Source organism: Saccopteryx leptura, chromosome 10, assembly GCF_036850995.1.
Source record: "Saccopteryx leptura isolate mSacLep1 chromosome 10, mSacLep1_pri_phased_curated, whole genome shotgun sequence".
Taxonomy (NCBI): domain Eukaryota; kingdom Metazoa; phylum Chordata; class Mammalia; order Chiroptera; family Emballonuridae; genus Saccopteryx; species Saccopteryx leptura.
Window position 1 is genome coordinate 8,015,885 of NC_089512.1, and position 112,689 is coordinate 8,128,573.

Here is a 112,689-nt window from a genome sequence, read left to right on the forward strand (position 1 = left end):
TTTCCTTTATAGAAAATAATTCTTTAAAAGCGAAAAGCCAACCCTGAATACAAGGCATAATCTTAAAGGTCATTTTGGGCCCAGGCCAATCATCACCACCATTGTTTAATTTTATGGTGACAACAGTGTGGTGGGCAGGGAGGGAGGCAAGCCTGGAGGCCTTGGGGAAGTGGCCCAGAGTCCTGTGGGGACGGGTCAAAGAAGGTGTATGACTGAGGGAGCGGAGGTGACTGGGGCTGCGGGAAGGGCTGCCTTGTTTTCTCCTCGCACCTCTGCACTTCATGCGACCCTGGCTGTGCCCTGGAGAACAGGGACAGGATCTGACAGGGTCTCCTGCTATGTCCAGGTAGCCCTGGGTTGGGTGCTCGGGGCAGCGCGGGGGGGGGGGGGGCGCAGCAGGACTAACCCCCTGACCCTCCAGACTCAGTCCACGAGAGGGAGGGTAGTGTTATCAAGGTGCCAGCGCCGGTCCATAGGCAATCGCAAAGGGCAGCTTCCTAGCATGGGTTAGTGCCCCCAGAGCAGAAGAAGCCTCCCCTTTGCCGTGTGAGACTCAGAAGCAGGACCTGCCTGGGGGTGGGGGTAGGTTTCGGGAGTACTTATACCTGGCCTGTGGTAGTGCAGTGGATAGAACCTCGACCTGGAACGCTGAGGTCCCTGGTTCAAAACCCAAGGCTTACCTGGTCAAGGCACATACAAGAAGCAACTACTACCAGTTGGTGCTTTCCTCTCCTCCCCCCCTTTCTCTACTTTGGCTAAAATTAATAAATAAAAATTTCAAAACAAACAAAAAATGACTTGTGCAATGCGCTCAGTTCAGCACCTGACAGTAAACGCTCTGTGGATGTAGCTATTACAACAAATGCATATTTCATGTAGAAAATGATTGAAATGTCCAGCAAATGCAAAAAGCCTAGTACCTATGAACCTCCACCCAGACATAATATATCTACTGACCACACAGCGGTATCACCCCAGCCCTTCTCCATAGACTGTTTTTAACAAAAATGAGACCATACTCGACAGCTCATTTTGAATCACTTTTCAAGGACATCTTTCAACATCAGTATTTATAAAACATTCTTTTAAAAGGCTGTACATAATTTATTCGACCCATCTGCATTTGTTGTGTTCTTCTGTTGCTCTTCATTTTTTGCTGAACAGATCACGGGCATCTTGTGCACGTTGTCGCTAACTCTCCGGAACGGGTGTCAAAAGCCCTGGATGCGGTCCTCCGCTCCGCACGTCTTCCTTCCTGCCGGTTGGGCGGCCGGCGGCCGCCAGGGGGCGGGCGGGAGCTGCGGACGGAGCTCGACTGCGCATGCTCGCGCCTCTGGGAACACGTGCGGCGGGCGGCGGCGGCGGGGCGGGAGGGGAAAGGTAGGAGGTGAGAGGTGAAGGGGCGGGGAGCTGCGCGGCCGTCTGGCGGCCGGGAGAGAGAAAGAGGGCGGGCGCCACGCACCGGACCGCGAGCCGGGAGCGCGCACGCCGCGCCCCGCCCTCGCTGCCGCCGCCGCCGCCGCCGCCGCCGCCGCCGGGGAGCAGCTGCCGCCACAGGTACCACCGCGCGCGTCCCCACGGTGCCTGCTCGCGGGCCCCGGCTCGGGCCTTCCGCCGCGCGGCCCCGGGAGCCCCGGGATGGGAGCCGCCTCGGGCGCGGGCGTGGGCGCTGTCCAGCAGCTGCGCCGCCCAGGCGGGGAGACCGTAGCCCGGAGCGGGGCCGGCCCGCCGTGGCCCCCTTTCTCCCCCCCTCCGGCCCCAGGTGACCGCCGCCGGGAGAGGGGGCTCGCTGCTGCGCCCCTGGCCCCGCCGGCCCCGGGGAAGCTGTCGGTTCTAGAACCTGCCTTTGGGGCTGTCCGGGCTTCCCGGAGCGCGGGGGAGAGCACGCTGCTCACTCCCACCTCTTTTGGAAGATCTGATTGAGAGACACCACGTAGCTTGGGTGGGTTTAGCTTGGTTTCTCGTTTTCTGTGTTGCTGAAACCCGCACTCGGCTCGCTAACGTGGCCTGTTGACTTGTAGGTGGGCTTAGTACCTCTGTGTGCCACACAGGATTATAGCGTCACGACAGCATTAGCTGCTGAGAGCTCTGGGTCCAGCCAGTTTGCATCGCGGAAAGGCGTACAGGTGGGCATGCTGCTGGGCGGAGGGGGCTCGGGCTGGAGTTTCCCCTCGGTCGCCCACCTCCTGCCCTACCTTGTGTGGTGACAGCGCTGCGTGTGACTAAACCCTTTCCGGAGATTTTGTAATAATGCTTGTACAGAGGGTGTAGAATGATGTTAGCCTTGTGTGGGTTTTCTCCCGTCTAACCAAACGTTTCGTGGAGTTGGGGTGTGCAGTGTCCTCGATGATGTGCTGTCCTCTCAGGATACCGTGCTGACGATGGAAGCTCTTACAAGGGAGCCGGGGGCAGGTGTGTCGTCTTAACGCTGAATACCTTTTAGCTGTTTCTGAGAGTGATGCCCAGCTGACGACCGGTACTTTTTAAAAAGTATATGTCAGTCAATACAGTTTAGGTTTGAAGCGCGTTACACATTTGCAGCACTCCTACAGGGAGGGCACACAATGTAAAAAGTACTAAATATGTATAAAAATATGTCCTTATTCATCCTTTGGGTCATAGATTGAAATGGAAAGAATTAGGTCTCAGGAGTCAGTCTGATGTTTGAGAGTTCTCTGTTTCGTTGTGGCAAAAACAGTACCTCTCTTTGTTGTAATCTCTGGCTTAGGGGACCCTCCCCCCAAGTCATGTAGTGTACTGTTGGACGATGGGTAAAAACGTCTACTCCAAGTTTATGACCAGAAAATGGAGGCATAAAGGTTGTGAATTGCCTGAGGTCGTGTGTGAGCAAATGCACTGTTCATTGGGAAACAAACCGCACTTGTGGGTTCAGTACACATGCATTTCTTAACGTTCGGGGTAGACTTTAAGGAGGCTTACCCTCCTTGTGTCTAGCCCTCCATGTGAATGGGCCCAGACACCCTGAATGAAGACACTTAGGTTTATATGCTGTTTGCTTACTGGCTCTGACAGGTGCATCGTATAATGGTTGGTATCGCCACGCATGATCAGATGCGAAGCTGCCCCTCAGAGAGAAACTGGTTTCCCGGCGTTACCCAGTTGTAAGTTGATAGCTCAGGCCTTCAAACCAGGCCTGCCCGACTACCACCTGAGCTACTCCTACTCTAACCTCCTTCTTCCCTGCGTTGGCCGATGAAACAAAGTCCAGGTGACTTCTTTTGCCACCCGAAATGATAGTTGTAGGTAAAATATTTATTGAGCACTTGTGTTATACTGTGCTGGGTGCTCTAATAATCGCTTATCTCAATCATAATAACCCAGTGAGATGATACAGTTATCACTCCCTTTACTGATGAGTTTTAGAGACGTTATCTGACTGGCCCTGGGTCACCTGGTAAATCCGGGGCGTAGACCCAAGTTTGTCTGACAACAGAGTCAGTGCTCTTAAACTGTTTGCACCTGCTGGCGTCATAGTCCTCACCACTGTCCATTGGCGGGTGATGAGGTGAAGGAGGAAGGCAGCGTCACAGACTTGAGTCGGAGGTGGTGGAACTGAGCAGGGAGGAGACAGCAGTTTGGCCACCGCTTTTGACAGCTTCCACTTGAGTGGTTAGGAGCACTGCCTGGGGATGCTCGCGGCCTTGCTGGGCCACACGTAAGCTTTGCAGTGGAGTCCAAAGCGGGCAGGTGTGTGTGTGTGTGTGTCAAGCATCAAGAGTGAACATGGGTCTCAGGAAAAAGAACTATCTTCACGTTTATATCAGCCTTACTGAATTTTTATTACATATTTTATAACGTACATATGTAGTATCAGTAATATACGTACCTATCATTTATATATAAACATATACATATATTGGAGATATATACTCAAATTTTTGCTGTTGGGGATTCATAACCAAAAACATTTGTAAACCACTGGTTTATTGGATATTTCATATTTTTTAAAAGCATAAATTAAAAAAAAAAAAAAAAAGCATAAATTATGGCCCTGGCTTGGTAGTTTGGTTGGTTAGAGGGTTATCCCTAAGCACAGAGATTGCTGGTTCGATCCCCAGTCAGGGCACATACAGGAACAGAGCTATGTTTTTTATGTGTGTGTGTGTGTGTGTGTGTGTGTGTGTGTGTGTGTCTCTCTCTTCCCCTTCCTGTCTCTGTCTAAATCAACAAAATAAACATTGAAAAATAAAAGTTTAAATTATGTGAAGCATTATACTCATCATTTGTTCCTGACCTGGAAGTCTAGAGAAGGTCAGTGTCATTTCACATAATCAGAGAGAACGGTATTTCATATTTATAACCAGTTTAAATTATTTTAACATTGCAGTCATGAGTGTGAATGAGGATATCTGAACAGTCTATGTCTCAAAGAAGCACTGATCTTAAGTTTGAAGCTACAGTGTGTGATCTGAAGCCCTTTGGAAGTTAAATTTTGTTGGACCTCTTCTTTCTGAAACATGTTAATTTCAGTTAGAAGCCAGTGAAACTAAAATAATCAGTTCACACAAATATGGCAGTTGTAATAGTAATATTTGTGCTGTTCCCCAACTTTAGAGTATTTTAAAATCATCTAAATATTGAAATTACAATTACTTACATTGTAGCCTTATCACTTTTTTTTTTTAATTTTTTTAGTTGTTTATTTTTTTACAGAGACAGAGAGTGAGTTAGAGAGAGGGATAGACAGGAACAGAAAGACAGGAACGGAGAGAGATGAGAAGCATCAATCATTAGTTTTTCGTTGCACATTGCAACACCTTAGTTGTTCATTGATTGCTTTTTCATATGTGCCTTGACCGCGGACCTTCAGCAGACCGAGTAACCCCTTACTGGAGCTTGCGACCTTGGGTTCAAGCTGGTGGGCTTTTTGCTCTAACCAGATGAGCCCACGCTCAAGCTGGCAACCTCGGGGGTCTAGAACCTGGGTTCTCTGCATCCCAGTCTGATGTTCTATCCACTGCGCCACCGCCTGGTCAGGCGCCTTACCACTTTTTACAAACTAGATTTGATTTTCTTCAGTTCATCCCACTGTAGTGGTTGGCACATTATCTCACAATGAGTTGTTCCAAGATTCTAGCTAATTTAGAAAATAGCTTTATCATCTTCCAGCTTGTCATTTCATAATTGAATAGATTAGTATTTGTTCAGGGTTTAGGTTAAAATAACAGTGGGTTTTGAGCAAGAAATACATTTATTTTCTAGACAAGATATTTTTTTTATCTAAGTGAGGCATTATTACTTATACTAGTAATATAATTATACTATAATTATACTAGTGGTTCTTAAACCTTAGCATTAAAAAATCACCCGGAGGCCTGACCAGGCAGTGGCACAGTAGATAGAGCGTTGGACTGGGATGCAGAGGACCCAGGTTCAAGACCCCGAGGTCGCCAGCTTGAGCACGGGCTCATCTGGCTTGAGCAAAAGCTTACCAGCTTGGACCCAAGGTCACCAGCTCGAGCAAGGGGTTACTCAGTCTGCTGAAGGCCCACAGTCAAGGCACATGTGAGAAAGCAATCAGTGAACAACTAAGGTGTCCAAATGAAAAACTGATGATTGATGCTTCTCATCTCTCTCTGTTCCTGTTTGTCTGTCCCTAACTATCCCTCTCTCTGATTCTCTGTCCCTGTAAAAAAAAAAAAAAAAAAAAAAAAATTACCCCGAGGACTTGTTTTAACCCCACCTCCAGAGTCGCAATTCTGTAAGTCCGGTTGGCCCCAGAATTTGAATTTCAGGCAAATTACCAGGTGTTGCCGCTGCTGGCCCCGGGAACCGTACTTTGAGAGCCAGGGTTCCGTACAGATGCACCTAAAACCAGAGCATGATGCCACTACTTAATGTTTCATGCTGAATAGCATTAATCATTCTTAGAGTATTGTTTTGCCAAGTACATAGCAGGCTGTTGGTTTTTAGTCAGCTTTTTCCTTATTTTTAGGTGAGGTTATGATGATTGTAATATTTAAAATTTTTATTTATTGGTTTTAGAGAGAGTGTGCTCATGTGAGCAAGAGAAATATAAAGCCCTAAAACATAAATGAGTGGAAACATTGATTCCACTCATTCATGCATTCATTGGTTGATTCATGTATGTGCCCTAACTGGGGATCAAACCTGCAACTTTGTCATATCAGGATTGATGCTCTGAACTCCCTGGCCAGGACAAGATTGCATTTTCAATTATAGTGTGATTTCTACTCTTTTCCTGCAATCTCATATTTCTAAATTTCTTCAGGGATTAGGTTTTTTATTGTTGTTGTTGTTTTTAATACAAGTCATCTATGTTGAAGAAACATTAATAGGTGCGCGCGCGCACATATACACACAGAGTTAAGTTGTCTGATCCTTCTCTCTATATTGGGATCATGCTCTTTTGTATCCATTTTCTATGTTATTTTGTGATCTTTTTTCTTTTTCTTTTAAGTGAGAGGGAGATAGAATGACTACCACATGCATTCCAACGGAGATCCACCCAGCAGCCCGTCTGGGGCTGATGCCAGCTATTTTTAGCACCTGAGGCCAATGCTCAAACCAATCAAGCCACTGCCTGTGAGAGGGAAAGAGAGAGAGAAGGGGGAGAGGGAGGGGAAGAGAAGCAGCCGGTCGATTCCATGTGTGCCCTGACTGCGAATCGAACCTGGATGTCTGTATGCTGGGCCGATGCTCTAGCCACTGAGCGGACTGGCCAGGACTGTGACCATCTTTTCATGTAAACTATTCTACAATTTTTTTAAATTTTTATTACAGAGACAGAGAGAGGTATAGATAGGGACAGACAGACAGGAACGGAGAGAGATGAGAAGCATCAATCATTAGTTTTTCGTTGTGCATTGCGACACCTTAGTTGTTCATTGATTGCTTTCTCATGTGTGCCTTGACCGCAGGCCTTCAGCAGACCAAGTAACCCCTTGCTCTAGCCAGTGATCTTGGGTTGAAGCTGGTGAGCTTTTGCTCAAACCAGATGAGCCTGCATTCAAGCTGGCAACCTTGGGGTCTCGAACCTGGGCCCTCGGCATCCCAGTTCGACGCTCTATCCACTGTGCCATCGCCTGGTCAGGCTATTCTACAATTTTTTTAAAATTATTTTTTATTTATTTATTCATTTTAGAGAAGAAGACAGAGAGAGAGAGAAAGAAGGGGGGAGGAGCAGGAAGCATCAACTTCCATAAGTGCCTTGACCGGGTAAGCCCAGGGTTTTGAACCAGCGACCTCAGCATTCCAGGTCGACGGTTGATCCACTGTGCCACCAGAAGTCAGGCTACAATTTTTTTAAAATATAAAAATCTCATTTATTTTTATGTTTTTCAGTAACTTTCTCCTTTGAGCAGCCTGTCCAACCTAACATGCAGTATTTGGCTGTGGGCTGGGTTTTGCCTTTCAGAGGACTGCTGTCACTCAGGAAGTCTCCAATCACAGTCTCTCTCTTCTGTGACGCTCCTCCGTTGCTTCCCACTCTCACATCTGCCCTAAGCTGGCCTACTCAGCCCTTCTCTCCTCTACCAGCTCATGTTTGTACTCATCTGCATGGGGTGATTGGGTTCTTTCTTTCAGACCTGAGTCCATTCAGTCACCTTTGTCACCCCAGTTACAGAAACATCAAGACCTGCCTTTACAGACAACAGAGAATGTTACATATCATAGTCTTGTCCAGGAGAATAATCTTTTTTGGGGGGAGGGGGAGAGAAGCATCAACTCATAGTTGTGTCATTTTAGTTCTTCATTGATTGCTTCTCATATGTGCCTTGACCAGGAGTGGGGGTGGCTCAAGCTGAACCAGTGACCTTGGGTGCAAGCCAGCACCCTTGGGCTCAAGCCAGTGACCATGGGATCATTTTTTTTTTTTTTTCCTTTTTCTGAAGCTGGAAACGGGAAGAGACAGTCAGACAGATTCCCGCATGCGCTCGACCGGGATCCACCCGGCACGCCCACCAGGGGGCGATGCTCTGCCCCTCCGGGGCGTCGCTCTGTTGCGACCAGAGCCACTCTAGCGCCTGGGGCAGAGGCCAAGGAGCCATCCCCAGCGCCCGGGCCATCTTTGCTCCAATGGAGCCTCGGCTGCGGGAGGGGAAGAGAGAGACAGAGAGGAAGGAGGGGGTGGGGGTGGAGAAGCAAATGGGCGCTTCTCCTGTGTGCCCTGGCCGGGAATCGAACCCGGGTCCCCCCACACGCCAGGCCGACGCTCTACCGCTGAGCCAACCGGCCAGGGCCATGGGATCATTTTGATGATCCTGTGGTCAAGCCAGTGGCCTCGGGGTTTCGAACCTGGGACCTCAGAGTCCCAGGCTGATACTCTGTTCACTGTGCCACCACCAGTCAGGCAAGGAGAATAATCTTGAATTCTTTACCTTCTAAAAGCTATCCCAAGCTTAACTGTGAGTGGGGACATCCGGGGTTCTGTGCCGGAAGCCGCTTCAGCGCACCGTTCCAGGCAGTGTTCTGTTTTTGGATTGTTAGGAAGCAGCCTAACTCTGGCCCCTCTTCCAAGTTAGCTTTTTACTGAACTCTCTCTCTTGCAGGGTCTCATCAGCTTGCATTGAGATCTAGATAAAAAGTCCCCAAGAAAACCTGTGAGGCCAGTTAGAAATTTTCTTCAGGTCCAGGGCCTGGGATGGCCATGTCTCTTCTGAGCAACTGTTTTGATTTTGTCTAGAGTACAGATATGGGGAAAAGTAGGTTTACAGTTGCTTGTATGGAAAAAGACATGCAGATTATGATTATTACAGTAGCTTAATTAGCTCAAAAGAGTGTCACAATGCAGCTGTAAACCTACTTGCAAAACTGGAACTCCGTGGCCCAGACAGTAACTCCCCAGACCCTGGCCACCACCATGCAACTTCTGTCCCTCTCTGAATTTTCCTCTTCTGGTCTCTCGTCTGACTGGAATCATGCTACGTCTGTCCTGTTGTGACTGGCTTATTTCACTCAATGTCATGTTTTCAGTGTTCATCCATGTTGTAGCGTTTGTCAATTTCATTGCTTTTTCAGGCTAAATAATATCCTATTGTATGTATATGTACATTTTGTTTATGTCTTCATCTGCCAGTGAATATTTGGGCAGTTCCTATCTCTTGCCACTTGTGAATAATGCTGTTATAAATACAGATATACAGAAAGCTATTTGAATGTCTACTTTGAATTCTTTGAGTATATACTTAGGAGAGGAATTGCTGGATCACATGGTAAGTCTATGCTTAATTTTTGAGGAACCATTAAACAATTTTCCGTAGTGGCTGCATCATTTTACATTTCCCCAGGGATGCACACGTGCTCCCAGTTCTTCACATTCTTGCCAACACTTGTTATTTTCCTTTCCTTTCCTTTCCTTTCCTTTCCTTTTCCCTTTCCTTTTCCTTCCTTCCTTCCTTCCTTCCTTCCTTCCTTCCTTCCTTCCTTCCTTCCTTCCTTTCTCTCTCTCTCTTTCTTCTCTCTCTCTCTCTTTCTTTCTCTCCCTCTCTCCCTCCCTCCTTTCCTTTCCTTTCCCTCCCTCCCTCCCTCCCTTCCTTCCGAGACACACACACACACACACACACACACACACACACACACACACCCCGAAGGGAGAGAGATGAAAACCATCAACTTACAGTTGCAGACCTTAGTTGTTCATTCATTGCTTTCTCATATGTACCCTCACTGGGGGGCTCCAGTAGAGTGAGTGACCCCTGGCTCAAGCCAGCGATCCTTGGCCTCAAGCCAGTGACCATGGGGTCATGCCTATAATCCCACGCTCAATCCCCCAGTGACCCCGCTTTCCAGCTGGTGAGCCTGCGCTCAAGCCAGCGACCTCAGGGTTTTGAACCTGCGTCCTCAGCATCCCAGGTTGATGCTCTGTCCACTGTGTACCTGGTCAGGTCCAGCACTTGTGTTTATTTTTTAATAAATCCTCCCTAAGCGGGTGTGGAACGGTATTTCACTGTGTTTTGACGTGGAGTTCCGTGATGGTTGGTGATGGTGAGAATCTTTCCATGTGCTGTTGTCCATTTGTAGATCTTCTTTAGAGAAATGTCTTTTCAAGTCCTTTGAATCAGGTTGTTTCTGTTTTTGTTGCTAAATTGTAGGAGTTTTTCATAGATTCTGGATATTGACGCTGGCTGGTGGCTCCATGGACAGTGTCGTCCTGGCTCCCTGAGGTCATGCTTTTGGTCCCCATCAGTGCTCATATGAGAAGCAACCAATGAGTGCACACCTGAGTGGCACAAATTGATGCTTCTCTCTCTCCCCCTCTCTCCGCCTCTCTCCCCTTCTCTCCCCCTCTCTCCTGCTCTCTCTCCCCCTCTCTCCCCTCACCCCCTCGCTCCCCCTCTTTCTCCCTTTCTCCTGCTCTCTCCCCCCCTCTCTCTCTCCGCCTCTCCCCCCTGCTCTCCCCCTTCTCCCCCCTCTCTCCTGCTCTCTCCCTCTCTTTCCCCTCACCCCCCTCTCTCTCCCCTCACCCCCCTCTCTCCCCCTCTTTCTCCCTTTCTCCTGCTCTCTCTCCCTCTCTCTCTCTCCCCATCACTCCCCCTCTCTCCCCCTCTCTCCCGCTCTCTCTCCCTCTCTCCCCCTCTACCCCCTTCTCTCCCCCTCTCTCCCGCTCTCTCCCCCTCTCTCCCCCTCTTCCCTCTCTCTCCCTCTCTCCCCCTCCTTCCCCTCTCCCCCTCCTCCCCCTCTCTCCCCCTCCCCCTCTCCCCCTCTCTCCCCCTCCTCCCCCTCTCCCCTTCTCTCCCCCTCTCTCCCTCTCTCTCTCCCTCTCTCCCCCTCTACCCCTTCTCTTCCCCTCTCTCCCCCTCTACCCCCTTCTCTTCCCCTCTCTCCCCCTCTCTCCCCCTCCTCCCCCTCTCCCCCTCTCTCCCTCTCTCCCCTTCTCTCCCTCTCTTTCCCCCTTTCTCCCTCTCTCTTCTTCTCCCTTTCCTCTCCCCTCCCCGTCCCCCTTTCTCTTCCCTCCCTCCCCCTTTTTTAAATCAATGGAAAAATTTTAAAACATATATATTTTCTGGATATTAATACCTTATTAGATATACGACTCACAAATATTTGTTCCCATTCTGTGGGTTGTCCACGCTGTTGATAGCTTCCTTTGCATAAAAATATTAATTTTTATTAAGTCCAATTTGTCTACCTTTTCTGTTGTTGCCTATGCTTTTGAGAAATCCTCAAATCCAATACCATGAAGGTTTCCCGTTTTCCCTTAAGAGTGTATAGTTTTAGCTCTTATTTGGTCTTTGATCCATTTTGAGTCCATTTCTGTCTGAAGGAAGGGCCCAGCCTCCCTGTGTGTGCGGCTCCCGTTTCCCAGCTCCAAGGAAGAGGGCCCAGGTGAACCGCATCTCTGGGCTCTTCTTTCCGCTCACAAACTGCTGTTGCACATTTTGTGTTTGGAATGGCACCATCTTCCTGCGGCATTTGTATTAAAAGCTCTTGAGATAATAAAACAGAGACTCATCACACCTCCACTGTGGTGTAAACCACCCAGAACCCTGGTGCTCTCAGCAGACCACACTCAGCAAACCAGGCAAGAGGCCTCCGTCCTGTGTGGCCTGGATGTGCCCCTGTGCAGCTGGGAGCAGGAGGCCGTTCCCAGCCATGCTCCTGTCTGCACCTGCTGGGACCGAGGCTAAGGGCACCTTCCCCCTGGGCCAAAGGTCTGGTCTTGTGAAATAGCAGGGATTGCCCGATTGGGCTCCTGGGTTGTTTCTAGCTTTTAACCAGTTTCTTTGCCCATGATGATAGCAGAGGTCAGTTCAGTCCCTTTGTTAGTCATTCCTGACCAGAGCAAGAGAGGATAAGAATGTAGGTAGCTGGGGCCCTGGCCAGGTAGCTCAGTTGGTTAGAGCATCATCCCAATACAATGTCTGGGTCAGACACAAGAATCATCCAGTGAGGCCCTGGCCAGTTGGCTCAGTGGTAGAATGTCGGCCTGGCGTGCAGGAGTCCTGGGTTCGATTCCCGGCCAAGGCACATAGGAGAAGCACCCATCTGCTTCTCCACCCTTTCCCCCTCCTTCCTCTCTCTCTCTCTCTCTCTCTCTTCCCTTCCCACCGCCAACGCTCCATTGGAGCAAAGTTGGCCAGGCGCTGAGGATGGCTCTGTGGCCTCTGCCTCAGGCGCTAGAATGGCTCTGGTTGCAGCAGAGCAATGCTCTGGATGGGCAGAGCATCGGCAGAGCATCGCCCCTAGTGGGCATGCGGGGTGGATCCCGGTCGGGCGCATGCAGGAGTCTGATTGCCTCCCCGTTTCCGACTTTGGAAAAATACCCCCCCAAAAAAAAATCATAAATAAGCGGAACAACAATTCCATGTTCCCCCCTCCCCCTTCTCCCCCTCTCCTCCTATTCCTCTTCCCTTTCTTTCTCTCTCAAATCATAAAATAAGTTTAACTAAAAATTTTTTAATTGATTTTTAGAGAGATAGAGGATGAGGAGAGATGGGAGGGGGAAGGGAAGCATGAATTTATTGTTCTGCTCAGTCATACATTCATCATCGGTTGCTTCCCATGTGTACCCTGACCAAGGATTGAACCTGCAACCTTGTCATTTGGGAACGATGCTCTAACTTACTGAGCTAACTTGCCAGGACCTCACAAAAGAAAATTTAAAAGAAAGATTGTAGGTAGCTGCTATTGTGAGAGAAAACCTTTAGTATTTGTTGATGTTCATGTCCATGGCTCTTTGTGATGGCCTTCACAACCAGTTCATGTCGTTGGGTCCCCCATCAATCTAGATGTCACTGTGCCAACTCAACAAGTATTCTGATTACTCTCTTGCAAATATGTGTTCTCAGGCTTCAGATTCTCTGAAATCGGTTTTTTGGTTTTTGTTGTTGTTTTTTTACAGAGACAGAGAGTCAGAGAGAGGGATAAATAGGGACAGACAGACAGGATCGGAGAGAGATGAGAAGCATCAATTATCAGTTTTTCGTTGCGACACCTTAGTTGATCATTGATTGCTTTCTCATATGTGCCTTGACCGTGGGCCTTCAGCAGACCAAGCAACCCCTTGCTTGAGCCAGTGACCTTGGGTCTAAGCTGGTGAGCCTTGCTCAAACCAGATGAGCCGCGCTCAAGCTGGCACCTCAGGGACTCGAACCTGGGTCCTCCGCATCCCAGTCCAACGCTCTATCCATTGTGCCACCACCTCGTCAGGCAAAATCGGTTTTCTTATTCATGAACTGAAATTTCTTCCTTTTTTCAGTACTGTTAACTTGAAAATTCCTCCGGCTTATTTGGCTAATTTTGATGCTTAGAGAAACATTTTTTTCCTGTCCTGATCATTGGTCCGTTTTGTAAAGCAACATTCAGAAAAAAGCCCGTCTTTCCCCCAAAGATGACTTACCTGCTCCAAAGGTCTAGTTTAGCCTAGTCAACAGACCTGCAGTGACTTTCCACTCGGCACCAAATGAGGTGTGGGTGCTCCAGGGAACACAGAGGTGCTTCAGCTGTGCCTGCTCCCAGGGGGGACCAGGCGGCCAGGAAGGCTGAGAGCCAGGCTCGGGCCCCGGGGCGGGGTGCGAGCACACAGGCCGACCTGGAAGAGGGGGCTGCTGCTTATGCCGGGAAGCTCAGCTCTTTTTTTTTTTTTTAATTTTACCTTTTCAATGCGGGAAAACATTCACATGGCACAAAATTCAGAAGGTACAACAGGGTGTGCACGGGAAAGTTTCCCTTCCTTCTTGCCCCTGGCCGCCAGATCCTCTCCCAGAGGCAGCCTGTGCTCCTGGTTCTCGAGTGTCCGGTCAGGCGGCTGTGTGCACAACCCAGACACACACACGAGAGCCCTTCTCTTTTACATGAAGGTGGCTTCATATCCCTTGCTTTCTTCCTCTGTGGTAATAGTTCATTTTCAACACATGAGAGCTTTCTCATTGTCTTTTACACTGTTCCGTCGTCAGGATGTACCTTCCTTTATTCACCCAGAGCTTTCCTGAGGGACACGGACGGTGTTGCACGTTTCGCTGTTGCAGATAATACCGAGTGACCTTCCATAGGCACCAGCCCCGCATGGCCAAGTACAACTGTCCAGTCACTTACCGAGGCAGGAGTGCCAGGCTGGTGAGGGTATGCTTTTGCCATTTTGATGGCTCTTGCCAGATACATCTCCGTAGAAGGTTTGTCCACACCTGCTCCTCAGCCGGGTGGCGTGCCTGTTACCCTCACCCTCCCTGGCACTGTGGTACCACACAGTTTGATCTTTGCCAGTCCAGTAGGTGAAAAAATAGTTTTTCTCTCTCCCCCCAAACATCTCAGTTCAAATTATAGAAAAGTTAAAAGACTAGTAGAATGAACACTTACAGTTTAGGTTGTTTTGATGAGTCTCTCATGTTGCTATAAGGTTGAAGGGCCATTGCCATTTGCTTTCCTGTGAAAAAGCTGATCATACCCTTGACCCATTTTCTATTAGGCTTCGGTTTTTAAAATTGATTTTGTAAAATTATTTATATATGAAGAAACTTAGCACATTGTGGTGATGTGAATTGCTATTATATTTTTTTCAGATTATTTATCTTTTTACTTAGGATGGTTTTATCATTAAAAAGTTTTGCTTCTCCTGACTGGTGGTGGCACAGTGGATAAAGTGTCAGCCTGGGACTCTGAGGTCCCAGGTTGAAACCCTGAGGTCACCAGCTTGAGCACGGGCTCATCTGGCTTGAGCGTAGGCTCGTCAGCTTGAGCATGGGGTTGCTGGTGTGAGCCCAAGGTCGCTGGCTTGAGTAAGGGGTCACTGGCTTGTCTGGAGCCCCCCAGTCAAGGCACGTATGAGAAGTAATCAATGAACAACTAAAGTGACGCAACTATGAGTTAATGCTTCTTACTTCTCCCCTTCTTCCCCTCTCTCCCTCTCCTCCTGTCCCCTCTCTCCTTTACCCCTCTTCCTACTGTCTCTCTCTTTTTTTTGGTATTTTTCTGAAGTGAGAAACCGGGGGGGGGGGTAGGTTGGGGGTTGGGTGGAGGCAGACAGACAGACTTCTGCATGCGCCTGACTGTGATCCACCCAGCATGCCCACCAGGGGGTGATGCTCTGCCCATCTGGGGCGTTGCTCCGTTGCGGCCGGAACCATTCTAGCGCCTGAGGCAGAAGCCATGGAGCCATCCTCAGCACCTGGGCCAACTTTGCTCCAATGGAGCCTTGGTTGCAGGAGGGGAAGAGAGAGATAGAAAGGAAGGAGAGCGGGAAGGGTGGAGAAGCAGGTGGGCGTTTCTCCTGTGTGCCCTGACTGGGATTCAAACCCGAGACTTCCACATGCTGGGCCAACACTCTACCGCTGAGCCAACTGGCCAGGGCCCCTACTCTCTCTTCTCTCCCTCTCTCTTCTTCTCTTTCTCCTTTCCCTCTCTTGCTTAAAAAAAGAGAAAGTTTTAGTTCTTAATTGGGTCATATTCATTGGCCTTTTAAGGCTTCTAGGTTTCCTGATATGCCTAAAAGATCTTCCTTAGTAGAAAAATATGAAAAATTATTTTGTGGTTTCTGAAAGTACTTTTTATGTTTAATTTTTTACCTTGAAATCTTTTTTTTTTTTTTTTTTTTTTTTTTTTTTTTAAAGAGGCAGAGGTAGACAGGGACAGACAGGAACGGAGAGAGATGAGAAGCATCAATCATTAGTTTTTCGTTGCGTGTTGCGACTTCTTAGTTGTTCATTGATTGCTTTCTCATATGTGCCTTGACGGCGGGCCTTCAGCAGACTGAGTAAGCCCTTGCTGGAGCCAGCGACCTTGGGTCCAAGCTGGTGAGCTTTTTGCTCAAGCCTGATGAGCCCGCGCTCAAGCCGGCGACCTCGTGGTCTCGAACCTAGGTCCTCCAGTCCGACGCTCTATCCACTGCGCCACCACTTGGTCAGGCACCTTGAAATCTTTTATACATCTGATTTATTTTGGTGTGAGGTGTAGGTCCAACTAAATGTTTTTCTGAATAGCCGTGCATTCGTTGTAACACCTTTTACTGAACAACCCATCTTTCCCAGTAACTATCTCTCATCGTTTACTATGTGTGATGTATTTTGCCACATATCAATCATGTACATTTTGGTCTCTTTCTGTACTTTCTCTTCTATGCATTATGCATTTCTGTGTTAGTAGTACTTTGTTTTAAATACTCTAGCTTTATAGCATGCTTTAATATTTGGTAAATTCTCATTCATTATTGTCAATTTTGAGAATTGTCCTGTTTTCTAGATGTTAAATGAAGTCCTATTTGTTTTTATTGGGACTCGTACATTTTTAGGTTCATGTAGGAAGAGTGACATTTGCTGATGAGTCTCCTCACTAAGAAGATTGTGTAACTTTCTCTTTGTTCAGGTCTTGAATGTCTCAGAGATTTCTTCGCATTTCTTAAGTTTATGCTCAGGTCTTTTTTGTTGGATTTTAGTGTTGTTGAAGCATTATGTCTCTACCTACTTGTTGGTGATGTATGTGAAGGCATTGATTTCTATATATAAATTTTCAGCACCTTACCTGATGTTTTTTTTAAGAGTTTATTTGTTGCCTGACCAGGCAGTGGCGCAGTGGATAGAGCATCGGACTGGGATGCGGAGGTCGCCAGCTTGAGCGCAGGCTCATCTGGTTTGAGCAAAAGCTCACCAGCTTGGACCCAAGGTCGCTGGCTCGAGCAAGGGATTACTCGGTCTGCTGAAGGCCCGCGGTCAAGGCACATAAGAGAAAGCAATCAATGAACAACTAAGGTGTTGCAATGAAAAACTAGTGATTGATGCTTCTCATTTCTCTCCGTTCCTGTCTATCTGTCCCTATCTATCCCTCTCTCTGACTGTTTCTGTAAAAAAAAAAAAAAAAATTGTTGATTTTAGAGAGAGGAGAGAGATTGAAAGGCGGGGTAAGAGTGTGAAACATCAACTCACAGTAGTTGCTTCTTGTATGTGCTTTGACCAGGCAAGCCCAGGGCTTTGAACCAGTGACCTCAGCGTTCCAGATCAATGCTTTATCTACTGCACCCCCACAGGTCAGGCACCTGATTCTTTTATCTGCTGTAAAAGGTTTTCAGTTGATTCTCTTGGATTTCTGGATATTATAGAATATTGTCTGCAAATAATGATAAATTTACCTTTTCCATTTGTGTGCCGTTTTCTTTCTATTGCCCAATGGTGCTCACTAGTACCTCCACAACAGTAGTAAATAGTGGTGGGGAGGCACATCGCCTTGTTTGGCCTCTGACTTTAGTGGGAATTCTTCTACCATGTTCCCCCTGGGCCTGATTTTAGCTTTGGGGTTGAGAAGGATATAAATACGTAGTTGAAGCCTGTGCCTTACATACATATATACATGCATAGTTATGCATTACTTAACAGTGGGGATCTTTTCTGAGAAATGTGTCATTAGGTGATCTTGTGTGAACATCACTGTATGCTTACACAAACCTAGACAGTACAGCCAACTCCAGACCTAGGCTGTATGGTCCAGCCCATCGCTCCCAGGCTGCAAACCTGCACAGCCTGCTACTGCAATAAATGCTATTGGCATTTGTAACGTGGTGTAAATATTTGTGCATCTAAGCTTATCTAAACCTAGAAAAGATACTGTAAAAATAAGGTATAAGTGGAAGAAGTGGTTCACCTGTACAGGGCACTTCCCATGAATGGAGCGCGCGGGATTGGACGCTGCTCTGGGTGAGAGCGAGAGTGAGTGGAGAGTGACTGTCAAGGCCTGGCCGTGGCCGTGCACGACTGCGGACTGTAGAACACCGTCCCGCACGCTCCCCTCCTGCTTCCTTCTGACAGGGTCGGAGTAGAACGTGGAAGCTGTCCGTGCTGCTGCACGCACAGGGAGGTGCGCTGGATGATTGAGAAATACTGAGGAGAGACTGGCTGGGTAAGGCATAGGTCACCGTCATACTGGCTGTCAGGACTGGGTGGCCCGAGGGTCAGTAGGAATAAGACATCAAGATGTAAAGATGGGGAGATAAAGGAACGTAGGGGACTGTCATAGCAATGTGGTGCACGAAGAGCAGGGGTCACAGTAAGTGGGGTTCATAACAAAAGAGGGTGTTTAACATGGAGACGGTATAGAACTGAGGGCTCAGTATTCTCCACCCCTTTGCTTTGAATCTTTTTGGGTTCTTAAAACTGAAGTGAGTCTCTTTTAGGCACTTCTAGTTGTGTCTTGTGGTTTATTCCATTCAACTGCTCTGTGACTTTTTTTTTTACAGAAACAGAGAGAGTCAGAGAGAGAGATAGACAGGGACAGACAGACAGGAATGGAGAGAGATGAGAAGCATCAATCATCAGTTTTTTGTTGTGACACACCTTAGTTGTTCATTGATTGCTTTCTCATATGTGCGAGTAACCCGTTGCTCAAGCCAGCGACCTTGGGTCCAAGCTGGTGAGCTTTGCTCAAGCCAGATGAGCCCACGCTCAAGCTGGCGACCTTGGGGTCTTGAACCTGGGTCCTCCGCATCTCAGTCCAATGCTCTATCCACTGCGCCACTGCCTGGTCAGGCAAGCCTGGTTTTTTTGGGTTTTTTGGTTTTTTTTTTCATTTTTCCGAAGCTGGAAACGGGGAGGCAGTCAGACAGACTCCCGCATGCGCCCGACCGGGATCCACCCGGCACGCCCACCAGGGGGCGATGCTTTGCCCCTCTGGGGCATCACTCTGTTGTGTCCAGAGCCATTCTAGCACCTGAGGCAGAGGCCACAGAGCCATCCCCAGCACCCGGGCCATCTTTGCTCCAATGGAGCCTCGCTGCGGGAGGGGAAGAGAGAGACAGAAAGGAAGGAGAGGTGGAGAAGCAAATGGGCGCCTCTCCTGTGTGCCCTGGCTGGGAATTGAACCCGGGACTCCTGCATGCCAGGCCGACGCTCTACCGCTGAGCCAACCGGCCAGGGCCCTGGGTTGTTTTTTTTAACCAGCGACCTCAGTGTTCCAGGTCTACGCTTTATCCACTGTGCCACCACTGGTCAGGCCTTATGTTTTGATTTATTGTCACAATTTACATCTTTTTATATTGTATACCCAATAACAAATTATTGTAGGTACAGTGATTTTATTTTATTTTGGCCAGAGAGACAGAGACAGGAAGGGAGAGAGATGAGAAGCATCAGTTCTTCATTGTGGCACCTTTAGTTGTTCATTGATTTCTCATATGTACCTTCAGCAGACCAAGTGACCCTTTGCTCAAGCCAGCGACCTTGGGCTCAAGCTGGTGAGCCTTGCTCATACCACATGAGCCTGTGCTCAAGCTGGCGGCCTTGGGGTTTAGAACCTGGGTCCTCCACGTCCCAGTCCAACGCTCTATCCCCTGTGCCACCACCTGGTCAGGCTAATTTTTATTAATTTTAATCTATTGTGTTAACATGGATTCAAGTGTCTCACTCAATATAACTCCCTCACCCCCACCCCCATGTCCCCCAATATATTTCCTTTGCCCCCCTCCCCCTAACTCTCTTCCCCCTTCCCCCTAGGATTTGCTGTTCTGTTATATAAATATAATACCGTATTTTTCACTCCATAAGACGCACTCTCCCACCCACCCAAAGTGGAAGGGAAAATGCCCATGCATCTTATGGAGCGAAAAATATGGTATTTTATTAAATATTTTAACACACCATTTGGTTCAGCATATTTTTTTTCTTATTTTCCTCCTTAAAACCCTAGGTGTGTCTTATGGTCAGCTGCGTCTTATGGAGTGAAAAATACGGTAGTCTTTTACACCATATTTTTACTGTATCTTTTCTGTTTGGATAGGGTGAGATATAGAGATACTTGCCTTTGTGTTACAGCTAACTACAGTAACCTGCTATACAGGTTTGTGGCCTCGGAGCAATCAGCTATATATAGCAGATAGCCTAGGCGTGTAGTAGGCTGTACCGTATAGGTTTGTGTAAGTGCACTGTGGTGTGTACACAGTGACGAAATCACCTAACCACACTTTTCTCGGAATATATCTCTGTTGTTGATGAGGTATGACTATATTAGAATATCCTGAATTTGACTATATTCTTATCTTTACTAATGTTTTTTATATTTTCATGTTACAAATTAGTATCCTTTACTTCCAGCTTGAAGAACTCTTTTCAGCATTTCTTGTAAGGCAGGTCTAGTGGTAATGAACTCTCTAAACTTTTGTTTTACCTGGGAAAATATTTCTTTCTCCTTCATTTCTGAGGCTGGCTTTGCTGGGGGAAGTCTTCTTGCCCGGCACTTTTTCATTGCAGCACTTTGAATATATCATTCCTCCCTCTGTGGCCTATTAAGTTTCCGCTGAGAAATCCCGCCGATAGCTTTTAGGGCTCCTTTGTATGTGAAAAAATTTTTTTTCTCTTGCTGCTTTTAAAATTCTTTCTTTGATTTTAGGTGGTTTTATTAGAATGTGTCTTGGAGAAGATAATTTTGGGTTGACTCTTTTGGGGGACTTACGGGTTTTTTGAATTTGAATATTCAAATCTCTCCCCAGATTTTGGTTCATCTTAGCCATTACTTCCTTTAAAAAATAATTTATTGATTTTTAGAGAGAGAGGAAGGGAGAAAGCCAGATGAGAGAGAGGTCGATTTATTTTATTTATTCTTGCTGTCATTGGTTGATTTTTGCCGTCTTTGGTTGATTCTTGTATGTGACCTGTCTGGGAATCGAACCTACAACCTTGGCATGTCAATGGTGCTCTAACCAACTGATCTACCCAGCCAAGGCCTCAGCCATTCTTCCTCTCTCCCTCTCTCTCTCTCTCTCTCTCTCACTCGCTCTTTTTTTTTTAGCCTGCGACACAGGAAGAGAGAGAGATGAGAGGCATCAACTCGTAGTTGCATCACTTTAGCTGTTTATTGATTGTTTTCTCATATGTGCCTTGACTGGGGGGCTCCAGCCGAGCCAGTGACCCCTTGCTCAAGCCAGTGACCTTGGACTTCAAACCAGCGACTGTGGGGTCATTTCTATGACCCCATGCTCAGGCCAGTGACCCTGCGCTCAAGCTGGATGAACCTGCACTCACGCTGGCGACCTTGGGGTTTAGAACCTGGGTCCTCTATGTTCCAGGCCAACTTTCTGTTCATTGCACCACCATCTGGTCAGGCAAAAAAGTTAACTATTGCCTGACCAGGTGGTGGCGCAGTGAATAGAGGGTTGGACTGGGATGCAGAAGACCCAGGTTCGAGACCCCAAGGTCGCCAGCTTGAGCTTGGGCTCATCTGGTTTGAGCAAAGCTCACCAGCTTGGACCCAAGGTCGCTGTCTCGAACAAGGGGTTACTCGGTCTGCTGAAGGCCCCCAGTCAAGGCACATAGGAGAAAGCAATCAATGAACAACTAAAGTGTCACAACGAAAAACTGATGATTGATGCTTCTCATCTCTCTCCGTTCCTGTCTGTCTGTCCCTATCTATCCCTCTCTCTGACTCTCTCTCTCTCTCTAAAAAACAAAAAAAAAAGTTAACTATTATATCTAATAAAGATCAGTGGAAGCTGAAATCAACTAAAGTCACATCAGAAGGATTTGTATATGCTGGAGATGGAAGTGAATTTTTTTTTTTCTCATATTGGAGTAAGAGTCTGTATGTAAGGGCCAGACTAAAATGGTGGGACCCCCACCTCCTCCTGTGTTGCTGGTGTGTGTGCAGAGGGGACTGAGAGGAGATTGGGGTGAGCAGGATCAGAATGTCCTGGAGAGCTTGGTTCAGGGACACTGAGGGGGGAGGTCTGGGGCTTGTCAGAGGACCACGGTTGGAAAAGCCACCACTGGCTTATGGTCATCAGCCTTCAGGGACCCTCCCGATCGTCTGTCTCCGAAGCTGTGTATCTCATCAGTGTTTGTTTCCCTGTGGGGGGTAGAACAGAGGGTCCGGGGTACAGGAGCAGAAGCGCTGCTTCCCCAGAGTCCTTTCTGCTGGGTGCTGAGCACCGGTGCTCCAAGTCCTCTGTGTGCGACGTCTGTCATGCTGCAGGTGAGCTTTGTGAACGGTGGAGCTTCTGTGAACACCACTGCTCCTCGGGCCAGCGGCTGTCACCTGGCTACTCTCTTCCTTGCTGATTGAACTGATCCACACAGGGTTCTTTGTATTTTCTAGAAGGTCCTAGACGGGGAATTAAAAATTGCCTATGCTCTTAGGGCTTGTGCTTCCAGGAAGCGGGGGTGGGGGGGGGGTGGCCATTCCTTGTGAACTGGCTGTCGTGTGACTCATGCGCTTCTCATTTCTGGTCTTGACACTTCCAAGGAGTCATCCCTCTGGACTGGCTTTTTATGAGGGAGCCTGATCAAGCCAAGACACTGTCTGAGCAGGTTCCTTGTGGCTTCAACAGCCGCTTGGAACAGAAGTGAGTTTCAACCTGGACTCGGTAGGAGAGCGCAGTAAGGAAGGGAGCTCTAGATCCCCGGGCCTTCTAGAGGTCTCCGTTACAGTTTTATCGGGTGAAGGCCCTCTGCGTGGAAGCGACAGGAATGAGCTCGGCCCACGCAAGCAAAAGGAGGATTTGCTGGGTGGGTGTGGGCGGCTCACGGACTGGAAAGTCAAGCCGCTGAGCTCATCTTCAGAAAGGACCGGAGCCAGAGCAACCCGCCCCTTGGGGCAGGGCCTCTTGGGGTGAATAAGGAGCCACATCCAGTTCCTGCTTCTTTCTGCTCAGAAGTCCAAGTCCAGGGAGAGAGGCCAGACCCACATGGTGTGGGTCAGGGAGGGACACCTTGCCTGAGAGTCCCCCGGGCCCGATCCGTGGAGAGAGGTGGTCCCCTGAGCCACCCGGGCGGCCGTTACTCTGAAGACGGAGAGCAGGAGAACCCTTGCCTGCGTGCTCCCAGAAATAGCTGGACCAGGAGCAGAGACTTCTGCCTGGACTGTTGTTGGAGGGAAGCTCGTTTTTTGGCAGGAGCCTGGGTATTTTTGGTATTTTTATGTTGAGGGCTGACCCCACAGAACATTCTTATCAGTGAATCACTGTTTGTTCGAGAATGTGTTTTTCGAGGGGTCAGCCCTATGTGAAGGTTTTTCCCGAGGGTTCCCTCAACCTGACCTGTGCACAGGGAGGGTCGGCAGAGAGCAGCTGAAGGTGACGTCTGGGACACACGCTTGCTTTCCTGAGCATGTTCGAGAAAATGCTGTCTGGGGACTGGCCTTTTAGAAAGGCCTACTAGGGAAGAGAGGGTGGGTGAGAGTGTGTTACCAGCGCCCCTTTGGTTAGACTGCCTTAGAGACTGCCCATGGTCACTGAGAGCTGGCCAGGGTGTGTGTGTGGTGGGGGATTGCTGTCTCCTGGCCTTGTCTGGCATCCTGAAGCACGCCCCCACCCCGGCACTGCCACACACCCCGTCACCAGCACCCACCCTCCCAGCACTGCCACTGCACCACCCCCCGGCACCGGCACCCCTGGCACTGCCACCCCAGCACCGCCACCCCCGGCACCGGCACTCCCGGCACCGGCACCCCTGGCACCGCCACCCCCGGCACCGCCACCCCCGGCACCACCACTCCCGGCACCGGCTACCCCGGCACCGGCCACCCCTGGCACCAGCACCCCCGGCACTGCCACCCCAGCACCACCACCCCTGGCACCAGCACCCCCGGCACCGCCACCCCCGGCACTGCCACCCCGGTACCAGCACCCCCGGCACCACCACCCCTGGCACCAGCACCCCCAGCACCACCACCCCTGGCACCAGCACCCCCGGCACCACCACCCCTGGCACCGGCACCCCCGGTACTCTTTGTTCACTTGCTCTTATCCCTTCATGCCAGGTACTGCAGATGGTGTCCATTGTCAGCGCCGTTCAGCGTGTGCCAGGCTGATCCATGGTCACTTTCCGGGATGGCAGCAAGGTGACTTCAGCTGAGGATGACCCTGACTGACAGGCTGCGTGAGAAGATATCTCAGGCCTTCTACAACCATGGGCTGTTCTGCGCGTCCTACCCCATCCCCATCATCGTCTTCACGGGGCTCTGCATCGTGGCCTGCTGGTGTGTTCCCGAGGGTCTGGGGTGCGGTAGACCGGGGTTGGGGGACAACTGGTTTCCCCGACTGCTCTGTGGCCCTTAGACTGGGGATGCTTTTTATACAATGGAACTAAGTCTCACTGGAGCTGCTGCGTGGAGAGCCCTAGTCCTGGGGTTCAGCCACTGAACTAAAACAGTCCAGGCTGGGCCTGACTTTGGGAGTCAGCAGATGTGCTCCTGTCACTGGTCATCTATTTCAAAATTATGTTTAGACACTTCTAAGAAACCAGGATATCATTGAAAGGCACGGTTTTTAAATTTTCCTTAGCAGTACTAGTTTCCTTTCAGTACCTAGTTAAGAGCGGGGGCTTCAGGGCCTGGCGGGTTGCTCAGTTGTTTAAGCATCATCCCGACAGGCTGAGGTTGCAGGTTTAATCCCCGGTCAGGGCACATACAAGAATCAACCAATGGGCTTGACCTGTGGTGGCGCAGTGGATAAAGCGTTGACCTGGAAATGCTGTGGTTGCCGGTTTGAAACCCTGGGCTTGCCTGGTCAAGGCACATATGGGAGTTGATGCTTCCAGCTCCTCCCCCCTCCTCTCTCTCTCTCTCTCTGTCTCTCCCTTTCCTCTCTAAAATTTAGAATAAAAAAAAAAAAATTAAAAAAAAAAAAAGAATCAACCAATGACGGCATGAATAAGTGGAACAGCAAATTGATGTTTCTCTCTGTCTCTTTTTCTCTCTCTCTAAAAATCAATTTAAAAAACTAGCGCAGGGGCCTTCAAGGCCAAGTGCATTGGAACAGGTCCTTGGACACCCTCATGCAGTCTTGAGCACATCCTCCAGAGACTGGGTTCTCTGCTCTCCAGGCATTTTCTGTCCCGGGGGAGCCTCCTTCTGTCCTCTTTTTGATTCGTGGAGCCTGCTGTGCTCACCAAGGACCGTTGTGAGAGCTATACCTGCCCTTGGTCGTGTCTGTCTGTCTGTCTGTCATAGGGCCCCATGGAATGATGACAGTGTTAAAAGAGAGGCTTGCTGTAAGATATCTGATGGTCCTTTTGGCTCTAAAACTCTGGCAGCCAGTGTTTTGTTTTGTTTTGTTTTTTTAGAGACAGAGAGAGAGAGTCAGAGAGAGGGATAGACAGGGACAGACAGGAACGGAGAGATGAGAAGCATCAGTCATTAGTTTTTCGTTGTGCATTGCAACACCTTAGTTGTTCATTAATTACTTTCTCATATGTGCCTTGACCACGGGCCTTCAGCAGACCGAGTAACCCCTTGCTCAAGCCAGCGACCTTGGGCTCAAGCTGGCGATCTCGGGGTCTCGAACCTGGGTCTTCCGCATCCCAGTCTGATGCTCTATCCACTGCGCCACCGCGTGGTCAGGCTGACAGCCAGTGTTTTATGAGAAGATCTCCCCCACCTTACCCTTGTGTCTGAAAAAAATTCTGTTTCCAGATTCAGCTGAGGTTTGTAGCTCTTTTCAGTGCTGGGAGGTGGATGCTTAGAGCTGGACTCACTGTTCAGTAGAGTTGTGAAGGATCTCAGGTTCTTCCTCAATTAGGACTAAAGTCTGAAACATTGCTCACTGAGAATTTCCTGCTTGTGTTTCAGATGTCTCTCAAATGTCTCATCAGTTCTCATCCTAACCTTGGGAACCCCTGTTAAGTCTCCATTTAACTGAAGGAGGATGGAGAATTTGGGCTTGTCTGCATAGTGAGCAGAGGGACGGGCTCAGATCCAGGCCGGGACACTGGTACCTGCGCCATGCACTGTCACCCTGCTGTCCTCACCCTGGCTCATTGTGTTTATACTGATGTTGAAACCTGGTTCAGGTGTGTTGCCCGAGGTAAGGCCTGGGATGGGCCCAAGAATCGGCATGACGAACACATTCCCACACCTGGGGGCCACATCCTGAAAACCACTAGGCTGTGTCTTCCTTGAAAATTCTTCTGATGTTCTACCACGTCTCAGTTAGAAGTGTTTTCTCTCTTTCTCTAGTTTCTGAAGAAGCAGTTTGTGGTGGCAGTCAAGGTTATTATCACTCTTACTGCCCATTATTGGGTGGGATCCACTCCCCTCCACCAAATCCTCAGTCCCTCGGTGGCCCCTTCGATGCGCCTTTGCGCGCAGGCGTGGTGGGGAAGTGTGAGGTGGGCGGACACCTTCAGTTAAGCTTGTGTTCCCTATGGGCCTGGAGATGGAGTTCTTGGGACTCCCTTCCACAAGGATGGCGCTGGCTGCAGGAGAGGAAGGCTGTTTCCACCTCCCCGCTCTTCTTCTGGAGTCTGGGTGTCGACAGCTGCTTGGGTGCACTTGGGCCATATCTCTGAATGAATCTATCACGTATGTGTTGCAAAACAGACTGTCCTTGGACTTATGACGTGGGGGCCTCTGGTACGGACACTATGAGATGGCCAAGGTCTCAAGCACGAGGACAGCTCCTCAAGCCCGTGGGTTAGAACGGGGTGGAGAGTTGGGGAAGAGACAGATGTGATAACAACTTGTAAGCGTCTGTGTAGCGCGCTGCAGCCACGCCTGCCTCAGACCCCACCCGTGCTCTGGCCGGACGTCAGTCCTGGGGGAGGGCTGGGGGGGACCGAGCTGATGGAAGGAGAGGGAGACCGTGTTCAATGACCACCGCTTCTGTCGGGCTCCGGCGCTCCCACACGTGGTATTTTGTGTGGTTGCCTGAGGTCCCGGGGGGGCTTGTCCTCCCCTAGTTTTCTGAAAGGTGAGGTCGCCAGCACGGAACGCTAGTCGGTGGCAGGTGCTGCAGCGGCAGGCGAGTGCAGCACAGCCACGTCGACCCGTCCCAGGCAGTGTGGTGCAGGAATGTCGTGGGGCTCGCTGCCTCGTGCTAGTGCCGCGCATGGTGCGCTGGCTGCTGGAACAGGAAGCCCAAGGCAGAGGGTGTCAGCCAGCAGGATCTGCCCCCACAGAGAGCGGAGAGGCTTTGCGAGGCCGGTGCCCCACGAGTCAAGCGGGGAGAGTGTCCGGTTGGGTCTTGGCCACCGCAGAGAAGAGGCTGTGGTACGTGCCACGTGCTGTGCCACCGGGCGCAAAGCAGTCCGCCCTCAGCACCCACCGTTTCTGCTGGAGACACGGTGGCAGTGCCATTAGACAGCGTGCATAGCCAAAGTGACCTGGCCTGGGGCAGCGGGGACAGTGTCAGCGAGGCTTCCTGTGGAGCACCGGCCGAGCGCTGCAGGAGGGACCGTCCCCCTTGCCACCTCGCCTCTGTACGGCCATGTCGCTCAGCTTCCTTCCACAGAGGACAGGGAGGTCGTGCCCTGCTAGGCTGCTGGGGGCACCTGCGCTCTGTGGTCTCGTCTGTCTGATGGCTCTCTGTTTCCTCTTGTCTTTGCAGTCACCCTGTTTTTCTTCACAGAGAAAAACTGGCTTGTGTTGTCACATTCTTAGTGCTATGGACTTATTTTCCCAAACCAGAATCTTTGTTATGTGATCTTAAAGGAGTTTTTATTTATTTATCTTATTCATTTTTTTTTTTTAATGGAGAAGAGAGAGACATGTATGTGCCCTGATTGGGGATTGAAACAGCAATTCTGTTCCTCATACGGTGCTCTAACCAACTGAGCTATCCAGTCAGGGCTAAAGGAGTTTTTAAAATATTTCTTAAAATCTGATTGGCTTAGAAAAAATTTTCCAAAGCTACATGTCCTCCTTGTAGAGGAGCTCACACCAGCCTATCCTGTAGAGGAGCTCACACTGGCTGTCCTCCTTGTTTTTTGGGGTTTTTTTTTTGTATTTTTCTGAAGCCAGAAATGGGGAGAGACAGACAGACAGACTCCCGCATGCGCCTGACCGGGATCCACCCGGCACGCCCACCAGGGGGCGATGCTCTGCCCCTCCGGGGTGTCGCTCTGCTGCGACAAGATCCGCTCTAGCACCTGGGGCAGAGGCCAAGGAGCCATCCCTAGCGCCCGGGCCATCTTTGCTCCAGTGGAGCCTCGGCTGCAGGAGGGGAAGAGAGAGACAGAGAGGAAGGAGAGGAGGAGGGGTGGAGAAGCAGATGGGTGCTTCTCCTGTGTGCCCTGGCCGGGAATCGAACCCGGGACTTCTGCACACCAGGCCGACGCTCTACCACTGAGCCAACCTGCTAGGGCTGCCGCCTGTCCTCCTTGTAGAGGAGCTCACACCGCCTGTCCTCCTTGTAGAGGAGCTCACACCAGCCTGTCCTCCTTGTAGAGGAGCTCACACCAGCCTGTCCTCCTTGTAGAGGAGCTCACACCGCCTGTCCTCCTTGTAGAGGAGCTCACACCACCTGTCCTCCTTGTAGAGGAGCTCACACCAGCCTGTCCTCCTTGTAGAGGAGCTCACACCGCCTGTCCTCCTTGTAGAGGAGCTCACACCGCCTGTCCTCCTTGTAGAGGAGCTCACGCCGCCTGTCCTCCTGTAGAGGAGCTCACACCAGCCTGTCCTCCTTGTAGAGGAGCTCACACCAGCCTGTCCTTGTAGAGGAGCTCACACCAGCCTGTTCTGTAGAGGAGCTCACACCGCCTGTCCTCCTTATAGAGGGGCTCTGTGCAGCTGTCCTGTCTCAGCCTGCGATCCTCTGTGGCCAGAGCTGGCTCAGGCCCTGCGTGGGCCGGCTTCCCCCAGGATGCTTGCTGTGGCCAGAGACAGCCCTCCACAACTTCCTCCCAGCAGCTGAACTTTGGCTTTTGAAAGCAGTAGGAGAGAAGGAACTCTTTGTGTATACTGGATTCCTTTTTTTTTTTTTAATTTATTGATTTTAGAGAGAAAGGAAGAGGGAGGGGGAGAGAAAGCGAGAGAGAGAAACATCAATTTATTGTTCCATGCACTTACTGGTTCTCATGTGTGCCTCGACCCGTGTGTGTCAGGACAAGACTCCAACCAGCTGAGCTGCCTGACCAGGGCAAGGGATTCTTTGTAATGAAAATAATAGCTGATTTCACCTTAGATACCTTGGAGGCCAGAAGGCAGTAGGAGAACATATTTAATGTCTTGAATGAAAAAAAAAAGCGCAAGAATTCTATATTCTATAATACTATTCTTCAGTGATGAAGGAAAATTAAGATATTTCCAGGCAAACAAAAGCTGAGGGAATCTGTTACCAGTGGACCAGTTCTACAGGAAACAGTAAAGGATGTCTTTCAGGTTGAAGTGAAAGGGCAGTAGACAGTAATTTGAAACTGTAAGAAAAAAATAAAGAACACTGTCTGACCAGGTGGCGCAGTGGATAGAGCGTCGGACTGGGATGCAGAGGACCCAGGACAGAGACCCCAAGGTTGCCAGCTTGAGCGTGGGCTCATCTTTTTTTTTTTTTTTAAATTTTTTATTTTATTTATTCATTTTTAGAGAGGAGAGAGAGAGGGAGAGAGAGAGACAGAGAGAGAGAAGGGGGGAGGAGCTGGAAGCATCAACTCCCATATGTGCCTTGACCAGGCAAGCCCAGGGTTTCGATCCGGCGACCTCAGCATTTCCAGGTCGACACTTTATCCACTGCGCCACCACAGGTCAGGCAACGGGCTCATCTGGTTTGAGCAAAAAGCTCACCAGCTTGGAACCAAGGTCGCTGGCTCCAGCAAGGGGTACTCGGTCTGCTGAAGGCCCACGGTCAAGACACATATGAGAAAGCAATCAATGAGCAACTAAGGTGCTGCAACGCGCAATGAAAAACTAATGATTGATGCTTCTCGTCTCTCTCCGTTCCTGTCTGTCCCTGTCTATCCCTCTCTCTCTGAAAAAAAAACAACACAAAAAACAAAAAAAACCCAGAAAAATAAAGAACACTAATCGAAGTAACCAGTATCATTGTGCTTTAGGTTTGGTTTGTAACCTTTCTTTGTCTTGTGTGATTTAAAGGGCAGAATGCATTAGATAGTCATTTTAAATCTGTTAATGGGCATACACTATAAAGAGTATAATGCAGGGGTCCCCAAACTATGGCCCGTGGGCCGCATGTGGCCCCCTGAGGCCATTTAGCCGGCCCCCGCCGCACTTCCGGAAGGGGCACCCCTTTCATTGGTGGTCAGTGAGAGGAGCACATTGACCATCTCATTAGCCAAAAGCAGGCCCATAGTTCCCATTGAAATACTGGTTAGTTTGTTAATTTAAATTACTTGTTATTTTAAATATTGTATTTGTTCCTGCTTTGTTTTTTTACTTTAAAATAAGATATGTTCAGTGTGCATAAGGATTTGTTCATAGTTTTTTTTATAGTCCGGCCCTCCAACGGTCTGAGGGACAGTGAACTGGCCCCCTGTGTAAAAAGTTTGGGGACCCCTGGTATAATTTGTGACAATAAAAATGTAAAAGGGGAGAAACAAAGATAGAGTGTTTGTATGCTACTGAAACTAAGCTCCTCAGACTGGATAACTTCAGTTGTCTTATTTTTAAGGTCATGCCCTTCTGTCTGCTCAAATCTGCTGTTGAACTCCTCTGACAACACTATTCAATCTAGATTGTTATAACTTGTTAATAATAATTGTAATCTTCAAGGAAACTACTAAGAAAATAACTTTTAAAATACACAGATAAGGCCCTAGCCAATTGGCTCAGTGGTAGAGCGTTGGCCCAGCATATGGAAGTCCTGGGTTTGATTCCCGGCCAGGGCACACAGGAGAAGCACCCATCTGCTTCTCCACCCTTCCCCCTCTCCCTTTTCTCTTTCTCTCTCTTTCTCTCCTGCAGCCAAGGCTCCACTGAGGCAAAGTTGGACTGGGTACTAAAGAAGGCTTCATGGCCTCCTCCTCAGGCACTAGAATGGCTCCAGTTGCAACAGAGCAACGCCCCAGATGGGCAGAGTATCGCCCCCTGTGGGTTTGTCGAGTGGATCCTGGTCAGGCACATGTGGGAGTCTGTCTTTCTGCCTCTCCACTTCTCACTTTAGAAAAAAAAAAAGACAGATAAGGAAAGAAAACAACCAAATGAATCAAATACAAAAAAAGGCAGCCCTGGGGTAATTGAGGAACAAAAATCATATAAGATGTATAGAAACAACTAAATGGCTCAAGGAAATCCTTCCTTATTAGTAAACACTTTAAATGTAAACGGATAAATCTCTCGTTAAAAGACAGAGATTGGCCTGACCTGTGGTGGCACAGTGGATAAAGCGTCGACCTGGAAATGCTGAGGTTGCTGGTTCGAAACCCTGGGCTTGCCTGGTCAGGGCACATATGGGAGTTGATGCTTCCAGCTCCTCCTCTCCTCTCTCTCTCCCTCTCCTCTCTATAATGAATAAAAAAAAAAAAAAAGAGATTGGCGGATCAGTGACAGAATCCATCTCTGTGCCGTCTACAAGAAACTTTAGGTATGCGCTACATTCCAGATGTAAGAACACAAAGAGGTTGGAACTAAAAAGGAGACAAAGCACATGTATTCTATAAAATGAATCTGGAAAATTCTGATCTAGGTGGCGTCTGTTTCCTCCCAGCACTGAAACTGTGATTCCAGCGTTATGTGCATTCTTCCGGTCCTAGCAGGGAGGATGCAGAGCAGCTGCGGTGGTCTTCTGTCCCTGTCATCTTAACGCAGACTCTGTCTCCCATCTTGGCCTAACTCCCCTCTTGTTCATCCCAGCTACCCACTGCTGAAGCTCCCCTTGCCGGGAACAGGACCTGTGGAGTTCACTACTCCCATGAAGGACTACTCACCCCCACCTGTGAACTCGGAGCACAACCCAGGAGAGCCGAATGAGCAGCCGGAGTGGGTAGGTGCTCAGCGTGTCTCTGAATGACCTCGGAGGAGGGCACAGAGGGGCTGAGGCAGGGCTCTGTGGGGGAGGGACCCGGGACGGGGGCGCAGAGGGGCTGAGGCAGGGCTCTGTGGGGGAGGGACCCGGGACGGGGGTGCAGAGGGGCTGAGGCAGGGGCTCTGTGGGGGAGGGACCCGGGACGGGGACGCAGAGGGGCTGAGGCAGGGCTCTGTGGGGGAGGGACCCGGGACGGGGGCGCAGAGGGGCTGAGGCAGGGCTCTGTGGGGGAGGGACCCGGGACGGGGGCGCAGAGGGGCTGAGGCAGGGCTCTGTGGGGGAGGGACCCGGGACGGGGCGCAGAGGGGCTGAGGCAGGGCTCTGTGGGGGAGGGACCCGGGGCGCAGAGGGGCTGAGGCAGGGCTCTGTGGGGGAGTAGGAGCTTCTGCTTGGCAAGAACATGTACTTGAACAGATTTACAAAATCACCAGATGTTTTTAGTTATACATTTAATGAATAACCTGTTTCTTTGTTTTTGTTTTTTTTGTATTTTTTCGAAGTTAGAAGCGGGGAGACAGTCAGACAGACTCCCGCATGTGCCTGACCAGGGTTCACCCAGCATGGTCACCAGGGGGCGATGCTCTGCCCATCCTGGGCGTCGCCATGTTGCAACCAGAGCCACTCTAGTGCCTGAGGCAGAGGCCACAGAGCCATCCCCAGCGCCCGGGCCATCTTTGCTCCAATGGAGCCTTGGCTGCGGGAGGGGAAGAGAGAGACAGAGAGGAAGGCGCGGCGGAGGGGTGGAGAAGCAAATGGGCGCTTCTCCTGTGTGCCCTGGCCGGGAATCGAACCCGGGTCCTCCGCACGCTAGGCCGACGCTCTACCGCTGAGCCAACCGGCCAGGGCGTTTGTGAGCTCTTTAAACTTCTGCTCTGGGGTGGTGGTAGCAAGTGTGCAACATAAGTGGCGGGCTCAGGAATCAGATGATTGGAGCCCCCACCCTGAAGGACTGAGAAGGAGACGCTGCTCTGGGTGTGGCGCCTGGCGTCGTGCAGCTCAGGGGTCAGTTATCTCGGCTCCGCTGTCCACCACAAAGCACAGGCCAGCGATACAGACTGGCAAGTTATAGGAATAGAAAACAGCCCAGACCAGAGCAAAGGGGAACTTCTGGGGTGACGTCATTCAGCCAGGGTCAGGGTTGATTCAGGACAACCTGTTTGGGTCTCAGAGTCCTTCTCTCGGCTCAGGGTCAGTGCCACTCCCGGTCGGCCCCATGTTCTGCGGCACCCAGCCCAGGGAGGCCGAGGGGTGCCCGGTGGGCTCTGAATGGGGGGATAGCATTACCTGCCTGTCCCCATCCCAGAGCCTATGGCCGAGGGGGGTGCTTTGTTGAGTGGCTTTATCACCAGGCTCAGGATGAGAGAGGATGGTTTCCAAGGGACAATTAGGAGCCTCGGGCACAGGGCAGCACAGCGCAAGTATCTGCTGCCCCACCAAGAAACCAGACACCCCTTATTCCTCCATTCACTCCTCCGGACACTCCTCCCTTCGTTCCTCCTTTTATTCCTCCCTTCGTTCCTCTGTTCTTTCCTCTAGTCACTCCTTCCTTCTTTCCTCCAGTCATTCCTCCAGTCATTCCTCCCTTCATTGCTCTGTTCTTTCCTCTGTTCACTCCTCCATTCACTCCTCTGGTCATTCCTTGATTCAGCAGCTTTTTGTTATTATTTATTTATTTATTTTTTACAGAGACAGTCAGAGAGAGGGATAGACAGGGACAGACAGACAGGAATGGAGAAATGAGAAGCATCAATCATTAGTTTTTCGTTGCGCATTGCAACACCTTAGTTGTTCATTGATTGCTTTCTCACATGTGTCTTGACGGCAGGCCTTCAGCAGACCGAGTAACCCCTTGCTGGAGCCAGCGACCTTGGGTCTAAGCTGGTGAGCTTTGCTCAAACCAGATGAGCCCGCGCTCAAGTTGACGACCTCGGGGTCTCGAACCTGGGTCCTCAGCATCCCAGTCCGACACTCTATCCACTGTGCCACCGCCTGGTCAGGCTGATTCAGCAGTTTTATCGCACGTCTGCGACTGTGCACCCCTCAGGATGAGCTAGGCTAGGGGACACAGTCTTAACTGCCTTGAGGAGATCCTGTCCTGGTTGGGGAGAGAAGACGAAGGAGGCAGTTGGAAGTAAATACAGCCAGGGTCAGAGGGACACAGGAGCCACCTGAAAGAGCTCCCAGCAGCTGGTGCTGGAAAGTACAACAGTTTGTATCAATCTGAATGTAGAAGCACTGATTGTACCCAGTTTGTAAAGTAAATGGGGAGAACAGATAAACCTGGGCAAAAATTCTTTTTTTTAGTGACAGGGTGGGACAGACGGGAAGGGAGAGATGAGAAGCATCAGTTCTTCGCTGTGGCATCTTAGTTATTCGTTGATTGCTTTCTCATATGTACCTTGACTGGGGGTCTACAGCAGACCAAGTGACCCCTGCTCAAGCCCACGACCTTGGGCTTCAAGCCAGTGACCTTTGTGCTCAAGCCAGCAACCCAGCCCTCAAGCTGGTGACCCCTTGTTCAAGCCAGCGATCCTGCACGCAAGCCGGTGAGCTTGTGCTCAAGCCAGCAACCTCAGGGTTTCTAACCTGTGTCCTCAGTGTCCCAGGTCAATGCTCTGTCCAGTGCACCACCACCTGGTCAGGTAAAGTTTATTCTTGTATTATTATTTATTCTGGTATTTATTTATTTATTTTTACAGAGACAGAGTCAGAGAGAGGGATAGACAGGGACAGACAGGAACGGAGAGATGAGAAGCATGAATCATTAGTTTTTTGTTGCGCGTTGCGACACCTTAGTTGTTCATTGATTGCTTTCTCATATGTGCCTTGACCGCGGGCCTTCAGCAGACCGAGTAACCCCTTGCTGGAGCCAGCGACCTTGGGTCCAAGCTGGTGAGCTTTTGCTCAAACCAGATGAGCCCGCGCTCAAGCTGGCGACCTCGGGGTCTCGAACCTGGGTCCTTCCGCATCCCAGTCCGACGCTCCATCCACTGTGCCTCCGCCTGGTCAGGCTATTCTGGTATTTATTATTATTATCATCAATCTATTTTTGCCCACCCCTGTATAATGTATCTTGGGTGGGTGTTAGCAGAGAGAGGACCTTCGGTAAAAACTTAGGAAATCTGGTTTCCTTAGTTTTCCTTAGAGATAGGTTCTCAGACTTTCCTTGTTTTTGATGACCGTGAAGAGTGCTGGTCAGGTACTGTTTAGAGTGTCCCTAAAGTGGGATTCGTCCCTTTTTCTCTGGAAAAGGTGTGTGTTTAAGTGTTTGCCCATTTTGAATTGAGTTGTTTTGATTTCTTTTATTGAATTGTAATTCTTTCTGCGTAGCTCCCCTGCTCTCTTTCGGCCGAGGTGGAGGAGGCCCGCACCCTCGTGTGCCCTCTGTGTGCTCCCGAGAGGACTGGCCCTGCGGGGCCCTGGTGCTCCGAGCGGCCGCCCTGAGGGCCCGGGGAGGCAGTTCCCTCTGGGGAGAGGGATGTTTTCACAGGAGGAAGAGAACAGCAAACAGAAAGGACAGACTTTCATTTCTTGGGTGTGACCTTGGGCATGTCACTTAATACCTTAGCCCTTCGTTTCCACTTCTTAAAATGAGGAAAATAATTACACCAACATTGTATATTGTCATAGGGCCGAGGGAGAGAATGCAGAGGTTTAATGCAGCGCCTGGCCCATCATGTGCATCAGACACACGATTGTGCTTGTCACCATTGTCATCACTGTCACTGGGCAGATGTGGCCAGAGCAGAGAGGCAGGGAACAGGGGCAGTGCTGGCACTGCCCGGGGTGAGCGCCCGCGTGCATGCCTGTCCTTCCTGCTCCGCTCCCTGCGCCCAGCTCACTCTCAGACAGGGGCCCTGCTGCTCTCCACCCCCCGCACTGCGGCCTGTTTCGTCCACATTTGTAATGTGGTCGAATGTTTTGCACATAATAGATGCTTAAAAAAGGTTTCTTATTGAATGCAGACAGCAGGGCTTATTCGGAGCCGGAGTCTGCAGTGGGGCTTTCTCTTGATGTGTGATAAGGTCGGGAGGCAGGCCGCTGTGTCCTGGGCGTGGAACTCAGACTTTCTTCCCTCACAGGCAGTGGAAGCCATTCCCCTGGGCAGTGGCCTGGCGGAAGTGGTGGGAGATCAGTCTCTCTGACCTCGGAGGCTGAGCTGACCATGGGTGGGGTGTGGAAGGGGCGGAGGGATTGATCCTGAGGAGACCTGATGCTAGAACTATATGTAGCTAATGTGTCTTGGGCCAGACACTTTGCTGGATGCTTACGGGTGTTGTTCCATTTTATCCTCACAGTGATCTGGTGAGGCCGGAGATTCTAGCCCCGTTTCCCTCAGTGAGTAAGGGCTGCAGCCTGGAGAGTGTAGGGACCTGTGTCCAAGGCCTGTAGCGGGGCTGGAGCTGGAGGTTGAGCCCAGGCGAGTCCCCTCCCCTGAGCCTCCCTGCCCACCATCCACAGGCACCCTTGCCTGCTCGGGCTGGGGGTGAGGATCAGGAGCCCTGTTTTCCGGAAGAGCCGAGGAACGGGTCCTCGATGTCGTGTGCACACCAGTGTAAAGGGATAAAGCCCGAGCTCTAGGTTCTCTGTAAATGTGGGGGAAGGATTGTGTTTAAAACAAAGCTGAGGTGTCTTGCACCGGCTGGCTCCCTAGACCAGGTCATCACGAAACCTGAACCTCACACCAAGCCCTGCCTGGCAGACCCACAGCAGCAGCTGCCTGAGCCTGGACACGGTTTCCAGGAGCCCCGCTCAGGGACCCCGTCACGTGGACATGGATGGCGAGGCCCCGGGCTCCTCAGGACCTCAGCTCCCCCTGCGCGGCTTGTGCTGGGCCTTTCCAGCCTGTCCTGTTCTCCCCGGGAGCTCCCACGGTTTAGAACTGCCCAGGCAGGCAGACTGTAGGGGAAGTGGACTTGGGAGTGGGGCAGCCTTGGGCTTTAATCCTGGCTCTGCTGCCTGTCAGCCTGTGTCCTTGGACGCGTCCCTTTATGTCTCGGAACCTTGGTTTTCTTATCTGGGGCCCCCGGTTCAGGGTCTCTGCCTGGCCGGCCGGGAGAGTGCTTCGCGCTCACTCAGGGCCAGGCTGCGGGCCGGCCACACTGGGCGTGGCTGGAGGTCCCCTCCGCTCCTTGCTGTGTGGACCTTTTCTGGAGCAGCTCGCCACTCAGCTGACTTCATCAGAGTGGGGGCTCCAAAAGAGGGTTGAAGGGGGAGACAGGTGCTTTTTTATTGTGGCAAAGAACACACCACATAAAATTTAGCATCTTAACCATTTTCACATGTACAGTTCAGTGGTATTAAATACTCACATTGTTGTGCAACCATCATCACCATCCACCCCCATAACTTCTCACCTTGTGAAACAACTTGGTCCATTAAACATAGGTCCCCCTCCCCCAGCCCTGCCACCATTCTGCTTTCTGTGTTCATGAATTGGACTTCCTTAGGTACCGCATATAGTGGAATCACATCTCTTTGTCCTTTTGTGACTGGCTCATTTCACTTATTGTCCTCAAGGGTCATAGTCCTGGTAACTTCATTTCAGTAATGACGTCTCATCAGTTTTGCTGTATTCTGTTTGTCAGCAGCCAGTCACCAGGTCCAGTCCCTCCCAAGGGAGGTGAGACATAGGCCTGAGCCCAGGAGGTGGGGTTCTGTGGGGCCATGTTAGAAGACTGCCTGCCACAGCCTCCGTCGGGTGAGGGTCTCCCCTCTGTGCCCGGGGCATCTGGACTCCCCTGGCCTGCCACATTCTCCGTCGGATGGGGGTCTCCCCTCTGTGCCCGGGGCATCTGGACTCCCCTGGCCTGCCACAGCCTCCGTCGGGTGAGGGTCTCCCCTCTGTGCCCGGGGCATCTGGACTCCCCTGGCCTGCCACAGCCTCCGTCGGGTGAGGGTCTCCCCTCTGTGCCCGGGGCATCTGGACTCCCCTGGCCTGCCACATTCTCCGTCGGATGGGGGTCTCCCCTCTGTGCCCGGGGCATCTGGACTCCCCTGGCCTGCCACATTCTCCGTCGGATGGGGGTCTCCCCTCTGTGCCCGGGGCATCTGGACTCCCCTGGCCTGACGCTTCCTCTGTCATCCTCTGTGGGTGCCATGTGCTGTCCGCCCCCGTCTGCACTTGTCAAAGGGTCTCTGGTACAGACAGCCTGAGAGCTGTGCCCCTGGGAGCACCCCCCAGCTTGTAACTGCAAGACCCCGCATGGTCTAGCAGGGCTAGCCACGGAGGGCCTTCTGCCCCAGAGCCTTCGCCAGGACATGGCTTCATAAACTTGAGCCTCACAAAGGCTCGACAGTGGCTTCAGGTGCTTCCTTTGCGTCCAGGGACCAGGTGGTCTTAACTTGCTGTGTGTTCAGCATCTTGAGCCCTGCTGGTATGATACGTGCCACAAGCCATCGTGGACTGGCCACGTGCCCTTCCTGTCTGTCACCCACACACCTGCCCTTGAGGTTGCTGGTTGTGGCGCAGGCATGAGACGGCCCTCCCCGCACCTCACAGCCTCTGTGTCTGCAGTTGGGGGCACTGTAACTCCAGGGTGGTCTTTCTGAGCCTGGCTGCTAGTGGTCACCTCCCCCTCAGAGAGCCTCAGGGCCTCCTCTGTGCTGTCCGGGCTCCTCAGCTGCCGCTCTGCCCTGCCCCGCCCCCACGGTCCTGCCCCGCCCCATGACTGCGGCTGCACCCCACCCCCACCCCCGCCCCAGGCTGTAACCTTGCCTCTGCTAATCCAGCACCTGTTTGGGAGCTGCTCCCCGACCTGTCTCACCTGTTACCATGGGAACACCTTGTCACTTAAGTGCCTGTTGTTCGCTCTTTAAGGGCAGATGGCAGGTTCTAGTGGGAAAAGTGTCACCATGCAGTGAGGAGACCTGGTTGTGCCCTCCTGCCACCGGCCTGTGTCATGAAACCCTAGGCGCTCACCTGGCCTGTGTAGGGAAGTCGTGGGCTGTGCAGAGCCGTTCCTCACAATGTGTGTCAGTGTGTGTGCGTGTGGTGTCTGGTGCATGTCACTGGTGTGTGGTGTGTGCACAGTGTGTGTGCGTGTGGTGTCTGGTGCATGTCACTGGTGTGTGGTGTGTGCACAGTGTGTGTGTGTGGGTGTGCACAGTGTGTGTGCGTGTGGTGTCTGGTGCATGTCACTGGTGTGTGGTGTGTGGTGTGTGCACAGTGTGTGTGTGTGGGTGTGCACAGTGTGTGTGTGGGTGTGCACAGTGTGTGTGCGTGTGGTGTCTGGTGCATGTCACTGGTGTGTGGTGTGTGCACAGTGTGTGTGTGTGGGTGTGCACAGTGTGTGTGTGTGGGTGTGCACAGTGTGTGTGCGTGTGGTGTCTGGTGCATGTCACTGGTGTGTGGTGTGTGCACAGTGTGTGTGTGTGGGTGTGCACAGTGTGTGTGTGTGGGTGTGCACAGTGTGTGTGCGTGTGGTGTCTGGTGCATGTCACTGGTGTGTGGTGTGTGCACAGTGTGTGTGCGTGTGGTGTCTGGTGCATGTCACTGGTGTGTGGTGTGTGCACAGTGTGTGTGTGTGGGGGGATGTGCCTGTGTCGATGCTACAGAGGAATGTCATTATCCTCCTTTCATGATAAGGACGTTGAGACCCACAGAAGTCACAAACCTTGCCAAGGCCGTGCAGATGGGGTGTAAAACTGGGTCTTTTGATCTTCAAAACCCACTGACCTATCAGTGGCAAAACCAGGATCAGTAAGACAGGCTACATACACCCTTTGTGGAGCTAATGGTCTGCTACGAGGTCAGCAGACGCTTTCCATAAAGGTCTGGGTGGCGACTGTTTTAGGCTCTGCGAGTCACATGGCCTCTGTTGTGAACACCGTGGCATTGAAAGCGGCAGCGACAGTACACAGTGGGGTGGGTGCTTGTCCCGTAAAACTTGATTCAGAAAAGCAGGTGCCGGGCTCGGTTAGCCTGTGGGCCAGACTGCTGACCCTGGGGCCCTGAAACGTGTGGGAAGCGGTTCCGAATGGGGAGGCTGCCCCTGTGGGCACCTTCCCGCTCACAGGCTGCCTCTTGGGCCCCAGAGCACTCTGCCCCGGGAGCTGCCCTGTCTGAGCATGGCCCTGTTTCTCCTCCCTGGTGGGCTGACCTTCCTGCTGTCCCCATTTCCTCTGCAGTATGTCGGGGCCCCAGTGGCTTATGTCCAGCAGATATTTGTGAAGTCCTCAGTGTCGCCCTGGCACAAGAACCTGCTGACAGTGGACGTGTTCCGCCCCCCTCTGTCCCGGGCCTTCCAGCTGGTGGAGGAGGTGCGGAACCACGTGCTGAGAGACAGGTACTCCTCCAGGACCCAGCCCCCCTGACCCGCCTGCATGGAAGGAGGGTGGTCCTCCAGCCGGGGTCCGCTGTGGCTGCCCTCCCCCTGCACCTCCGCAGACAGCACAGCCGGGGCCCTGAGCTTCGTCCGCAGGTGTCGGACAGAGAAGGTGTCCCCTGGGCCGACCCCGTGACCGGCCGAGAGCCGCTGTGTCTCAGACGGCGCGCTGCACAGGGGTTACAGGAGGGGCGGGGCCTGCTCTGTGCTGCGGACACAGCTGCCTTGTCCCGTCTCCCGCACAGCTCCGGGACCAGGAGCCTGGAGGAGGTGTGCCTGCAGGTGACCGACCTGCTGCCGGGCCTCAGGAAGCTGCGGAACCTCCTGCCCGAGCACGGGTGCCTGCTGCTGTCCCCCGCCAACTTCTGGCAGAATGACCGGGAGCACTTCCACGCCGACCCCGACATCATTGGGACCATCCACCAGCACGAGCCCAAGACGCTGCAGACCTCAGCCACGCTTAAAGGTGCCTTCAGGGCGGCTTCCCGAGGACCCACAGGGCCTGTCAGTCAGTCACCGCGCCCTCTTTTCTTTTTTTCTAATTGATTTTAGAGAGCAAGGGGGCGAGAGAGAGAAACATTGATTTGTCGGTCCACTTATTCACACATTCATTGGTTGATTCTTGTATGTGCCCTGACTGGAGATCGAACCCACAACCTTGGTGTATCAGGATGATATCTAACCGAGCTACCCAGCCAGGGCTTCCCGAGCTCTCTCTGATGGGGCTCTGGCAGATCGGGTGACCCCTTGTTCCCAGGGTGGAGGTGGGGTGGGGGAGCCGTTGGCGGTTGGCTGTTCAGTGCTGTCTGGCGTCTGCCTGCAGATCTCTTGTTCGGCGTCCCCGGGAAGTACAGTGGGGTGAGCCTGTACAGCAGGAAGAGGATGGCCTCGTACACCATCACGCTGGTCTTCAGGCGCTACCATGCCGAGTGAGGATGCCGCCGCGGGGCCCCTGCCCGGGCTATGGGTGCCCTGGTACTCTGAGTAGTCCCTTTGCCGGCTGGAGTGGCCGGAGTGCCCGGGAGTGTGCAGTGTGTAGGCTTCCTGTCAGTGTGTTTGTATCCCTTAGACTGCGGGATGCTGACTGCCCGCATTGCGGGGGTCCAGAGGAAGAGACTAGGGCAGAGCTGGCAAGCAGTGTCCCCACTAGTCTCTGGAGCCTAGGGCAGGGGTCCCCAGCTGCTCACTGCTCAGCCCCCCGAGCCCTGAGAGCCCTCCCAGCAGAGCACTGCCGGTGCTCCCTAGCCAGGGAGGTCTGCAGCCACCTCCAGCTGGCTGCCCGGGGCCTCGGCTGGCGGTGGCGTGCTCGGTCGGAGAAAGGCTGCTGCTCCCTGACGGAGATGCTCCCTCAGGCCCAGGGAGGAGGGAAGCTTTGCCCCTTCCAGGGATTGCCTTTGTCCCCTGCACCACCACGGACAGTCCATCCAGCCCGCCCTGCCCCGCCCTGACCAGGTTCCTGGGCAGCCTGCGGGCCCGCCTGATGCTGCTGCACCCCAGCCCCAACTGCAGCCTGCGGGCCGAGAGCCTGGTCCACGTGCACTTCAAGGAGGAGATTGGCGTCGCCGAGCTCATCCCCCTCGTGACCACCTACATCATCCTGTTTGCCTACATCTACTTCTCCACACGTAGGTCACGGCAAGGAGAACGGGCATTCCCGGCCCACTGGCCCCGCTGCCCCTGAGCTGGCTTGTCCTGTGGTCACAAAAGCCAGGGCTTTGTCCCCCAGCAGTGTCAGGGGCCTGGGTGGGTGCAGGGCTCCTCGGAGAAGACGCTTCCTAGGTTAGGCCCCCAGAGACACTGTCCCTAAGACTGGGAGGTGAAGTGGCTGCCCTTTTCTTTGGTTGAACCAGGTGCCTCCCCTTCCTCTGCTGTCAGGGCACACTCTGCTCCTAGCAACTCAGTTCAGGGCCTTGTGTGCCAGGGCAGGGGAGGTGCTGCCCTGATGTGCCCCCTCTGGCCTCTAGGCAAGATCGACATGGTCAAGTCCAAGTGGGGGCTGGCCCTGGCCGCCGTGGTCACAGTGCTCAGCTCCCTGCTCATGTCCGTGGGACTCTGCACACTCTTCGGCCTGACGCCGACCCTCAATGGCGGGTAGGTCCCCAGCAGCCTCCACTGGGCCACAGGCTGTGGGTCCTCAGGCCAGAGAGCCTCGGACCTCGGGGCCTGCTTGGGGGTGGGCACGTTCTTTTTCTGACATTTCAGAAGTGTGTTTGTTCCTCTGTAAGTTACCTGGCTTGTATTCATACATATGCATTTGTAGTATACCAGTATATATATGTCATACATATGGTATGTGTATACATATATAGTGTATATTTGTATACAGGACATGTTTGTGTACATGTATGTTTATGCATGGGTATGTATGGCTGTTACATATGTGTGTATATATACAAATGTGTTAATGGATATGTGTGTTTTATATATTACATTCATACACATGTGCATATTGCTTTTTTTTGTTTTGTTTTGTTTTTCATATTGCTTCTTGAGTTGCTCTGCCGCGACCAGAGCCACTCTAGCGCCTGGGGCAGAGGCCAAGGAGCCATCCCCAGCGCCCAGGCCATCTTTGCTCTAATGGAGCCTTGGCTGCGGGAGGGGAAGAGAGAGACAGAGAGGAAGGGGGGGGGGTGGAGAAGCAAATGGGCGCTTCTCCTGTGTGCCCTGGCCGGGAATCGAACCCAGGTCCCCCGCACGCCAGGCCGACGCTCTACCGCTGAGCCAACCGGCCAGGGCTGAGAGCTTTTAATTTTTTTAGCAAGAGAGAGACAGATGGGGAAAGATGAGAAACATCAACTTGTAGTTGTGTCACTTTAGTTCATTGATTGCTTCTCATACGTGCCTTGACTGGGGGGGGCTCAAGCCAGTCATCCCACACTGAAGCTGGATGGGCTCGTGCTTAAGCCAGCGCCTTGGGGTTTCAAACCTGGGAACTCAGTGTCGTAGGTGGACATTCTGTCCACTGCACTATCGCTAATCAGGCTAGAGTAAGCTTTTTTAAAGGTACCGGTTGGGTGCTCACTTCGGCAGCACATATACTAAAATTGGAACAATACAGAGATTAGCATGGCCCCTGTGCAAGGATGACACACAAATTCGTTAAGTGTTTCATATTTTAAAAAAGAAAAAGAAAAAAAATAAAATAAATAAAGGTACCGGTTGGCCCCGGCTGGTGGCTGAGTGGATAGCGTTTCAGCTGGTGTGTGGCTATTCCAGGTTCAATCCCTGGTCAGGGCACACAGAACCAACCATCTGCTTCTTTCCCCCTCCATTTCCCCTTCTCTCCCTCTCCCCCTCCTGCAGCCAGTGGCTCAGTTGGTTCGAGCATGGCCCTGGCACTTATGATAGCTTGGTTGGTCCAAGCGTGTCAGCCTCAGGCGCTAAAAATAGCTCAGTACTGAGGCATTGGCCCTAGATGGGATTGCCAGGCAGATGCTGGTTAGGGTGCATGTGGGAGTCTGCCTCATGATCTCCCTTCCTCTCACTTAAAAAAATAAAAAAGGACAGGCACCCTCTATAAGTTGTCACCTTTCCATTGATAACTGCTTTCCCTTGCCATTTCTCTTTGAATCTGAGGCTGGGGGCCCTTCCCTGGGTTGTTTTCAGGCTACAGTCTCCTTGGCCCTGCCCACCTGTTTGTACTAACCAATGGCCTGTCCCTCCCTTGGTTTGTCAGGCTGTTGCAGAAACAGCAATTGTATGTGTTCTGTTCCTCTCCCTGCTCTTAGAACACCTGCCTCCTTTCTTGAACCTGCTGGTGCTCAACACCCCTCCTCCGTAGTTGTCCACTGTGGCCTCTGCAGAGCCCTCACTTCCCCGCCCCACAGCAGAGGTCCTGGGGAGGTCGCCCGGCTCTGCCCTTGGGGCAGCCTCCTCTCGTGGTCCTGCACTAGCAATGCGAGCCTGTGGTCTCGGAGAGCCGGCGGTTCTCTCAGGAACCGCTTAGCACCGCTGCTCCTAGCTGAGCATGCTTTAGGCCAGGGGCGGGAACCTTTTTGGCTGAGAGCCATGAACGCCACATATTTTAAAATGTAATTCCGTGAGAGCCATACAACGACCCGTGTACGTTCCCGACCCCTGCTTTTGGCTGTTCTCACCTCCTGATCCAGTCTTTGTGGCTGGGTCTGGGGTGCTGCTGTGGGGCGGACCCTGTCTGCCCGGCCGGGGAGCCCGTGTGGGAGGACAGGGCAGCGCTCCTTCCGCCATGCTGGGGGTGGCGTGGGGGCCTGCAGACGGAGTGCTGTAGCCAGGGCCCTGTTGGGGCAGCTGTGGGGGGGTGAGGGTTCTGCCCTGTGCTCGTGGGGGTCCCTCGCAGCCCCCACTACGGGCTGCAAACCCCACAGCCCCTCTGGCTTCCTGGGGCTAGGGTCTGTTGAGAGCTGGCCGTGCTGGGGGCCTCTTCAGCACTGTCTTCAACCTCCCCCTGTCCTCAGCGAGATTTTCCCGTACCTTGTGGTGGTGATCGGGCTGGAGAACGTGCTGGTGCTCACCAAGTCCGTGGTCTCCACGCCCGTGGACCTCGAGGTGAAGCTGCGCATTGCCCAAGGTACCAACATGGGGGGGGTGCCGCGGGGGGGGTGCTCGGGACTGGGGGTGATGCCGCGGGGGGGGGTGCTCGGGACTGGGGGTAATGTCGCGGGGGGGTGCTCGGGACTGGGGGTGATGCCGCGGGGGGGGTGCTCGGGACTGGGGGTAATGCCGCGGGGGGGTGCTCGGGACTGGGGGTGATGCCACGGGGGGGGTGCTCGGGACTGGGGGTGATGCCGCGGGGGGGGGTGCTCGGGACTGGGGGTGATGCCGCGGGGGGGGGTGCTCGGGACTGGGGGTGATGCCGCGGGGGGGGGTGCTCGGGACTGGGGGTGATGCCACGGGGGGGGTGCTCGGGACTGGGGGTGATGCCGCAGGGGGGGGTGCTCGGGACTGGGGGTGATGCCGCGGGGGGGTGCTCGGGACTGGGGGTGATGCCGCGGTGGGGGGGTGCTCGGGACTGGGGGTGATGCCGCGGGGGGGGTGTGCTCGGGACTGGGGGTGATGCCGCGGGGGGGGGGTGCCTCGGGCTGGAGGCTGTGTGCGCCTCTTCTGCTGAGGAAGTGGAGCCCAGGCACATAATACTGGGTGGGCCACCAGATCCTAACAGCTTGTTAGCACGTGTCCTGAGGGACGTGGCATCACCAGACTGGACTTGGTCCTGGTTCATGGGTCATTAGGAAGACAAACCAGACTCTGCTGTGGGGCTCTTGAGTGGTGGCTCCTGCCCGGGCTGGTGACTTCTTTTCCTGTCACTCCAGCGCAGTAGGCCTGGGGCTGGTCACTTCAGAGCTGCTGTCTGCACAGCTGCCAGGAAACCCATCATCTCAGTGGCAGAAATTGGGGAACTGGGTTCTAGACCTTGAGCTCGCATGCTTGTCCTCCTCTTCCCGCCTGTCCATGGGGACAGGGTGGGGGCAGGCTGTTCAGTCTGCAGACCTGCGGGCAGCCGTGGGCGGCCGGGCCCTGCTCTGAATGTGGAGTTCCAAGGAGGTTCAGGGAAGTGGCCCTTACCCGGGAGGAGCCCAGAGCCTCGCACTGTGACCATGGGGTAGCGGGGCCCGCCGTGGGGAGGCCCTGAGGAGGAACAGAGCTAGCTCTTCCGTCCCTTGAGCCGTTCTGCCGCATGGCAGGCAGGCACACACACACCGTGCCCGTGCGCACCGGACAGGGGCACCATGTGGAGGTGGATGCGTCGGCATGGGTGGCGGTTGGTTTGCTCAGCCAGCACCCCGGGCGTCCCCTCCTGCCGCAGCTGTTCGGTGACGGCCGCCCCTGGGAGCCCAGGCAGCAGCAGAGCCCTGAAGGGTGTGGCCCTTGCAGGGACCGGCTGCAGCGGAAGGCTGGGTGCCTGTCCCATGTCTTGGCCCTCTGAGGACGATTAGGTGGTGGCAGACGGGGAGCAGAGGTCAGGCGCTGGCCCCATGGCCCTGTTGCCCCTGCAGGCCTCAGCTGTGAGAGCTGGTCTATCATGAAGAACATGGCCACAGAGCTCGGCATCATCCTCATTGGCTACTTCACCCTCGTGCCCGCCATCCAGGTGAGGAAGGCCCTGGGGCCACTCTTTGGCTGAGTGTGGGGCCTCTGCGGGGCTCCCCAGCTGAGCAGCCAGGTGCAGGGTGCACCCCTCTCAGTGCAGGAACCTCACCTATGATACGGGCCCTGCTAGCCGCCAGGATGGTGCTTAGCATGCACAGTGCTCCTGACGGGCCAGGTGCAGAGCACAGGAAGCCCTGGCGGGCAGCGGGACTGAGTGCCCAGCCTGCAGGCTCTGCTTTGGACCATCTTCTTACTCTCCGCCATTCAGCCACGGGGCAGGAGGGCTCAGTGTGCAGGGCAGAGGCTGGCGGCTGCCTAGAATTCCACCCGAGGGAAGAGGCGGCCAGCCCTGGGGAGGACCTGGACATGATGACACTGCCCCCTCCCATCTTTCCTGACCCCCAGCTGCAGCCTCTAGACACATCCCCCACCCCTATAGGAGGTCCACCCTCCATTGCCCAGAGTGGCCATCTTGGGACAGAGCTTGTTCCCTCTTAGGGCCGAGTCACCGTAAGTCCCTTTGGCCTCTCTCTCCCTCCGTTGGCCAGGAACCTTTTTGAGAGCCCTGGTAGGGGTAAGACCTGGCTCTGGGTAGGTGCTGGTCACGGCCTATGAGCAGGATGGGGCTTGCCCGGTGCAGGCTGGTGGAGCTCAGAGCTTTCCAGTGGATCAGACTCTCCTCTCTAGGGGGATCAGAAGGTTCAGGGAGAGCACCCACTCTTCAGCCTCATCTGGGTCAAGATTCCAGAGGTCTCTGCTGCCCCCTGGTGGAAAGGGAGGGAGCCGCCAGCACTGTCCTTTGGCCACGCCCAGATTCAGAAAGACACCTCTTTGCTGAGCGTCTGTTCTGATTCCAGGAGTTCTGTCTCTTTGCCGTCGTGGGCCTGGTGTCTGACTTCTTCCTTCAGATGCTGTTTTTCACCACCGTCCTGTCCATTGACATCCGCCGGATGGAGGTAGGAGTGGACAGAGCCCCACCCCACCCTTCTCCTCGGCCCTGGCTGTGCTCACCCCAGGCCACAGCCTCAGGCCCTGACCCCTGTGCCTGAACAGCTGGCGGACCTGAACAAGCGGCTGCCCCCTGAAGCCTGCCTGCCCCCCACTAAGCCAGTGGGGCGTCCAGCGCGCTTTGAGCGGCAGCTGGCTGTGCGGCCGTCCACCCCGCACACCATCACGCTGCAGCCATCCTCCTTCCGGAACCTGCGGCTCCCCAAGCGGCTGCGCGTCGTCTACTTCCTGGCCCGGACCCGCCTGGCGCAGCGTCTCATCATGGTACCTCCCACCCCTGCCCTCACCCGAGAGCCAGCCTGCAAGTCCCTCTTGAAGTTTGCATTTTGCCTTAGAGGGGGATGGGTGCCTTCCTTCCGCTCAGACCCTGGTGGCTTCTCCTGTCCCCAGAAATGAGTGGGGTCGTCATCTCCCCAGAGTGACCCGGGGTGGGCACCTGCTAAATGTGGTGCTCGGGCATGGAACCAGCACTGTTGCCTGAGTCGAGGTTCATTGGCCGCTAGCACTATGCGGGCATCAGGAAATGCTGGGCTGGGGCAGCGGAGGAGGAGCAGGCTGGCTGCTGGCGGACAGGGCCTTGCCCAAGGAGTCAAAGCAAGGGGGCGACCAGGATCTGTGGGTGTCAACGGAGCAGGGCAGGAAGCTGGTCCCTCTTGCCATGGGAATGGCAGCAGCTTTGTGGTCCCCCCTGAGATGGGGGCTAGGGGTGGGGAGGTTCTGTATCAGACCTGAGGATGCATTTCCATTGCCTGGAAACCCAGACCCTGACCATGGAAAGGGAACTAGGTCCCTCCAATGGCAGCTGGCTCCAGGTGGTAGTGGGAGGACTTGGGGAGGCAGAGGGATGGATAGTCGGGGCGTCGTCCTCTCCCCCCATGCGCGAGGGCCAAGCCAGCAGGGGGTTGGGCTGCCCCATACTCCTGCTGAGCACCCGACGCCCCACTGCAGGCTGGCACCGTTGTCTGGATTGGCATCCTGATGTACACAGACCCAGCAGGGCTGCGCACCTACCTTGCTGCCCAGGTGACGGAACAGAGCCCCCTGGGCGAGGGTGCCCTGACTCCCATGCCTGTGCCTGGGGGCGTGCTGCCCGCCAGCCACCCGGACCCTGCCTTCTCTATCTTCTCACCGGATGCCCCTAAGCTACCCGAGAATCATACATTGCCTGGGCAGAGGCCCGAGTCTCGGGGTCCGGTAGAGGGCGTACATGACAGCCCTGTCCCAGAGGTCACCTGGGGGCCTGAGGATGAGGAACTATGGAGGAAATTGTCCTTCCGTCACTGGCCAACACTCTTCAGCTACTACAACATCACACTGGCCAAGAGGTAAGGTGGGACATACCAGTCGCCACTTCCCCTCCCGTTTGGGGACAGCAGCTCACTGTCCCCAAACATCCCTGTTCGCCCTGGGGCAGGAAAGGACTGGTTTGGATCGTTGCCTGGCCCGCACCACAGTATTGGCTGCCTGGGCGCTGGTGTCTGATGGAAGGCTGAGGTGCCAGACTGGGCTTGGGAGGGGTCTCCCATGCCCCCAGCAGCAGGGACCTGCTCTCAGGGCGGTCTTGGGAGTTTGGTAGATTGAGCTGAGTCGTGTGGGGAGTAGGGGGGATGTTGGCAGGAGGGACCCTTTTGAGGCCTCCTGGCTGACTGAGGTTGCTCACTGCTCGGCCCCAGATACATCAGTCTGCTGCCTGTCATCCCAGTCACCCTCCGCCTGAATCCCAGGGAGGCCCTGGAGGGGCGGCACCCTCAAGACAGCCGCAGTGCCTGGCCCCCACCGCAGCCTGGGACTGCTGGGCTCTGGGAGGCTGGCCCCAAGGGGCCAGGAGGGGCACCGGCCCACAGAGACATCACCCTGTACAAGTAAGGCCCTAGGGGTGGGCGAGGCGTGCCTGACTGCGGGGTGGGCGAGGTGGGCGAGGCGGGCGAGGCGTGCCTGACTGCAGGGTGGGCGAGGCGTGCCTGACTGCGGGGTGGGCGGGGTGGGCGAGGCGTGCCTGACTGCAGGGTGGGCGGGGTGGGCGAGGTGGGCGAGGCGTGCCTGACTGCGGGGTGGGCGAGGTGGGCGAGGTGGGCGAGGCGTGCCTGACTGCAGGGTGGGCGAGGTGTGCCTGACTGCGGGGTGGGCGAGGTGGGCGAGGTGGGCGAGGTGTGCCTGACTGCAGGGTGGGCGAGGTGGGCGAGGTGGGCGAGGTGTGCCTGACTGCAGGGTGGGCGAGGTGTGCCTGACTGCAGGGTGGGCGAGGTGTGCCTGACTGCGGGGTGGGCGAGGTGGGCGAGGTGGGCGAGGCGTGCCTGACTGCGGGGTGGGCAGGGTGGGCGAGGTGGGCGAGGCGTGCCTGACTGCAGGGTGGGCGGGGTGGGCAAGGTGGGCGAGGCGTGCCTGACGGCATCCCTCTGGGCGCAGGGTGGCGGCACTGGGCCTGGCGGCGGGCATTGTCCTCGTGCTGCTGCTGCTCTGTCTCTATCGCGTGCTCTGCCCGCGCAACTATGGGCAGCCAGGCGGCGGGGCTGGCCGGCGGCGGCGAGGAGACCTGCCCTGTGATGACTACGGCTACGCGCCACCCGAGACAGAGATTGTGCCCTTGGTGCTGCGTGGGCATCTCATGGTGAGTGTGGGGGTACGCCTGGGCCTGGGCCTGGGCTGCGCCTGTCCTGTGCCCGTGCCCACGGCCGTGCTGCCCCACAGGACATCGAGTGCCTGGCCAGTGACGGCATGCTGCTGGTGAGCTGCTGCCTGGCGGGCCACGTGTGTGTGTGGGACGCGCAGACCGGGGACTGCCTCACGCGCATCCCGCGCCCCAGGTAGGTGTCCGCCCCTGTCAGGCCCCACCCCATGCCTTGCTGTCCCCGCTGTCCCTGCTGTCCTTACCCCCCTCCTGCCCGCAGGCAGCGCCGTGACAGTAGCAGCGTGTGTGAGGCTCAGGAGAGCTGGGAGCGGCTGTCGGACAGCGGTAAGAGTGGCCCGGAGGAGCCTGGGGACAGCCCTCCGCTGCGGCACTGTCCCCGGGGCCTTCCGTCACCTCCCCTCTTCGGGGACCAGCCAGACCTCACCTGCCTGATTGACACCAACTTCTCTGTTCGGCCACGGCTCTCAGAGCCTGCTCAGCCCGAGCCCAGGCACCGGGTGGGCTGTGGCCGCTCTCGGGACAACCCGGGCTACGACTTCAGCCGCCTGGTGCAGCGAGTGTACCAGCAGGAGGGGCTGGCTCCAGTCCACGCGCCAGCCCTGCGCCCACCGTCCCCAGGGCCTCTGCTGCCTCAGACCCCGGAGGACGAGGGTGGCTGTTCTGAGAAGAGCTCGCCAGCCGTCGCCTGGGCCCCCAGTGCCAACGGCTCCATCTGGAGCCTGGAGCTGCAGGGCAGCCTCATTGTGGTGGGCCGGAGCAGTGGCCGGCTGGAGGTGGGCAGGGGCTGGGGAGGGCAGGGGGCCGGAGCAGTGGCCGGCTGGAGGTGGGCAGGGGCTGGGGAGGGCAGGGGGCCGGAGCAGTGGCCGGCTGGAGGTGGGCAGGGGCTGGGGAGGGCAGGGGGCCGGAGCAGTGGCCGGCTGGAGGTGGGCAGGGGCTGGGGAGGGCAGGGGGCCAGAGCAGTGGCCGGCTGGAGGTGGGCAGGGGCCGGGGCCTGTCCAGCCGCAGGTGCTCATGGCCCTGGGCTTGCAGGTGTGGGACGCCATCGAGGGAACACTGCGCTGCAGCAGTGAGGAGGTGTCCTCGGGAATCACCGCCCTCGTCTTTCTGGACAGAAGGTGAGTGCCAGGCGCCTAACTCAGTGCCCGCCATCCCAGCCCTTCCTGGCCTGGCCACAGAGGTTTTAGTCCCAGCTCCCCTCGCTGCTGTGTGTGGCTGGACTGCCCTTCTTGGTGTCCCGCTGCTGGTCCCCCTTGATGGGAGGGCGGTAAGTGGGTGCGAGCACCTAGGCCCAAGCCTGACACCTGGTAAGCTCCCCGTCCATGGTCTCCTTCCTTACCCCTCTGGAGAGGCCTCTCAGAAGGCTGTTGGTGCTGACCTTTGAGTTCCTTGGCTGTTTTCTGTTATAGAAAAGTACATTTGCAGGAGAACCTTCTTAAAACTCGACTGTTGATGCCTGCTCTCAGCTCCCACCTCAGCATGCTCTTGGCTATGGTGGTCCCGGGCTCCACCTGCACACTCCCTGGCTGGGGGGCGGGGGGGTCTCCCACTCTGGGAGCCCAGGTACATCCTTCTCAATGCTTCACTTGCCCATTCCAGGCTGGCTCTTCCTTCCAGGGCCCCTGACCATCGGCACTATCTAAGCTGGAGCCTTTTGTTTTCTTGGGGTAGGAGAGGTACCTCTGGCCTTGAGCTCTCATTCCTGCAGCTGTCACTCCTGCCGTCACAGGCGTCTCTCACAAGCCTTGGCTAACATGCCACCCTCCAGCTTGGCCAAGTTCATTGGGACACTCCCACTCTTAGAAATGCTTCCCTGTTGCTTGTTTTTCGACTTAGGGAAAGCCCACACACATGAGCCCAACCTTTAAAGTTCCTGGTGACTGGTCTCTTTCCCTCTCCCCCCTCCCCCTGTACCATGTCTCCCCTGGCCGTGGGCCCTCGTTCATGGGCAGGTTAGAAACATTGCCTTTTGCTGGAGTATGGTTTTGAACTCTACTCGCTTCCAGGCTTTGGGGCCAGTGGGAAAATACTCCCATCTCTGCTTGTTAACTTGTGCCTGTGAACACCTGGGCAGTGAAGAAAATCCTATTTCCTTGTGGAAAAAGCAAATGGAGTGGGTGGTGCTTGTTTCAAAGCTGATTTCAAGACAGCAGCACCTGCTGCTGCTCCCAAACAGCCCTCCACTTCCGGTCCTGCTTCCCTCCTCAGAAGCCTCTCTTTTTTCTTTAAGTTTTTTTATTCATTTTAGAGAGGAGAGAGAAAGGGAGAGAGAGGAGAGACAGAGAAGGTGGGGAGGAGCTGGAAGCATCAACTCCCATATGTGCCTTGACCAGGCAAGCCCAGGGTTTCGAACTGGTGACCTCAGCATTTCCAGGTCAATGCTTTATCCACTGCACCACCACAGGTCAGGCAGAAGCCTCTCTTATCTCCAGGCTGTGGGAGCCCTCCACATGCTGGTTTTTAACGGGCCCACCCTTATGGGGTGGGGACTAGTGTCCCCATCTCAAAGATGAATAAACGGGCAGAGGGTAAGAGTGACTTGTGCTTCCCTCCTGGCCGGGGTCTCACTGAGCCTGGCCAAGCCTGTGGGCTTGGTCCCAAGGCTGGGGGCTCTGAGGATGAGCCCCCTGGCCGTGTTCTTCTTTCAGAATCGTGGCTGCCCGGCTCAATGGTTCCCTGGATTTCTTCTCCTTAGAAAGCCACGCTGCCTTCAGCCCCCTGCAGTTCCGAGGTCAGAGGCTCTGGGCCTGTGTCTAGTGGGTGGAGAACGGGGTCTGTCTGCAAGGTGTCTTCTCAGACGCCCTCACTTAGCCTGTTGTCCTCAGGGCAGGGCAGCTCTCCCACAGCCCCCATGTACAGCAGCAGTGACACGGTGGCCTGTCGCCTGACCCACACAGTGCCCTGCGCACACCAGAAACCCATCACAGCCCTGAAGGCTGCTGCTGGGCGCCTCGTGACTGGGAGCCAAGACCACACGCTGCGGGTGAGAGCTGGCTCCGTCTCTGGGCACTGCAGTGACCTAGCACAGGGGATGGGGCCTGGGGGTCGGGCAGAGGCCGGAGGTGTCCTGGGGAAGGGACTTCCTGGCCCCGTGGAGCACTCTGGAGCTGATACACATCCCTGCCCCAGGTGTTCCGTCTGGAGGACTCGGGCTGCCTCTTCACCCTGCAGGGCCATTCAGGGGCCATCACGACTGTGTACATTGACCAGGTGAGGGGTCCATGGGTGGGCTTGTTTCTGACTCCTGGGAGGTGGAGCGAGGGCCCCCACCCACAGGGCCGAGGTTTCTGTCACTGACCCGGCTCCCTGGGCTGGCTCCTCTAGACCATGGTGTTGGCCAGTGGAGGACAGGATGGAGCCATCTGTTTGTGGGACGTGCTGACCGGCAGCCGGGTCAGTCACATGTCCGCTCACTGTGGGGATGTCACCTCCCTCACCTGCACCACCTCCTGCGTCATCAGCAGTGGCCTGGACGACCGCATCAACATCTGGGACCGCAGCACAGGCGTCATGCTCAACTCCATCCAGCAGGTAGGCAGGGTGGGGCCAGGTGCTCCCTGTTTCTGGGAGGACTTGACACTGACCCTATCGTGTCCTTGCCTCTAGGATCTGGGCTGTGGTGCAAGCTTGGGTGTCATCTCAGACAACCTGCTGGTGACCGGTGGTCAGGGCTGTGTCTCCTTTTGGGACCTAAACTATGGGGACCTGTTACAGACAGTCTACCTGGGTAAGAACAGTGAGGCCCAGCCCGCCCGCCAGATCCTGGTGCTGGATAACGCTGCCATCGTCTGCAACTTCGGCAGCGAGCTCAGCCTGGTGTACGTGCCCTCCGTGCTAGAGAAGCTGGACTGAGGGCCGGGGCCGCCCATGTCCTGGACCTAGACTGGGGAGTGGCTGAGTCTTCCAGAAGCTGCTTCTGAACTGTCCTGCCTCAGGACTGTAATATTAAACTTTTTTAAAAACCACACCTGCCGGGGGCCTCATGAGCCACTTGCGTCTTCCTCACAGGAGCTCCTCTTTCCTGTGCCTGAGCCTCCAGCACTCCCTAAGCCCTTCCCAGCTCAGCTGCCCTAGGCGGGCAGGAGCCAGACAGGAAGTGTATGGGGATGGTGATGGGGTGGGGGGAGGCCTTCTCAACCGCTTCAGAGGTGTGGAAGCCGAGGATGGCCCCAACGCCACCCTCCCACCTATGCAAGCTCACTGAAGGTGCCAGGTTTCCAGTGGCGGCACTAGGGCTCAGTCTCCCTCTCGGAGGCAGCAAGGGGCAGACACTGGCCACAGAACAGGTTGGTTTATTACTTTAACAGCAAAGAGCTGAAAAGATGTCAGGTCCCAGAGGAACAGAACCTGACCCAAAGCCTGCAATACATCTCCACCCCACAGGGGTGCGGGCCGGGCCAGGTAGGGCTAAAGGCAGCAGGAATGGGAGGGTTCGGGCCCACCTCAACAGGGCCTGCTGGACACAGGCAGACAGGTGAGATGACGTAGTGTTAAGGACCCGGCAGGTGAGCCTGTTCAGGTCTTGTTGAGCGTCCACAGTGGATCCAGAAGACTGAGGGGGTCATCGGTGGCCCGGGCAGCATGCAGCCCCTGCCCATTGTGGGCCTGCAGAAAACTCTGCTTGCTCATCCGCTGCTTTCCCCGCAAGGAGCTGTCCAGGGAGAAGGCCTCCGGGGTGAGAGAGGCCAGCAGCTCTAAGGAGGACGACGGGGGCCCTGGGCTGGGGACCTCGGGAACTGGCTGCTGCTGCTCGGGCTGCGGGGCCTCTGGCAGAGGTGAAGAGAGCAGGGGCGGAGAGGAGGATGGGGGCTGGGGGGGCTCCGGGAGGCTGGCTGGCAGCAAGCCTGGGGGCTCTCCAGGGCCTGGCAGGCAGGTAGCCGGGGAGTCCAAGCCCCCAGGAGGCCGTACGCTGAGCTTGGCAATAGTGGCCTGGATGGAGCTGATGGGAACGTCCCCACCAAGGACCAGGTCCTGGGAGTCCTGCGGAAGGTTATTCTGAAAAGACAGAAGTGGGTGAAGAAGGGGTCCACAAAGCTCTGGCTATCCCAGCAGCCAGACAGGAAAGGGTGAATGAGTCCACAAGGCTTTGACTATCTCAGCAGCCCTTTCCTTCCTTACCTTCTGGCTGGTACTTGTACCAGCCACAGGTTTGCAGGGCGGGGGCATGCCATGGCGCTGCAGGACCTGCTCCACGTGTCTCACCACTGCCTCGTGGCAGAACTTGAGCTGCAGCTGCAAAGGCACGTGACGGGGTCAGCAGGAGCAGCCCACCCCAGGCAGGCGCCTCTCCCGGGCCCGGATGTACCTTCTCCTGCAGCATGTGTTTCCTCTGCTGCCGCATGCGCCTCACCAGCCGAGCGAGCTCAGGGAGCCCGCTCCCTGCCTCCACCTCCTGCACGGCTGCGTAGAGCAGGGCAAAGGCTCCCGTACGGCCCACCCCGGAGCTGTAGCAAGAAGGGAAGTGAGGCCGAGAACACCCCCCCCCCCAACCCTTGGCAGCTGGTCTGCCCACCCCCTACCTGCAGTGGACAATGATGGGCGTGTGCAAAGGTCGCTGGTGCAGGTAATGCGCGTGCACCTCCTGGATGAAGCGCAGCAGGTCCCCAGGGCTGTCGGGCAGGCCTCTGCGGGGTGGATTGGAGTCACACCTGCCCATGGGCTCCCCCACCCCACCCCAACATGCTCCCAGCCGGCCAGGGCAGCAGACGCACAGCTCGGGCCAGGTTGGGAAGTGGAGGTGCACGAGCGAACGCTTAAGACTCTGGTCACGGAACTGCAGGCTCAGCACCCGCTCCACGTGGGTCTCCGTAGTGCGGACACTGCTCAGTGCCAGGCTCAGGGCACCGTGCACCATGGGCTGGCCTCTCTCAGTGGGGAAGTAGCGCGCTACCTTTTGCTGAGGGACAAAAAGAGGGTTACAGCTGCTTTTCCAGGACCTGTCCTGAGCCCCCGCCCGAGCACTCCCTCACCTTCTCCATCTCAGTCTCAGACACCAGCATGACAATGACCGACACTTTCTGCTCGTGCACCATGAGCCAGAAGTCTGCGGCTGTGCCAGGCAGAGGGGCCTGGGTGGCCACCAAGGGCGGGCAGTACGGCGAGAGCCCTTCCACGCGGCTAGCATTGATGTAGTCGTCCTTGCCCGAGCGCAGCACCACTCGGTTGCTGTCGTAGGGCATGATGTCCTGGTGCCGGTTCTTCAGGGAGTAGCAGCGGGCAATGGCGATGGAGCGGCTGCGAGCGTCGTGTTCCTGCGCCTCTTGCAGCTCCCGCCAAACAGTGTCCAGAGCTCCCGCGTCGCCCAGTTGGCCCCGAAAGGCCTCTAAATCCTGTCGCAACTGCTGCAGCCTTTCCGGGTGCTCGTAGGGGTCCTGCTCTATCAGCCGCAGGGCCTGAGGCCGCCGGCCCTCGGCAGCGTCCACCTTAGTGGGCTGCAGCAAGGGCTGCCCACCCCCAGGAGGCTGAGTGCCGCCATGCTGGCTCTCGGGGCTGGAGGAGAGCAGATCTGCGGCCGCAGCGCCTCGGCGTAGGCAGGGCGGTGGCTCTGCCCCAGGGGGCCTGGCAGGTACAGGGCCGGGCCCTGGTGATGGGGCAGGTGAAGGCACCAGATGGGGACTGGGGGTGGCCTGGCCAGGAGGTGCGGAGCCTTGAATGGAGAGGGGGGCTGCCGGGGGGCCCAGAGGCCTGGGGGGAGGGGCGGGACCATATGCCAGGGTGGAATGGGGAGGCTGAGGGGGCCCGGGGCTGGAGAAAGGCAGAGCCCCCGCAGGAGGGGGCAGGGCGTCCTGAGAGGGGCCTGGGTAGAGCTGGGTGTGCAGGGGTGGTGGCGGCTGCCCCAGGACAGCAGACTGAGGAGCGAAGGGGTAGGGGTGCTGGGGGGGCACGAGTCCTGCAGCCTGGGCTGGGAAGAGATGGGGATGCTGAAGTGGAAGAGGCTGCTGAGGGGGCGGGGCCCCAAAAGCCGCTTGTGGGGGGTGTGGCTGGGGCCCCATCCTGGGGGCCAGGAACCCTGCGGGGATCCCAGAAGGAAAGTGGGGCTGGGCTGGGGCTGCCGGGAGGGGCTGCTTGGGCCCCAGAGGGTAGGCGTAGGGCATGGGCAGTGGCTGAGGGCAGGGTGCTGGGAAACAGGGCTGGGGAGGCACAGGGGTGTGGTGCAGCCGGGGTGCCGCGTGGCTCGGGATGGGAGCCTGGATACTATCTACTGTGGTGGTGGCTGGCCGAACCCCCACAACCAACTCTGGGCCCGAGAACTGGGGAGGTGGGGCCGAGGGCAGACCGGCAACTGGGGGGTGTGGCCCTGCCCCCCCATAGGGATTGCTCCCCACACTGTGCTGGGGGGAAGATCGGGGCACGAGGCCCAGCTCTGGAGTGTAGGCAGGGGCTGGGTACACAGCAGGTCCAGGTGCCATGGCCATTGCAGGGGGCCCTGGGGCCTGGGGGATCCTCGGCTGCATCCCCTGTGTGGAGGCCGAATAGCTGCCAGGGGGCAGGGGGCCCGAATGATAGTGGGGTCCCGGGCCCGTGGAGCTAGGGAAGGGGCCCGGAGCAAAATGGAGTGCAGCAGCAGTCCCCAGGAAGGCAGCGGGGGGCAGGCTGTGCAGCTCCTCCGGAGCATCTCCGGTCTCCCCTGCCTCCCCCTCCTCTCGGCGGGGCAGCAGTGGCTTGGGGGCGGTGGGCCTTGGGGGTGGCTTCTTCTTCAGCTCCCTGGGGGACAATGGAAGAGGCGGAGCCAGCCCGCCATCAGCCCAGCCTGTCTGGACGGCAGCTGCCCACAGTCCCAGGGCCACGCCCACCATCCCAGGCCACGCCCACCTGTCCAGGAGCTGCTGACGGGCAGCCTCGCGGGCCTGGCAGGCAGACTGCGCTCGTTCCAGGAGAGCAGCCACCTTGCTCTCCAGGTCTGCATAGAAGTCCTTGCCCTCCTGGGACTTCTTCATCAGGTCCTCGTAGGCTTCATAGGAGGCCACCAGGGTCTGCAGCGTGGAGTTCCACCTAGTGAGCAGAAGGGCCGGCAGCTGGTGAACAGGCGGAGCCGAACACGGGGCAGGCGTTGGGGCCAGAGCACAGGAGCGGGCACTGACTTCTGGTCCACTTCGCCGAGCACCCGCCGCACCGCCGCATACTGCACGTTGGCATCCGTCAGCGCCCGGAGGACGTTGTCCTGGGCGGCCAGGTTCTGCTCCAGGTACACCCTCAGCTGGTCGTACTTCTTCAGCTGCTCCTCAAAGAGCTTCTGAGGGAGTGGGGGGCGGAGGACAGACACTCAGGGCTTTGAAACCACAGCGCGGGGCCCCGAGTCAGGGCGCCCCCACCCACCTTCAGCTCCGAGTGGTCCGTGGTCACCAGCGAGGCGGTGATGTCATCCTTCTGGATGAGCTCCCGCAGCTGCTGCTCCAAGGACACGCGCTGGTCCCGCATCTCCTGCACCTTGGCCAGGATGCGCTTCAGGTTCTGCAGCACCGCCCTGTCCTCTGGGCGGCAATGGGCAGCGGGCAGTGAGGCCGGAGAAGCCGCAGCCGTCTCAGCCCCCGGGCACCGGCTGGGCATGCTCACCTGGACTGAGGGCTGGCGTGGGCAGGGCTGCCCGGACCTGGTCCAGGGGCCCGCTGAGCAGGCGCAGGTTGCCAACGTGCAGGTTCATGGCACGGTGCAGCTCACTGTTGGTGAAGGAGGCCTTTTCGTGGACCTCCGTATACTTGGCCCATTCTCGCCTCACCTCTGCCAGTTCGGCCTTGGAGACTGCCAAGCTGGCCCCTGTCTGGCCCAGTGCCTCCTGCAACTTCTGGTCTAGCAGCTCATCCTCCTCCAGCAGGTACCTGATGTCCTTCAGAGAGGACTCCACGTCCGTGAACACACCGGACAGCACTGCGGGTGTGGATGGGGAAAGAGGGAACAGCTCCTGAAGCAGGCAGACCAGACACCCACCCTGGCCCGTCCCCTCAGCCAAGGGCTTGTGTGCAGCCCAGGGCTCTGAGCAACGCAGACACGGTGCGGCATGAGAGAGGGTGTTTGTGCCAGAGATACTGGACCAGGTGCCTCCGCCATCCTGGGTGAAGAAGGGACACAGAGGCCGCAGCAGACGACGTGCACATCCCCACTCCGCCCCCGCCCGCCCCCTCCCGCCGCACCTTGCATAGACTGGACGAGGTTCCTGACAGTGTCAGGCCGGACGCTGAGGGCCGCACACTTCTCCATGAGCTGAGGTGGGATGTGGTTGTACACGTCGAGGTTGTCCACTGACTCAGGGTCCAGCTGCACTGAATCCATGAACTGGCTGTGGGGGCAGCAGGACCGGGTGGGTGCTGGGTGCTGACCCAAGACCTCACATGTAAAAGGAGTGCACTAGTGAGCCCCCCACCACTCAGAATAGGTCTGAGGTCCTAGCAGAGAGCAAAACAACACCTGACCTCCACCCTTTGGTCTGGCCTGGCCCCCAGAACATGCTCAGGGCACTGCTGAAAACACTGGTACAGAAGGGACGTCCCCTCACAAGACCCATGACTCTCACCTTATAAATCTAGCACACAAGACCCTGGGTGGGGAAGGCAGCACTGGGCACATTTCGCTACCACTATCCTTGTTGCAGGTGGCACTAGGACCCACCGAGGTCTGGTATGTGACCCCCATACCACCCACACCCACACTCACTCTAGGACCTCATTCTTGTCCTCAATCTTGGCCATCATCTCTCGAAGCAGCTTGGCTTTCTCCTCACTGCAGAAGTGACAGAGCAGTTTGAAGCCTGTGTCTTGAGATGTCCCAATCCCATAAGGGCAGAGAACAGGGCCAGCCCCTCCTACCCACCTGTACAGTGACGAGGCCTCGTGGGCAGCCATAGGTACCAGTTTGGCGAAGATGTCAGGGCCTGTGACAGCTGGGTCTGTGGGGTTCACTGGCAAAGGCTTCACCAAGGGGGCGCCTAGGAGGGAGACAGTTGGCGAGCCCAGGCCCACACACACCTCGTCCGCCTGCCCTACCCCTGCTCCGCGCGCCCTGACCCTCAGCCTCCCCTCAGCTTCAGACCTTTTACTGGCTGAAGGGTGTCCAGTGCCGGGACAGCCTCATGGTAGATAAAGTCATTGTCCTTCTTGGCAGAATTGTACCTGGGGGTCCAGAGAAGGGAAAGTGAGGGGGAGTCTTGGACAATCAGCGGGGATCCAGGAGCTGACGTCCCCACGTGGGCCACTGTTCGCTGGCACTAGGGGCTTCCTCCCAAGAATGCAAGCAGAGGGCCGAGACTTTCCTCACAGGGAACCAGGCCCTGCCCCCACCCCAGACTCACTTTCCTCCGATGACATCCATAGCAAAGCGAAGTGCGTCCTGCACAGTGTCAGGCTGGCCCTGCAGGGGAGGGCCGCAGGGGCTCGGCATCAATTCGGGCCAGTGCAGGACTCCCCCAGCCCTCCAGGCTTGCTCCCTGCACTCTCAGGGCTCTGAGGGGCAGCAAGCCCCTCCCCAGCTTTACCTTGGCCAACTTGATGGCTTCATTGAGCTTGTCCAGGGCACTCTGGAAGTATGCGACCTGTGGGGAACAGTGGACAAAACCTGGTTGGTCCTTCCCTGCTTGAACTCTCCTCTTCCTGCCACCCTGCCGAGCTCTGTCTGGCCATCAGATGACCCATTAAAGGCAAGAAGCTGAGGAGGCAGCCGGGTGCCAGCCAAGCCAAGAGCACAGAGATTAGCATCACACTGCGCTCTCCCCACAGCTTACACCTCCCACCAGCCAGCCCCCCAAGGAGTCTGCCATGCCTCCTCAGTCCCCAGGGATGAGGATGAGGCCTGCAGCAGGGGGATGTCCCGGGATGTGGGGGTGAGAGGCAGAGAGAAGCCCACCTCCCCTGTTCTGCAAGGAAGGGACCCCATTGGCATCTTGCTAACGGCTGGAAACAGCCCCGCGCCTCACCACTCACTCACCTGCTCCCCGAACTTCTGCTGCTCCTCAGCCTGCTTCCCCATGTGCAGCTGGGGAGAAGAAGAGAGGACACCACTTATTTCTCAGGCTGTGGCTACTCAGCCCAGCCCAGAGCCAGTGGCCACGTGCCCTCACATGAGCCACAGCCGCAAAGTAGTAGATCTTCATCTGGACCAGCTTCTTCCAGTCCTTCTGGATCCGGCCCAGCAGGGAGGCGGTGTCAGGGTTCTCCAAAGCCCGGCAGGCCTCTTTGTAGTAATCCACCACCTGGGGCCGGGATGGGTTGTCAGTGGGGCATCAGCAGTAAACCAAAGGACTGCTCTCAGTCCCTTGAGGGCCACCCTCTACCCCCGTCCCTACCTGTGCGCTGATACGGGCCACCAGAAAGCTCTTCCTGTTGTCCAACATTGACTTCTCCAGAAGGCACTCCTGAGCCTGGCCCTGGGACAAGTTTGGGTACACCCCCTCAAACACCGAGGTCTTTCCCTTCCCAGCGGGCGGACCCAGAGATGCCCTCTTCACATCCTCTCCTCCAGCCTCCCCACTCCAAGAGGCCCGGGCCTATTCCTGAGCCACCTGAAGCTCTCAGATCAAAGCCAAGGCCCCTGCTTGTCCTGCACTGCCACCTGACAGGACCTGGTCTAGAGTCCAGCCCTAATTGTCCCCTCCCCTGGATTCAACTCAGTTCCAACAGGGGCACCTCACCAGCATGAGGTTGACGTTGAGAGTGAGGATCTGGCGGCTCATGTCAACGCTGTAGGCGTGAGGGAAGTGCTCACGCAGGTAGGCGAAGGCCCCTGCTGCACACTGGAAGTGAGTACAGGAGACCTTCATGCCCTGGGAGGGAAGAGAGGAAAGGTGGCCAGGGCCAGTGCCCGACAGCTGCTGTGTCCATGCCCAAGGGCAGGATTCGGTCTACCTCTGGAGTTTGAGAATTCTCAGCCGCCCTCCCTGGTTATGTCCAATGACCCGCCCACTGCCCCTTCCCTCCTCACCTCTTCAGACACTCGCTTGTCCATGGCCCCCAGCATGGAGTGCAGCGCACCTGGGGAGGCAGAGGGTACGGTGTCAGGCTGGTCTAGGGGCTCTTCACCCCCATGTCAATGGTAAGGCAGAGGGGGAGTGCTGAAACCCGTGGCCAGGAAAACGGGTCTGAGAACTGGGGCAGTGGTCCACGGACACCAAAGCTGGAGCAAACAAGTCAAGTCAGAAGTCTGGCCACACCGCTCAGTCTCCTGCTCTACACCAAGCAGGGGTGCAGGGGGAGGAAGGAGGGGCTCTGTCCAGAGACCCCAGCCTAGAAATCCAGTCTTGAAGAGTCAGTGATGTCTACACAGGACTCTAGGGCTCCCCTAGCTGTCCTTTGAGCCAGGCTGGAGCTAAGTCATCAAGGTTGACAGCAAGGCCAGTGGTGGCCAATCTTGTTTTCCTTCTGCCTGAAGCAGCATCAAGTCAAAAGGGGGGTCAGGACTATCCCATCAAGGAGAGAGGCCACTCTGACCGTCTCTTCCAGCGGGAGCCCACAGCGGCACGCCGGGTGGCAGCCAGCCCCAGCAGAGCCCTCCCCACCGGCGTGGCTCTCCGGGACCCAGAGGAGGCGCTGGCAGGGAGAAGGCAGTGGAGGGGTCAGAATCAGTGTCTGCCCTCCATCAGCCACGCCTTTGCGGCCTGCTGCGGAGCTGAAATCCAGCGCCGCAGGGCTGGGAGGCAGGGCCACCGGGAAGGGTTTAAGCAGCTCACCGAGGTTGTAGAGGATGCAGGCCTGCTCGTACTGGATGTCCTCGTGGGCCACCGCCTTGCCTGAGAAGATCTCAGTCCTGCAGACAGGCCACGCCATCAGCTTGAGGAAGGAGCGGCCCAGGGCCCCGAGGCCAGCTGTCAATTGTGTGGGGCTGGCCGGAGGGAGGCCCTGGGAGACGGCCCCAGGCTGCTCCCACCCTGCTCGGTGAGGGCAGGGGACAAAGAGGGGCACCCCCGGCACCCTCCAAGCTCTCCCCAGCTAGCTCTCACCAGGTGACCGGAACAGCAGCTTCCTGGCCTGAGCCCATGGGGACCCGACTCTGCAGGTAGTGGAGCTGGCCCAGGTACTTGCGGAGGACACTGCAGCCCTCAAAGTCACGTGGGACCCGCACAGCACTCTGGGTGTGGATGGAAGAAGCAGGCGGCCATCACTTGGGGTAGAAGACAGGTCTGTCTACCCACAAACACCTAGGATATGCGCATCCAAACGGGGACACTGCACACCTCAGGACCCAAAGAAAGCTCACTGCCACATCTGTGGTCATTCAACAAACCATCCACAGGACAGAGCTGGTAGACAGAATCGGCCCTATCTTTCTGCAATGCAATATACAATATGCATTAGAATTAAAAGTGCCTGACCAGGTGGTGGCGCAGTGGATAGAGCGTCAGACTGGGATGCGGAAGGACCCAGGTTTGAGACCCCGAAGTCGCCAGCTTGAGCGTGGGCTCATCTGGCTTGAGCAAAGAGCTCACCAGCTTGAACCCAAGGTCGCTGGCTCCAGCAGGGGGTTGCTCAGTCTGCTGAAGGCCCACGGTCAAGGCACATGTGAGAAAGCAATCAATGAACAACTAAGAAGTCGCAATGCGCAACGAGAAACTGATGATTGATGCTTCTCATCTCCCTCCATTCCTGTCTCTGTCCCTGTCTATCTCTGCCTCTGTAAAAAAAAAAAGTATTTTTAGGCCCTGGCCGGTTGGCTCAGTGGTAGAGCGTCCACCTGGCGTGCAGAAGTCCCGGGTTCAATTCCCGGCCAGGGCACACAGGAGAAGCGCCCACCTGCTTCTCCACCCCTCACCCTCTCCTTCCTCTCTGTTTCTCTCTTCCCCTCCCGCAGCCGAGGCTCCACTGGAGCAAAGATGGCCCGGGCGCTGGGGATGGCTCCTTGGCCTCTGCCCCAGGCGCTAGAGTGGCTCTGGTCGCAACAGAGCGACGCCCTGGAGTGGCAGAGCATCACCCCCTGGTGGGCAGAGCGTCGCCCCCTGGTGGGCATGCCGGGTGGATCCCGGTCGGGCGCATGCGGGAGTCTGTCTGTCTCTCCCCATTTCCAGCTTCAGAAAAATACAAAAATAAATAAATAAATAAAAATTAACATACTTAAAAGTTGACCCACCATTCTACATCCAAAAAGATCTAGCCTGGCCTGTGGTGGCACACTGGATAGAATGTTGACCTGGAACACTAAGGTTGTCAGTTGGAAATCCTGGGCTTGCCCCGTCAAGGCGCATACAAAAAGCAACCAAACAACAACTAAAGTGAAGCAACTATGAATTGATACTTCCCATTCTAGCTCCCACCCACTGTAAACTCAATAAAAATCTTTAAGCCCTGGTCAGTTGGCTCAGCGGTAGAGTGTCAGCAAGGCGTGTAGAAGTCCCGGGTTTGATTCCTGGCCAGGGCACACAAGAGAAGCGCCCATCTGCTTCTCCACCCCTCCCCCTCTCCTTTCTCTCTCTCTCTCTTCCCCTCCTGTAGCCAAGGCACCACTAGAGCAAAGTTGGCCCAGGCACTGAGGATGGCTCCGTGGCCTCTGCCACAGGCACCAGAATGGCTCTGGTTGAAACGGAGCAACACCTCAGATGAGCACAGAATCGCCCCCCTAGTGGGCTTGCTGGGTGGATCCTGGTAGGGCACATGTGGGAATCTGTCTCTGCCTCCCCGCCTCTCACTTCAGAAAAATACAAAAAAAAAAAAGAAAGAAAAATAAAAAAAAGAAGAGCCTGACCAGGCGGTGGCACAATGGATAGAGCATTGGACTGGGATATGGAGGACCCAGGTTCGAGACCCTAAAATCGCCAGCTTGAGTGCAGGCTCATCTGATTTGAGCAAAACTCATCAGCTTGAGCCCAAAGTCGCTGGCTCGAGCAAGGGGTTACTCAGTCTGCTGGAACACCACCCCCACCCCCACCCCCGTCAAGGCACATATGAGAAATCAATCAATGAACTAAGAAACTGCAACGAAGAATTGATGTTTCTCACCTCTCTCCCTTCCTATCTGTCTGTCTCTATCCCTCTCTCTGACTCTACCACACACAAAAAAAAAGATACAGTAAGATACCCGAAAGAGCCTGACCAGGCAGTGGCACAGTGGATAGAGCGTCAGACTGGAATGTGGAAGACCCAGGTTCGAAACCCCGAGGTTGCCAGCTTGAGCGTGGGCTCATCTGGTTTGAGCAAAAATTCACCAGCTTGGACCCAAGGTCGCTGGCTCAAGCAAGGGGTTACTCGGTCTGCTGAAGGTCCGCAGTCAAGGCACATATGAGAAAGCAATCAATGAACAACTAAGGTGTCGCAATGCACAACGAAAATCTAATGATTGATGCTTCTCATCTCTCTATTCCTGTCTGTCTGTCCCTGTCTATCCCTCACTCTGACTCTCTGTCTCTGTAAAAAAAAAAAAAAAAAGATACCCAGAAAAGCAACTGCTTAAATGAGCGTACGAGGGTATTTGTCACAGCATTATTAACAGGTCATACTGCCCACTACCAAAATTCCTGTTGAAAAGGATTGTTTAAAAAAAATGGAAACAGACTCAGAACAGACTAGAGGGGTGGTGGGGGATGGGTGAAAAAGGTGAACGGACTAAGAAGTACAAGCTGGTTGTTAAAACAGTCATGAGGAGGCCCTGGCCGGTTGGCTCAGTGGTAGAGCATCGGCCTGGCGTGCAGAAGTCCCAGGTTCGATTCCCGGCCAGGGCACACAGGAGAAGCGCCCATCTGCTTCTCCACCCCCCCCTCTCCTTCCTCTCTGTCTCTCTCTTCCCCTCCCGCAGCCGAGGCTCCATTGGAGCAAAGATGGCCCGGGCGCTGGGGATGGCTCCTTGGCCTCTGCCTCAGGCGCTAGAGTGGCTCTGGTTGCAACAGAGTGATGCCCCGGAGGGGCAGAGCGTCGCCCCCTGGTGGGCATGCTGGGTGGATCCCGGTCGGGCACATGCGGGAGTCTGTCTCTCCCCGTTTCCAGCTTCAGAAAAATACAAAAAAAAAACAAAAAACCAGTCATGAGGATGTAAAGCTCAGCATAGAAAAATTACAGTCAATAATATTGTTAATAACATGTACGGGGTCAGACAGGTACTGGAAATACTGGGGTAGGGAACACCTTGCAAAGCATACAGTTATCTAACGACTATGCTGTATACTTGACACTACACAAAATACAAAATGTACATGCTAATAGAAAAATAAAAGTTAAAATAAGGAAAAATAGAAAACAGCTATTTGGGTAGATGAAAAAAAGTTTTTAAATAAATTATGTCAAGGCTACCCACAGAAGAAATGCTCTTCAGCCACAAAAACTGAAGACAAAGACAAAGATCTCTAGTGATTGTTAAGATGTCTACAACATATTTATTGTAGGAGAAAAAAGTATGTAACAGATGAATGGTATGACTTCATTTATGTAATATCATAGAGACAATGTACATATATACGAAGATAAAAATCTATAAGGTTAGCCTGACCAGTGGTGGCACAGTGGATAAAGCATTGACCTGGGACACTGAGGTCTCAGGTTAAAAGCCTCAAGGTCGCCAGTTTGAACGTGGGATCATCGACATGATCCCATGGTCACTGGCTCAGCTTGAGCCCCACAGTCAAGGCATGTATCAGAAGCAATCAATGAACAATTCAAGTGCCACAACTACGAGTTGATGCTTCTCATCTCTCTCCCTTCCTGTTTGTCTCTCTCTAAAAAAGAAAAAACTATAAGGATATATACCAAAATGTTAAGTGATTATCCCCAGACAACAGGGTTTAAGTAATTTATCCTTTTCTATACACACAGATATATTTAATTCTTTATATTGTTTATGTACCCTCTATAATGAACATTTTAAGTTTTTAATATAAGCAATAAAGCTATTTACCCATTTTGGGGGAATAAAACAAAACAATAAAGCAAGTGACCCCGCTGCTCAAACAGAAGAGCAGGTGCTCACAGCTGGGACAGGACAGATGCACTGTGCGTTTCCTCACCACAGCTGTGGCTGAGGACCTCAGCGCCCAGGGACCCAGCCAAGAGCTAGCCCCTGCGCTCAGAACTCCCCAGGGCACTGCACTAGAGACGGCTGAGCCTCTGGTCCAGACTGCTCTTAGACAGGGCGAGCACGCCCTGCGGTACAATGGCTCTAGACCCACTTCCCAGCAGTGTCTGGGGAAACCCTATTCCCACCAGACCTGGTTTTCTTTTTTCATTGTTGTTTTTTTTGAGAGAGATGGGGCAGGTGTAGGGGGACAGAAAGGTTGGGAGAGAGAAAGAGAGGGAAGGAGATAAGGGAAGTATCAACTTGTTTTATTTAGTTGTGCATTGACTGCTTCTCGCATGTGCCCTGACCAGGATTGGACCAGTGACCTCAGGTTTCAAATCAGCGATCTCAGTGTTCTGGGTCAACGCTCTATCCGCTGTACCACCACCAGTCAGGCTCGGTATCCTCTTTGAGCAGGAATGATGAGCTCCCTGTAGTAAGGCCTCTAGGAAGTCCAGGCAAAGATGAGATGTCACAGCTATATTGCTAAGGGCCCACCTTCTGGTATCTAGTCAGGTTTGACATACTAGCTACATTTTTTTTTTTCATTTTTCCGAAGCTGGAAACGGGGAGGCAGTCAGACACTCCCGCATGCGCCGGACTGGGATCCACCCAGCATGCCCACCAGGGGGCGATGCTTTGCCCCTCTGGGGTGTCGCTCTGTTGTGTCCAGAGCCATTCTAGCGCCTGAGGCAGAGGCCACAGAGCCATCCCCAGCGCCCGGGCCATCTTTGCTCCAATGGAGCCTCGCTGCGGGAAGGGAAGAGAGAGACAGAGAGGAAGGAGAGGGGGAGGGGTGGAGAAGCAAATGGGTGCCTCTCCTGTGTTCCCTGGCCGGGAATTGAACCTGGGACTCCTGCACGCCAGGCCGACGCTCTACCACTGAGCCAACCGGCCAGGGCCTAGCTACATATTTTTAAATATTCACTAAAGCATGTACAAAAAGATTAAAATAAAAAACACTTGTCTTTGTACTTCCTAAAATCATCTTTGGGGGAAAAAATAGAAGCAACCTTCCTTCCAGGTCATACAGCTTCGCCTATACCCCTTTAAATCCACCGAGAACGCAGCCCTTCTTGTCCTGCCCTGGTCTGTCACTAGGAACCGTATGGGGCGGCAGCAGAGCACGGAGTCTTAAAGAAAGCTGTGGCGCCGTAACATACCCATTCCCTCCCTCTCCACCCCCCAGCACACCTGTCAGTTTTATTCCTGTGATCACGGAGCCAAGAACCCATTCCGGAGCTCTCACTGGCAAGGCTTCTCAGAGATAACTATTCCAGCTCCAGTTTTACAGATGGGGAAGCCGAGGTCCAGATCAGGGAAAGAGGATGTGCCTACGACTTCCCAAATTACATCCACTTTCCCATTTCCCACCGGGTTATGGTCAAAAGTTAATCTGACTTAACGCTGTCTCTGTGCTTTGACACATTTTTTGTAATTCACTAAAAACTTGACTAATGTTCTAAAATTGCTATAATACTTTTAGTTACTCTTATTTTATTTTTACTGGATACATTGCTGAGTCTGGGAGGATTTTTATGGTCTGATCCTTTTTTCACTGAAATAATTATCAATGTCCTATGTGCAGAAGTTTGTTCTGTGGTTTCACCAAAGAAATACTGATCTAGTGGAACCTGCACTCTGAATGAAGGACGCCCAGGAAGGGGAAGTGGTTATCCTAACGTCCCGCTGAGCTCTGTCTGTGCCTGTGCTGGGAAGTGGTTATCCTAACGTCCTGCTGAGCTCTGTCTGTGCTGTGCTGGGAACAGCCTCAGGGCGGGAGCTGTCTGTGGCTCTCCAGCCCACTGCTGTACAGGCTGCCTGCCCTACACCTGAAAGGACATGCCTCAGAAGAGGCTTTGGAGATTGGTGACAAATGCGCGTCCTAGGGTGGGTGTGTGTGTGCATGTCTGCACAAAATGGCACTAGTCCTAGAGATTAAGATTATCTCACTAATTTCAAAGTGTCCCAATAAAATCTTTTTTAAAAATTTAATTTATGAAGAGTATGCTGGGAAAATAGCAGAGCAGGAAGCTCTAGAAATGCCTCCCGACCTAGATGACAAGGCCCTGGTAGACTCTATCTGATGTGAGCATTCTGGGACTCTGGAGCCCACTGAGGCTGCAGAGGGAGCCCTGCATGGTCAGTTTGGTCCATTTCAGCTCCTAGCACAGTAGCATCTATGCAGCCCACGGCCCTGGGCCGGGCAGCCTTGCACGCTTCTCTGGAGCAGCTTGGAGGAGCCAAGGAGGCAACAAGGCCCTTGTGTTGCAGATCCTGGGGACCTGAGCTCTGACCACTGAGCACTGCTTCTGTTCTCAGAGACGGAAAGAAAACCAATGTCACTGCACTCGCCCTCGGGCTGCTGACTTCCAGAGCACTCAGAGGGCCAGCACTTTCTCCTATCTCCTTCATCTTTCTATTTTTACCCTTTTGGGAGCCAGACATTAAAAACTGACATTCAAAAGCAACCATATACACAGGGAAAATGAGAAAGGCACCATGAGTGCCCTGGGGAAGGCAGAGGTTCCGCAAAGACCCGAGAAGACTAATGTTAATGTTAGGCTGACTCTTGGCACAGAGATAGCCTACAACAGTAAAAACAAACAAAGCCCCAGCAAACCCTGGCAAGGGGGAAGTTCTGATCCCCAGAGTTACCACGCTTAGATGCACATGTCCCGTTTTCAACCAAAACTGTCATAGGGCTTTCAAAGAAACAGGGAAGGACGATTCTAAAAAAATAAATAAATAAACTAGTAGAAACTGTCCCTGCAAAGAAACTTGATTGATTGCTGATCTACCAAGGACTTTTTTTTTTGCATTTTTTCAAAGTTAGAAGTGGGGAGGCAGAAAGACAGACTCCCTCCCACATGCACCTGACTGGGATCCACCCGGCAAGCCCACCAGGGGGCAACGCTCTGCCCATCTGGGCTGTTGCTTCATTGCAGCCAGAGCCATTCTAGCACCTGAGACGGAGGCCATGGAGCCATCCCCAGCGCCCGGGCCAACTTTGCTCCAGTGGAGCCTTGGCTGCGGGAGGGGAAGAGAGAGAGAGAGAGAAAGGAGAGGGGGAGGGGTAGAGAAGCAGATGGGCGCTTCTCTTGTGTGCCCTGGCCGGGAATCGAACCCGGGACTTCCACACGCCTTGCTGACACTCTACCGCTGAGCCAACCAGCCAGAGCTGATCTACCAAAGATTTTTTATTGTTTTTTTGAGCATCTTAAAGACGCTCAAAAAAAAACTAAAAAAAATGTAAATAAACTCAAGAAAACCTATATACAGGGAACAAATCAGAAATATCAATAAAAAGAAAAAAATCCCCAAAACACGGCAGGGAAACGTAGGTTTACAGTTGTTCATATGAAAAATACAGTAATTAATAAAAAATAATAACACAAGAATAAACGCTGTTTTGCATACTCACAACTCTAAGCCTACTTTCGCCCCACCCAGTATTCTGCAGATGAAAAGTATAATAATGGGCCTGACCAGTAGTGGTTCAGTGAACAGCACACAGACCTGGGATGCTGAGCACCCAGGTTGGAAACCCTGCGGTCACTGGCTTGAGTGTGGGATCATGGACATGACCCCAAAGGTTGCTGACTTGGACCCAAAGGTCGCTGGCTTGGGCAAGGGTTCACTACATCAGCTGGAGCCCCCCAGTCAAAGCACATAGGAGAAGCAATCATAAAGTACCACAACTGCAAGCTGACACTTCTCATCTCTCGCCCTTCCTCTCTCTCTCAAAAAATAAAAGCCAGAGCCTGACCAGGTGGTGGCGCAGTGGATAGAGCGTCGGACTGGGATGTGGAAGGACCCAGGTTCGAGACCCCGAGGTCACCAGCTTGAGCATGGGCTCATCTGGTTTGAGCAAAGCTCACCAGCTTGGACCCAAGGTCACTGGCTTGAGCGGAGGGGGGGGGGGGGTACTCAGTCTGCTGAAGGCCCGCGGTCATGGCACATATGAGAAAGCAATCAATGAACAACTAGGGTATTGCAACGAAAAACTGATGATTGATGCTTCTCATCTCTCTCCGTTCCTGTCTGTCTGTCCCTATTTATCCCTCTATCTGACTCTCTCTCTGTCCCTGTAAAAAAAATAATAAAATAAAATAAAAGCCAGAAATAAATATAACAAGAGAGATGTAATACCTACACGAAGAAAACTGTTGCTTTCCTGAGAAGCCTGAAGAAAAGAAGTGCAGAGGAAAGCAACCTCATAAAGAAGTTAATTCTATGTAATACATCTGTAAATTTTATGAGATCACAAAATTCCCAACACGATTTTGCAAAATTTAACAAAAAGATTTTGAGTCAAAAGTTGAAAAAGGCCTAGCGTGCGGAGGACCCGGGTTTGATTACCGGCCAGGGCACACAGGAGAAGCGCCCATTTGCTTCTCCACCCCTCCGCCATGCTTTCCTCTCTGTCTCTCTCTTCCCCTCCCGCAGCCAAGGCTCCATTGGAGCAAAGATGGCCCAGGCGCTGGGGATGGCTCTGTGGCCTCTGCCTCAGGCGCTAGAGTGGCTCTGGTCGCAACATGGCGACGCCCAGGAGGGGCAGAGCATCGCCCCCTGGTGGGCAGAGCGTCGCCCCATGGTGGGCGTGCTGAGTGGATCCCGGTCGGGCGCATGCGGGAGTCTGTCTGACTGTCTCTCCCTGTTTCCAGCTTCAGAAAAATGAAAAAAAACAAAACAAAACAAAAAGTTGAAAAAGGCAAGTTAGTATCAGGAATTAGTCTTATCATGCTTGGGAAGGGGCTTGGTTATGCTAATGTGTGAAGGAGGGACTTGGCACCAAAAAGTTTTAAAAGGAGGAGCTAGGAGGCCACTTTTGATAAAAGGAGAGAGACCACATGGTGGCATAGGAGGCAGGGAGCCAAAATGGAGGCATGCAGAGGGGACGGAGTGAGGCTGGTGAGGTCTTTGATTCTAGGAAAAACCAGAGAAAGTCAGTGGCTTTGGGAGCCCTGAATGGAAAAGGAAGTGTTTTCCCGCTGTGTGGATTTTTTCGCCCACCAGGTGCAAGCAGGAATAAAGGATGACCCTCCAGTTATTGGCTCCGTTGTTTGACTACAATCTGTCCGAATCCAATGCAAACCTGCACGGGCCAGGCGGCTGTGATGGTGGCCGCGACTACTGGCTTTTTTTTTTTTTTTTTTTACAGAGACAGAGAGAGAGGATAGATAGGGACAGACAGACAGGAACGAAGAGAGATGAGAAGTATCAATCATTAGTTTTTCATTGCAAAACCTTAGTTGTTCATTGATTGCTTTCTCATATGTGCCTTGACTGCGGGCCTTCAGCAGACCGAGTAACCCCTTGCCCAAGCCAGAGACCTTGGGTCCAAGCTGGTGAGCTTTTTGCTCAAACCAGATGAGCCTGCGCTCAAGCTGGCGACCTTGGGGTCTCGAACCTGGGTCCTCCGCATCCCAGTCTGACACTCTATCCACTGCGCCAGTGCCTAGTCAGGCCATGACTACTGGCTTTACAGATACAATACTTAAATAACATGGGCCTGGCAGAGAACAATAGATGAAAGGACAGGAAATTCTGAACAGACCTAAAGTACATGCAAGAATTCAGCATAAGGGTGTTTCAGAACAGTAGAAAAAGTATGGAGAAAAAGATAAAGCTCAAGCCTTCCCTCATACATCACATACTTAAAGAAATATTACATAAAGATTTAATAAAAACCAAAGCCATAGAAGTAGTGGAAGAAGCACATCAGTGACTCTTGACACCTTATTTGGGTGATGAAGGTTTTCTAAATGTGTATCAAAGGCAGATAATGTAAAGGGAAAGATGAGATCAAACTGATTTATAAATATTTAAACATTTATATGTGAAATTTGAAACACTGATATTAAAAATATAATAAAAAATTAACTGAATATAAATTATACATTAACAATAAGGTATAATCCTCATTAAAAAAAAAGTACAGGCCCTGGCCAGTTGGCTCAGCGGTAGAGTGTCGGCCTGGCGTGTGGGGGACCCGGGTTCGATTCCCGGCCAGGGCACATAGGAGAAGCGCCCATTTGCTTCTCCACCCCCACCTCCTTCCTCTCTGTCTCTCTCTTCCCCTCCCGCAGCCAAGGCTCCACTGGAGCAAAGATGGCCCGGGCGCTGGGGATGGCTCCTTGGCCTCTGCCCCAGGCGCTAGAGTGGCTCTGGTCACGGCAGAGCGACGCCCCGGAGGGGCAGAGCATTGCCCCCTGGTGGGCAGAGCTCGCCCCTGGTGGGCGTGCCGGGTGGATCCCGGTCGGGCGCATGCGGGAGTCTGTCTGACTGTCTCTCCCCGTTTCCAGCTTCAGAAAAATCCAAAAAAAAAAAAAAAAAAGTACAAAGAACATTAACAGTCAGTTCCTAAAAGAAAATATATAACGAATACATTAACAACTGTGAAACCTTACTATTTACCAAATAACTGAAAATTCACCACCCTTTTCACCTATTAGCCTGCCAGGATTGAAAAGTAACAGCAGGAACAGGCACACACCCCACTGGGGAAAACAAGTATGCTGCGAACCAGCACGGCTAGTAATTCCAGGTCCCTGAGGGAGAACCATGCAGAATGAAGAAAATAAAGAGAAAAAGGATGGGATCGGGAGGCCTCTGCAAACTGATGGTAAGTCAGAGCAAAACAGGCCCTGGTTTGCTTTATTATATAGCCACATGCAAATAAGGAAGTCTCCAATACAAAGTCACAACTCTGAGGCAAAAACAGGAATTCTCTTAAGGCAGGGGTCCCCAAACTTTTTACACAGGGGGCCAGTTCACTGTCCCTCAGACTGCTGGAGGGCTGGACTATAAAAAAAAACTATGAACACATCCCTATGCACACTGCACATATCTTATTTTAAAGTAAAAAAACAAAACGGGAACAAATACAATATTTAAAATAAAGAACAAGTAAATTTAAATCAACAAACTGACCAATATTTCAATGGGAATTATGGGCCTGCTTTTGGCTAATGAGATGGTCAATGTGCTCCTCACTGTTCACACCAATGAAAGAGGTGCCCCTTCCGGAAGTGCGGCGGGGGCCGGATAAATGGCCTCAGGGGGCCGCAGTTTGGGGACCCCTGTCTTAAGGCATCAATAGGAATCCATTTAAGGCTTAAACAGGAATCCCCCACCATGCTTAAATGAAATCAACCAACATCAGAACAAACAAGGGGTGAGAGGAAGAGCATGTAAATCACTTCTAGCAATTTAACCAAGCAAGTGAGGTGGGGGGTTGGGATGAGTGCAAATACTCAGCTTCATTGCCAATATGGAAGAGTGGGGGGAGAACTTAGCCTTTTGCCAAGCCTCGAAATTACAAAGGCTTTGCCACTTGCAGTCTTCCACACAAGGACATCCTCTTCACCCATCAATTCCTATAGCAACAATCCTACACAGCCCATGGGGTACTGACAATGGCAAAAAAACAGAAATAACTCAATGTTCTCCAAGAGAAGACTGATTAAATTATACTCAATTTAATGATCATGGGCCATTAAAATGTATGTTCACTGATACAGAAACGTGTTCACAGTAAGCTGAATGAAAAAAGCAGGCCACACAAACAGTGCAGGTGGTATATGATCGTACCGGGGTTTTATATAGAATACACATTATATATGTTAAATTTAAAAAATACATATATAGATATATATGTGAAAATGATTTTTATATTTTTTCTTTTTTTGTTTTGCTTTTTATTTTTACTTATTATTTGTTTCTTGAGGGAGAGGTTGGGAGAGACAGGAACATCAAGCTGTTCCTGATGTGCCCTGACCAGCAATCAAACCAGCAACCTCTGTGCTTCAGGACAATGCTCTAATCAAATTGTTTTTGCTTTTTAGTGTTTTCAAATTCTCAATCATTAATGTTACTTTTACCCAGGAAAGTATACTAAACTAAAATAAGAACACGGTTGCAGGTAGCTTCTTTTTTTTTTTGCAGGTAGCTTCTTTACCTCCTTATCGGATCGACCCTATTCACACCTGCATAAAAATACTATCCTACCTGTCGGAGCAGCTCCAGCTTCTTCAACTCCTCATTGTAGGCTTCTGGGTTCTCGCCATAATTCTTCAGGACAAACTAGAGAAAAGAAAGGAATGTAAACCAGGGATAGAGGAGACTACCCTGTTCCCACGCCTCCAACTACTCATAATCTCCAATCAGGGCTCAGGATTGAGTCTAGACCCCAACCATGAGCTCACCTTCTGGACCACCAAGAACTCAATAACGAGCAGCATCAAGATGCTGACCATGGAGGCCCTGGCCGGTTGGCTCAGTGGTAGAGCGTCGGCCTGGCGTGCAGAAGTCCCAGGTTCGATTCCCGGCCAGGGCACACAGGAGCAGCGGCCATCTGCTTCTCCACCCCTCCCCCTCTCCTTCCTCTCTGTCTCTCTCTTCCCCTCCTGCAGCCGAGGCTCCATTGGAACAAAGATGGCCCGGGCGCTGGGGATGGCTCCTTGGTCTCTGCCCCAGGTGCTAGAGTGGCTCTGGTCGCAACAGAGCGACCCCCCGGAGGGGTAGAGCATCGCCCCCTGGTGGGCAGAGCGTCGCCCCCTGGTGGGCGTGCCGGGTGGATCCTGGTCGGGCGCATGCGGGAGTCTGTCTGACTGTCTCTCCCCGTTTCCAGCTTCAGAAAAAAAATAATAATAAAATAAAATTAAAATAAAAAAAAAAAGATGCTGACCATGGAGCTGACCCAGAAAGAGCAAAATTCAAAATCTGAAGTATAGTTTCTACTGAATGTGTACTGCCTTTGCATCATCATAAAGTGAAAAAAATAGTTAAGTTGAAACATCGAAAGTCAGAAACCGTCTGTGTGCATATATATACATACAGAGTCTTAGGTTACAACGGCCTCGACATTCGACGTTTCCAGTTTATGATGCTCACTCCCATAAAAACTTAGTGCAGGTAGAATCCTCTCCAGCATGTCCTGCATGTTCCTTAGGCAATCCCGATTCACCAGACCCAGTATCTCCAGCACCTTCTGCAGGTTCTCCTGCCTCCTCAGCTTCCTCCTCCCAGTAGGTCTCTCCCCCGCCCCCTGCAATGCCCCTGCCAGTGTGCCAGCCAGCCACAGGAATAAAGGTACAGAGTTGTTTTACACTCATTTTTTGTCATTTTTTCTGTTACAACAGTACAGTGTACAGTAGTTATATATATAATATACATGTCTCTAGATCAGGGGTCCCCAAACTTTTTACACAGGGGGCCAGTTCACTGTCCCTCAGACCGTTGGAGGGCCGGACTATAAAAAAAAACTATGAACAAATCCCCATGCACACTGCACATATCTTATTTTAAAGTAAAAAACCAAAACGAGAACAAATACAATATTTAAAATAAAGAACAAGTAAATTTAAATCAACAAACTGACTAGTATTTCAATGGGAACTATGCTCCTCTCACTGACCACCAATGAAAGAGGTGCCCCTTCCGGAAGTGCTGCAAGGGCCGGATAAATGGCCTGCGGGCCGTAGTTTGGGGACCCCTGCTCTAGATTATGATTTTACAACTGTGTTAGGATAGTTAAGTGACTTAGGCTAGGGTGTGTTTCAACTTAACACCGAAATTCGTGTTGTCACTGTCGTAGGAATGGAACTGTGTCGTAACCCGAGGACCCCTGTGCATATATATACGTATATATATAGAGAGAATACATATGGTGTAATGTCATCAGAATGTGGTAGAAAGAACTTGAGGGAGCACTATGTTATTCTTTCAACTTTTCTGTATGTTTGAAAAACGAAGGTTTTAAGAGTTGCTAAAAACCTAAATGGTAAGTACCTGAAGAACACTTCCCCAACTATGTTAGTGAGTCTTCTGCAGGTCCTTTGAGAATATGATAAAAACTATGACAGAAATCTTCCTAGAAACATTCCACTACATATAAACACGAAACTCTGCCAACAGCTGCACAGGGCTCAGAGACCCTGGAACCCCACTTACCAGCTCCTGGTTAACAGCCCTATGATCCAGCCAACCCGTCTCCTCTCCACTCCTCTCCTACGAAGCCACAAATATAAAATGTGAAGTCCCTAATCCCAAAATTTATAAAGAGCTCATACAACTCAACACCAAAAAAACAATCCAATTAAATAATGAGCAGAGGGCACTTCTCCAAAGAGGACAGACATTTGGTCAACAGAACAGACATATGAGAAGATGCTGAATGTCACTAACTGCCAGAGAAATTCAAATTAAAACCACAAGATATCATCTCATACCTGTCAGAATGACTATCAACGATAAATTCACAAATAGGTGCTGGTGAGAATGTGGAGAAAAGGGAACCCTCATGCACTGTTGGTGGGAATGCAGATTGGTGCAGCCACTATGGAAAACAATACGAAGTTTCTCAAAACTGCCTTATTATGACCTAGTGATTCCACTTCTGGGTATATATCTGAAGAAACCCAAAACACTAATTCAAAAGAATATATTCACCCCTGTTCACTGCAGCATTATTTACAATAGCCAACATATCGAAGCCACCTAAGTGCCCATCAGTAGACAAGTGGATAAAAAAGCTGTGGTACGTATATAGAATGGAGCACTACTTGGCCATAAAAAAAGAGTGAAATCTTAACGTCTGCAACAGCATGGATGGACCTAGAGGGTATTATGCTTAGTGAAATAAGTCAAAGAAAGACAGATACCATACAGTTTTATTCATGTGGAATCTAAAAAACAAAACAAGTAAACAAAACTGAAGCAGACCTGTATTCACAGAGAGATTGTTACCATAGGGGAGGGGAGTTGGGAGACTGGGTGAAAATGGTGAAGGGATTAAAAAGCACAAATTGGACCCTGGCTGGTTTGCTCAATGGATAGAACACAGCCCAGTATATGGACATCCCGGGTTTGATTCCAGGTCAGGGCATACAGGAGAAGCAACCATCTGCTTCTCGCCCTCTTCCCCTCCCATAGCCAGTGGCTCAATTGATTCAGGTATTAGCCCAGGCACTGGGGTAACTCAAATGGTCCCAGGTATGGCTTCAGGTGCTAAAAATAGCTCAGCTGATTCAAGCATCAACCCCAGACGAGGTTGCCAGACAGATCTTGGTCAGGATATATCCGGGTGTCTGTCTCACTGATCTCCCCTCCTCTCACTTAAGAAAAGAAAGAAAGAAGAACAAATTGGTAGTTGCAAAATCGTCGCAAGGATGTCAAGTCCAGCATAGGGAATATAGTCAATACTATTTTAATAGCTATGAATGGTGCCAGATGGGTACTAGAAATACCAGGGAGAACACTTTGTAAAATATGATTGTCTAACCACTACGCTGTATATCTGAAACTAATACAAAAAAATAATACTAAATATAAACTGTAGTTAAAAAATAAAATTTGAATTTCTTTTCAAAAGTAAAACACATACATAAATTATATATATACAGCCCTGGCCGGTTGGCTCAGTGGTAGAGCGTCGGCCTGGCGTGCAGGAGTCCCGGGTTCGATTCCCGGCCAGGGCACACAGAAGAAGCGCCCATCTGCTTCTCCACCCCTCCCCTCTTCTTCCTCTCTGTCTCTCTCTTCCCCTCCCGCAGCCGAGGCTCCATTGGAGCAAAGTTTGCCCGGGCGCTGGGGATGGCTCTGTGGCCTCTGCCTCAGGCGCTAGAATGGCTCTGGTCGCAACAGAGCAACGCCCGGGATGGGCAGAGCATCGCCCCCTGGTGGGCGTGCCGGGTGGATCCCAGTTGGGCGCATGCAGGAGTCTGTCTGACTGCATCCCCGTTTCCAACTTCAGAAAAGTACAAAAAAAAAATTATATTATATATATACATATACACAAACATGTGTACACACACACACACACAATGTTGCGTGAGCTATAGGAAACACTTGATTATCTAAACAGCAATTCCTTTTTATTTTTTTTAATTTTAATTTTTTTTCATTTTAGAGAGGAGAGGAAGGGACAGAGAGAGAGAGAGAGAGAGGGGGGGGGGGGGAGACAGAGAGAGAAGGGGGGAGGAGCTGGACGCATCAACTCCCATATGTGCCTTGACCAGGCAAGCCCAGGGATTTTTGAACCGGCGACCTCAGCATTTCCAGGTCGACGCTTTATCCACTGCGCCACCACAGGTCAGGCCAGCAATTCCTTTTTGATGAGAGATTTTAGCTTGCCTGCCCCAAGGCTAGAGAGAAGAAGGAAAACTGGAGCCTAGAAGCCTAGGGGGACAGAGGCCAAAAGGAGAGGGACATCTGAGAGTCCTAGAAACAAGGCTCCCCCAGACACTGCTAAGAGCATCCGTCCCTGACGTTTATACAATACTGAAGGGGAGGGAGATGCTGCCCCAGCAAACTGTCCCTAGAGGTCACCTCCTACCTGTGTCTCATTCCTCCTCCAAGATCAACGGCAGCCAAGTTTATAGAACTCCTACCATGGGCCAGGCACTGAACTGAGGACCCAACAGCACTCAATCCTTACAGAACTCCAGGGAGTAAGTGCTATTATCACCCCCACTTTACACATGAGAAAAGGAGGAAACTCAGGCAAAGGGTTTAAGGCATTTGCCAAGGTCAAAGCACTAGTTAAGTGACGGGCAGTGGCTGAAACTCATGTATAGTGGGCTCCAGAGCCCACCTCCTGACCCATTTCTACGTTTTAAATAAGGTTCTCTTAAACTCTAAAAAACAGAAAGAGCAAATGAATATCTGTATGCATAGTTGAGGTTATTTTTCTAAACTCTGAGAAAACCTTCTATGACTGCTGCTTACTCCCCCACTAAACAGAGGAAAGAAACCGGTTACAGGTTCTCAAACAGGGACATCTCACAGTCCCTCTATGGTCCAGAACTCTGCAGAGCTCAGAACCTAGTCTGGTTAGGATTTGACGCTCCCAACAGAGCACCTGAGAAGGCAGGCCCAGCAGAATGAGAGCCTGGACCTGGGCACCGCAGATGAAGAGAAGAACCTAGAAGGCACTGACAGGACCCAGATGCACCTACACAACTGACACTGTTGGGAGGACTAGAGGTGCCCCCTGGCTGGGCTCGAGTATTTGAGGATTCTTTTCTGAAGGAATAAGACCTTTGGACAGGTTAATGTTAATTGAGAGCATGTTCAGAAATCAGAGCCACTTTAAAAAAAATAAAGGGAAAGGAAGAAGTTAAGAGTGAAAAATACTAACGGGCCCTGGCCAGGTTGCTGTTGGTTAGAGCTTCATCCTGACATGCCAAGGTTGCAGGTTCAATCCCAAGTCAGGGCACATACAGGAATCAACAACCAATGCACAGAATAACAAATGGATGTTTCTCTCTCTGAAATCAATAATTAAAAAAAGGGGAAGGGGCCTGACCAGGTGGTGGCACAGTGGATAGAGCGTCGGGCTGGGATGCTGAGGACCCAGGTTCAAGACTCCGAGGTCGCGAGCTTGAGCGCGGGCTCATCTGGTTTGAGCAAAAGCTCACCAGCTTGGACCCAAGGTCGCTGGCTCCAGCAAGGGGTTACTCGGTCTGCTGAAGGCTCACGGTCAAGGCACATATGAGAAAGCAATCAATGAACAACTAAGGTGTCGCAACGGAAAACTAATGATTGGTGCTTCTCATCTCTCTCCGTTCCTGTCTATCCCTCTCTCGGACTCTCTCTCTGTCTCTGTAAAAAAAAAAAAAAAAAAAATTAAAAAAAAAAATTTTTTTTTAATAAAATATTTTAAAAAGGGGGAAGGGGAAGTGGAAGGGGAAAGAGGAAGGGGAAGGGAAAAGAGAAGGAAAAAAACAGTAACAGAGAATGGTAAGGCCATATCCTGAGAAAGAAACACCAAAACAGGGTATTAAGTCCTGGCTGTGCCCCTGGGTTGCTGTGGACTTGGTTTTTCCACCTGTAAAATGGGGTTAATATCACCTCCTATGTCTGACTCAAGAGCTGCCAGGACTTGAGCTGTTTTCTAAGCCAAGAAAGAAGACACTAGGCTAAAAATATTGTTTACAATATGTCAAAGCCTGTACTAGGGACTCACGTAAATTAACTCTCGATTCTTACAAGTATAGTAGCTCCATATTACAGGTGAGGAAAGTGAGGACCAGAGTAGTGATGTAATTTTTATAGCAGCTGAAGGTTTCCCACCTAGTATGTGAAGGAGGTTGGACCTAAACCCAGGTGCATCTGATTCCAATGTCTATGCTATGTCCCTGACACTGCTTTGCTCTTTCACTGCGCAACAAATGGCACAAAACTTTGTAGGCTAAGATCACTGGAAACACCATCTTGGGTCCTGCCATTCTTTTGCAGATTAGAAGAATGGGAACCAGAGATGTGCAATGGCAGTGCTAGAACTCCTTAATTTCGATTTCCTGACTCCTGACCCAGGGATATACCTTGTGTTGTCACTTTCTCTTGTACCACTTTTCTGGGTGGCAGAGGTGTCTAGCTTTTGCTCTTAATCTCATATAACATCTTGGAATTTCACTGTGATAATTAAAGCAATAACCAAAGAAGAAAAAGCAATGAAAGTCATCACATATGTACAACCTTTGTTCACCAAACACATTTATTCTTCTACTTGCAGGGGTGACTCAAATATGGGGTATTCTTCTGGCTATTCCACAGAAACACACATAAAACCAAGTCCCACATATAAAGTTTTTTCTTCAATAAAATTTTTATTAATTTTAATGGGGTGACATCAATAAATCAGGGTACATATGTTCAAAGAAAACATGTCCAGGTTATCTTGTCATTCAATTATGTTGCATACCCATCACCCAAAGTCAGACTGTCCTCTGTCACTTTCTATCTACATATAAAGTTTTAATACAATATATATTCCGCTATTCAGTTTTAAATGAGATCAATGTTACTCCCAGAAAAAAATATTCCTGCCATGGAAATTCTTCAGCCCCTTGGTGTCAGCAAGCTAAGATCCCATTACAAACCAAGACCACAAGGGATAAGAAGAAACCTTCATCCTCACCTGCTCTCCCCACCACCCCTCAAGGTCTCTGTCCCACATCTCTTCTGAGGGCCCCTTGATCTGTCTGAACAATGCCAGGAAGCACCACTCAAATGACATCTCCTGGAGAGTGTTAGGACTAGACTAAGTCATTCAACACTTAGACACTCTCTACACATACTATCACTTCCTGAGCAAAGGAAATAATCTGGTGTGAAATGGATATAGGCCTTTGGTGTATGAAACTAAAGTCAGAGAAGAATGACCTGGAAAAATCCAGGTCGGTCTTCTGTGCCTGGAGCCATTCTACTGTAAAACACAAGTGGGCAGGCAGGCTCAGTCAGACCAGCTTGGTGACTTCAAAGCTATGATAAGAAATAAAACAAACCTAACTGGTGGTGGTGCAGTGGATAAAGCGTCAAGATCCTAGGTTCAAAACCCCAAGGTCACCGACTTGAGCACAGGCTCATCCAGCTTGAATGCGGAATCATCGACATGACCCCATGGCTGCTGGCTTGAAGCCCAAGGTTGCTGACTTGAGCAAGGGTTTTCTGGCCCAGGCACATATGAGAGGAAATCAATGGCCTGACCAGGCGGTGGCGCAGTGGATAGAGCGTTGGACTGGGATGCTGAGGACCCAGGTTCGAGACCCCGAGGTCGTCAGCTTGAACACAGGCTCATCTGCTTGAGCAAAAAGCTCACCAGCTTGGACTCAAGGTTGCTGGCTCGATCAAGGGGTTACTCTGTCTGCTGAAGGCCCGCGGTCAAGGCACATAAGAGAAAGCAATCAATGAACAACTAAGGTATTGCAACAAAAAACTGATGATTGGCCCTGGCCGGATGGCTCAGTGGTAGAGCGTCGGCCTGGCGTGCAGGGGTCCCGGGTTCGATTCCCGGCCAGGGCACACAGGAGAAGCGCCCATCTGCTTCTCCACCCCTCCCCCTCTCCTTCCTCTCTGTCTCTCTCTTCCCCTCCTGCAGTCGAGGCTCCATTGGAGCAAAGATGGCCCGGGTGCTGGGGATGGCTCCTTGGCCTCTGCCCCAGGCGCTAGAGTGGCTCTGGTCATGACAGAGCGATGCCCCGGAGGGGCAGAGCCTCGCCCCCTGGTGGGCGTGCCGGGTGGATCCCGGTCGGGCGCATGCGGGAGTCTGTCTGACTGTCTCTCCCCCTTACCAGCTTCGGAGAATTACAAAAAAACAAAACAAAACAAAACTGATGATTGATGCTTCTCATCTCTCTTCATTCCTGTCTGTCTGTTCCCATCTGTCCCTCTGACTCTCTCTCTGTCCTTGAAAAAAAGAAATGAAATTAAAAAGAAATCAATGAACAGCTAAAGTGCCGCAACTATGAGTTGACGCTTCTCATCTCTCTACCTTCCTGTCTCTCAGAAAAACAAAAAAAAAAACACAACACCACAGGCACTTCTGAGGTCTGGTCATCTCATTTCCCTTTCTGTGTGTGTGTGGCAAGTTTTTCAGGAGTCAGCTGTCTCACGCCTGACCTGTTGTGGCACAATGGTTAAAGTGTTGACCTGGAATGCTGAGGTCACCAGTTCAAACTATAGAAATGATCCCTGAAAGTATAGTCTTAAAGTCATCAGTTAAAAACCCTGGGCTTACCCAGTCAAGGTACATGTGAAAAGTAACTACTAAAAGCTGATACTCCCCCCCTTCTCTAAAATCAATAAAAAAAAATCTTTAAAAAAAAAAAGGCCCTGGCCGGTTGGCTCAGCGGTAGAGCGTCGGCCTGGCGTGCGGGGAACCCGGGTTCGATTCCAGGCCAGGGCACATAGGAGAAGTGCCCATTTGCTTCTCCACCCCCCCCCCTTCCTCTCTATCTCGCTCTTCCCCTCCCGCAGCCAAGGCTCCATTGGAGCAAAGATGGCCCGGGCGCTGGGGATGGCTCCTTGGCCTCTGCCCCAGGCGCTAGAGTGGCTCTGGTCCTGGCAGAGCAACGCCCCGGAGGGGCAGAGCCTCGCCCCCTGGTGGGCGTGCCGGGTGGATCCCGGTCAGGCGCATGCGGGAGTCTGTCTGTCTCTCCCCGTTTCCAGCTTCAGAAAAATAAAAAAAATTTAAAAAAATAAATAAATAAATAAATAAAGTCAGCTGTCCCATGGAAAATCTAGAAGGGACTCCTGCTCCCTGTGATAGCCCCTAACAGACTGAACTGTGGTTGGGTTGCATTTTTCAGGGATTTGGCATGGTGATGGGGCCAACTTGGACTTGGTGAACATGTTAAGGACACTCCTCTTTTATGGATTCTTGCTGTATTGGCCAAGAGTTTGCTTAAAGGCTTTTAATCACTGTAAAAAAAATAGAAGACTGGATAAAGAAGATGGGGCACATATACACCATGGTATACTATTCAGCTAGAAGAAATGATGACATTGGATTACTTACAGCAGAATGGTGGAATCTTGATAACATTATGCGGAGTGAAATAAGTGAATCAGAAAAAAAACAAGAACTGCAGGATTCCATACATTGGTGGGACATAAAAGTGAGACTAAGAGACATGGACAGGAGTGTGGTGGTTACGGGGGGTGGGGGGAGGGAAGGAGGGAGAGGGAGAGGGGGAGGGGGCGGGGTACAAAGAAAACTGGATAGAGAGTGACGGAGGACTATCTCTTTTTGGGTGATGGGTATGCAACAGAACTAAATGACAACCTGGAAATATTTTCTTTGAATATATGTACCCTGATTTATTGATGTCAGCCCACTAAAATAAAAATTTATTTATTAAAAAAAAAAAAAAAGAAAATCTAGAAGGGAAAAAAAACTCCACAAACCTGAAAACCAAGCTCTACCTACAAGATAAACAGCAAGAAAGGGCAAACTGAGTGTGTACTCTGTGGTGCAGGCCAAGTGAGTGACAGGAGCAGTATGGACTGTCTGAATTTGGAGGGTGGTACAACTGCCAGGCAGCTGAAGGGACCCTGAGGAGGTACAGATCAACTTGGGTGATGAACAAGAGAAAGGAATTCCAGTAACGACAGGAACAAGGACAATGACCAGATGTGAACACTCTTGTAGAGACCTGGGGAGTAAAATTAGATGGGCAGACTCTGAACAGCAGGCAGCGCCTCTAGCGGAACAGGGGTCAAAAGTGGAGATTTAGAGAGATCGACCTGGCAGAGTGGGAGGAGAGGAAAAACCAAGAAACCACATGGTTGGCTACCACCGGGCACATTTATTTGCCCTTGAGGATGAATTATCATGTGGAGCACTAGAAGATAAGTTCCATGAAGGCAGAATTTTTGTCATCACATAAAGTCCTGAATTCCCAGGGCTGGCATATCCTAGTCACTCAGTAACTATTTGTGCAATGTATGAATCAGGGATGAACATAATACCCCAGCCTGTGTAAGTTTTTCTTGAGCTCAAATACAATTAGTTAAGGGCAGGTGTTTGGGACCAGAAGAAAAAACTTCAAACACAAACACTTGTGGCCAAATCACTCACTGATGAAAAATACAAGACTCTCCTGACCAGCAGTGGTGCAGTGGATAGAGCATCGAACTGGGATGCGGAGGACCCAAGTTCAAGACCCCAACGTCACCAGCTTGAGTGTGGGCTCATCTGGTTTGAGCAAAGCTCACCAGCCTTGAATCCAAGGTCACTGGCTCAAGCAAGGGGTTACTCGGTCTGTTGTAGCCCCACGGTCAAGGCACATATGAGAAAGCAATCAATGAACAATTAAGGTGTGTCGCAACAAAAACCTGATGATTGATGCTTCTCATCTCTCTCCGTTCCTGTCTGTCCATATCTATCCCTCTCTCTGACTCTCTGTCTCTGAAAAAAAACAAAAAACAAAAAACAACAAAACAAGATTCACCCTTTTTCAGCTTCCAGTGAGTCAGCACGCTGGGCTCCAAAGCAGGTAAGGAGGTGCAGGGCCAGTAGCATTTCCCCACATAAGAAATTATGTAGGGCCTGACCAGGTGGTGGTGCAGTGCATAGAGCGTCGGACTGGGATGCCGAGGACTCAGGTTCGAGACCCCGAAGGCACCAGCTTGAGCTAAGGCTCATCTGGTTTGAGCAAAAAGCTCACCAGCTTGAGCCCAAGGTCACTGGCTCAAGCAAGGGGTTACTCAGTCTGCTGAAGCCCACGGTCAAGGCACATATTGAAAGCAATCAATGAACAACTAAGGTGTCACAATGCGCAACGAAAAACTTAATGATTGATGCTTCTCATCTCTCTCCGTTCTTGTCTGTCCCTGTCTATTCCTCTCTCTCTGTAAAAAAAAAAAAAAAAAAAAAAAGGCCTTGGCTGGTTGGCTCAGTGGTAGAGCGTCAGCCTGGCGTACAGGAGTACCGGGTTCGATTCCTGGCCAGGGCACACAGGAGAAGCGCCCATCTGCTTCTCCACCCCTCCCCCTCTCCTTCCTCTCCGTCTCTCTCTTCCCCTCCCGCAGCCGAGGCTCCATTGGAGCCAAAAGATGGCCCGGGCGCTGGGGATGGCTCCTTGGCCTCTGCCCCAGGTGCTAGAGTGGCTCCGGTCACGACAGAGCGATGCCCCAGATGGGCAGAGCATCGCCCCCTGGTGGGCGTGCCAGGTGAACCCAGTTGGGCGCATGTGGGAGTCTGTCTGACTGCCTCCCGTTGCCAGCTTCAGAAAAATAAAAAAAAAATGAAAAGGAAGGAAGGAAGGAAGGAGGGAGGGAGGGAGGGAGGGAGGAAGGAAGTAAGTAAGGAAGGAAGGAAGGAAGGAAGGAAGATTATGTAGGCCCAGTGTCCATATCTAAAGCTTGGCACTGCAGTTTAAAATTAGCTTGCTGTTCTCTTAGTACTTACTTCACATTATTCCAACAGGAAATTGAAGACATTTCCAACAGGAAAGAAAATCAATACCAACCATTATGAAAGTTGTTTTTTTTTAAAAAAAAAAGCCCACCCTCTCAAAAAAAGAAACCCTTTATGAATCTGGAAAACTCCTCTTCATTCTTCAAAACCCACCTCCTGGCAAGCCTTCCCAGATGGACCTTCCTTAATCTGGTACTTCTATATACTAACATATTTCTACTCTTCAAATGATGTCACCATTTAACTTTAAAATTTCCTCTACTAGGCCCTGGCCGGTTGGCTCAGCGGTAGAGCATCGGCCTGGTGTGCGGGGGACCCGGGTTCGATTCCCGGCCAGGGCACACAGGAGAAGCGCCCATCTGCTTCTTCCCCCCCTCCCCCCCTCTTTCCTCTCTGTCTCTCTCTTCCCGTCCCGCAGCCAAGGCTCCATTGGAGCAAAGATGGCCCAGGCGCTGGGGATGGCTCCTTGGCCTCTGCCCCAGGCGCTAGAGTGGCTCTGGTCCTGGCAGAGCGACGCCCCGGAGGGGCAGAGCAGCCCCCTGGTGGGCAGAGCATCACCCCTGGTGGGCGTGCCAGGTGGATCCCGGTCGGGCGCATGCGGGAGTCTGTCTGACTGTCTCTCCCCGTTTCCAGCTTCAGAAAAACACAAAACAAACAAACAAAAATTTCCTCTACTAGACTATGAATTCCATGAAAACTAACAAACAAACGTATTTTCTCTTATTCACCAGGAATAAGAGAAACGGGAATACAATATTTAAAATAAAGAACAAGTAAATTTAAATCAACAAACTGACCAGTATTTCAATGGGAACTATGGGCCTGCTTTTGGCTAATGAGATGGTCAAAGTCTGGTTCCATATTTGTCACTGCTAGCCGTAACAAGAGATATGATGTGCTTCCGGAGCCGTGACGCGCGCATCCTGCGTCACCGGAAGTAGTACTGTACCTGAGCGCCGCCGCCACATACAGTACTTCAGGAACACAGGATGCAGCCGCACTGTGCCACCAATGAAAGAGGTGCCCCTTCCGGAAGTGCAGCAGGCCGGATAAATGGCCTCAGGTGGCCGAATGCGGCCTGTGGACCGTAGTCCTTGGGGACCCCTGACCTAGAGTACCGAGGTTACAGGTTACAGGGCTTGCCTGGTCAAGGCACATATGGGAAGCAACTACCACAAGTTGATGCTTCCTGGCCCACACCTCCCACCCCTACTTTCTCCTCTCTCAAAAAACATCAATAAATAAAATAATTTTTTAAAAAGGAAGAGTTCCCAGGCTGCAGCGGCTTCCGCAGTCTCTTCTGCAGGGGAGTTTCCATAGAGCTCTAAAGGAGTCGGCCATTCTCAAGCCCAGCCTAACCACATACTGCTCAGTGGGTTTGTGCGAATATACACCACAATCTTTTGTTTTTGGTTTTGTGGGGTTTTTTTAAGTGAAAGGAGGGAAGATAGAAAGACTGATTCCCGTCTGTGCCCCAACTGGGATCCACCCTGCAACCGCCATCTGAGGCTGAGGCTTGAATCAACCGAGCTATCCTCAGTTACTGATGCTGATGCTCAAACCAACCGAGCTATCCTCAGAGCCTGGGGTCAATGCTCAAATCAACTGAGCCACTGACTGCAGGAGGGAAAGAGAAGCAGATGGTCACTTCTCATGAGTGCCCTGACCAGGGATCGAACCTGGGACTTCCACATGCCGGGCTGACAATCTATCCACTGACCCAACTAGCTAGGGCCTTTATTGTATTTTTAATTGAATTTATTAGGACAATACTAGTTAACATAATTTTACAAGTTTCAGGTGCCCAATTCTACAACACATCTCTGTACACAGTTACTGTGTGTTCACCCAAATAAATGGTGGTATCTTTCCTAATCCAAAAAGGAGGAAATAAGAGAAACAGCTGATGTCTAGGAAACTGTTTCTTCAGCAGCAGATACCACCTCAGGCTAAACAGCTCAAGAGGCATGGTTCTCCCAGGGAAGTCTCCGCTCAGGTAATACCTTGTGTAGGTGTGAACTACCAAGAGAGCATCAGGCTAAATTCAAACAAAATCATCTCCTAGGACAGGTGTCGGAAACTTTTTTGGCTGAGAGAGCCATGAACACCACATATTTTAAAATGTAATTCTGTGAGAGCCACACAACGACCTGTGTACTTACGCAATATCCAATAAAAATTTGCAGTTGTCCCGGAGGACAGCTGTGATTGGCTCCAGCCACACGCAACCATGAACATGAGCGGTAGGAAATGAATGAATTGTAATACATGAGAATGTTTTATATTTTTAACATTATTTTTTTTTTATTAAAGATTTGTCTGCGATCCAGATGCAGCCATCAAAAGAGCCACATCTGGCTCGCGGGCCATAGGTTCCCGACCCCTGTCCTAGGAGCTTCTCAGTTAAGATTTTTATCCACTGGATGTCCATCCACAATCTCCAAATTCCCTCCCAACTGTCATTCACACATTTTCCTGAGTGCCAACTATGTAGAGAGAACCCTCCTAGACTGAAGAGCATGGAGACACCTTTTGGGTCACTTACAATTTGAATTAAATTGTAAAAATATAGCACAGGCGGCCCTGGCTGGTTGGCTCAGAGGTAGAGCGTCGGCCTGGCGTGCGGAAGTCCCGGGCTTGATTCCCGGCCAGGGCACACAGGAGAGGCGCCCATCAGCTTCTCCCCCTCTCCTTCCTCTCTGTCTCTCTCTTCTCTTCCCGCAGCCGCAGCTCCATGGGAGCAAAAGATGGCCCGGGCGCTGGGGATGGCTCCTTGGCCTCTGCCCCAGGCGCTAGAGTGGCTCTGGTCGTGACAGAGCGACGCCCCGGATGGAAAGAGCATCGCCCCCTGGTGGGCATGCCGGGTGGATCCTGGTCGGGCGCATGCGGGAGTCTGTCTGCCTCCCGTTTCCAGCTTCAGAAAAATACAAAAAAAAAAATAATAAAATATATATATATATATAGCACAGGCAACGGTCACCAGAAAAAGGATGGAAAGAGGAATTCAGAGAGGTAAGGAACTGTACCTGAATCAAAGAGCAGATGGCGAAGTGACCAAAGTCTGGGAAAGATGTAACAAAAGCTTAGAATCTGCCTGACCAGGCGGTGGATAGAATGTCAGCCTGGGACGCTGAGGACCAAGGTTCAAAACCCCAAGATCATGGGGTTGAGCACAGGCTCATCTGGCTTGAGCCAGGGGTCACTGGCTCAGCTGGAGCCCCCCGGGGTCAAGGCACATGTAAGAAAGTAATCAATGAACAACTAAAATGACTCAAACTAGGAGTTGATGCTTCTCATCCCTTTCCCTGCCTCTCCCATACTTAAAAAACAAAACAAAACAAAAAAACACTTGGAGCCTGACCAGGCAGTGGCACAGTGGATAGAGTTGGACTGGGATGCTGAGGACCCAGGTTTGAGACCTCGAGGTTGCCAGCTTGAATGCAGGCTCATCTGGCTTGAGCAAAAAGCTCACCAGCTTTGACCCAAGGTCGCTGGCTCGAGCAAGGGGTTACTCAGTCTGCTGAAGGCCCATGGTCAAGGCACATATGAGAAAGCAATCAATGAACAACTAAGGTGTTGCCATGAAAAACTGATGATTGATGCTTCTCATCTCTCCATTCCTGTCTGTCTATCCCTCTCTCTGACTCTCTCTCTGTCCCTGAAAAAAATAAAACAAAACACTTGGAATTTTAGCTCAGTTACTCTAACTTCCTGATTTTATAAATGAGGAAAAAGAGATCCAAAGAGATTAAATGAGGAACTCAGCAGAACACAAACTGTTGGTGTCTGAACTAATGCAGTGGCGGTGTGAAGAGAGAAAGGTAGAGAGCTTCTTGGGAAACTACTTCCAAACCCATTTCCTTTCTCCTGGTTCTTTTTTCAAGCAACCTGCACCACCTACCTAGATTACCTGGGACCTCCTCCGGCGACAGCTTTGTGAAACACATCGTGATCAAAAGGATGCCAGCCTGCAACAGACCCCTGACTGTTCCTTTTCACTTCTACTCTGCCCCTCAATGCAAGCAGGTGGCCCTTCCCATGTCTCTGGGAGCACCTGATGCCCAATCAACACACCTGGCACCAATGTTTTACCAGCCACACCTGACCTTGCCTACATCAACTCGAAACCTGCCTGACTCCCCGTCCGGCTGAAGATTCAACACATAGGCAGTTATGAAAAGCAGCAACCCTCCCCAAAATGACATGGCACTGTATCTTTTGGTTCAAAGGGTGCTGAGAGAGAGCCCAGGCGCACAGGTCTGCCGTTCTTCTGGGTCACCGGGGCCCCCGTCCTAAGACGGCGTCCGTCCCCGTCCAGTGGTGGAACGACGGTGCCCCGAGGGCCAGACAGAGCCGGATAACCCAGACGGCCGGGACCTCCCACCGCTACCTGCGGGGCGGTTCCGGCGAGAGGAGGCGCCGAGCAGAACCAGGTCCAGAGCGTCACACCGAAGTGGGGTGCCACGGTGGGAACCAAGGCTGGCCCAGGACAGAAGTTAAGTGGCAGGTTCCGACGAGGCTGCGGTGCGAGCCCCAAACGGGCGAGGAGGGGTAGCAGGGTCTGCGGGCCCGCGGAGAAGTAGGGGGAGGGGGGCAAAGCCCGCGGAGGACCCTCCTCGCCCCACCCAACAGGGCCTGGGGAGATGATGGACGCGCAGGGGGCGTCACGCGCCGGCAGACGACGAAAATACGCAGAAGGGGCGGTGGGGGGGCGCGCTCACCTTCCTCACAGCCGGCTGGAAGTGAAAGTCACCGGCCTCTTTCAGGTCCAGCCAAATCATGGGCATGCGGGGCACGGCCTCCATGGCGGATAGCGCCCGCCGGCCACCGGGCCGCTCCCTTCGGCTACCCCAGCTGCGGACTCCGCCGTGCGCACCGCCCCGCCCCTCCGCGCCGGAAGGCTCTCGTCACGCGGGGCTGAAAAATGCTCGCACGGCCTGCTGGGAGATGCAGTCCCGCCCCGCCAGCGCAGCCTTTTGCACATGCGCAGTTCCGTCTCCTCCGCAGAGAGGACGTGAAGAACAAAACTCCCGCCGGAGCCGAAGGGGTTTCTGGGAGTAGTAGTCTTCCTCACTTAACTGTGAGGTGCGGCGCAAGCTCGTTTCTTCCTTCTGGGCCAAACACACCTACCGGACCTGGCTTCGACTGCGACGAAAAATTTACCAGCATCTTAAAAGAGCTTGTTTTTGGAGCACTATCCTGGGATTACTTTGTTAGAGATGGAGGAATTGAGGCTAAGGCTCATGCCCTAACAATCCCTCAACCATGAAGAAGAGGAGAAAGTTGCCCCCAAAATATATAGTAGATGCAATGCAGGAGCATAAAGCAGCCCATTCTGGGGTTCTCCGATGATAAGGTAATGGCCAGCCATAGGGAGTTGCTAGACGTAGCCACAGCAGCTTGGACCAGAGCAGGCTGAGAGGTGGGAGACTACAGCATAGCATAGCCAAGAAAGGAACGATTGGGGACGTGGTACCAGGGAAGCAGGCAGTCATTGGAAGCAGTTTGGCCACTGGACACAGAGTCCGGGCCCCAAACATGAGGCCAGCAAGAGATCAGGATTAGGCCCTGGCCGGTTGGCTCAGTGGTAGAGCGTCAGCCTGGCGTGCAGAAGTCCTGGGTTCGATTCCCGGCCAGGGCACACAGGAGAAGCGCCCATCTGCTTCTCCACCCCTCCCCCTCTCCTTCCTCTCTGTCTCTCTCTTCCCCTCCCGCAGCGAGGCTCCATTGGGGCGAAGATGGCCCGGGCGCTGGGGATGGCTCCTTGACCTCTGCCCCAGGCGCTAGAGTGGCTCTGGTTGCAACAGAGCAGCCTCGCCCCGGAGGGGCAGAGCATCGCCCCCTGGTGGGCGTGCCGGATGGATCCCGGTTGGGCGCATGCGGGAGTCTGTCTGACTGTCTCTCCCCGTTTCTGGCTTCAGAAAAATACAAAAAATAAAAAAATAAAAATAAAAGAGATCAGGATTAAGCAGTTGTAGGTCAGCATGGGCTGGAGCAGGAAGGAAGGGACAGGAGAGGAGTAGGAAGCCGTAGGTGAGCCTGGCAAGACAGGGAGATCCTATAGAGAGGCAGGTGTTCCAGGTAGGGGGAACTGCTGGTGCGAAAGGGGGCTCTGGCTAGTCTCCAAGATTCCAAGGAGCTTGGGCGATGGGTCCCTGTGTTTCTTAGAACAACTGTCCTTCCCCTAGCCTTGCTGTCTTTTATAGAGTGGGACCACCTCAGCCCACGTGGTGCTTCTGTGGTTAAGCTACAACTCCAGACACGGACCCTGTGAGTGCAGTGGTATGTTCATTTGCCAGGGCTGCCATAACAAAGTATCACAGACTGAGTGGCTTAAACAACAGAAATTAATTTTCTCACCATTCCAGAAACTGCAAGTCTGAGGTCCTGGTGTCACCAAGTTGGCTTATTGAGGCCTGACTCTGGTTTGTAGAAGAATATCTTTTCCCTGTGTCTCCACATGGCTTTCCTTCTGTGCATGCCTGTGTCCTAATCTCTTCTTGCAAGGACACCAGTCTTACTGAATAATCATACTGTACTTAATTATCTCTTTAAAGAGTCTTTCTCTTGCCTGACCGGGTGGTGGCGCAGTGGAAAGAGCGTCGGACTGGGATGTGGAGGACCCAGGTTCGAGACCCTGAGGTCGCCAGCTTGAGCACAGGCTCATCTGGTTTGAGCAAAAGCTCACCAGTCCAAGCTGGCTTGAGCAAGGGGTTACTTGGTCTGCTGAAGGCTCACGGTCAAGGCACATATGAGAAAGCAATCAATGAACAACTAAGGCAGGGGTCCCCAACTACGGCCTGCGGGCCGCATGCAGCCCCCTGAGGCCATTTATCCGGCCCCACCGCACTTCCGGAAGGGGCACCTCTTTCATTGGTGGTCAGTGAGAGGAGCACATTGACCATCTCATTAGCCAAAAGCAGGCCCATAGTTCCCATTGAAATACTGGTCAGTTTGTTGATTTAAATTTACTTGTTCTTTATTTTAAATATTGTATTTGTTCCTGTTTTGTTTTTTTACTTTAAAATAAGATATGTGTAGTGTGCATAGGGATTTGTTCATATAAAATAGTTTTTTTTTATAGTCCGGCTCTCCAATGGTCTGAGAGACAGTGAACTGGCCCCCTGTGTAAAAAGTTTGGGGACCCCGGAACTAAGATGTCACAACAAATAACTGATGATTGATGCTTCTCATCTCTCTTTGTTCCTGCCTGTCTGTCCCTATATGTCCCTCTCTCTGACTCTCTCTCTGTCTCTGTTTAAAAAAAAAAAGCCCTGGCCAGTTGGCTCAGTGGTAGAGCATCGGCCTGGCGTGTAGGAGTCCCGGGTTCAATTCCCAGGCACATAGGAGAAGCGCCCATCTGCTTCTCCACCCCTCCCCTTCTCCTTCCTCTCTGTCTCTCTCTTCCCCTCCCGCAGCCAAGGCTCCATTGGAGCAAAGTTTGCCCAGGCACTGAGGATGGCTCTGTGGACTTTGCCTCAGGCGCTAGAATGGCTCTGATTGCAGCAGAGCAACGCCCCAAGATGGGCAGAGCATCGCCCCCTGGTGTGCATGCTGGTTGGATCCCGGTCGGGCGCATGCGGGAGTCTTTCTGACTGCCTCCCCGTTTCCAACTTCAGAAAAATACAAAAAAAGAAAAAAGAAAAGAAAAGTCTTTCTCCAAATCAAGTCACATTCTGAGGTACTGGGGATTAAGATTTCTACATAGAATTGGGGGGGGGGCACAATTCAGCCCATAACACAGTCACAGTGATATGGAGGGCAATTGGTATGAGAGGCATCAAAGACCAAGAAACCCTGTACGGAGGGGAGGGGTACAATGGGTGGAGATGGACACAGCGGAAAGGAGTCTGGGGTAAGAGGTGCCCTCCTAATGCACATATTTACTCAGAAACAGGCAGAGTTGGGACTTTGGGGAAGCATAAGACTAGCTAGTACTTGGGGAAGTGTAGGCCTCATCACAAGGGGGCAGCAAACACCCATTCAGCCACGTCAGTCCGCCTCTTTTTCAAAACCGGTCACGCTTAACAGAGCCAGAAGGGCCTCAGAGACACACAGCCATCTTCCCCATTTTACCAGTGTGGGAACTGAAGACTGGGCTAGGGTGTGGACCACTCAGGTCTCTCAGCAAGTGAATGGAAGAGGCAGGTTGAGCCTGGGTCTTCTCCTTCCCAGTCCATTTATTCACCAAATATCTATTCAGTTTTGCCCTCTGCTCTGTTCTAGGCGCTGCTGGATAAAACAGGCAAAGATCTCTGCCCTCATGAGGTCACAGTTAATGATGGGAGACAGACGTTAGCACAATAAAGAATGTATGGTAAATTAGATGGCGTAACTGCTGAGGAAAGAAGGGTGGGAACATGAGGAAAGGAACATTTGCAATTTCATATCTTTTATACTGACTGATCATGGAAGACTTATTGAGAAGATAGTATTTAAGCAGAGATCTGAAGGAAGTGAAGGAGCAACCAAGGTCATAGTGAGGGGAAGAGCATTCTAGAAAGAGAATAGCAAATGCAAAGGCCCTGAGCCAAGGCTGCCGGCCAGCCTGAAGAAATCAAGGAAGCCAGAGTGGCTGAGGTGGAGTGAATATTATATAAGTATATATATGTGTGTGTGTGTGTGTGTGTGTATTTATAGATCTATAGAGAGAGAGAGAGGAGGGTGAAAATATGGTAAAATGTTAACATTTGGGGAATCTGGCCTGACCTGTGGTGGTTCAGTGGATAAAGCATTGACCTGCAATGCTGAGGTCACCAGTTCGAAACCCTGGGTTTGCCTGGTCAAGGCACATACAGGAAGCAACTACTACAAGTTGATGAAATTAGGTCAAAATAAAAAGTTAAAAGAGCCACAGCCAGGTCAAGTGTCATCCTGACATGCTGAGGTTGTGGGTTTGATCTCTGGTCAGGGCACATACAAGAATCAAGCAATGATGACATAAGTAAGTGGAACAACAAGTCAATGTTCCCCTCTCCTTTTCTCTCTCTTTCTAAAAATTAATTTAAAAAAAGTTTTTAGCCTGACCAGGCTGTGGTGCAGTGGATAGAGTATCAGCCTGGGACGCTGATGATCTAGGCTCGAAACCCAGAGGTCTCTAGCTTGAGGGCGGCCTCATCTGGCTTGAGTGTGGGCTCACCAGCTTGACATGACCCCATAGTCGCTGGCTTGAGCCCAAGGTTGCTGGCTTGAGCAAGGGGTCGTTGGCTCGGCTGGAGTCAAGTAACATGCCCTAGTCAAGGCACATATGAGAAAGCGATCGATGAGCAACTGAGGTGCCGCAACTATGAGTTGAGGCTTTTTATCTGTCTCCCTTCCTGTCTGTCCCTGCCTCCCCAAAAAAGAATGTTTTTCAGAACTTAAAGGAAATTGGTTGGTTGGAGTGTGGTCCCGAAGTGCATAACGAAGTCAGCTTTATGCTCATCAGATGAATGAGTACACATCAGACAAAGACAGTTGATGGTGAGGAGGCAGAGCCCTGTTACATTCACTGCAGATAGGGCTGTAATTGCTGCCTTCACTCTGGAAAACAGTTTGGCATTATCTTGTCAGGTTGATGCTTACATGTCCCTTGTGCCCTACTGCTGGGCACAGTTCCACTGCTGGGTGTCTGTATACCTGGAAAGACTGCCAACAAGCACCAAGAGGTGTATCCAGGAAGAAACGGGAACCTTGGAGCCCTCCTCTGATGCCACTTTCCTTGGAGGACAACCCAGAATCATTGTATTTCAAGTGGGGAAACTGAGACATGGAGAGGCAAAGAGGCCGCCAAAAGCACATGTGGGCGCTGAGGGAGGGTCAGAGGTCTGGTGTGGCAGAGGAAGGGAGAGGGGGAGAAGAAAGGGAAAGAGGGGAGGAAGCTCTCCTGGTCTCACCTGGCAGACTGGAAGCCAGGGCAAAAGGGTCCCCATTGTATCCCTTCCGGCCCAGCCACCATCCGGGCACCTGCAGCTTAGGGCGGGACTCTGAGACAGCCCCCTTCCCATTGGCCCAGAAGGAGGCTCCCATGGGAACAGCCAAGACGAAGCTGCTCAGGGATACAGCGCTCTTCTTCCCTCCAGAGCGTCCCAGGCCCTCCAAGAACCCTGGGAGCATTGGCTACTTTCGCCATAGTAAAGGCTCCGGCACGACAGGTTCACAAATATATACGCAAGGCCAGGGGCCTCTGAGGCCCGTCCACAAAACCGGAGCGCCCCCCAGCTCTCAGATGCCACTTAGCCAGTAGATGGCGCCAAGACTACAGCCTGGGCACCATTGGCTACACGAAAAGCCTGGCCGAGCAGATTTTAAATTGTGGTGTTTTTTGTTGTTGTTGTTGTTGTTCAGGACCAGGTTTAATTTCTGGATGAGAGGCACTCCTGTACCAGTGACTGTGAATGGAAAGGAGGCACCGGAGGATGTCTCCCTCCCCTACCTAGGACAAACTGCCTGGTACAGGCTGCGGAAAGGGAGGACCTTCCGGGGTAGGTGGGGCCTTCGGATTGCCTGGTTCTGGGCAGTGAGCAGTAGCACAGCCAAACATGGCAGAACTTTGAGATCTCCTGGACTTTGCAGTGAGAGCCTGGAGACTGGTAGCCCCCCCAGGGAAGTGCCAAACCTGCTGTGTGAGGGGTGAGGTCAACTGTGGGACTCAGATGCCAGGGCCTTGCTAAACACCATTTCTGTGTCTGTGGGTCCTGTGGCAACTTGTGTCCACATTGCTGGTTCTGGAACATTAGGTCTGGGTCCCCATCGGATCATTGGGGTCACAACCACTTTCTCTACCCCACTTAGGCAAGGGCTAAGGGTCCTGTAATCTCTGCCTTCCTCCTGACCACCCCATTGGAGCAAGAGGTAAGCTGAGGCCCAAGAAAGGCAGAGGCTTGCCCAAGGGCACACCGGGCTTCTTTCTTCATAGTCTTCTGGCCCTTGTGAAAGCTTTTTGCTTCAACCTTCTTCTCAAAGAGGCACGGAAGCTATGGGGACATTCAGAAGGAGCTGCAGACAGCAGCCTGTGCTGCTGGCTGAGTAAAGCATTGTGGCGTGAAGCCGCTCACCTGAAGGGGACCTCTTGCCTCCTGCGGGTTGGGGGCCTTTTCCCTGATGTCCACTTCCTGCTCCCTGGTTCCTCCAGCCACCCTCCAGGGCCTCACCCACCCCCAGCCCCAACCTCAGGCCCAGGGTCAAATTGCCTACAGGGAGGGTCTTGGAGAAACCTCTTGCCGAACACCAGGAATCCTACCCTTGCTCTCTGCAGTTCAGCTCCAGCAGATGGGGACAAGACCCACAGACCCCCCACTGAGGGCAGAGTGGCATGCTGGTTGCCACTGCCCTTGACTGGTAGCCTAGCACCTCCCAGAACCTCCACTTTCCAGCTCTGTGTCTTGGCCCCGTTCCTAACCTCCTAGTGACTAAACATCCTCATCTGAAAAATTAGCTTAACAGCTATCTCCTACTCAGAGCCTGCAGGGGTTCAGAGCTCAGTGCTGCTGACAGTCTCAGGTACATCCGGAGCCTCACTGCCCTAAAAGCCACCACACCTGAGGCTTCCTCTGCCTCATGTGTTGGCCCAGGTCATCCACCCACATTACCTTTAATCCTCTCCCCACTGTGACAAGGTGAGAGTTGCTATGTCTTGCTTTGCAGGTAAGGCACTGAATCCTATCCCAGGGAGACTGATTCAAAACTGTTGGGAAAGTGGCAGAGGTAGGATTTGAACTCAGGTCTATGGGATTCTGAAGCTGAGGCAGAGCTTCCACAGTTGTACCCTGAGGCACAAGTTTTTTTGTTTGTTTGTTTTTACAGAGACAGAGAGTCAGAGAGAGGGACAGACAGGGACAGACAGGAATGGAGAGAGATGAGAAGCATCAATCATTAGTGTTTCGTTGCAACACCTTAGTTGTTCATTGATTGCCTTCTCATATGTCCCTTGACCACGGGCCTTCAGCAGACCAAGTAACCCCTTGCTCGAGCCAGCGACCTTGGGTCCAAGCTGGTGAGCTTTGCTCAAACCAGATGAGCCCGTGCTCAAGCTGGCTACTTCGGGGTCTTGAACCTGGGTCCTCCATATCCCAGTCCGACGCTCTATCCACTGCGCCACCGCCTGGTCAGGTGGCACAAGTTATTGAAGGATTTTTGTAGAGCTATAATAGAGCTTGAGTAGCCTGACCTGTGGTGGCGCAGTGGATAAAGCATCGACCTGGAACGCTGAGGTCGCTGGTTCAAAACCCTGGGCTTGCCTGGTCAAGGCACATATGGGAGTTAATGCTTCCTGCTCCTCCCCCTTCTCTCTCTCTCTCTCTCTCTCTCTTTCTCTCTCTCCTCTCTAAAAATTAATAAAAAAGAAAAGAAAAGAAAAAAAATTAAAAAAAATTATAATAGAGCTTGACCTTTTGAACTTGTACTCTGTAAAGTCTTAACTGTCAACAAAACCCACCTTGCCCTGGCCAGTGGCACAGTGGATAGAGCATCGTCCCGGAGCACCGAAGTCACTGGTTCCATCCTGGAATCACAGGCTCGATCCCAAGGGCACCAGCTCAACCCCAAGGTCACTAGTTCAAGCCTCAGGGCATGTATGAGAAGCAATCAATCGGTGCACAACTAAGTGGAACAATGAGTTGATGCCTCTCTCTCTCTCTCTCTGTCAAAGAAAAAAAGGAACACCTCACTTTTTTCAACTTCAGTGCCCCACACCTAAGTTTTCAGGCCTGAATACTCCCTTTCAACATCAAACTTTGGATGTGTCATAGAGTCTTATGGTTTGATGGGATCATAAAGGCTACATGGTCTGTCCCTACCTCTTTCCATTGGGTACCTAAGTCCTACATTGGTAGCAATGTCATGTTGCAAGTAAAGTCCACTCAAACTCGCTTAAACTATAATGTCCAGATGCCCTCCACCTTCATGCAAAGTGTGACCCAGCAGCTCAATGATGTCATAAGGATATCTCTCTCTCTCTCTCCTCTCTGCCTTCTGTGGTAACCTAAGGGGCCTGCCTTGCATCCCAATATTTCTTTGTTGCATCTGGTCACATTTTCTTGGTTATTTCCAGGAGAAGAAAAAAGTGCCTGGCATTCCCACCAAAAGTTCTGAGATGTATTCTAAGTGGACCAGCTTAATCACATGCACACCCTGAACCAATCAGCAATGGTGGTGTGGAGATGGAAGTCACTGGCTGACTTAGACTAAGTCAAGGGATCCTCTCCCAGATCCTCAAAGGGAAATTGGGCCTGATCGGATAGGAGGAGGGGTAGAGAAAATGAATGCTGGCGAGACCAGGCATGCAGTGGCCCCTAGTCTCCAACTTCCCTGCTCAGTGGTTGTCCAGACTCAGTTCAATGTCTCCCAGGCCACCTCTGCCATGCTGGACTCCACCTGTTGTCAAGAGGCCTTTCTTGTTGACATGTCTCCTCTTAGGAGTCCTATCCTTGGTCCTGGCTCCATCATGAGGCCATAGGAACAATCCAGATCTCTTGTTCAGGGTAGCCTGTCAGAAGCAGAGCAGAGAGTCAAGGTCTCCTTGTTACTCTTCTCCAGGGAAAGCCTCCCAGTTTCTCATCATTATACAAAGGACTCAGTGGTGTAACTGGGACAAGTTTCCTAACTTTTCCAGGCCTCCTTTTGCTCCGCTGTCACTGCTGAGGACAATCTGAGCTGAACCTGCTGAGGAGCCATGGAAGAGGGATCTGCAAAGTCCCCAAGCAGACATTCTACAGCATCTAAAGCCTTGGTTTCAGTGGAGGCTCCCACGCCCCCATGGAAATTTGAAACATTTTAATATTAAAAGAGATGTGGACAGTTCAACAATACAAGGACAAATAACTCAATTTATTTTTATTTATTTATTTTTGTACTTTTCTGAAGTTGGAAACGGGGAGGCAGTCAGACAGACTCCCGCATGCGCCCAACCGGGATCCACCCAGTATGCCTACCAGGGGGTGATGCTCTGCCCATCTGGGGCATTGCTCTGTTGCAACCAGGGCCACTCTAGCGCCTGAGGCAGAGGCCACGGAGCCATCCTCAGCGCCCAGGCCGACTTTGCTCCAATGGAGCCTTGGCTGTAGGAGGGGAAGAAAGAGACAGAGAAGAAGGAGAGGGGGAGGGGTGGAGAAGCAGATGGGCGCTTCTCCTGTGTGCCCTGGCCGGGAATCGAACCCGGGACTCTTACACACCAGGCTGATGCTCTACAACTGAGCCAACCGGCCAGGGCTAAATAACCCAATTTAAAAATGCACAAAACACCTGACTACAGATTTCTTCAAAGATTTACAAATGGACTATAAGCACACAAAAAAAAGATACTCAGGCCCTGGCCGGTTGGCTCAGTAGTAGGGCGTCAGCCTGGTGTGCAGGAGTCCCAGGTTCGATTCCCGGCCAGGGCACACAGGAGAAGCGCCCATCTGCTTCTCCTCCCCTCCCCCTCTCCTTCCTCTCTGTCTTTCTTCCCCTCCTGCAGCCAAGGTTCCACTGGAGCAAAGTTTGCCCGGGCGCTGAGGATGGCTCTGTGGCCTCTGCCTCAGGCGCTAGAATAGCTCTGATTGCGGCAGAGCGATGCCACAAGAGGGGCAGAGTATCACCCCCTGGTGGGCATACCGGGTGGATCCCGGTCGGGCGCATGCGGGAGTCTGTCTGACTGCCTCCCTGTTTCCAGTTTCGGAAAAATAAAAAAAATAAAAAAAATAAAAAAAGATACTCAACATTATTAGTCATTAGAGAAATGCAAATCAACACCACAATGGAATAGCACTTCATACCCGCCAGATGGGAGTAATAAAAAAGATAGACAAAGCAAGTGATGGCAAGGATGTAAAGATAGTGAAACCCTCACAGATAGCTGGTGAATATAAAAAATGGTACAGGCTCTTTGGAAAACAGTTTGGTAATTCCTCAAAAATGTAAACATAGAGTTAACACACAACCTAGAAATTCCATCTATCTATCTATCTATCTATCTCTTCAAAAAAACTGAAAACAGCCTGGCCTGTGGTGGTGCAGTGGATAAAGCGTTGACCTAGAACGCTGAGGTCGCCGGTTCAAAACCCTGGGCTTGCCTGGTCAAGGCACATATGGGAGTTGATGCTTCCTGCTCCTCCCTTCCCCTTCTCTCTCTCTCACTCTCTCTCCTCTCTAAAGATTAATAATAATAAAAAAAAACAAAAAAACAAAACTGAAAACATATGCTCACACAAAAACTTGTATGTGAATAGTCATAGTGGCATTATTCATAATAGCAAAAATGTACTTATTTTTGTCTATCAACTGATGAATGGATAAACAAAATATAGTATCTCCATACAATGGAATATAATTCAGCCATAAAAAAGAATGAGGTGCCCTGGCCGGTTGGCTCAGCGGTAGAGCGTTGGCCTGGCGTGCGGGGGACCCAGGTTCGATTCCCGGCCAGGGCACATAGGAGAAGCGCCCATTTGCTTCTCCATCCCCCCCCTCCTTCCTCTCTGTCTCTCTCTTCCCCTCCCGCAGCCAAGGCTCCATTGGAGCAAAGATGGCCCGGGCACTGGGGATGGCTCCTTGGCCTCTGCCCCAGGCGCTAGAGTGGCTCTGGTCGCCCCTGGTGGGCGTGCCGGGTGGATCCCAGTCGGGCGCATGCGGGAGTCTGTCTGACTGTCTCTCCCTGTTTCCAGCTTCAGGGAAAAAAAAAAAAAAGAATGAGGTACCAATCCATGCCACAACATGGATGAACCTTGAAAACATGCTAAGTGAATGAGTCAGGCACAAAATGACACATAGCATACAATTCCATTTGTATGAAATACCAAGGATAGGCAAATCTATAAAGACAGAAAGTAGATTCGTGGTCGCTAGGGGCTGAGGAGAGGGGGGACAGGGGGCGTGACTGCTAATGGGCACAAGGTTTCTTTTGGGGGTGTTGAAAATGTTCCGAATTGTACTCTTTAAAACAATGAATTTTACAAAATCCCCCCCAGTTGAGAACCGTTGCTTAACTGCTGCAGAGAACTGCACAGCGTGTGTCCATCTTTCCGTATTCACACTCCTTGTGGACCTACGATAGACCCAGGACCAGCTGCAGCAGAATCGCATTCTTCAGCTGAGAACCTATGATGAACACGGTCACCCACCAATAAATGGGTCCGTACTCCAATAAGCAGTAGCAGTATTCCGTGAATAGACACGCCCCAATTACACTAAACGACCCCCTCTAGACGCATACTGGGGTTGCTTCTAACTTCTCGCCATTATACAGCATGCCTGCAGAGACTGGGGTGTCCGAGGACGAGTGGGGCCCGTGGAGGACAGCTCCACGCTCTGCTCCTCCTGCACCCTTTGGCTCTGACCTTCCCAGCTCTACCCTTAGGAGGAAGTATCATGAGCTGCTCTGTGCCTTGGTTTCCCCACCGGGGGGCTGTCATGGGAACACCCAGTAGTTGCTCTCCTTCCCCGTTTCTGAGTCTTGTTCAGGAGAAGCCCCACAACCAAGGGCAGGTTGGGAAGTTAACAGGCAGAGCCTCGGGAATGATGGAGCCAAGGGAAAATGGGAGCCCTTGGAAGATGGTGAGGCTCTTGCTGATCCCCTTCTAGGCTGCTGCTGGGGCGGACTATCCCAACAGCTAGGAATCCTTACAAGTCCTCTCCGGGACAGCCTTGTCTGCAGGGAGTGGCCAAGACAAGGTGGAGAGTGAGGGTCTCTCCAGAGAGGGTGTTGCCTTCACAGCCATGAGGGACCATGAGCCATGGATTGTCAGATCGTATGATTTTATTTTTTTTTTCAAAGTCAGGAACCAAGATTTTTAAAGGTTGATGCCAATTTTTTTAAATGAATGTACCATTGCCCTGGCTGGATAGCTCAGTTGGCTGGGGTGGTCAGGACACATATAGAAACAGATCGATATTTGTCTTTCTCTCTCTTTCCCTTCCTCTCTCTCTAAAATCAATAAATAAATTTAAAAGAACGTATGTAACATTGTGGATGTCAACCTGGGTACAGCTTCAGATTGGGTCATCCCTTTGTGCCTTCGGTTGAGGAACTGTCATATACAGAATTCATAATCTGGAAGGCTGTTTGCGATCAAACCAGACCAGCCAGGCAGAGACAGCACGAAATTCTGGAGTGTCAAAGCTGGAGGCAGCTTCCTCGTAGCACAGGTGGGGACACTGAGACCCAGAGTGAAGGGACTTGTTCAATATCACACAAGTCTCCCGCCCCCAAGTTCAGGGCTCTCACCTCACTCCTAGACCCTGACCTGTGGCCCAAACCTACTTGTTTTTTAGTGTAAGGCCACAGGCCGCCACCATCATGGCCATTCACATGCAGGTTCACATTAAATTTGGGCAGACAGTAAAGAAACAGTGGAGCCAAAAAATGGTGGGCCATTCTTTTTATTAAAATCTTACACTGGCCGATGAGCAAACAAACACACAGGGAAACACTTCCCTCTTCATTCAGAGCTCCCAAAGCTACTGACACATTTTCCGGTTCCACAACCAGGAGACTCTTCTCCAGTTCCTCCTAGAATCAAAGGCCTCGACTCATTTAAAAGGACAAGTTTCCTGTTTAAGCATTTTGAAATTAGTTCTCTGAACAAAAAGTATCTTAAGCAATTGTTCCCCCTGGCTATATTAATCAGGAATAAAACCAGTTTAAAAATAAAGAAAATATTAGGCCACGGTTTTTTTTTGTTTTGTTTTGTTTTGTTTTTGTATTTTTCCGAAGCTGGAAACGGGGAGGCAGTCAGACAGACTCCCGCATGCGCCCGACCAGGATCCACCCGGCAAGCCCACCAGGGGGCGATTCTCTGCCCATCTGGGGCGTCGCTCTGTCGTGGCCAGAGCCACTCTAGCACCTGCGGAAGAGACCAAGGAGCTATCCCCAGCGCCCGGGCCATCTTTTGCTCCAATGGAGCCTTGGCTGCGGGAGGGGAAGAGAGAGACAGAGAGGAAGAAGAGGGGGAGGGGTGGAGAAGCAGATGGGCACTTCTCCTGTGTGCCCTGGCCGGGAATTGAACCCGGGACTTCTGCACGCCAGGCCGACGCTCTACCACTGAGCCAACCAGCCAGGGCCAGGCCACAGTTTTAATACATAAAGATACCTAGCCTGACCTATGATGGCGCAGTGGATAGAACATTGACTTGGAATGCTGAGGTCACCAGTTCGAAGCCCTGGGCTTGCCCGTTCAAGGTGCATACTAGAAGCAACAAAAAGTCAATGCTTCCTGTTACTCCTCTTTGCCTTTCTCTTTCTCTCTCTCACTCTCCTCTCTCTAAAATCAATAAAAATGAAATCTTTCAAAGGCCTCACCAGTCTCAACAGAGCTCACAAAGTCCCTCAGCTCTGGTTCCCTACCTGCACATCTTCTCTTCTCTGCCATCAAGGCTTTCTCTCTGCAAAACTGGCTTCTTCTCTGCTCTTTTCAAAACTTCCTGGCGTGAAAATCTCTCCTCCAGCACACATCAGCAAGGCAATGGCCCTTCCCAAGCAGGAAGGTAATTTGCAATTTCACAGACATATATTACCTGCCTGGCGCTTGCCCAGTGACATTTTGTAACAATAAAAGTAAGCAGACTTGAAAAATCACATTTTACAAACTCATTTGCCCAATACTTAGCCAATGGTATTTCGAAACATTGGCCAACAGCGGATGTCTGTCAAAGGCCCCTTTCAGGAAGGCACCAGCCCTGTGTGTCACCAGAAGTCCTTGGGCAAGGCAGCCCGAGAAGCACCTAAAAGGGACAGCAAGGGGCAGTGGATCAGAGAAGGAACAATGGCAGGGGCCTGGAGGGTACTCGTGCTGGTGGCAGGCTTGGCAGCAATGGCCTCTGTGGCCCAAAGCCAGCAGAGCCACAGGCAGATTGCCGTCCAGGTCTTGGAGACTATCAACGACGGGCAATCACAAGGACAACCCCTGTTCCGCCTGGTGGAGGTCATGCCACTGCCGAGTCCGGTGAGTGTCCACGGGCCCAGGCCAGGGAAGCTGTAGCATCTATCCTTTAGCAACCTGTGAGGACAGCAGGCAGGTAAGAATGCCTGGCTTGACTGACATTAGCTTTTCTTGCTATTATTACAATGTTTCTCCCAGTTCTTTGCCACAGGAAGGTAAGAAAGGACCGTAATCTCTGGCCGGACAGCTGGCTAGCTGGGAGACTTGGGCCTTTACCCAGGCGTGAAATGTGGAGTCTGGGAATCTAGCCTGCATCCAGGCCCTGGGCGTGAAGGAATCTACAGAGCTGTCTCCAAGGACAGACAGGAAAGGGATTGGCCTCCCCAGAGCCTCCCCAGGGGCGTCCAGTGTCCCCTTTCCTCCCCATCACCTCTCTTCCGGTAGCTGAGCGTGCAAGGCTGGTATCCTTATTCATATTTCACAGAAGAGGAAATTGAGGGGCAAAGACAGGAAATGACCCCTCAAGATCGACAGCTATGATGTGGTATCTTTAGTTTCCGAAAGCTCCACACACCTTATATCTCTGCTGAGGCCACTTAGGAAGCCCCTGGTTTTGGTGGCAAGTGCAGACCTCGGCTCAGCCCCTCCCAGCTTGTAACTGCGGCCTCCCTGTGCCTTTGCTCCCCCCTCTGTAAAAGGGAGATGGTCAGGAGTTTTCACTTGCTTCTTCTGTAGGATCCCAACACCAAGCGGCTCCAGTTCAGAATTAAAGAGACAGTGTGCCTTGCAGGACAGCGGAGGAGACAGACCCGACCGTGTGCCTTCAGGAGGGGTGGGGTGAGTCTCTCTGCCCAGGGACAGGATGTCCTATCCTCTCTCTGCCTCAAGGGTGGGGCTGTGCATTCCTTCACCTCCACCCACCTCACCTGGCCATGTGAAGTTTCACTGTAGAAGCCTTTTTAAAAACCGGTTTTTCCCTTATTGCTTTCTCCTCCTATAAATTATTCTCAATCCTTATTATAAAAGCAACACATGCTAAAACTTACTAAAATGAAAAAGAGCAAAGCGGGACCATCATGCAACTAAGATGACCGCTTTTATAAAATTAGAAAAAAACCACATTTTATGATGGCAAATGAACAAATTGTGGAGAAGCAAAATAAAATAAGGTAAAAATGTCCCGCAATCCCACTACTTGGGGACTGCCAACAGCCATGGGTGTGTCCTCCTCTGTGTCTTTTTTTATGTACCCACAAATTTTAAACAAATGGACTCCCTTCAGGCATGTTAATTCGAGGATGGTCATTCCCACTGAGTAACTAACAAGAACATCCTTACCTTGATGATGGATGAGCATCTAGTCCTCTTGGGTTCTTCCCAGTGGTGGCCTTTCCCTGGCCCTGGGGTAGTCCTCAGCTTGCAGCTCCGGTTTGGGAGGACGAGGGACATGCTGGGTGGGTTGTGGGGTAGGCACATTCAGCAAAGCGCTTCCAGCCGCTGTGATCACTGCCCCGCAGGAGGAGCGAACCTGTACCACCAGCTTCTCCACGTCAGATAGTGCCGGCGCCCAGGGACTCAGCTGCATCTCAAACAACAAGGTAAGCCATTGCCTTGGGCCTCAGTTTCCTCATCTGGAGAATGGGGCCGATGTGGCTGTCCTCAGTGAATGAAAGTGGTCAGGCGGGATCTTGAGGATGGGAGGTTGTCTGGCAGGAAGGAAGGGGAGGAGAGGCTGGTGGTGGGGGCTGGGAAGGGCTGGGAGGGGCACTTTGCCTTCCCAGGCAGGACACTGGCTCTGCTCTGGGCCCAAAATACTCCTTGGAAACCGACCCACCTCCCAATGCCCACATTAGGGGAAACTGAAACTGGAGGTGGAGCGTCCTGGCCAGTGAGTCCCAAAGTCCAGGCCTGTCCAGACTGGTCTCTGAATGGAAGAGCCTGACTGGGGACCACCGCCAGCACCATCACCCATGTTGCTGCCTGGACAGAGGGGCCATGGGCAGGACAGGAAATGAGGTGTGACAATCAGTGAGGGAGATGGGAGTGACCACCCAGCATCACTTCTGCAGGTCGCCCAGAGGAATAATTCTGCTACATCCGCTGTGGCAGCTGCTTCGGAGGTTGACCTCTCCCAGCTGCCACCCAATGTCAGGGAAATGTATGAGAAAGCCAAGAATGACATCATCTCCGGTATCCTGAGGAATTTCTAGGGCTGGAGAAGGGGAGACCCCACATCCCCACCACAACCTCTTTCCACCCACCCACTCTCTGCTACCCTCAGTAACCCTTTCCTACATAGTCCGAGCCCATCCGCACACCTCTGCTTTTACACACCTGCTTCCATCTGCCTGTAATTCCTGCCCCTTCTATGTCTGTGAATCCTACTCATCTTTCAAAGCACAGTACCAAAGTCACCTCCTCCAGGAAGCCTCCCTGCTTTCCCCCAGGCAGAAGTGTTCTTGCCTCATCAGAGCATTCATGATCCTCAAAACATGCTGGCATTACTTGCTGTGTCCCCAGAGAGACAGCACTGTGGGTGCTCACAGATGAGGCCTCCAGAGCCAGCTGCTGGTGGCTGTGGAATGAGTTTCTCAATGAGGTCCTCCTGCCAGGGCAGTACCTTATGTGCAGGGCCCTGAGCACCCCTGTTCCTGCCCCACCACTGTGACAATAAATGTCCCTTCATATAGGCAAGCACTTCCAAGGGGGGTCAGCCCATCCTCTGGTGAGAACCACAGCAGAGAGCCTCAATAAAATATTTCTGAAATAAATGATTACATGAGTGAGTGAATGAATAGTGTAGAGCTGGACTGACTGAATTTGGGGTGAGGAGACCAAGGAAGCAGGCCCTGGGGGCAACTCCACGGTGCATCATGGAACCCGTGGGTCCGAAGGTCAGGACAGGGACGATGGAGAGGAATATGGGATGAGGGTGGAGGGGGCCATCGGAGGCTCAGGAAGGTGGAGTGATCTGCCCCAGCCTCTTCAGCTGCCTTAAGTTTCTTTATGCCTCATTCTTTATCACAAAGCTCCAGGCAGAACCTCTGCCTGAACCCCAGACTTACATATCAGACTGCCTCCTGCAGAGAGGAAGGGAGCAATCCCATCTATGACAGCATAAAAATATTTAGGAACATTTTTTTTTTTAGAAACTTCATTAAAAAAGAAAGATTTTATTTATTCATTTTAGAGAGGGGGGAGAGAGGGAGGGGAGGAGCAGAAAGCATCAACTCCCATATGTGCCTTGACTGGGCAAGCTCAGGATTTCGAACCGGCGACCTCAGTGTTCCAGGTCGACACTTTATCCACTGCGTCGCCACAGGTCAGGCTTTAGGAACATTTTAAGAAGAGAAGTGCAAACCTTGCACACTGAAAATAACAAAATATTGCTGATAGAAATCAAGGAAGATCTAAACAAATGATAAACATTCTATGCTCGTGGATTAGAAGACTTCTTATTTTCAAGATGGTAATTCTCCCCAAATTGATCTATAAGTCAACACACTATCTATTTAAACCCCAGAAGGCACTTCCGTATAAGCAAGCTGATCATAAAGGTTATATGGGAGTGCAGTGCACCTAAAATAGTCAAGAGAATTTTGAAAAAGAACCAAGTTTGGTGGACTTACATTATCCAATTTTAAGACTTACTTTGGAGATGGAAAAATCAATACCATATAATCAGTGAGGTATTGACTCAGAGACAAGCCTATTAGATCAATGGAACAGAACTGAGAGTCTAGAAATAAACTTACATTTATAGTTAACTGATTTCAACAAAGGCACCAAAGCAATTCAGTGGAGAAAGAGAAGTCTTTCCAACAAATGTGCTGAGATAAATAGATATCCATGCCCAAAGAGATGAATTTAAAAAGCTAAACTCCAAAGGGATCACCACCTATTTAAGTGCTAACATTATAAAACCTCTAGAAGAATTTCCTCATGGCCTTGGTTTGGGCAAAAGTTTCTTAAGATATGACACTAAATCATAATCCAAAAAAGAACTAATAAAACTATACTTCAAAATTTTAAAACTTCTACAATTCAAAAGAAAGCATTAAGAAAATGAGAAGATTAGCTGGGAGAAATATTTGCAAATAATACACCTGATAAAAGATTTATATCCAGAATATGTAAAGAATTCATATAACTCATTAATAAGATCTAATTTAAAAATGGGCAAATTTGAGTAGGTATTTCACCAAAGATATGCAAATGGCTAACAGGACATGAAAAGATACTCAAAATTATTAATTGGTAAAGAAATGAGAATTAAACCACAGTGAGATATCACTTCACATTCACTAGAATGGCTATAACCAAAGAGAGAGAATTCCAGGAATTGAAATGATGTGAAGAACCTTGAACCCTCATCCATTGCTGAGAGGGGTGTAAAATGGTACAGCAACTATGGAAAAGCTTATCAGGTTTTCTCTCTCTCTCTCTCTCTTTTTTTTTTTTAGTAAGAGAAGGGGAGGCAGAGACAGATTTCCACATACCCTGACTGGGATCCACCCGGTAAGGCCACTAGGGGGCAATGCTCTGCCTATCTGGGGCCCTTGCTCCATTGCAACTGAAGCCATTTTTTAGTGCCTGAGGCAGAGGCCATGGAGCCATCCTCAGTGCCCGGGGCCAACTCACTCCAATCAAGCCATGGCTGCAGGAGGGGAGGAGGAGAGAGAGACAGAAGCAAGAGGAGGAGGGGGTGGAGTAGAGAAGAGCTTCTCCTCTGTGCCCAGACTGGAAATTGAACCCGGGACATCCACATGCTGGGCTGACACTACCACTGAGCCAACCGGCCAGGGCCTATCAGTTATCTTAAAAAGTTAAACTTATCAAATGACCCAACAATTCTATTCCTAGGAGTCTACCAAAGAGGAATGAAAACACATCCAAAAGACTTGTATATCATAGCAGTATTATTCATAATGGCCCCAAACTGGAAACAATCTAAATATCCATCACTATTTAGTGGAAGAAAATAGATAAAATGTGGCATATTCACATGCTCGAAAACTATTCAGGAACAAGAAAAGAAACAAGCTACTGATACATTCTACAATGTGGACAAAACTGAAAAATTCTAAAAAAAAGAAGCCAGAGCCCTGGGAAGGTAGCTCAGTTGGTTAGAGGGCTGTCAAATGTTTCTCTCTCTTTTTCTCCTTTCACCTCTCTCTTAAAAACAAAAAATCAATATATATTTTTTTTTTGTATTTTTCTGAAGCTGGAAACGGGGAGGCAGCCAGACAGACTCCCGCATGCGCCTGACCGGGATCTACCCGGCATGCCCACCAGGGGGCGATGCTCTGCCCATCTGGGGTGTAGCTCTGTTGCAACCAGAGCCATTCTAGCGCCTGAGGCAGAGGCCATAGAGCCATCCTCAGCGCCCGGGCCAACTTTGCTCCAATGGAGCCTTGGCTGCAGGAGGGGAAGAGAGAGACAGAGAGGAAGGAGAGGGGGAGGGGTGGAGAAGCAGATGGGCGCTTCTCCTGTGTGCCCTGGCCGGGAATCGAACCCAGGACTCCTGCACGCCAGGCCGACGCTCTACCACTGAGCCAACCAGCCAGGGCTAGTAATTTTTTTTAAAAAAGAAGCCAGACACAAACGACCACATATTGTACGAGTCCATTTATTTTTTATTTTATTATTTATTTATTTATTTTTGTGTTTGTATTTTTCCGAAGTTAGAAGTGAGGAGGCAGTCAGACAGACTCCCACATGTACCTGACCAGGATCCATTCGGCATGCCCACTAGCGGGCAATGCTCTGCCCATCTGGGGCATTGCTCCATTGCAATTGGAGCCATTCTAGCGCCTGAGGCAAAGGCCATGGAGCCATCCCCAGCACCCGGGCCACCTTTGCTCCAATGGAACCTTGGCTGCGGGAGGAGAAGAGAGAGATAGAGAGGAAGGAGAGGGGGAGGGTGGCGAAGCAGATGGGCACTTCTCCTGTGTGCCCTGACTGGGAATCGAACCCGGGACTTCCACACACCGGGCCGACACTCTACCACTGAGCCGACCGGCCAGGGCCTTTATTTTATTTTTTCAAGCAAGGTAGAGAGAAAGGGAGAAAGATGAGAAGCATTAACTCAGGGATGCATCACTTTAGTTGTTCACTGATCACCTCTCATATGTGTCTTGATGGGAATGGTGGGGGGGGGGGTGGAACTCAAGCCGAGTCAGTGACCTCTTGCTCAAGCCAGCCACCACAGGATCATTTCGGTGATTCCACGCTCAAGCTGGTGACCCTGTGCTCAAGCCGGTGACCTCAGGGTTTTGAACTTGGGACCTCAGCATCCCATGTCGATGCTCTATCTGCTGTGCTACCACCAGTCAGGCTGTATGATTCCATTTATATGAAATGTCCAGAATAGGCAAATCTAGAAAACAGCAGAACGGTGGCTGCCTGAGGATGACTGACTTCACACAGGCAAGAGAGAAGAGGGAACTTTTGGGAATGATGAAAATATTCCAAAATAGGATAGTGGTAATGGTTGCACAACTCTGAACATTTATGAAAAATCACTGCATTGCATACTTAAAATGGGTGAATGTTAAGGGATGTAAATTATAACTCAGTAAAACTTTAAAAATCAGTGATGCAAAACAGAGGCAGATTAGGGAAGCATGACTAAGCAAACTTGGAATGTGGATGTACCTGACTGTCCTCAAGTTCTAAAAAAAAGTAATTGCACCTCTTCTTTGTGCCCCGTGCTGGGTGCACAATAATGGAGAGCCTCCAGGAGCTTACCATCCACACAGGACGAGCAGACAGGCCACTGCTCTGGTGAGACAGGAACACGCACAGGGAGGGGCACCGGGCCCGCCAGAGATGCTCTCCTGCAGGGGTGCCATCTAAACAGACACCCTGAAGGGCCGTTTCAGGGAGGCTGAGTGGGGACAAGTGACCGGTCATGGTGGCTTTCTATGCCATGCTACTGAACCTGGGCTTTTATCCTGAACTGTAAACCTAAAAAAGATAAATAGGAAGCTGAAATCCATCAAAGAGGAAAACATCTCCCATGAGAGAAGATTGGGAGCAGTGAAGTGTGGGATGTCTATATGAGCTGTACGATTCCCGTGTCATGTTTTAGTTGTAGAATGTTATCAGGAGCAGCAATAAAAACCAGTAGTGTTTGCCTTTGGCATGAAGAATGGGCTCTGGCCTGACCAGGCGATGGTGCAGTGGATAGAGCGTCGGACTGGGATGCCAAGGACCCAGGTTCGAGACCCCGAGGTTGCCAGTTTGAGCGCGGGCTCATCTGGTTTGAGCAAAAAAAGCTCACCAGCCTGGACCCAAGGTCACTGGCTTGAGAAAGGGGTCACTCAGTCTGCTGAAGACCCATGGTCAAGGCACATATGAGAAAGCAATCAATGAACAACTAAGGTGTTGCAACGAAAACTGATGATTGATGCTTCTCATCTCTCTCCATTCCTGTCTGTCTGTCCCTATCTATCCCTCTCTATCTCTGTAAAAAAAATAAAATAAAATAATGGAAAAAAAAAAAAAAAAAAAAGAATGGCTCTGCTGCTTGTGTGAGGGGAGGAGTCCGAAGAACAAAAAAGGGAACAGAAAGTCGAGCA

General features: G+C 52.2%; 3 protein-coding genes and 1 non-coding gene across 10 annotated transcripts; 3 read left to right on the forward strand and 1 right to left on the reverse strand.

The window, feature by feature from the left end:
- Nucleotides 1–1,382: 1,382 nt before the first annotated feature.
- SCAP (SREBF chaperone) lies at nucleotides 1,383–53,574 on the forward strand. 6 transcript variants are annotated; one of them, XM_066351652.1, is made up of 24 exons: nucleotides 1,383–1,557; nucleotides 23,650–23,868; nucleotides 31,411–31,540; nucleotides 39,713–39,870; nucleotides 40,155–40,375; nucleotides 40,733–40,838; nucleotides 41,362–41,534; nucleotides 41,874–42,000; nucleotides 44,343–44,455; nucleotides 45,882–45,976; nucleotides 46,833–46,931; nucleotides 47,029–47,247; nucleotides 47,932–48,308; nucleotides 48,657–48,845; nucleotides 49,390–49,591; nucleotides 49,672–49,787; nucleotides 49,872–49,936; nucleotides 50,081–50,385; nucleotides 50,642–50,727; nucleotides 52,258–52,340; nucleotides 52,435–52,592; nucleotides 52,739–52,819; nucleotides 52,934–53,140; nucleotides 53,216–53,574. In XM_066351652.1, exons 2-24 carry the CDS (start codon nucleotides 23,747–23,749, stop codon nucleotides 53,459–53,461), a joined length of 3,678 nt encoding a protein of 1,225 aa, XP_066207749.1. In that variant the 5' UTR covers nucleotides 1,383–1,557; nucleotides 23,650–23,746; the 3' UTR covers nucleotides 53,462–53,574. The 6 variants fall into 6 exon arrangements, with proteins under 6 accessions (XP_066207749.1, XP_066207745.1, XP_066207747.1 ...); XM_066351648.1 differs by having other exon boundaries at nucleotides 49,872–50,385; XM_066351650.1 differs by lacking the exon at nucleotides 1,383–1,557 and adding an exon at nucleotides 1,785–1,942 and having other exon boundaries at nucleotides 49,872–50,385.
- LOC136382659 (U6 spliceosomal RNA) lies at nucleotides 42,924–43,027 on the forward strand. The gene has a single exon (XR_010747285.1). It is a non-coding gene; the product is annotated as a U6 spliceosomal RNA (small nuclear RNA).
- Nucleotides 53,575–53,865: 291 nt separating the features above from the next.
- On the reverse strand, nucleotides 53,866–91,157 carry PTPN23 (protein tyrosine phosphatase non-receptor type 23). 2 transcript variants are annotated; one of them, XM_066350652.1, is made up of 25 exons: nucleotides 90,995–91,157; nucleotides 74,579–74,653; nucleotides 62,532–62,659; nucleotides 62,262–62,338; nucleotides 61,517–61,566; nucleotides 61,227–61,358; nucleotides 60,882–60,962; nucleotides 60,657–60,788; nucleotides 60,524–60,571; nucleotides 60,075–60,131; nucleotides 59,892–59,950; nucleotides 59,633–59,712; nucleotides 59,414–59,528; nucleotides 59,258–59,323; nucleotides 58,738–58,883; nucleotides 58,163–58,474; nucleotides 57,926–58,080; nucleotides 57,691–57,842; nucleotides 57,422–57,601; nucleotides 55,579–57,313; nucleotides 55,321–55,505; nucleotides 55,129–55,233; nucleotides 54,915–55,053; nucleotides 54,728–54,841; nucleotides 53,866–54,604 (listed from the first exon to the last, which is right to left on the reverse strand). In XM_066350652.1, the coding sequence occupies exons 1-25, from the start codon at nucleotides 91,076–91,078 to the stop codon at nucleotides 54,125–54,127; spliced, it is 4,887 nt and encodes a 1,628-aa protein (XP_066206749.1). In that variant the 5' UTR covers nucleotides 91,079–91,157; the 3' UTR covers nucleotides 53,866–54,124. The 2 variants fall into 2 exon arrangements, with proteins under 2 accessions (XP_066206749.1, XP_066206750.1); XM_066350653.1 differs by having other exon boundaries at nucleotides 62,532–62,692; nucleotides 90,995–91,010.
- A 13,664-nt stretch (nucleotides 91,158–104,821) lies between these two features.
- On the forward strand, nucleotides 104,822–107,880 carry LOC136382426 (15 kDa protein B-like). The gene is made up of 4 exons (XM_066351655.1): nucleotides 104,822–105,169; nucleotides 105,842–105,943; nucleotides 106,624–106,699; nucleotides 107,174–107,880. The coding sequence occupies exons 1-4, from the start codon at nucleotides 104,837–104,839 to the stop codon at nucleotides 107,314–107,316; spliced, it is 654 nt and encodes a 217-aa protein (XP_066207752.1). The 5' UTR covers nucleotides 104,822–104,836; the 3' UTR covers nucleotides 107,317–107,880.
- The last annotated feature ends 4,809 nt before the right edge of the window (nucleotides 107,881–112,689 follow it).

Coding starts and splice junctions, on each gene's coding strand:
- PTPN23 (XM_066350652.1), bottom strand. CDS start 91,078: ATGGAGGCCGTGCCCCGCATGCCCATGATTTGGCTGGACCTGAAAGAG. Junction 57,843..57,925: donor CGGACCACTCGGAGCTGAAG/GTGGGTGGGGGC, acceptor CCACTCCCTCAG/AAGCTCTTTGAGGAGCAGCT. Junction 55,054..55,128: donor CCCATCATTGTCCACTGCAG/GTAGGGGGTGGG, acceptor TTCTTGCTACAG/CTCCGGGGTGGGCCGTACGG.
- LOC136382426 (XM_066351655.1), top strand. CDS start 104,837: ATGGTATTTCGAAACATTGGCCAACAGCGGATGTCTGTCAAAGGCCCC. Junction 105,944..106,623: donor GTGCCTTCAGGAGGGGTGGG/GTGAGTCTCTCT, acceptor ACTGCCCCGCAG/GAGGAGCGAACCTGTACCAC. Junction 106,700..107,173: donor ACTCAGCTGCATCTCAAACA/ACAAGGTAAGCC, acceptor CATCACTTCTGC/AGGTCGCCCAGAGGAATAAT.
- SCAP (XM_066351648.1), top strand. CDS start 23,747: ATGACCCTGACTGACAGGCTGCGTGAGAAGATATCTCAGGCCTTCTAC. Junction 23,869..31,410: donor CTCTGCATCGTGGCCTGCTG/GTGTGTTCCCGA, acceptor TGTTCATCCCAG/CTACCCACTGCTGAAGCTCC. Junction 52,820..52,933: donor CGACTGTGTACATTGACCAG/GTGAGGGGTCCA, acceptor TGGCTCCTCTAG/ACCATGGTGTTGGCCAGTGG.